The following is a 122,124-nucleotide window of genomic DNA, read 5'->3' as shown; positions in this document are numbered from 1 at the left end:
CAACAGGACATAGATAGGCTGGCAGAATGGGCAGACAAGTGGCAGAAGAAACTTCATGCAGAGAAGTGTGAGGTGATGCATTTTAGCAGAAAGATAGGGAGAGGCTATATAGATTAAATGGCACAGTTCTAAAGTGTGTACAGGGACAGAGGTACTTGGGGTGGGGGGGGGGGGGGGTGGAGAGGTGGCAGTGGTGGTGGGGTGGGGGGGCATGGGTGGTGTTCATGCACATAGATCTTTGAAGGTGCCAGGACAAGTTGAGTCCATAGTTAGCAAAGCATATGGGATCTTGTGCTTCATATATAGAGCTATTGAGTACAAAAGCAAGGAAGTTATACTGAACCTGTATAAAACTCTGGTCAGGCAACAACTAGACTATTGTGTCTAGTTTTGGTCACCACACTTTAGGAAGGATATTAGGGTCCTTGAGAGGATGCAGAGGGGATTTACCAGAATGCTTCTGGGCATGAGGGATGTTATCTGCAAGGTTAGGTTGGAGATGCTGGAGTTGTTCTCCTTGAAGCAAAGGTGATTGAGGGGAGATTAGATATAAGTGTACAAGATTATGACAGATTTAGATAAGTAGATAAAGAAAAACTGTTTCCGATAGCTGATGGTATAAGAACTAGAGGATACAGATGGGAAGTTTTGGGGAAGAGATGCAGAGCAGATGTAGGAAGAACTTTTTTACACAGTGAGTGGTGGAAGTTGAGGTGATGATTGATTTCATAAGGAAATTGGATGGGCACTTGAGGGAAATAAACTGGAAGGGCTACAGGGATAAAACATGTGAATGGGACTCTTGGATTGCTCTACAGAGAGCCGGCATGAACTCAATCAGGCTTAGGACAGAATAGGCTCCTTTTGTGCCATAAGGACTCTATGACTGTATCGTTGTATGACACTATTTCATGTGTTGGAGCTAGTCTTCTGTATACAATCAAAAATCTTTGTACAAGGAAAATTGTGGTTGCTTCTGTTAATTGATCCAGTGTTGAGGACCACATAAGGCTATTTGACAATGTGGAGCAATTGATACCACTTCTGTTTCATGGTTCTGTTGACAAAATCCAGCAAGGTACTGCAGCAGCTGAAAGTTCCTTATAGACATCAAACTCCAATAAATCCAATTCTGCCTTGGTCAGTTTGTCAAATCAGGATTAATAAGGTAACACTGGGCCTCGTTTTAAAAACTCTGTAAATTGTAGTAGGAAGGAAAGATGAAGGGAAGTAAGGAGCTTCACTGTATTAGTATCCTGGGAAAAATGAGCACGAGATTGTGGAATGCGCTTTGTTTACAAAAAAGTGAAAACATAAAATATAAGGAAAGTGAAGACGGATCGTATATTTAGGAATAACATTACCTTCTGACGGGACTAGCTAGAGATGTATTATCTGTAAAGGGCTGTAAGTATTATAATGTTTTGGGCCTTCAAAACTTCTTCAAACTCTTGTTGCAACAGAGATTCCACCAATACTTTCGGTTTGCTTGCACAGCCCTGCGCTGGAAAGGGGTTACGAATTATTTTAGAATATGTTTTGCTTAAAGAACATTAATAAACTGTCAGAATCCGTATAGAAGTAAATATTTAGTGTTCGTTTAGTCATGTGTTGCAATATAGAACAAGACGGTAACTAAGTCAAATGACGTTCTTCATGGCGATATTATGGGACATAATCTGGAATTTTATACAAATTAATTTGTTCACACAATTTCTAGGATTAAGGTAAAGGATTATGTGGTAGCAATTGTAAAATTATTTTTCTTACCGAAGAATCAATATGCAACAATACGACAACTATGCTTATAATTTTACTTTTTATGGGTAAAATGTGTTTATGAAAAGCATCGTGTAATTCTTTCTCTCATACGCAATGACAAAAATTGAATTACTTCGAAACTTGCTTTTAAAAAAAAACGGATATAAAAAGCTTAGGTTTCATTCCACCATTCCGTTTCTTCCTTATCTGCTTCGAATATATTTTGAGTCTGAGCAGTGTCAGGGTGAACCACCAGGCGGAGACGTGGACCACAAAGAGTTAGCTTTCAATTCGTGCTCCAACATGTTTCATCTTATGGTAGCATTTGAAGTCTTAGATTTTTCATCAAGCCATTTGAATGCAAAATCATGCTTTTGCAATTAAAAAGTGAGCTGAAATTTTTAAGTTCCTACTGGTTTGTGCTTTAAATGGCAGACCCTTTTCAAGTCAGTTGGTTGGTCTCAAGAGCATCATGTTGAATATCTAAAAACTACTTCAATTAAGAAAAGCGAACTGTTACACCGGCTGTATAATGTGCTGTATTGAGTAAATGCAGTCTTCCCATTGTAAGATGTATGATCCTGATTTTTTTTATATATATAGACAAAGAGACCAATGAACGTGTACTGTAGTCTTCGTGCCTATTCAATAAATCAACAGCCTTAGTACAAGAGGAGAATGGAACCCCGATCCATTCAAGGCTAAGCATGAATGCGAGGGCTTAGCCTTACGTCAGCAGGGGAAGAGCACATGGGAATTGAAAGAAAACTTGTCAATTTTTAATAAACTCCAAACTCCGCGAGGCAGCTACACAGCCTGGAAACCTGTGGCGAGATGATCGAATCTCTGATGTCGTTTCCATAGCATCCACAACCCAAGAGCCTGGTGACGGTGAGGGATTTGTTGAAATCCGGTCAAATCCCAGAGAAAGTTGGCGAGCAAACCAACACCCACCGCTCTTCAGTTGCGTGCGCTGCTACTGTCCAAGGTGCTGAAAACGCCAGCAGTCACTTTCCCGTGCAAACTACTCCAACAATCGAATGCGTCAGGTAGTTTCGTTTTGCGTCTGCATGCGGCTGAAAAGTCGCGCATATTTATAGACTTTGTTAGCTGAGATCTACATACGAGGATTTTTCTTTTACTGCAACATTAAATTCCTGAAGCCGGATTCCCTAAACATCATGGCTGTTTCTGAATCTTCAGTGGTTGGTTGCGGGCAGCCAAATAAGACTTTCTCATTTCCTCTTTGAACTTCGAATCGCAACAGCATATCAGTTCTTATGTAGGAGTCGCACGCTCCTCTGTAGCTTGAGAGCACTTGATCGTACTACCAAATTAATTCTAATGAACAGTCAGTATCTCTAGCATGACACTTTCATAAGAGAATTTACCTGAGCACCTTCTGGAGGGGATGGATACTGTTAAGGAACGGGTCTTTGCTCCGAGCAAAGAAGGGCTCAAAAATTTTGCTGGGAAATCTCTTGGCCACTTGTACAGGTAAGACTAGTAACAATATTTGCCAATGCGGAATTCAATAACAAAAAGGGCTTAAAATACCCAGGAAACATATCGTTGTACAAAGGAGTTTCTGACTCATCTCTGGAAACGTTGTAAAATGTAAATATTGATAATAAATGTATGTAATTATTAAGACTTTAGAATAATCAAAAATGCTTGTATTGACCTTTCATGCCACAAAGATATATGTATGTGATGTCAATCATCCACCCTCTCTCGCTCCCGCTTTTTCTCCATACTTACCTACTTAGCTTTTTCGGCAATAGGACTCAGTGCAGTCCGTTAAATATGGCTGCTTACATTTTTGTTCCTTGAAATCACGATTGCTGCCGTATTTATTATGAACTGCTACAATACGAAACGTTTTTAGATTTAACATCGGTTAAAGAAACCACCGTAAATGAGAGTTTTATTTTGACTTGAAAAAATCGCCGTATGGAATTATATTCCTGATCTGGAGTTCCTGTTAATCACCACCTTAGGAATCAGCCATGGAACATGTAAATAATTAATATCAGAAGGGATGTCTGTTTCTGCACTTGGCGCGTCTTTGTGCATTAATCCATAGCGCTGCATACATATCGACCTGTTTAATAATATATACAACACTGTGCCATTCTATCAGCACGACAATTATACAAGATCTATTTTCCAATCGGGTATTATTTTGATGTAGACTTTGCTGCTGTAACTAGTCAAAGCTTTCCATTAAAAAAAAACTAAAGCTAAAGTCTTTATACGTAATTACTTGACAAGTACGGTGACTTGAATATTTTATGTTTAAAATAAATATTTGTTTAGTAAATATATGCATTTAAAATACTTCTGTTCTAACCTCGAGGTTTTTTTTTGGCGTACTAATCGATTACTGTCAGGTTACTCGCTTTATAGTTTTATTCACACTCAAATATCACCCACTTTCTCTATATAGACTTCTAACATTAAATCGCATTTGACTATATTTTGTCTAATAAGTAAACTTATCGAAAATAACTGCTTTTAAATACTGAAATATGATTGTATCATTAGTTGGACTAAAGCGTCTACTTATTGCAATTAAATAGAGCAACAGCTGTTGGCACCTAGAACATCGAAAGGTTCATTCGTTAATTTTTCCCGTTGTTATGCATTAGTTAAATGTTAAAACAATATTATTATTTCTCCTGCAATAAAATAGAAATTAGATCAGAGTGATCAAATTGTATTATTAAAATGTTAGTATTATTAAAATGGGTCAAAATGTACCTTCTTCTAGATGACCATTTTATCAATGACTTTCATTTCTATTCTAACAGAAAACAGAAAACACCAAAATAAGGCGTTTAATTGAGAAATAAATATCCCAAAAAGCCCACATAGCGCGCATTAAAATGTAAACATAAGCTTATCATTGTTGGGTGCACATTGACAATAATGAACAATCTGAGTAATAATTATATGGAGATACTTATTCATATATAGTTTGTATTCTGGGCTTATGCGATTCCCTATATTATGCTGATATATTGTGGGCCTGCATTTGATTATTTCTCAGCTTGATGTAGTATATTGTAAGAATATTTAACAGTGGCAACTTCATTATATATTAAGCTATCTAATGTCAATGTACCCAGACTGCGAATTGTTTAAATCAAACTGCAGAGATAACAGAACAAAGGGATGAATGTTTATTAATTTCACAAATAGTAAACGCAAGCAGTCGTAAAGAAATTAGTGTTTCTGTTGGGCGAATGTGATTTTTCCTGGTGCAGAGTCTTGGAGAAGAGGCAGCAGCCTGGAGAAAATATCGAGTTGACGGAAGATGGAAGTGTGCAGAATATCCGGCAGAAGAAACCGCCGCTGTGCGATTGTACCTGTTTCGGGCTACCTCGCAGGTATATCATCGCCATCATGAGTGGCCTGGGCTTTTGTATCTCCTTCGGGATCAGGTGTAATCTCGGCGTGGCCATCGTGGACATGGTCAACAATAGCACCATCCATCACGGGAATACAATTATTAAGAAGGTGAGGAGGGCGCGCCCTTAGTCTAGCGTCTAAACACTTCGCGGAATTCAGCTAAATCCCAAAGTATCATGGCTCTCTCTTTAATCTTCTATATTTAGTATAATAAATTTTGGATGATTGGTTCCAAGGCTGAAAAAGTAAAATATTGGAGAAAAGGTCTGACAGCCTATTTCCTATGATTTTTTTGTTGTATTTCTATGAAAACCACACTAAATTTCGAACATGGCAAAATACTTAGGTCTAGGCCCAACTGAGATCAAATCTTGTTCTCTACACTATTTCCCCTCCCTGCTACCCCCATTGCGGTAAATTGAACAGATTCCATATCACTGAGTAGACACAACCTTAAGGTTAAAACACGTGTTCGATCATTTGGTGTGTATGTAACTATTTCTGTTTCTAAATATATAAGAAAGATTTAGTCCAGTGTTATTATAATATAATCTGACCTTCCTTTCCACCCATTCTCTCCCTCTCTCTTTCCCGCAAGAAAGCGACGTTTAATTGGGATCCCGAGACTGTGGGAATGATCCACGGCTCCTTTTTCTGGGGATATATCGTCACTCAAATCCCTGGAGGTTACATAGCGTCCAGATTGGCAGCAAACAGGTAAAATAACTAACCTGAAACAATTTGGAAATTTGATGCATTTTATTGATGGGGCCATTGATGCAAAAACCTGTAAAAAGTGACTGCAAGTTGTCACATATATTCGATTTTTATTTCAAATATTTCTTTTACCGATGATGCCAGATTTTAAACTAAACATTTTGAATTCGAAGCAGATTGTTAAACACAAATTATTGAACGGGGAATGCATTAAATTTAAACGCTGTTAAATTACTAAATGGTAAAAAAAAACTAAGCGAAACTCGACAATTGCAACACATACACTCAGGGCTTTTTTGTACTGAATTGAATCCTTACGAATTAATTTTGACCATTGATGGTATTTGCCTTTTTTATTTTTTTTTTGGCTGAGCTATAAATTCGGCTTCTCATAAACCATCATGCCTTGCTTGATGTGGGTACCTGTGTGACTATGGTGAAAAACAATTGAGATCTGATCTATTTCTTTCAAATTCAATTCATCCACTCGTGCTTTAAAATGTTTTAATCCTTTAATAGAATCCGGTTAATTGTAATTTCTCTTCCAAAATCATGTGTTTTAGTTGTTTTATTTTGTATAAAATGAATAATTTAAGCAATACTTTTCGTGAAAATAAATTTATGAATGAAAAGAATGGACGATTTTCAGGCAGATACCACTCACGATTAGTATTAACTAAACGCACTTTGAGTTAAGAGATAATGGAGAGGTGTGAAAGATATGTAAATTTCTGAATGTCGTGACAAATATAAAGCCGAGTTTGGGAGCAGGTTGTGGACGATCCGTTTCTATGGTGCCTGTTAATATTTCGGTACTCAGGGGGTTTCATCCAACCTGTTAATTAGATCCCCCGAGATTCAAACCGAGTTCATCTTAATCCGAGTCACGCACTGTGCCGACTGAATCCTAGTGCTCGCACAGCTCATTCTAGCCAGTAGAAAGCGTGCCCATTTTCATTATGTGCAATATTTTCAATCGCATATCAAACGTCTTGGCAGTGCGAAATATTATAGACTTCAGCTGCAGAGGAACGTGTTCAGTGTCGGTGTTGCAGGGTGCGAAATGATTTGCGTAGCATTGCGCCAAGATCGACCCTGGATAATTAACTGAGAAAGATCAAGCTGTTGTGATTTGAAAGCGATTGTTAGTGGATGCATTTCTGCAAGTTGCAATATCCACCGTGTTTGGAAAAGTTCCCCTTGTATGATCAAACACGGTTGAAGTGTGCAGTGACTTATTTACATATCAGCCTGTGTCTTGTAATTAATACCAATAAGAAGTGTCGGGGGGCAGCAAGCTGGATTTCCAATCCGCACTGTCTTGACTGCAGACATTTTTTTTTAAACCGTGCAGTTTACAGAGTCTACAATTTTACTTTAATGCCAACACAATGCATGCGGACCGAGTGTTCAATGCATTGGCGCAAGAATGTCTGTGTACTGGATCGTACATGGTGAGGAATGACGGGGGTGGGGGGGGGGGGGGGGGGGGGTCGACTGTTCCTGTGAATGAGATACGGGAAATATTAGGGGTACAACAATAAGAATATATGCGCATATTTGTTAAAGCACAGGCCTCAAAGTGTCCAAAAGTACTGCATGAGTCGTTAACTTATCTAACCATATTTAGGAGTTTCCAAGTGCTTTTTTAAGATTGAGGCCTTCATATTCATGTATCATACAACATCATATAATCCCAATCTTCTCGGAATGAATCATCCATATCCATGTCCTATTGGAATGTGATGTGTTGATATTTTGGCATTGCAGTCGGTAACCGATTCCCTTAATTTCACATTTAAATTTCTCACAAATACGGTTGGTTTCACTATCTGAATAACTGCAAACGCGCGTCTGTGCCCTTTCGCCAAGATAAAATTTCTAAATACGACAAGTTTCAGAAAGCGAGCTCTGTAAGGCCAGAGTGGACTAGTAAGAACTTGACAATGCAGCAGGGAACTTGAAAAAGATCCGTTGTAACAATTATGTAGCCCAAGATGAATGCACGAGGTTGTGTGGAAGAATGGTTTTGCAAAACGGTTAAGTTTCAGTGATTTTGAGGACAGTTTTTTTTCACTTCACAGAAAATGTCTCAAAAGGTGACTTTTCACGAGGGCAAAATCACTGGAATTATTTTATGATTTAACGTGTGTTAACAGTCTCGTGTTTTCGATACTCTGTTCTTATCCAGTAAAACATTCAGACAGAAGTTGTGAACTAAGATACCAAAACAACGGTTTTAGTGTGTATTATCGAAAACAGTGTCGCGTTCAGGGGGGAATATTAATTGTCCAACATTTTGAGGGGATTTATCGTCTGCCTCGATTTGCAGGAAACCATTTGTAACACAATACCAGGTTACTTAATCTGTCCCCCGTGGCAGATAGGTGGAGTTGATTAAGTAATGTCTGTTGAGATCCGCATCAAGAGTAGCGATGAGTTGTCCGGATAAAGAAAGCTTTCTGGTGATAGTGTATGCAGGTCACTACTTGTTACCACGATGATCAAGTCCAGGAGTTTGTAACAAGCTATGAGGGTTCTTGTCACGATTTGCAATCTTTTGTTGGCTTCGTTCACTAAAGCAGTTGATGGGCATTATTGATAAGAGCCAGGCTCTGTTACATAAATCAACAGCATGTTAAAACAGCTTTGCTAACGATCCGAGCTACTCACGCTCCAGTCTGCATAATTCTAAACTTGAGTTTTTGGTGTATGATCTACAAATGATAACAGCCAACAAATGATTTTTGTTGTGCTAATATTCAGACATCTGGCGATTGCAGATTAAATGTACTTTCTATCATGCACCTATTCAACTCTGGTGTGGCATTCAATCCTTTCCTGCATTCCGACAGGAATTGAAAAGAACTTGAGAGAAGTTATTACAATAAATTGCACCCAATCTGTTTATATGACGTACTCTAGGTCTGCGCACAGCAAACACCCGTCCATGCTTCACTCTCGCCCCTCAATTATCACTTTTACGGTAGTTACAGTAAATTGGGGAGATAGATTCAGCGAAACATTTCCCAACCTGTCCAAACATATTCATGTCCATGTGGCTGTGGAGAAATTCCATAAAAAAACAAATGCTTAAATCATGAAAATTTAATAATCTGTCGTCCTTTAGTTATGGTCAGTTGCTGCATTCTTACCCAAACGTTTTACTGGCGCATTTTAAATACTTGAGAGCGCGTAAAAATATATTGCCTTGTCTTTATCAAGAATTGCTTAGCTTTATATGCAGCAGTAACCCAAGTGGAATAAAATCAAAATATAGCATCGGCAAAAAATAAATACTATTTGATCTCAGTAATTATACAAGAAAGATTCAACGTAGGAACAACAGTTCAGAACAATAGCTTTTAAAACACCGAAATAACAAATGTTTATATCTAGATTTGCGACAATTTCTCTATTATTTATAACCTTGATTTTTCTCAATGACTATGAATGGGATGTTCAGCTGACATGTTCTGTTATTACAGTATGGCGCGTATGCTACATTATGTAGCAATATTAATGTGGGGGGGGGGGAGGTAGGGGGGAAGGGACAAACTAAGTGGGGTAAATGTACAATTTTGTTCACGAGAATGATTATTCCAACGAAAGTATGAATTGCGCTTTAAAATGTCATGTTCTCTGCGTTTAAGCACCTTCTGCCTGTTTACAACACAGAATAAAGGGAAGCATCACACGTTGAGTATGATATTTAAATGTATATTTCATTTATTTTTATTAATGAATTGTTCAAATTTCGGATTGATCATTTCTCAAGATCACTTCCTTGTGAAGATACCGCTGTACTTACAGCACAAATAATGTTTTTGTCTTAATGAGTTCATTCATAAGCCATTGGTATCTTGTCATCTTCTTCCTCTTGTGTACCTTTCCTCAAGAGGTAAAAAAACAAAATGTTGTGATTCGTTTTAAAAGTCAATTTTCTCCCTTCATATATCAATGCGAATCTCTTGGATCCCAACTAACCCTCCTTCTTCGTGACGTTGTCCATGATACAATGTATCATTGTCCAATCAAAAACTCCTCATAAGCCCCTTCCGGCTTACGAATGAGAAAGAAAGTGCATCTTGCTGCCTCCGCCTTGATAAGGAGTGAACATTATTATCATGGGTAATTGAGCAACAGAGACTAATCGTCATTAGGCTAGAAAAAAGTTTAAGACAGCTTCACAACACATGCGTTTTCTTCTAAGAAATCTTTTATAGCCTGGAGTTACAGAAGTACCTGCCTTGCGTCTGAACAAACACCAATGAGCCAATGCTATGGTGGGGGCACCCGTTTAAAAGTCGCTTCATCAAATGTGCAAGTACACCTTGAATAGAAATAATTAATCTGTACCCTCAACGTCAACCAATTCCCTAAAGAGTCACTCACTGAACTGGTGTGTTTCGGATCGGAAGCGCAGTATTTAAAACTAAAAGAATTCGACCAAACTTAATTCAGGATACATGAAGTGTATTTATAGCTAGAAATTCAGTATTATATTTGATATTTGAATTAATTAATTAAATGGAAAGTGATGGATAATAAGGGGCCAGTAGCAGGCTGTAACCTAAATTCAATGTTTCAAGTGATATCATAAACTTTAATTCCTGTCATCTGAAATCTGAAATAATATTTCCATCTGGAAATCAGTCCCATGATTTCTCTATTCCATAAAATGGTAGACGGCTTTATTATTTTACTTTTGCTTCAGTTGAGTTTGACTTGGTGGGCATTCCAGTGAGGACACGATGTGTGATGAAATTCAAACTTAGACATTAATAAGTGTTAGATAATCACATAATTACACAATTATACTAATTCATTGCGTACAAGGAAATAACAGAGCTAGCACAGGGTGTCATACACAGAATAACACTTTGACTAATGTGTGATATGTTAAAATGTTGAATGAGTGGAGAATAAATATTATATTGTAATAGCTACAATGAAAGTAGTAGCTGAGTGCAATTTTCACATAGAGAATTTTATGAAACATAACTTTTTAGTAGAAATTGTGATAAAACTCAAGTCACATTCTTCAAGCAGCTAAATAGCCAACAAATTAGAATAAATTATGGAAACTTCATTGAGCCCGTTGTGAGTGAGCATTATTTGTCGATAAAAGTTTAATGCAAATAAAAACAATTTCAATGTGCCAACAAGGCCCTTAATAAGATGTCCAGGACCCACTTCTGTGCTATATGATTGAATTGGCTAAAACCCAGATTCCTTTTTGTTCCTTGAAAGTTGGAACATCACAATTCCATTCATCATTTTGTAAAATTGGAAGATTGTTTATGGAAGGCAAAAATGCAATATCTACTAACCATTCTGCATCACTGTCATGGCCCAATAAAATCAGTAAACAACTCCATGCTTTGGATTCAGAAGAATATGTCACTTTTTCTAAAACAAAAGGAAAAGTGCTGCTGCTTGAATTATTTCTTTAGAAAAGAACATGCTCTTGCAGGTAAGCAATTGGTTGAGATATTTAGACAACTAAGAATGGAACTTTTTGAAGTATCACTCAAATGTTTCATTGTTGTGCTTTTATAATTAACAACAAATTTTTGGTATCTACATAATTATGTATCTGTGCTGATATTTACCATGAACTAGCGGCATATTTTTGCAAGTACCAGCCCCAAATCTTATGAAAAATAGTGACCATCAATTGTTAAATAAATAGACAGTGAAAATAAAGTTAAAATAGGAAGGTGCACATCAACATTATTATTGTAAAACTGCAAGTATGAAGTGAATAGACAACACAGTACTTAGAATGTGAAATTATAGAGAGAAAATAGGTATGAATGCTTCCATGTTTATCTGAACAGAGGCATTAAACCACTTACAATAATTGATTCTTCTTTGGCCTCCTTATCTCGAGATACAATGGGTAAGCACCTGGAGGTGCTCAGTGGTGTGTGGAGCAGCACCTGGAGTGGCTATAAAGGCCAATTCTAGAGTGACAGACTCTTCCACAGGTGCTGCAGAAAAATTTGTTTGTCGGGGCTGTTGCACAGTTGGCTCTCCCCTTGCGCTTTTGTCTTTTTTCCTGCCAACTGCTAAGTCTCTTCGACACCTCCATTAAAACAGTGCAGGGAGAAATTTCAGAATAATGAATTAAGCAGTTGTGCTTACTATCCCATCATATAGTCTCAAACATCATTTCAGTTTTCAACTCCTCACTGCCAAATACACAGTCATCAACACACAACATACCAACACACAACACAGACATACACACGCTCACAGATGCACACAAAACATATGTTTGCATTCATGAGTAGCTTCAGATATTTCATCTAATATTAGTTTGTAAGTTGTTGAGCTATCAGAATCTTTTATTCTTCCTTTTTCTAATTCTTTCCTTTTTCTTCATTCCAATCATGCCATTACTCCCAAACATCAGTCAGAAGGTCCTTGTAGATGCTCTGCACTTTGCTGTGCAGTATTCTTCCCAAGATAGGTTTCCTTTTCTTATGTTGTTTTCTGTTTTCCCCATGAAAATATTATATTATTGATCTAGATCTCAGGTTTGAATTCTCAACCTTATTGCTCCCAAGATCTCCAGTAAATTAGAACAAAGAACAAAGAACAGTGCAGCACAGGAACAGGCCATTCGGCTCTCCAAGGCTGCGCCAATCTTGATGCCTGTCTAAACTAAAACCTTCTGCACTTCTGGGGACCGTATCCCTCTATTCCCATCCTATTCATGTATTTGTCAAGATGCCTCTTAAACGCCATTATCATACCTGCTTCCACCACCTCCCCTGGCAGCAAGTTCCAGGCACTCCCCACCCTCTGTGTAAAGAACTTGCCTTGCACATCCCCTCTAAACTTTGCCCCTCGCACCTTAAACCTATGTCCCCTAGTAACTGACTCTTCCACTCTGGGAAAAAGCTTCTGACTATCCACTCTGTCCATGCCACTCATAACTTTGTAAACCTCTATCCTGTCGCCCCTCCACCTCCGTCGTTCCAGTGAAAACAATCCAAGTTTATCCAGCCTCTCCTCATAGCCAATGCCCTCCAGACCAGGCAACATCCTGGTAAACCTCTTCTGTACCCTCTCCAAAGCCTCCATGTCCTTCTGGTAGTGTGGCGACCAGGATTGCACGCAATATTCCAAGTGTGGCCTAACTAAGGTTCTGTACAGCTGCAGCATGACTTTCCAATTTTTATACTCTATGCCCCGACCGATGAAGGCAAGCATGCCGTATGACTTCTTGACTACCTTATCCACATGTGTTGCCACTTTCAGTGACCTGTGGACCTGTACGCCCAGATCGCTCTGCCTGTCAATACTCCTAAGGGTTCTGCCATTTACTGTATACTTCCCACCTGTATTAGATCTTCCAAAATGCATTACCTCACATTTGTCCGGATTAAACTCCATCTGCCATTTCTCTGCCCAAGTCTCCAACCGATCTATATCCTGCTGTATCCTCTGACAATCCTCATCACTATCTGCAACTCCACCAACCTTTGTGTCGTCCGCAAACTTACTAATCAGACCAGCTACATTTTCCTCCAAATCATTTATATATACTACAAACAGCAAACAGCAAAGGTCCCAGCACTGATCCCTGCGGAACACCACTAGTCATAGCCCTCCATTCAGAAAAGCACCCTTCCACTGCTACCCTCTGTCTTCTATGACCGAGCCAGTTCTGTATCCATCTTGCCAGCTCACCTCTGATCCCATGTGACTTCACCTTTTGTACCAATCTGCCATGAGGGACCCTGTCAAAGGCTTTACTGAGGTCCATATAGACAACATCCACTGCCCTTCCTTCATGAATCATCTTCGTCACTTCCTCAAAAAACTCAATCAAGTTAGTGAGACACGACCTCCCCTTCACAAAACCATGCTGTCTCTCACTAATAAGTTCATTTGTTTCCAAATGGGAATAAATCCTGTCCCGAAGAATCCTCTCTAATAATTTCCCTACCACTGATTTTGTTACTTTGTTACTGGAACATTCTGTCTTATCAAAGGCACAACCAATCTAAATATGTCAAGCCACCTACATGAAACTCATATCCACACTTAGGCTTTCGGCACTATTTGCATTTTCCCACACGTAAAAATATGAAACCAGCCACACCTTTAGCCAAGCTGTTCCAATACATCTACATCACTGACATCTATCTTTCAATGTGGAAATCTGCCCAGATATATCCTGTCCAGAAAAAGCAGGACAAATTCAATCCAACCAATGACCACCCTATCAGTCGACTTTCAATCATCAGCAAATTGATGAAAGCTGTTGTTGACAGTTCGATCAGGCAACACTTAAATCAGCAATAACCTGCTCGCTGATGTTCAGTTTGGGTTCATCAAGGGCCACTTGGCTCCAGAACTCATTACAGCCTGGGTCCACACATGGACAAAGCTGCTGAATTCTAGAGGTGAGGTGAGAGTGATTGCCCTTGACATCAAGGCAGCATTTGACTGAGTATGAAATCGAGGAACCCTAGCAAAATTGAAGTCAATGGGAATCAGGGAGAAAATTCTCCACTGGCTGGAGTCATATCTAGCACAATGGAAGATAGTTGTGATTGTTGGAGGCCAATCATCTCAGCAAAGACATCACTGCAGGAGTTTCTCAGGGTAGTACCCTAGGCCCAACCATCTTCAGCTGATTCATCAATGACCTTCCCTCCATCGTAAGGTCAGAAGTGGGGATGTTTTCTAAAGATTGTACAGTGTTCAGTAAAATCCCCAATTCTTCAGATACTGAAGTAGTCCGTGCCCATGTGCAGCAAGACCTGTACAAAATTCAGGCTTGGGCTTATAAGTAGCAAGTAATATTCATGGCACACAAATGCCAGACATTGACCATCTCAAAAAGAGAGAATCTAACCACCTCTCCTTGACATTCAACAGCATTGCCATCACAGAGTCCCCCACCATTAATATTCTGTGGGGTTAGCATTGACTAGAAACTTAACTGGACCAACCATATAAATACTGTGACTACAAGAACAGTCAGAAGTTGGTAATTCTGTGGTGAGTAACTCACCTCCTGACACCCCAAAGCCTGTCCAGCATCTATAAGGCACAAGTCAGGAGTGTGATAAAATACTCTCCCCTTGCCTGGATGGATGCAGCTCCAACAACACTCAAGAAGCTCAACACCATTCTGGCCAAGCAGCCTGCTTGATCAGCACCCCATCCACCCTTAAACATTCACCCCTCCACCACCGGCACACAGTGGCAGCAGTGTGTACTATCTACAAGGTGCAGTGCAGCAATTCACCAAGCTCCTTCAATAGCACCTTGCAAACATGTGACCTCTACCACCTAGAAGGGCAGCAGATACATGGGAACACCACCACCTGCAAGTTCCCCTCTAAGTCACACACACCATCCTGAATTGCAACCACATCACCGTTCCTTCACTATCAGTGGGTCAAAATCCTGGAATACCATTCCTAAGAGCACTGTGGGTGTACCTACACCAGATGGACTTCAATGGTTCAAGAAGGTTGCTCACCACCACCTTCTCAAGGGCAAGTAGTGATGGGCAACAAATGCTGGTGTTGCCAGGCAACACCTGCATTCCCTGAATGAATAAAAAAACTTCCAGTAATTCTATAAATATTGAAATAGAACAAAATTGCAGTAATCCCTATTGTTAGATTGTTTTAGTTTCTTAAAGATCACCTTACTCATCCTAGCCAGTTATACTCTTAGCTTATCTTTCGTGTTCTTCATTTCATACTTCTTTTGGATTTGCTATGTTTTCTAATGTAGGTAGTTCTCATTGAACTACATTGGTCCGTCCATCCATCTATCTATCTATCTATCTATCTATCTATCTATCTATCTATCTATCTATCTATCTATCTATTTCTATTAAGCATCCCCAAATCTAAAGTTGAACTACGTAATCATATTTTCAGACAACAACTGCAAAAATCATTTCCTCTATCCTGATGTCATTAGTATGAATCCATATTTCATCTTGATGTACTTCAGAAGTGCAATAAAGCTAAGATGAAAATACTGATGAATAACTGAGTCAGATCCACACTCATTTTTATTAGAAAACTGAATAAAATGAACAGTTATGTTGCAGTCCCTAAACATAAAATTACAGAGATGCCGACTTCCTTCACATAATTTCCTCAAATTTTGAATTTGAGTTATCCCTCCCAATGCCATGATGCACAATCCACCTCATTTCACTTTTAACAAAGATAGTGGGCTGACTTCACCACTGACATTGACTCAGTCTATGCCCCTACCTACTGTGATCCCGATGACAAGAATTTTGCTTGCCTTGAGGGAGGATTCCCTTTGCTGTCAGGTGTAGTGAGGCCCAGCAGCATTGTGTAGTGTGGGCAAAAGTGGCAGGCAATTGTGGGCATGGCTTTCAGTCACTGCATCACAAAAACTATATAAAGGTGGCCACTGCAGCAAAAAGATATATTGGAAAATCAGTTTCAATAGACAGGACTTATTTTATGAAATTTAAAATGGAAACATATTTTTACAAACTTAAAGATTTAAGCATAATTTTACGAAATTAAAAATGCAAACACTTTTGCAAAATGAAAAATTTAACATATTTTTTAAAAGTACAATAATTTTGATCAGATAAATCATTTTAAAAAGTGATATTTAAAAAGTCTGATAAATTGTGTAAAAAAACTCTGTATTTACTCTAACAAGCTTTATCAAGACTTGAAAATGTTTCCTGTTTAATATTCCATTTTAATTCCTTTTTTGGTGTGGGCTGCCACATCTTGCGTAGTCCAGCAATATAATTGACATTTCAGATGTATTATGTCTTTAAAATACCATTTATTAGAATTGTGATATGTTGTTCCTTGTTTTATTATTTCATATAAAGAGGAGTTGTGGAATGCTGCTGAGGATGGATTCCAATTGTTGCACATATTTTCTTCCCGGTAGTCAGTGACATGGTGAACAGAGAGCCGAAAGTTGCTGCAATCAAAACACTTTATTGGAAAGGCAACAATTTTGGGCTTTCTTACACATGTTTAGAGTAGCTGATCATTGATCCCTTATATACAAACTTCAATTATCAGAAAAATAAATTACAAGTCAGTTGAAAAATATATTTATATGAAGGGCTACTGCTACTTATTTAGTTGGGTTGTATAGTGACGGTATGGATTTTATTACTAAAATAAAAGCAAAATACTGCGGATGCTGGAAATCTGAAACAAAAACAAGAAATGCTGGAATCACTCAGCCTTCGAAGAAGGGTCACTGACCCGAAACGTTAACTCTGCTTCTCTTTCCACAGATGCTGCCAGACCTGCTGAGTGATTCCAGCATTTCTTGTTTTTGTTATGGATTTTATTACTGTTCAGCCATTTTCAGTAGTTAAACGTAAATAGGCATAGGTATGGCACATTGTGTTTAACAGTAAACCTTGCTAAGGCTATTTACTTTTAAAAATATCTTGTTAACCTACATACAATTTCATATATATTTCAATAATTTCATCAAATCATTTCTTTGTGAATTTCATATAGGAACAGGTGCTCATATCAAAAGGTTACTCAAATATTAAACCAGATAAAGAAGTAGACGAGTACCTCGGATAGACCATCTATAGAATGTACTGGTTGTGCAACGCCATACAGTTCAAACAGGATTTAGAAAATCATTGTTAACCAAGGTTCATTCGTGTGTGCATCGTCACGACCATGTGAATGATCTTTGCCTGTTCGGTAAGCGAGCGATTGTTCTGAGAGCTGAGTGGAGAGGCAGTATAACTCTGGTCCAGCTAGTGGGCTACGCACGTAATCATCTACCGATCTCAAACCACGAGTGAACGACAGTTGCATCCTGAGTAGGTTAAAACCAAACTTAATCGTGTAGTAATGATGAAATTGGTCTAAAAGCCACTCTTACAGAACTTCTTCATGCTAGCATACCTTCACTCTTACGTAGTGCAGGATTTATTTTTGATATATTCAATTATGATCTGAATACTTTTTACATTTTAAAATAATCTCTATTTTACGAATCCTCACTTCGGAATAGGCACACTGTAATGAAACGATCCTGATCTCCTGTCAGTGTCATTATAGAAAAAATAACTCAGTTTGATTTTTTTTTGGCATCTAAACGTCACCAGGTCACATGAGGATGAGAATATATTTGTAAATGATTAGCACACCGATCTACCACTGGAATCATTCTGCTCGGTATTGTCTAGCCGTCTGGAGAAGGAAAAGCCGCAGTCCCAAATCACTATTGAATGTGTTATGTATTTATATTCATTAAATATTTAATTACGGGTGTAAAGATTTACTGTCCACTGACGACAGCAAAGTATTTACATACTTATTGGATATTTTAAAAGATAATCAGTGAGTGAGCTTACACTGCGAGTATATGAAATAAAAGGCAACTTATATATTTACAGAATATAAATTCTACATCAAACAATCTATTTTTATTTCAGATTTCCAGTAGCCGTAGCATTTTGCCTATATCGATATATTCAAAAAATTAAATTGAACATAATTTAAAAAGATATTTAATTTTTGTATATAACAAAGGAATACCCTAGTTTCCTTTTGTAGTCTTAATTGTCTTTTTAGAGCTGGAAATAGTTTTCTTTAATGACCCATGAAAACAATCGTTTGTCTTCCGTGCTCTTATGTATCATTTGCTCGCAAGTTTGTGGCTGTAATTTTGTGATGGAGACTATTCTGAGAGGTTTTCATCTGCCTCAAAACAAAGGAACCGAGGCAATGTTTTACTCGTTCGTTTAATTTATCCGATTTTCGTGCTTTGTATTAAAAGTGCAATTCGTCCTCAGGGTACTTATAGTAGGAGCATAAAAATGTGCGGAAACAGCTTTAGCATGTTAACAGGATTGTGATTTTATCCAGAAATGCTAGCCCTCTCCAGTCTCCACTTTCTGTGTTAATTGCTTGATGTGAACAGGTGCAGCACCGGCCCGCGATCGAATGTGCCTGGTTAAAACTCCCACTTTCATTAAAGTTACTGATTAGTGTCACAGAATGAGCACTCATGTTAAATACATAACCGCTAAAATTAAAACAGATAGAAATTTCATAAAATGTAGTTCAAAGCTCATAAAAGAAGTAATGTGTGAAATTTGTTACGATGAAGGATCCATCTATCTGGCCCCTCTATGTCTGTCCTCTTGGTTATCTACATATTTCTAGGCTAATTGCTTGATTCCAAACTAAACTGCTGAACTCATTGTGCGAGCAAACCCAACACAATTTAAGCCACACATAATTTGTACAGTTAAATATATTCAAACAATAACGTTGAAATATGAGTCATTTACCAAGAAGCAATAATCGAGATTGTGCTTTGACATTGGGATATTGTGTTGGAATTGGGGAGACTTTGGGTCGGACATGTTTCAGAATTGACTAAACATTAGTAAAACAAACAACACACTAATGTACAAATAAAGCCTTCATCAGAATACAGTTTCCGTTTTGCGTTTCAACTGCTCAATCGGCAGGAATTTGAATCATCTGCCAATGAGTTATGATTAACCAGTAAACATAGTCCATGTAATGTGTTATACACTATGAAATTATTTATATATTAAAGCCCATCTGGTTCTCAATTCGCCTTTTGTGTATTTCATACAAAAGCTTTGTTGAAGTACACATTGAACTGTTAAAAATATATTCCTGTTGCACAGATCTAGGATCTTTGATTTCTACTCCCTGCACCTGGGTTTTGTTTTAATATCACCAAGCCATATGTTCAAAGCCTATCCAATTTACATTTCAGATAATGAGATCGTTTTTACATTTTGAATGATTTACTCGGAGATGTCTTTCTTTTGGGGGAAAGGGGTGGGGGCGGCATAAGCCATTCGCCAGTGGTCTCAGCTGTGAGAAAGTGTGATCTGAGTCACCGGGTGAAACTACAAGGAGCTTGGCACAGATTTGAAATTTTGAAATGCTTTAAATGAGTGCAGCTTTGTAATGGTGAAACAGTCAGTGCGAGCAGTACTAACCTGAACCCATCCCCATCACATACACAACCCTTAAACAGATATGATAAAACTAAACTCAATAAAACGCAGTGCACAATTATATTTATTAATTTATTATATTTAATCAATAATTATTGTGATATTTATTCATTGAACAGTAGCACAGCTAACACATGTAAGTATCAGTGTTGCAGATTTTTAAAATAATTTATTGGCTCTTGGGATGTGAGCGTCCCTGGTAAGGCCAGCATTTATTGCCCAAACCTAATTGCCCTTGAGAAAGTGATGATGGGCCTCCAACTTGAACCGCTGCAGTCTGCGTGGTGTAGGTACACCCACAGTGCTGTTAGAAAGGAGTTCCAGGTTTTTGACTCAGCGACAGTGAAGGAACAGCGATATAGTCCCAAGTCAAGATGATGTACGACTTAGTGGGGAACTTGCAGTCGTTGGTGTTCCCATGCATCTGCTGTTCATGTTCTTTTAGGTGGTAGAGGTTTCAGGTTTGGAAGATGATGTCAAAGGAGCCTTGGTAAGTTGCTGCAGTGCATCTTGGAGATGGTGCACATTGCTGCCACTGTGTGTCAGTGGTGGAGGAAGTGAATGTTGAAGGTAGTGGATGGGGTGCCGATTAAGCAGGCTGCTTTGTCCTGAATGGTGTCGAGCTTCTTGAGTGTTGCTGGAGCTCATCCAGGCAAATGGGGAATATTCCATCACACTCCTGACCTGTGCATTGTAAATTGTGGACAGGCTTTGGGAAGTCAGGAGTTGAGGTACTCACTACAGAATTCCTAGCCTCTGGCCTGCTCTTGTAGCCATAGTATTTATATGGCTGGTCCAGTTCAGTTTCTGGTCAATGGTAATCCCAGGATGTTGACGATGGGGGATTATGTGATGGTAATGTGTTCAAGTCTTCAGAAGAAGGAATTTTCCTCCACACAAGATCAGGTGGCAGGTTGTTTAACCTTGCCCGTCTAAGAGCGAAGACCAAAGTACGGAAAGTCCTCATCAGGGAACTGCTCTTTGCTGACGATGCTGCATTAACATCTCTCACTGAAGAGTGTCTGCAAAGACTCATCGACAGGTTTGCGGCTGCCTGCACCGAATTTGGCCTAACCGTCAGCCTCAAGAAAACGAACATCATGGGACAGGACGTCACAAATCCCCATCCATAAATATCGGTGACCACACTCTGGAAGTGGTTCAAGAGTTCACCTACCTAGGCTCAACTATCACCAGTAACCTGTCCCTTGATGCAGAAATCAACAAGCGCATGGGAATGGCTTCCACTGCTATGTCCAGACTGGCCAAGAGAGTGTGGGAAAATGGTGCACTGATGCAGAACACAAAAGTCCAAGTGTATCAAGCCTGTGTCCTCAGTACCTTGCTCTACGGCAGCGAGGCCTGGACAATGTACGTCAGCCAAGAGCGACATCTCAATTCATTCCATCTTCGCTGCCTCCGGAGAATCCATAGCATCAGGTGGCAGGACCGTATCTCCAACACTGAAGTCCTCGAGGCGGCCAACATCCCCAGCATATACACCCTACCAAGCCAGCAGCGCCTGAGATGGCTTGGCCATGTGAGCCGCATGGAAGATGGCAGGATCCCCAAGGACACATTGTACAGCGAGCCCGTCACTGGTATCAGACCCACCGGCCGTCCTTGTCTCCGCTTTAAAGACATCTGCAAATGCGACATGAAGTCCTGTGACATTGATCACAAATCGTGGGAGTCAGTTGCCAGCGATCGCCAGAGCTGGCGGGCAACCATAAAGGCTGGGCTAAAGCGTGGCGAGTCGAAGAGACTGAGCAGTTGGCAGGAAAAAATTCAGAAGCGCAAGGAGCGAGCCAACTGCGTAACAGCCCTGTCAACCAATTTTATCTGCAGCACCTGTGGAAGAGTCTGCCACTCTAGAATTGGCCTTTATAGCCACTCCAGGCGCTGCTTCACAAACCACTGACCACCTCCAGGTGCTTACCCATTATCTCTCGAGACAAGGAGGCCAAAGATGAAGAAGAAGATGAATGCTGTTGAAAGTCAAGGGGAGCTGATAAGCTTCTCTCTTATTGGCAATGGTCATTGCCTGGCACTTGTGTAGTGCAAATGTTACGTGCCATTTTGTAGCCCAAGACCTGTTATCCAAGTCTTGCTATATCACAGGTAAGTGGCTCCACTGTTAATGTAATTTTTTGACTACAACGGTGGTTTTGTTACAGTTATTTTAAGCTTGTGCAGATCATCAAGAAAGTGAAAAACGGAAGGTAAGTTAACTGATGGTCGGGTCGGATGCGGGAAAAAATGGAAGGACTCGGGCCGGGTCGGGCTCAGGTCGGATGTAGTTCTGTTATGCTCGGGTCGGGTTTTTTTTTGCAGACCCGAGCAGGCCTTTAATCTGAGGCATTGCAAATGGTAATGAACATTGTGCAATCATCAGAGAACATCCTCACTTTTGACTTTATGTTGGAGGGAAGGTAATTGATGAAGCAACTGAAGATGATTGGGCCAAAGACACTAGGTCCAGTGGTTGAAATGGTTGGCTTGCAACAACCACAGCCATCTTCCTTTGTGTGAGCTATGACTCCAACCAGTGCAGATTTTTCCCCCTGATTTACATTGACGTCAGTTTTGCTAGGGCTCCTTGATGCCACATTCAGCCAAATGCTACCTCGATGTCAAGGGCAGTCACTTTTACCTCACCACTGGAATTCAGCTGTTTTGTTCATATTTGGACCAAGGCTGTAATGAGTTCTGGAGCTGATTGGCATTAGCAGAACCCAACTAAGCATCTGAGCAGGTTATTGCTGAGTATGTGTTCTTTGATAGCACTGTCAATGACACATTCCATCACTTTGCTGATGATTGGGAGTAGGCTAATGGGGCAGTAATTTGCTGAATTGGATTTGTTCTGCTTTTTGTGGACAGGACATACCTGACCAATTTTCCACATTGTTGGATAGATGCCAGTGAAGTAGTTTTACTGGAACAGCTTGGTTAAGGGTGTGGCTAGTTGTGGAGCACAATCTGCAGTATTACCGCCAGGATGTTGTCAGAGGCCACGGCATTTGCTGTATGCAGTGTCTTCAGCCATTTCTTGATATCATGTGGAGTGAATCAAATTGTCTGAAGCCTGGCATCTTTGGTGGTGAGAAGGCCGAAATGGATCATTCACTCAGATTATTTACTCCTTTATCACCAAGCATATAGTAAAGGCAGAGTGGCTTTAATGGGTGACTTTAACTTGCATATAGATTGGGATATGAAGCCTAGCTTATGTCAGAAAGGTAGTGAATTTTATGAGTGTGGTCAGGATAGATTTCTGCAATAATATGTCTAGTACCAACATGGGGCATGACTTATTAGATTTAGTAATGACAGATGAGCCAGATTTAGTTGACAGCATAATGGTGTGTGAACATTTACCTAATAGTAATTACAATGTGATCAAGTTCAACGTAGGGTGGGATTTTGTCTTGGCAAAGGGGTTCTCGACCATCAGCTAAAGTGCTGGCGAGAGCCTCTCTTTGCCTCCTCTGGGGAAAGGCCTGCTGGATTGAGTGCCAATTAGGCACTTAAGTGGGCACTGGCAGGCTTCCCCAGGATAAAAGACCCTGGTTGTGGAAGTTCCTCTCACTGAGAGCTAGTGACCAATCAGAGGCTGCCAGCTCTTTAACAGAGCAGCGCCATCGCGGAGGCGGTGGCTGCTTCTGATGGAGCACTCACCCGAGTCTGGGGAACAAGAGGTTTCGCGGGCTGGGGGTTGTGGGGGAGGGGTGTGTACAGGGGTCGGCAGCAAGAGCCGGGGTGGTGGCTCTCAGTAAGCTCCCCCCCGCCCCCTGCCACTCCCCGATGCTAAGTCCCTCGTTCAGGCACTAAGTCCCTTTTAACGAGGGACCACCTACCCCTGCATCCAGCATGCAACCCTTACAGGTTTGCTTGTCCTGCTCCCCATGTGGCGACAGGCCCATCTGTCATCGGGCTAATTCTGGTGGCGACTGGATGAGGCCCTTAAGTGGGCATTAATTTAGTTGGAGGCAGGAAGGTGGTGGGGTCCCCGTCCCCCCCCACCCCGCCACCATCCTGCCTGATTATATGTTCTCCCCTCCTCCACATCCAATGTAGGTGAAAGCATAAAATTCCCGCATAGTGTTTGAAAGGGAGAAATGCAAAACAGCTAGAAAGATTGTAGATTTAGTTAAGGTTCACTTCGATGTGATGAGACAGAGACTGTCCACAGTAAAGTGGGCAAACTTGTTAATGAGTAAAATGGCAGAAAATCAGTGGGAGGTGTCCACAAATGAATTTAATGTCATATAGAATCAGCCTATGCCCCTAAGGCCAATTAATGGTCACTTAAGGGCCTCCACCCGCCGCCACAGGGATTTTACCATTGGCAGGCGGGTGGCCCGGGCCTGAGAAAAGCCACCTGACAAAAGTAGGCAGGTTTCTGACGCCTTGGAGGGGGGGCCCTCCTGATTGGGCACACTGTGCATAACGGAGGGCCACCCCCGATGCTCCAACCACCCCCAACACCCAGCACGCCCCCCGCCCCCAATTGACCCCATCCTTGCCTTGCCGGGGCCTCACCAATCAACCCCGGTGAGGCCCCAAAACCTACCTTTCTCGGGGACTGTCATTCCCCTTCATCTGGAAGCTGAGTTGCAGTCTCAACAGTGGCCAACTCTCTCGGTGGTGCTGCTGGGTCTAAGAGCTGCCGGCCCGCTGATTGGCCAATGGCTCCATTAGATAGGACTTCTTGCCTCAATGAGGTAGAAGTCCCACCTAAGACCAATTAAGGGTCTGGGGACTGTAAAATCTGGACTGGATCTCCAAGCCCGGCAGAGCCGGGATCGCCACGGACATTTCAGTCAGTGGACGGCTCCCGTCCTCCATGCGAAAAAGTCCGGCCTTTGTGTCAGTATTTACAGTAGAGGAAGAGGATAGCATGCTGGACATGTGAAAGACACTAATATTGAATCAGGAACAGGGGCTCAACAAAATAAATGTGAGCAAAATAACAGTAATGAAGAAAATAATGGCATTAAAGAGTGACAAATCCCTTGGATCAGATCATCCATGATCTCACTGAATGACAAGCTCAAGGGGTTAAATGGCCTACTCCTGTTCCTATGTTCTTATGTGTAGATGGTTTTCATCTTAGTGTTTTAAAGGAAATATGTGAGAACATTGCCGATGCCCTAACTATAATCTTGCAAAGTTCTCTTGAGTCAGGAAAATTACGCATTTAACTCCACTATTCAAGAAAGGTGAGTGAGGGAAACCAGGGAATTATAGACCGTTAACCTAATATCTGTTGACAGGAAATTGCTAGAGTATATAATTAAGGATAGTGTGACTGAACACTTTGAAAATTTTCAGCTGATCAGCGAGAGCCAGCATGGATTTTAAGGGTAGGTCATGCCTGACAAAGCTGATTGAATTTTTTGAAGAGATGACTAATGTTGTGATCACAGAAATGTCTGTGGATGTTGTTTAGATGGACCTCAAGAAGGCATTCGATAAAGTGCCTCATAAGAGACTGTTAGCTAAAGTTGAGGCTCATGGAATTGAAGGCAAATTATTAATCTAGTTAGGAAATTGACTGAGTGGCAGGAGACAGAGCTTATGGAAAAATGGCAGATACTCTAATTGGCAGGATGTGACTAGTGATGTCCCATAAGGATCTTTGTTGGGGCTTCAACTATTCACACCATATTTAGATGATGGGATTGAAAGCCGCATAACCAAGTTTGCTGTTGCAAGTAATGTCGATGGAAGCATAAAATTACCGAGAGATATTTATAGATTAAGTGAATGGGCAAAACTGGCAAAAATTTAAATGTAGGCAAATGTGAGGTCATATACTTTGGGACTAAAAGGATATAACAGAGTACTTTTTAAATGATGAAAATCTAGCAACAGTGGAGGTTCATTCATTTGAGAGAGAGAGAGAGAGCAGTGGGAGCAGAGCTTTAAAAAGCGCGCCAAGAAATCGGAGGCCAGAGAGAGAGAGAGAGAACGGTGGGAGTGGAGCAGAGGGAAAAAATTTAAAAGTCACATCAGGGTGACGTCACAGTCAACAGAGAGAGCAGGAAAACAGACAGCAGCCAGGGTGAGTATACTGATAAATGTGTAATTTAATTTAATCTGAAGCAATCAAATATAAAATATGACTTGATCGATTCATTAGTAGATAAACTGACAACTAAAGAAGATTTGATAATTTATCATACAAAGTGAGAGAGAAACCAGCAGGGAGAATAGTCGCTCAAATGAGGACAACTTAATACATAAGCTGTATTAAGTATTATTAGGGTTATCAGTATTCGTAAGGTTTACCAATAGAAGTAAGGTTTATTAGAATTGGAAAGCTTTATTAGCATTAATAAGGTCTATTAGCAGTAGGAAGGTCTTTATAACTTTAGTTGAAGGTGGTACTCGCATTTAATAAGCACAGTAAATTCTACGATATGTAGGAATTATTCTAAGTTAATTAAGAAAGTAATTAAAGTAAATTAACTAATAGCATAAGTAACAATGGCAGGACAGGTGTTATGTTGCAGCTGTGGTACGTCAAGGCGATCCAGAACAAACACATCTGCAGAAAGTAGCTAGAGGAATTCTGGATCAGGATTATTGATCTGGAAGCCAAACTGCAAACACTGCACAACATAAGGGAGGGGGAGAAATACCTGGATACTTTGTTCCGGAGGACCGTCACACCTCTTAGAACAGTGTCATCTGTTTTGGTCTGCAGTGAGGGACAGGAGGATGTGACTGTGGTGAGACAGGTAAAGGGACTGAGCAGACAGTAGTGGAGGAGCCTCAGACTTTGCAATTGTCAAATAGATTTGAGGTGCTGTCAACCTGTGTGGATGGAAGTGAGGTCTGCAAGGTATATGAGCAGACTGGCCATGGCACTGTGGTATAGGAAGCCATTCAAGTGAGGGGAGCAACAAGGAATATAGTGGTAGTAGGGGATAGTATAGTGAGGGGGATTGACACTGTTCTGTGCAGCCGACAGCGTGAGTCCAGAAGGCTGTGTTGCCTACCCGGTGCCAGGGTTCGGGACATCTGCTCAGGGCTGGACAGGAACTTGGAGATGGAGAGGGAAGGTCCAGTTGTAGTGGTCCATGTAGGTACCAATGACATAGGTAGGACTAGGAAAGAGGTTCTGCTTAGACAGTATGAGGAGTTAGGCAACAAATTGAAGAGCAGAACCTCAATAATCTCTGGATTATTACCTGAGCCATGTGCCAAATGGCAGATAGCACATAAGATTAGTGAAATTAATACGTGGCTCAAAGACTGGTGTGGGAGAAGTGGGTTTCAGTGCGTGGGGCACTGGCAACAGTACTGGGGAAATTGGGGGCTGTACTGTTAGGACGGTCTGCACCTGAACCGTGATGGAACCAGTCTTCTAGCAAACCCTATAATTAGGGAAGTAGTGAGGGTTTGAAACTAAACAAGGGGGGAGGGGGATCAAGCTTGGGTAGTTGTAGCAAATCAAGGGGTAGAGTCAAGGCAGGGGAACAGAATAGTAATATAGGAAATGAAGGTCAGAGAATGGCAGGAAGGAACTGAGAGAAAAAAAAACTAAGAACACACCAATAGTTAAGACTAGATGTTACAAAGATAACAAAAAGACAAAACTAAAGGCTCTGTATCTGAATACACGTAGCATTCGTAACAAAGTAGATGAACTGATAGCGCACATTGAAGTAAATAAATCTGATCTGATAAACATTATGGAGACATGGCTGCAGGATGACAAGGATTGGGTCCTCAAAATTGAGGGGTATATACCATTCAAGAAGAATAGGAAGCTAGGTAAAGGTGGAGGGGTAGCACTGTTAATCAAGAATGGCATTGATGCAATAGTTAGAGATGATCTTGGTTCAGGAGATCAGGATGTAGAATCGATTTGGGTGGAGGTGAGGAATAGTAGGGGGAAAAAGTCACTATTGGGAATGGTCTACAGGCCCCCTAACAGTAACCACAATGTAGGATGAAGTATCCAAGAAGAAATATTGGGTGCGTGTAATAAAGGGAGAGCAATAATCATGGGTGATTTTAATCTACATATAGACTAGATTGGCAATAGTAGCCTGGATGAGGAGTTCATAGAATGTTTTTGAGATAGTTTCTTAGAGCAGCACGTTCTGGAACCAACGAGAGAGAAGGTTATATTAGACTTGATACTGTGTAATTAATTAATGACCTCAGAGTAAAGGCACCTCTAGGTAGCAGTGACCACAATATGATTGAATTTTACATCCAGTTTGAAAGAGAGAGGAGTGGGTCTAAGACTAGTATTTTAAACTTAAATAAGAGCAACCATGTGGGCATGAAAGCTGAGCTAGCTGAAATGAACTGGGTTACTAGGCTAGGAGATAGATCAGTAGAGAAGCAATGGCAGACATTTAACAGGATATTTCAGAATACTCAGAATAAGTATATTCCTATTATAAAGAAAAATTCAAAGGGGAGCACCCACTATCTGTGTTAACTAAGGAAGTGAAGGAAAGCATCAAAGTTCAGAAAAACATATATAATTTTCCAAAGATGAGTGGCAGGTCAGATGATTGGTCAGAATATCAATAACAGCAGAGAACGACTAAAAGGTTAATCAGGAGAAAGAAATTAGAGTATGAGAGGAAGCTAGCTAGAAATGTAAAAATGGGTAGCAAGAGTTTCTACAGGTGTTTAAAAAGGAAAAGAGTAAGTAAAATGAGTGTTTGTCCTCTAGAGAGTGAGAATGGGGAGTTAATAATGGATAATAAGGAAATGGTGGATGAAATAAGCAAATATTTTGCTTCTGTCTTCACTATAGAGGATACAAAAAACATTCCAGTAATAGCTATAAATCAGGAGGTGGAAGGAAGAGAGGAACTTGGTGAAATTACAATCACCAGGGAAGCGGTACTGACCAAACTGATGGAGTTGTGGGCTGACAAGTGCCCAGGTCCTGATGGGCTTCATCCTAGGGTCTTAAAAGAGGCGGCTAATGAGGTAGTAGATATGTTGGTGTTAATTTTTCAAAATTCGCTAGATTCTGGAAAGGTTCCATCAGACTGGAAAGTAGCAAATATAACCCCTCTATTCAAGAAGGCAGGGAGGCAGAAAACAGGTAACTATAGGTCAGTTAGCTTGACGTCTGTCGTGGGGAAGGTGTTAGAATCGATCATTAAGGAGGCTATAGCTGGACACTTAGAAAAACTCAAGGTAACGGGAATAGTCAGCATGGCTTTGTGAAAGGGAAATCATGTTTTACCAATTTATTGGAGTTCTTTGAAGGAGTAACATGCCCTGTGGATAAAGGGGAGCTCATTGACGTACTGCACTTGGATTTCCAGAAGGCATTTGACAAGGTGCCACATAAAAGGTTAATGCGCAGAGTAGGAGCTCATGGTATAGGATGGATTAGCATATTAGCATGGATAGAAGATCGGCTGGCTGGCAGAAAACAGAGAGTATGCATAAATGGGTCCTTTTCTGATTGGCAGGATGTGACAAGGGAAGTCCCGCAGGGGTCTGTTCTGGGGCCTCAACTTTTTACAATTTATATCAATGACTTAGATGAGTGGAGCAATGGCATGGTAGCTAAATTTGCAGATGACACAAAGATAGGTAGGAAAGTATGTTGTGAAGAGGACATATGGAGGTTGCAAACCAATATAGATAGGTTGAGTGAGTGGGCAAAAATCTGGCAGATGGAGTATAATGTGGGAAAATGTGAAGTTGTTCACTTTGGCAGGAAGAATAAAAAAGCAGAGTATTAAACAGAGAACGACTGCAAAATTCTGAGGACAAGAGAGATCTAGGTGTTCTAGTGCATGAGTCACAAAAGGTTAGTATGCAGGTACAGCAAGTAATGAAGAAGGCTAATGGAATGCTGTCCTTTATTATGAGAGGAATTGAAAATAAATGTTAGGATGTTGTGCTTCAGTTATACAGGGCATTGGTGAGACCACATCTCGAATACCGTGTGCAGTTTTGGTCTCCTTATTTAAGGAAGGATGTGAATGCATTGGAGGCAGTTCAGAGGAGGTTTACTAGGTTGATACCTGGAATGAGCGGGTTGTCTTATGAGGAAACGTTGGACAGACTGGGCTTGTTTTCACTGGAGTTTAGAAGAGTGAGGGGAGACTTGATTGAAGTACATAAGATCCTGAACAGTCTTGGCAAGGTGAATATGGAAAGGATAGTGGGCAAGTCCAGAACTTGGGGGCATTGTTTTAAAATTAGGGGTTGCCCTTTTAGGACAGAGACAAGAAGAATTTTTTTCTCTCGGAGGGTTGTGCGACTTTGGAATTCTCTGCCTCAGAAGGTGGTGGAGGTGGGGTCATTGAATATTTTTAAAGGCGGAGGTAGATAGATTCCTGTTAGGCAAGGGAATCAAAGATTATTGGGGGGTAGATGGGAGTGTGGAATTCGAGACAGAAACAGATCAGCCATGATCTTATTAAATGGCAGAGCAGGCTCACGGGACTAAATGGCCTCCTCCTGCTCCTGTTAATTTGGCAATATTGAAACTTTGTGTGAAAGGAATAATCGGATAGCATTTCAAAATGAGGGCCCGATACTCAATTAGTCCAATTACATTAATTTTCCTCAAACAACATTAAATGCACCAGTCTTGTGTAGTCTGAGTAGCTGTGTTATACATTAAACTGGAAAAGTTAAAGAAATATCAATTTATAGAGGATTGTATATGTGATACAAGCTTCTTTAGGCAATGTTAAGTAGATATTCAATATGAACCACAGAATATTGAAACATTTAAAAATCTGTTACATAACAGCAGCCCCCCTGAAACTATCACCTGTGGAAACCTCAATGCATTTGTACAAAGTGCAAATAGTTAATGAAAATACTCATTGTGAAGAATATTGGACATAACTGAGAGACTCTACCTCAGAGACCAATATTGGAAAGCGTTAATGAACATCTGTAAGGAAAATATGTGTAATGAGAATATTTCTGGTGCTCTGTTTCAGAGTATTTGGTGCTGCCATCTTTCTCACCTCCACTCTCAATATGCTCATCCCATCTGCAGCTAAAGTGCACTATGGTTTCGTGATATTCGTCAGGATCATGCAGGGATTGGTAGAGGTATGTTTGACTCTCCTGTGGTACAGGAGCAACACCGATTAATTCACAGAAGCCCACAGTAAGCTCTGAAAAATTACACTTCCCTCTGGCATTCTTACAGCTTACCCTTTATGCATTATCCATTTAAACTGATGAAAGCTGCACTCCCATAATACTGTGACTTGTTTTTCCCTCTTTACAGATGTTGAATGACCTAATGTATATTTCCAGCCTTTGCTATTTTCATTTCAAAATTCTAACATATGCTATCTTTCTTTTTTGCTAATTTTACCTTTGAATTGTTAATGTTTCATTACAGATGATATATTGTCATGTTCCTGAACGAATTGAAAACTAATAGCTTTAACTGCATGCATATATTTTAATTAATATTACAATTCAATTGGCTCTTGCAGAAATTTTTATAGGAATACAGATACAGAATACAGTTACACATAGGTCTATTTTTACAAAAAAGGATAAAGGTGTGTTGAAATATTATAACAATTGAACTGTAAGAGACATTCACACCTCTCAAATTCTTGAATATTGACGTATCCATTTTGTCTGCATAACTGAGCTGAATTTTACGCCGCCCCAGCGGGTCGGATGGTGGCGTGGGGGCGGCGTAAAATTGAGCAGGAGGCTCCGGGAGGCCTTTCTGCCCCACTCCCACCTCCGGCCAACATTACGGAGGTCAGGCGGGGGGGTGGGGGAGGAAACGGCCTGCCCACCCGAGGCCAATCGAGTCCCTTGAGTGGCCACTTAAGGGCCCTTGCTTGCCTCCATGGGTATTTTAATCATGGAAAACAAGCGTGCTGAGGATGTGAAAGGCCGCCCAGTGATAGCTGCCGGCCTATTCGCGCGCCAGGGGCTGCCGTGGCAGTCAGGCACAGGGTGCCTGATTGAGAGCTGCCACCTCCCAACCCACCCCCCGGGACCCAAGACGCCCCCCCCCCCAAATGCCTATCCTTGCCTTGCTGGAGCCTGACCAAACAACCCCCGGTGAGGCAAGCCCAACTTACCTGAAGTCCTGGCTCCATGGTGTTGGCTAAACTGCAGTTCCAGCAGTGGCCACCGCTCCTGGTGGCGCTGCTGGGACTACGGACTGCTGGCCCGCTGATTGGCCCGTAGCTCACTGAGGCGGGACTTCCTCCCTCAAGCAGGTAAAAGTCCCGCCTTGGGACAGTTAAAGCTCGGGAACCTGTAAAATGCAGGTCAGATACCTGGGCTAGGCAGAAGCGGGTTCGCCATCGACTTTTACGTTGGTTATGAAGTTCTGTCTGCCTATGGTAAAATCCAGCCCATTAATTTTTAAAAAGTAAATGAATTGATTTTTACATAGATGACTAATAACAAATTACAGACCTGTTTGGCACTTACACTCTGTATAAAAACATAAATGATATATGTTTTCAGGGAGTCACGTACCCAGCCTGTCATGGCATATGGAGTAAATGGGCTCCACCATTAGAGAGAAGTAGGCTGGCAACCACCTCATTTTGTGGTAATTAACATTTTGTTTTTCCTGTAAGTTTGCTTTTTTTAATGGATAAAATGTTGCTGAAGTGCAACCTTTGAATGGGATCTAACTTGGTATGTTGATTTCACACTGATCTTCTTGCAGGTTCTTATGCTGGAGCTGTAATTGCTATGCCTTTAGCTGGGATTCTAGTACAATACACCGGATGGCCCTCTGTGTTTTATGTGTATGGTAGGTTCTATATTCCAGTGAACAAGGTGATTGTTGGCCAACATGCCTTAAATGCAATCGGCCAATAAGCTTCAAACACAAATGAACACCATTTCTTTTATTAATGTCTGGATTTATGATTATTAATACAAACATTACATTTCTGAAAATACATTACTGATAACTTACAAAATAAGTTACTAGTTGTAGATTGTTATGAACTTTTATTACACAAAAACTCAGTTCCTGTGTAATTTTTTTTTTGAAAAAGCTAGAAAATTCTTAGAAGTATAATAATAGAGCTCTTTCTAAATCTATATTTACAAGTCAGTAAATCTGTTCATAACGCATATGGGATGCTTAGCTAGAGGCATAGAATATTAAAGCACAGAAGTTATGATAAACCTTTATAAATCACTGGTTATGTCTCAGCTGGAGTATTGTGGTAGAAGTTCATCTTGGATGGTAGCACAAAATGGACTGCTTATTAAATCCTTCACTTGGTATTCAGTTCTATTGTTGTTAATGGAACTGAATATCGGGCGGGAGTAGAGTGGGCGGTCAATTCACTACGATCTCTTTCGCTCTACTGCCCAAAATGAGTTTCTACCTCATTGTGTACAGTTCTGGGCACCACACTTTAGGAAGGATGTCAAGGCCTTGAAGAGGGTGTAGAGAAGATGTACCAGAATGATACCTGGGTAAAGAACAATATTTCTGTGGAGAGACTAGAACAGATAATGTTAAGAGGAGATTTAATAGAGGTGTTCAAAATTATGAGAGGTTCTGCTATAGTAAATAAGGAGAAACTATTTTGACTGGTTGGTGGATTTAAGATAATTGACAGAAGAACCAGAAGGGAAATGAGGAGATTTTCTGTTTTTGCATAGCAAGTTGTTATGATCTGGAATACACTGCCTGAAATGGTGGTGGCAGCAGATTCAACAGTAACTTTCAAAAGGAAATTGGAAAAATACTTGGAAAGGAAAAAAAAAAATCAGGACTATGGGGGGAAGAGTGGGGGAGTGGGACTGATTGGATAGCTCTTTCAAAGAACCAGAACAGGCACAATGGGATGAATGGGCTCCTCCTTTAATGTAAGATTCTATGATTTGAAGTATTCTTGTAGAATGTATAATCACCAGTATAGAAAATATAATTGAATTAGTTCTTCAAACTGGATGAGAACTCTAATCTTTCTTAATTAAACTAATGGAAGAAAAATTGGGGATTTTCTATAATGGTCTCCTGGCCTGCAACATCAGTTTTAATTTCTGGTGCTAAATTGAAAATAACTCCCATCGTCCTTTAAATAATGTTAGAACTAAAAACCATGGTATGCAAATCTGAAGTCGTGAGTAACTCCCTAATGTAGTGGTTATTTTAAATCAAGAAATATAAATATAGCTACCTTGAAAACCAGGCTGAATATAAAAGGTCCAGAGCGGAAGTGAAAAAGCAAATAAGTGAAGCAAAGAGAGAGCATGAAAAGAAACTGGAAGTTAGCATTAAAGGAAATGCCAAAGTTTTCTATAGACTTATAAATAGTAAAAGGATGGTAAAAGGAGGAGTGGGGTTGATTAGGGACCATAAAGGGGATTTACACATGGAGGCAGAGGGCCTAGATGAGGTATTAAATGAATACTTTGCGTCTGTCTTTACCAAGGAAGAAGATGCAACCCAGGCAATGGTGAAAGAAGAGGTAATTCAGACATTGGAAGGGTTTAAAATTGATAAATAGGACGTGTTAGATACGCTGTCTGTATTTAAAGTAGATAAGGCACCAGGACTAGATGAGATGCATCCAAGGATACTGAGGGAAGTGAGGGTGAAAATCGCAGAGGCACTGGCCATAATTTTTCAGTCTTCCTTAGACTCAGGGGCAGTGCCAGAGGACTGGAGAAGTGCAAACGTTGCACTTTTGTTCAAAAAAGGGTGTAAAGATAAGCTCAGCAATTACAAGCCAGTCAGTTTAACTTCGGTGGTGGGGAAACGACTAGAAAAAATAATTCGAGATAAAATTAATAGTCACATGGACAAATATGGGTTAATTAAGGAAAGCCAGCATGGATTTCTTAAGAGAAAATCATGTTTAACTAATTACTGGAGTTTTTTGAGGAGGTAACAGAAAGGGTTAATGAGGGTAATGCTGTTGATGTGGTGTACATGGACATTCAAAAGGCATTTGATACAGTGCCATACAACAGACCTGTGAGCAAACTTATAGCTCATGGAATAAAAGGGATGGTAGCAACATGGATATACAATTAGCTGAGTGACAGCAAATAAAGAGAAGTGTGGTTAATAGGTGTTTTTCGGGCTGGAGGTAGATTTGTAGTGGAGTTCCCCAGGGATCAGTGTTGGGAGACTTGCTTTTCCTGATATATATTAATGACCTAGACCTTGGTGTGCAGATCACAATTTCAAAGTTTGCGCTTATACAAAACTTGGAAGCATTGTGAACTGTGAGGAGGATAGGGACGATAGTGTAGAACTGCAAAAAGACATAGACAAGTTGGTAGAATGGGCAGACAGGTGGCAGATAAAGTTCAATGAAGAGAAATGTGAAGTGATTCAAGTTGTTAGGAAGAACATGGAGAAACAGTATAAAATAAAGGGTACAATTCTAAAGGTGGTGCAGGAGCAGAGTGACCTGGGTGTATATGTGCATAAGTCATTGAAGGTGGCAGGACAGGTTGAGAGCAGTTAATAAAGCATACAGTATCTTGGGCTTTATTAATAGGGGCATAGAGTACAAGAACAAGGAAGTTATGTTGAACTTGTATAAGACACTAGTTCGGCCTCAGCTGGAGTATTGCGTCCAGTTCTGGGTGCCGCACTTTAGGAAAGATACAAGAGCATTAGAGAGAGTGCAGAAAAGATTCACAAGAATGATTCCAGGGATGAGGAACTTCTGTTATGGAGATAGATTGGAGATGTTAGGACAGTTTTCCTTGGAGAAGAGAAGGCTGAGAGATGATTTGATAGATTGTATTCAAAATCATGACTGGTCTGGACAGAATAGATAGAGAGAAACTGTTCCCACTCATGAAAGGATCGAGAATGAGAGGGCACAGATTTAAATTATTTGGTAAGAGAAGCAAAGGTGACAAGAGGAAAAACTTTTTCATGCAGAGAGTGGTTAGGCTCTGGAATGCGTTGCCTGAGAGTGTGGTGGAGGCAGGTTCAATCGAAGCTTTCAAAAGGGAATTAGACAGTTATATAAAAAGGAAGAATGTGCAGGGTTACGAGTAGAAGGCAGGGGAATGGAACTGAATGAATTTGTCTTTCGGAGAGCCGGTTCTGACACGATGGGCTGAATGGCCTCCTTCTGCACTCTAAAAATTCTGTGATTCTGTGAATTGACCAAAAGCATATTATGGCCCAATTGCAGAACAGCTGGCTAATTAAACCCTCAATCTCAATCTTAATTTGGCACAGCACTCAAAAATATCCAGTAGACTTGATTATTAAGACAAAATTCAATTTACTCCTTTGAAATATTTGTTCTTATTTGGCAAACGTAGTAATGAGATCAATGTCAAATTGTACAGTTTTGTTCTTAAAATCATCATCATATCAATACTGCTATTTATTAAGTACATTCATTACAAAAACAAACGAATGTTTTAAATAAACCAGTGAAAGAAAAATCCTCAAGAGAAGCTCAAAGTGCACAGCAGTTCTGTCAGTGGAAAATGAGTGAACGTTTCTGGCAAGACACTGCTTCTGAATCTAGGCAAGCGTTTCCACTCAACAGGATTGACACTCTGAATATTTTCCTACTGTCCATGATTTTCCAATGCACTCTCACGGCATGCGAAATACCTTGCCACATGTGCAAGGATTGAGAAAGTCCACCGTTAAAATGTTAACCTACAGGTTCCCCTTTTAGATATTGTTTGCCTGGCTGTGCAGTCCTGGCATTTTCTGTGCTTATTTCAGATGTCCAGCATTCATATTTTCTTTCCGCGTTATGTAATTTTATTTGCAGATGTTAATAACTATTTGCACCAAATGGTAACTGAATCAGATATTAAATAATTAGTAAATATTCTGTTGCAGAACAGTGACATTTTATACTGTAGCATCCAACCTCTGACTCGACATAGTTTCTTATTTCTTCCTATAATTTTTTTAAAACTAGGGTCTCTCGGAATGGTGTGGTATATGTTCTGGATTCTGGTATCCTATGAAAGTCCTGCAGCACATCCAACTATCACCGATGAGGAGCGCACCTACATTGAAGAAAGCATTGGTGAAAGTACCAACCTTATTGGAGGAATAGATGTATGGACATTTCTATATATGCTTAGATTTTAGAACTTTTTAGTTCATTAAATACAAATACAGCGCTGCATAAAATTACTCAAAAATATGAAAAAAGCTCTGCGCATACATGATCATATTTATTGAACTTTGTAAATGCACATTTCATAAGTCCACTTTTGTCTAGACTTGTGTACTTAAACGTAAGTAGAACTTTGTCCCTAATATTTTTAAGGTGGGGGTAGATAAATTCTTGTTCGGCAAGGTTATCAGGGGTAGATGCGAGTATGGAATTTGAGTCACAAACAGACCAGCCATGATATTATCGAATGGTGGAGCAGCCTAGAGGGGTCGAATGGTCTACTTCTGCTCCGAATTCGTATGTTCATATCCTGAAACATGAGCACAGGGTCGTCCACCTACATACTATGTGAAGAGATCTGCACTTACATATGTGCATCAAGCTTTTTGTATACATACTTAATTTATACATTGATGTTGGGCTTACATACCTTTAATTCATAAACTGAGCTTTGTGCATACATATTTTAACTTGTATACTGATCTCTGTGTAAGTAGGTCTGGAGTTTCTACTCAGTTGCACTTGTTTCTTCAGCAAAATTCACCTGAAAGTAGCAGAACCAGCACAAAAGATGGTGGAATTTTAAGCACAAATTTAATTCAATGCAGTTTCTGCAATTTATTGTGCTAGTTTTAAAAATGTGGCACGAGGTGCAGGCCCCAGTCCACAAAACTGGTCACGACCCAGATCAAATGAATTACCATCGGCAATTTCTACTAATTGCACTCATTTGCAGCTCTTCGAGGAGATTCGAAAAATTAAACATGTTCTTTTAGGAGCAAGGACACTAATAGACATATTTAAAAAGCTTTTGAAAATATGTTTCCTTAAATTTACTAAGAAACTGACTATGTACACTAATATAACTAGCAAATTATACTTTAACTTTTTTTAACGGTCATTTTCAATTATTTAAAATCGTGTTACTCACAGGTGGTGAACTGAACACTCTCATTAAAATGCTTGCTTTTCATGATAAGTCCATTTTCAGCTGTATTAATCAAACTGTGCCAATATATCAAGGAATATGTTTAAAATGGATTTTTTTAAACATTACTTCTAATCTGCCACCTGATTGTACAGGTTCTTGGAAGGTTTTGCATCTGGGGATATGCAAATGAGTTTGAGCAGAAACATGAGGAGGAAAACCCACTTCTCAAAACTATTGTAATTTTGGGTGCAGTTTGGTTCCGTGTCACCGATTGTGCCCCAAGTGGACATTCTGTGCATTTACTTTAACATGTGTAAACCTGTGCACCGAGTTCTGCTTATAGTTTAAAACATATTCAACATTTGGACAAAATTCTTCTCACTGGCTGTTGAAATGTTTGATGGAAAGGAGAAAACCTGACTTTTTCATCAGCTTTTTTGTAACGTTAGAAACTTAAAATGAGAGTACTAGATTGCTTCGACATTTTTATAACTTTAATGTACAGGTTTAAAACTTTATACTGGTTGAAGGTTGTAACTTATTTTTAAATGGTGAGAGTTGATTTCCTCAAGGTGAATTCATATTCAGTGTAAGATGCCAAACATGTTGATGTTGCACATTTTGAGTTGTTCTAATTCTGGAACTCGTGCACTATAACACAAGATGTGCAGGAATTACATTTCTGGTAGCCAAAATATTGAAAACTGGAATTTCTGAGTCTTTAAACATTGGTTTAGCAGAATGAAAGGTGTTTGATAACACACCAACCAATAGCTTCCTGGTCTTTTGTCATAATATGTTGTTATAGCAGCACAGGGCTGAATTTTACTGGCCCCTTGACGCCGCGGGTCGTGGTGTGGCAGCCGGTAAAATTCTACGGGGAGAGGCCTGCCTCGACCCGCGATGTCGAGAAGGGCCCGCCGCATATTACCGGCAGTAGGGGGACCTCGGTGCGGTCCCCTCCACCGCCTGGTGGTGAGCCCTTCATCTGGAGGTGAGGAGAAATCAGTTTTTATTGGTTGTGTGAATGGTGGGAAGGGGTTGAAGGGCAAATGATTGAAGGTTTGGGGTGGGGGGAAGCTCAGGTAGGGAATAGTGTTTTTTGTCAATGAGGGCCAATTCAAAGACCACTGTGGGGGTTGGGGAAGGGCCTCCATAACATAAGTGTTTATTTAATAAAGATCTGCACTAATGTTCGTTTATAACTTTAAATCTTTGCTAAGGGCTTAAAGCCCTTTAAAAATGGCACTGGCGCCTGCACAGTGGTGCCGGACGCCATTGCCAAGGATGCGGCGGCTGCCCCCTCTACATCATCAGGGGTGGCCGCTCCGCCCCCTCTATTTAAATGAGCTCCCGCATGTAATATCACGAGGGCTCAGGGATGGTGCATCTGCGTGGGATGCATGCCGCCATCAGAGTGCACCGTCACAAACTGCGGCACACTCATAAAATTCAGGCCGCAATGTTCAATGGAATATTGGGACTTGAATTCTACCCACAAGATATTTTATGTTGGAACATAGATTATAGTTTTCAAAGTTGGTTATTTATCATTTAGCAATGTTATTGCTCTATAAGAATAGTACGCAGCATAATATTAACATAACACTATAATTCTACCCTACTTATAGAATTCTGACAGTGCTGGAGCTTTCTTTTATTAATAATAATTCAATTTGGACAAGAACAAAAATAAACTTGAAATTATGTCTTCAGACATCAAAGAACAACCCATCGAAATAGTAAGATCCTACAGGAAATATTCAATTTGTTGATATAAAGTTGTTATTTAGAACAAAGATGAAAAATTACAGCTCTGGAATGAAATAAATAAAATGCGCCAATATATGTTTTTCTCATTGAATGCTGGTTGTTTATACAGGTGAACCTTTTTGATTTGTCAAAGAATACGTGATCTGCTCACCACAGAGCCACTTAGGTTCTTCCCAAAATAACTTGGAATTAACAGAAGATAAAAACAGTTGAAATAGAAGTGATTCTCTGTCACTCACTATTGGTACTTCACTTGTTAAAAACTGTACTGTAGAGCAGGTCAGCTGGTAATTAAATAGTTATGCTCTAAACTTTTTTTAAAAATTACAACTTCGTGTAAATTGGATGTTGACCATTTGATACCTCCATTAATTATATTTACCATTTGGTGTTACAAAATTCAGTTGGTTAGGTGTACTAAAGTCTTAATCTGCAGACTGTTTGCATGTGTAATAGGTTGCTGGTTTTAGAGGGAGAGCTGTGATTTCTTCCTCAGGGACTGCAGTTGTAATATAATTTTCCGATTTTATTACAATGAATGGATTTTGATTTATAAATGGACTTTATATAATAAAATTGACTGGCACACACCCCAATTTAACAATGACTAAAATTTAACTAGGTTTGTATTTTTTTTTAGAAATACAAGACACCATGGAGAAAGTTCTTTACCTCTATGCCAGTCTATGCAATAATTGTGGCAAACTTCTGTAGAAGCTGGACTTTCTACTTGCTGCTGATTAGCCAACCTGCCTACTTTGAAGAAGTGTTTGGATTTGAAATCAGCAAGGTAATTTTAATTCCGTATGACAGTGTTCATTACGAGATAGACAATTTGCCATAAAACAGAAGTTTTATACAATCATTTTAAATTGCAAACTGTTGTTAGAACAATGCTGTTATTTTCCACATTCTAGGTTTAAATATAGACAAATGCCATTACAAAATACCTTCTTTCATCTGGTAACTAATGCATGAGTGACTAAGACACTCCAATGGAATTCTTCATGGATCAGATTTCCTTTCACTAATTGTTTGCTAACACTATATATTTAAAGGACTCTCTTTCAGCCCATGCAGTTAATTATATTGGCAAAGACAAAGAACAAAGAACAGTACAGCACAGGAACAGGCCATTCGGCCCTCCAAGCCTACACTGATCTTGATGCCTGTTCAAACTAAAACCTTCTGCACTTCCGGGGGCCATATCCCTCTATTCCCATCCTATTCATGTATTTGTCAAGATGCCTCTTAAACGTCACTATCGTACCTACTTCCACCACCTCCGCCGGCAGCAAGTTCCAGGCACTCACCACCCTCTGTGTAAAGAACTTGCCTCGCATATCCCCTCTAAACTTTGCCCCTCGCACCTTATGTCCCCTAGTAACTGACTCTTCCACCCTGGGAAAAAGCTTCTGACTATCCACTCTGTCCATGCCACTCATAACTTTGTAAACCTCTATCATGTTGCCCCTCCACCTCCGTCGTTCCAGTGAAAACAATCCGAGTTTATCCAACCTCTCCTCATAGCTATTGCCCTCCAGACCAGGCAACATCCTGGTAAACCTCTTCTGTACCCTCTCCAAAGCCTCCACGTCCTTCTGGTAGTGTGGCAAAGACACTAGCAAAGACAGAATGGTCTTTTTGAAAATTGAGGCCATCACCGGAGGCTGCCAGCCATTTCCTCCTCACTACCCCAAAAGTGACCTGACAGTAGCAGGAATCCCACCATGAGTCCATCTCTTTTAGATGTCTTCCTTGGCTCAGTGATAGTGCTCTCACCTGAGTCAGGAAAGTTCTGGGTTCAATTCCCTCTCCAGAGGTTTAAGCACATAGTCCAAGCTGATACTACAGTAGTGAGGGAGTGCTGTACTGTCTTTCGGATAAGGCATTAAACTGAGGCCCTACTTTCCCTTTTAAATGCTTGTAAAAGATCCCATGGCACTATGCGAAGAAAAGTAGGGATGTTCTTCCCAGTGTTGTGGCCAATATTTGTCCCTCAATCAACAGCATTATCTCATTGCTCTTTTAGGATCTTGTTGTTTGCTATTTGTCTGCTGTGCATCTCTGCATTACACCGGTTACTGCATTTTAAAAGTTCTTAATTTGGGATGTGCTGAGGTTGTGAAAGGCAATGTATAAATGCAAGTTCTGTCTTTATCTAAAATATGTTAATTATTATGAATGTAGAAAATCAAAGTCAGGAGTAGGCCATTGAAGCAGACAATGCTGCCAAAATTGCTCCAGAGTTCCACCAAAACTGAAAACCTAGGCTAAAATGTGTAGTATAGTCACTGATATACCTTTCTGTATAATCTCAAATCTTTTTGAAAAGATTTCCATTCATTTTTGATCTGATGCCGCCTTGTTGTAAATTCATACCTGCTATCACTTGCTACATAGTCCTACACACTGAACACTTAACTTACTATCTGCCTGTCAGATTAACTGCATATTAGTGAGTATGAAACAAGAGGTTTGAATATGATTTTTGAAAATTGGTAATTCTGGCTATTATTTAGCTACTAGCAAATTATGTTGAATGTTTTAATAGACATGCAAGCCTTGCAGGAACACAATTTACAAGTGAAAAGCTCTCACATAATTATAAACATAATTGGAGCAATATGGCTGAGCTGAGCAGTTTTTAATTCATATTTAAGTTTTCATGGCTTCTGCTTTTCAGTTCTCCCACAACTGAAGAAAACACAGTTATTCAAAATTTAATCTGAATGTACAACACATCAAAATCTTCAGCAAATTCCTGTAATAGACATACAGCATCTGCTATACTCTCCAGTATTTATCCACCTTTCACCTTTTGCCTTCCCTCCCTTTTCTCTCGAGCAGTTGGCAAAGTTAGAGACTATTTCATTTTTTACTTTATGAAATTAACTTTTTTGCCTTTTTCTGTTGTCCTTTTCCACTGCATTGTTTTTGCCAAGATATGAAATCCTTTTGAAAGCTGCATGTAGTTTTAGCAAAATCTTTTAGTATTTTCACTTGAGATAATCTTGTTGCTATCAGAATCCTGTTATCCTCATACCTATTTTGGATTTGATATCAGATAGTGTTTCCTGGAATGTCTTGTTGGAGAGAAGTTTCAGTAAATTAATTCAAGTGATTTACATCTTTGCTCACAATGTGGCAATACAAATCTTATTCCTTGTTGCCTTTAACTATTTTATTATTCCAGGTGGGTATTCTATCAGCTTTGCCCCATCTTGTGATGACGATTATAGTACCTATTGGTGGGCAGATTGCGGACTACCTCAGAAGTAAGAGGATACTTTCAACTACAAATGTCAGAAAGATAATGAACTGTGGAGGTACGTCTCCTTATTTTTTAGATTTCATGATGACACTTACAAATTTTTAGGTGTATACTTTTCAAGCCATAATACAATATAGCAGCAGGTATAGTCATCAGAATACATTACTAAATTGTACTTTATAATTCTTGATGCTGTTGCACAGATTGTGGTGTTGCAAACTATTGCATTCCTTGTATGAGCTTAAGGACATGCAGTAAGAGTGAAAAGAATACTTGCTACTATGGAGTATTCTTTTGGAGTTCAACCACTGGAATCCAAACATATTAAAAGGATGGAAGCACGTTCATATCGAATTCTTATACTCAAAAATTACAGAGTAAGACAACAGCAGTATCCACTTTGCCTGTGGCAGTAAAGTTCAATCTCTTTAATGTGATTAATAATAAAGTAAAAGACTGACAGTAAGAGAATAACAATCTCTAGTTCAGCACTGAAGGTTTGAAATTGCCCCAAGCTATACCAAAGATTAAGTTGTTGGCATCATAAGACTGGCAGTATTGGCTTTGTCTTTGACGCAGATTTCCCAATAGCATTTTGGATTAGCACAGGAGATCAATATATTGTATAGGGCCAACCAGAATTTCAAAACAAGATTCTGATACCAGGCTGGTTCAAGTATCTCTGACAAAAGGTTTTGGGTCCAGAACTTTCTTGTTGGAGACAGCACCTTCCTTCATGTTAATTTCTATTAATCAACATTTTCCTGTAAGCTGGGAATTTCCTCAGAGCAGCTCTTGCACTGTGGTATATCTTCACCAGAAGTGTAATGGATTCCCTAAGTGTCGTCTTCTGCAGGCTTTGGGTGCACAGAAGGGCCTAGAGGAAAGAGAAAGCAGCATTAGTATGGCACTGGCAGTTGGGACAATAGTTACTGACCATTTTCAGAATAAAACCAATATTTCCAGTGAGTTGAATGATAATCTCACACTCAATGGAGGAGATTTTTGTTTTAAGTGCCAAACAGGTACAATATTGGCGATGTGTGTACTGCACCCAACCAGTGTGGCAGCCAGGATGTCTGAACCACTTTCAGGTTTAGTCCTCACTAATATTTACTTACTGAGTTGTCGGTACTAAATGGACTTCACTCATTCGTTCACTGACTTCCTGCTGCAGAAAATTGACAACCTACTCCACACTTGCTTGAGTGGAGGGAATGGATCTAGAGGTGGTGAGAATGAGCTGGCAATGGAGTAGAAAATTTCTGTTGGACTCGCAGGAGCACTGCACCCCTCCTGGATTGACAAAAACCTTTTAAACATTTCACAACTTTCCATGGCAGGAATACACAACTTCCAAGCTCTTAGTCCATTACCAGATCCACAATGTTACGATCCGGTAAGGGACAGTTAACTTTTAAAAACAGAAAGTGAAATTTGCTGTTATTGCTGAAAGAATTATGTCACAGGATTTCACGTTTTAAACAAAAAATTTTACTGTACAAGAGTTAAACAAAGCAAAACAATTTGGAAACACTCATATTTTAAACTTAAATCTTAACAGACCATGAAGATAAATGCTTTAAACTTTAAATCTCAACAGAACACTCCTGCTTGACTGTTTCTTTCACCCCAAGAGTTCCCCTATATGTTACAGGATCTTGGCAGATTGTTCACTTCTCCTGGGACTAATCCAAAGTGTACCACAGCTCTTAGGAATTCACTTTTATTTCTTTAACTTCTCAGCTATTTTCTGAGGTATCAGACCTCCCAGAGATTCCCACCAGCATCCAGCTAGGCAAATCCTCCAGTTCTCTTCCAACAGCTCCCGAACCTGGACTTCGCAGCTAGAGCATGTGCCTGCCTCAAAACAGAAACTCCCCTGGTTACTGATGGCCTCTTTGCACCTGAACCCAGCTGCTTTCAAAAGCCAACTGCTTTTTTTATGACCAACTGCCTGTCTGTGTCCAACAGCTTTCCAAACGTAAACAGCTTTCTCTGTGAACAACACCCTGTTTGAAGTCAACAGCTTTTCAAAAGCCAACTGCTTGTCTGTCCGCAAGCAGACAGATCAAATCACCAACAGGCACTCCCTGCATCATCTATCTCCGTAGCAAGTGGTGCACGTGCGATGTCCCAAATTGCAGTTTAAACTAATTATTTCCAGCTCCAAATGTTCTCTTTTTTCTGGGAAATCATTTGAATAATTCAAAGCCCTGATTGAGGCAGCTGCAGACACACTGGACTGAATTTTATTTGGGTGGCGCGCTGAGCGGTGGCGCCCTTTAAACTCAGCGGGGTGCCCATATTCAGCGGCCGCCGAGGAGCCCCTGCGATATTCCGCCCGGGGTTCATTTAAATAGTGGGGGTGGAGTGCTCACCCCTGATGACGTGTGGGGGTGGCTATGAATTGATGATTGTAACAACAAGGCCACCAGCCCTTTGAAGCAAGAGATAGATTTTCTCTGCAGTCTGACAAACACAGCAAACTCCAGAACAACATGAGCAGATTATTGATTATAATAAGGCCAGTTTTGCAGATAGGTAGAAAATGATAATGGGTCAGATATTGCGATAAGAATAACGGTGAGGCTAGTGGCACTTACCATTATATTGGAGTAAATCAGACAGCAACTTCTGGTGTGCACACATGCGTAGTTACATGCACAAAGCTGGAAGTTACTGTTAGAGGTACCCCTCTCCTCCACAGCGTACTTTGTTTCTAATAGACTTGGCACTGAAATGACTGCAATGGCATGAAATTGGAGTAATGCCCACTAGTTTCGCATCAGAAATGGCTACAAAAGTTAGGGCTGGTGCATTCGGGAATGAGTTTTTATCTGTGTGGTAAGTGATAATTACTGATGAAAAACCTCTCTGGTCCTGAAAATAATTTTTTTCAATCGTGGAGTCACATTCAGAAGAAATTGTTGGAGATTTTTTTACAAATGTAATTTTTTATATTTTACTTTTTCTGATTGTCACTTTTCTCTCTCTCCCAATCTTTATTTTGCTTTAATTTATTTCCTGGTTTGTACTTCCTAGTTGAGCCTCTGCAGGCTGAATTTTCCCAACTTTGAAAATATTTGGGAGGCAGGACCATTTACAGGTCCTGACTCCTCTCACTGCAGCAGCAGGTCTGCTGACTTAACTTTATGGGAGGCAGCCAATTAGCGGTCCGCCTCCACGTTCAACATCCAATTAGGGATGGTGGGTGGCCCAGTGACACTGGAAGGCCAATCAGAGCACCCGAAGTGAAGGGCAGCTGGAAGTTGCACTGTGAAGGCTGTGTGATGCTGAGCTACATGGAGCAGGAGATACAGCACAAGACGGAGGTGCGATACTGATGATGGGACCAGCAGTCAATCCCTCACACTCAGCACTATCCACTGGATTGGTCTACAGGTGAAATGCATAGACTTGCAAGCTTTTGCAGGTGGATGGCCTGAGGCTTGCCAATTTGGTCCTTCAAAGTGAACACTGCATATGCATCTCATGGCGTTCCGACGTCCCACTGCGCTCTTTTCTCCTGTGTTTAGGCGAGTTAAGGACAAAGTAGGGGTCCTGTGTGCCAATGGCAAAATTCAAATTCCTTTTAAAAATGGCCATTAATTGACTCGATTATTACCTTCATTGCCTTCTTGCCAGTGCTGGGCTGGTAGCCATCACCTTCTTGAAGTGTATAGCTTTCTTGCAGTATCTGTGGAGAGAGAGAGAGAGAGACAGACAGACAGAGTTAATGGGCCGGATTTTCAAAGGGCCAGGGAGATCGGACCCGGCGCGGACGCCTTTTGAAAGTCATGGTCCCGAAGCTTGTCTCAGGATCCAGACACCTCTGGGACAATTTAAGTTTTCAAAGTGCTGGCCGGGGAAGGGGAAGGCGAAGGGAAACATGAACTCTGCCAATTAACGGCCCATTTAGCTCCTTTAAGAGCTTTTTAACGGGCCGGCACATTTTGGGAAGGCAATTTTTAAATCAGATTTTGATGATCCCTTCCAGTCTGGTGCACATGAGTGTACAGCTGGTCATGGTTGCCATGGGGAAAAAGTAAGTTTGTTTCCACGTGTGGTGAGATTAAATTTGAGGGGCCAGCTAGCATTAGGTCGAGTGCTGTGCCTCCACTTGGCGTCAATGACCACTTTCGGCTGTCATTACTGACCTGGCCCTTTCATGAGCTGCCTGCTGCCCTTGGCAAGGCAGTGGCAGTCCCCAACATAACTGCCATCTGTCTTTTCCTCTGGCGCCAGGCAGGCAGCTCCCGCCTCCTGGAGGTGCTCGACATCTCTAATTGGGCACCAAGCTCGCTTCCTGCCCAGTTAGGACATTAGCATTCAAAGATTGTGTCACGAGAGTGACACAGCTGAAGCCAGGGATCAGGAGCCAGAACTCATCAGGGTGTCAGGTTCCCGAATCCGCTTTGGAAACCTGACCCTATGTTTCTGGTCAATGACCCTTCATCGTAACTGGGAAAAGTCAGAAATCTAATAGGTTTTTAGCAAGGGGAGGGTAGGAAAAAGAACAAAAGGGAAGGTCTGTGATAGGGTGGAAGGCAGGATAGATTAAATGACAAAAGAGCTCATCATGCACAGCCAAAGGGAGTGGTAATGGGGCAAGAAAAGAAGCAAAGAAACAAAAGATGTGCCTAGAGCAGGTGTGCTGCCATGTGAAAGAACAAAACATGAGAAAAAACAAAACATGCAAAGAAAATGTAACAATATGGGGTCAGAGATTACGGTCTAAAATCATTGAACTCAATGTTGAGACCGGAAGGCTGTAAAGTGCCTAAGAGAAAGATGCGGTGCAGCTCCTTGAGCTTACGTTGAGCTCCATTGGAACACTGCAGTAGGCCAAGAACAGAGAAGTCGGTGTGAGAGTAAGGTGAAGAATTAAAATGACAGGTGACCGGATGTTCAGGGTCATGCTTGTGGACCGAATGGAGGTGTTTGGTTTTTCTTGATTTTATTTGCCAATATTATTCTCATAGCCTCTCTTTGCCTTTCTCTTTTCCTCTTTAGTTACACACCTGCACTTTCTATTCTCCGTTAGGCTTTTTGCAATATTGTGTTCTTAGTGCCTGATACAAGATTTCCTTTTTTGCCTGATCCTACACTGTATGCTTCTTGACATCCAGGGGAGTCTATATTTGGCAGTCCTACCCATTTTCTTTTGGGAACATATTTGTTCTGAACCCTCTCTATCCCTTCCTTGAGTAACTCCCATTGTTCTGACATTGATTTATCTTCAAGTAACTGTTTCCAGGCCAATTTTGCCAAATCAAATCTTGGCTGAGTAAAATCGGCCTCTCCCCAATTAAGAACTTTTACTTCTGGTCTATTTTGTCCTTTTCCATAACTACACTAAATCTAGTTGCTTTATGATCACTACCACCAAAATGCTGTCCCACTGGTAGCCCTTGTGCTTGCCCAGCTCCATTCACGAAAACTAAATACAGAACTACCCCTTCTCTTGCTGGGCTTTCTACATACCGGCAAAAAGCATTCTCCTGAAAGCATTTTAAGAATTCTGCTCCCTCCATACCTTTTTACACTGTTTCTATCCCAGTTAATATTAGGGTAGCTGAAATTCTCTACTATTACTGCATTATTGTTTGAATAGCAAGCGCTGTTCCTTTGCCGCTGACTGCAAACTCTGGATCATTATATTTAGGATTGGGCTTTTAACAAGCCAATTCTTTCCCATCATATAATTGGATAATTATAATAAGATTTGTTTAATTTTGATAATAATTGATATGAATCTAGTGAAGCACAAAGGAAATGCTTAGGTATTTAAACCCCTTTCCACCTCATCAAATATCTACAGTTTCTGTGATATTTTTAGTTCAGCTATTTCATATTTATGCATATTGAATAATTGTTTTACCTCTAGAAATTTCCTCAGAGATTATTTAAATTGCTTTATAATATACACTGTGTTATAATTTTGCTTCTGAGATTTAAAATTATTTTAGTATAATACTTTTTAATCAAGTGATAATGTATTCTATAGTCATCACAGTTTTAAAAAATTGCAAACATATTCAGTAATTATTCCCTTGTCATTGCTATACCCTAGTAATAATGCGATGAAATATTGTAAATTAACAGTAGTATATATTACAAAAAATACGATTGAGCAAAAACATAACAAATCAATAATTCAACTCCGATGAAAGGTCACAGACCTGGAACATTAACTTTGCTTCTCTCTTCCCAGCTGCTGCCAGACCTGCTGAGTATTTCTAGCACTTTTTGTTTTTGTTTCAGATTTCCAGCATCTGCAGTATTTTGCTTTTACAATAATTCAATTCCTTTTTTTTCCTAATTATATCCATTTAAATTCTGATTTTGTGGTTAATGATGTCATCTGAAGGCCCAGTTTATTACTTTATTACATTTGTTTATTTATTTAGAGATACAGCACTGAAACAGGCCCTTCGGCCCACCAAGTCTGTGCCGACCAAGAACCACCCATTTATACTAACCCTACAGTAATCCCATATTCCCTACCACCTACCTACACTAGGGGCAATTTACAATGGCCAATTTACCTATCACCTGCAAGTCTTTGGCAGTGGGAGGAAACTGGAGCACCCGGTGAAAACCCACGCGGTCACAGGGAGAACTTGCAAACTCCGCAGAGGCAGTACCCAGAATTGAACTTGGGTCCCTGGAGCTGTGAGGCTGCGGTGCTAACCACTGTGCCACTGTGTTTGTGGGACTGCGCCAAGCACAAAGTGGCTGCCATGTTTGCTGCATAACAATGGTGACAGCACTTTTAGTAGTAAATTATTAGTTGTAAAATACTTTGAAATATTCTAAGGACCTGACAAGGTGCAGTATGTATGCAAATTTGTTTCCTTCTCAAGTAATTCATTATTATGTATACATTTCTTTGGGACAGGATTTTTACCTCGACATTGGGGTGGGGCTGCAGGTGGGCGGGCACCTAATTATGCGCCAACGGCCAACGTACCAGTTTACTGGCACCATCCTGCCCCTGAACCATTTTCCTGGAGGCCGGACTGGGGGTGGAATGGCTACCCACCCACAAATGGTGGGTAGCTTGTTAATTAAAAGGCCAATTAAGGCCAATGATCAGAGGCTGACTGGAATTTCCCAGTCAGCCTGCGGACACCTCGCGGCATCAGGAACATGGCAGCTGCTTTCCGGTGGCAGACCTGGGGACAGAGATCCAGGAAGACTTTGAGGCACCCCTCGCACCATCCCCCTCCTACATGGCCACAGCTGCAGCCATAGGCGGCCCGTTAGAGGGACTCCCCCTCCACAATGGTAGTTTGGCTGCTGTCGCCATTTTTATTTCAAATTTTTAATGTTACTGAGACGGTGCTTCAAGATGGAGGCTCCCTCTCAATGCCTTACCTGCAATGGCAGGCTGCATCTCCTTCCATGCTAAGGAGCTCCTGTTGGCCTTCGTTCTCCGAAAGGCCATCCGCCTTCCCTAATTGGATAGCGAGCGCACTCTCTGGCCACTAATTGGCCAATCCAGGCAAAATCCATCTCAGGTGACTGTTCCCAATGCTGTGTGGGGTTGGGAGCCGCATTTGACCCCGACCTTAGGGTCCCAACCGAAGACGCAAAATCCCCCTTGCTCTCAAGATGTAGGCAACTGTGGGAAGACCACATTTATTGCCTGTCATTAGTTGCGGGTGATAGGCCGCTTTCTTGAATTTCTGTAGACCAAGTGGTGATGGTCCTCACACTATGGTATTTGGGAGGGAATTCCAGGATTGTGACCTAGCTACGATAAAAGAATGATGGTCCAAGTCTGGATAATGTGTGAATTGGATGAAGAATTTGCAGGTAAAGGTGTGCCCATGCCATTATTGCTCTCCTTCTTGATGGTAGCGGTCATGAAGCTTGATGGTAGCGGTCATGAAGCTCGATGGTAGCGGTCATGAAGCTAGGGACTATGGTTGAAATAAATTTGGTGAGGTGCACCAGTGCATCTTGTAGATTGTACATATTGCAGGTGCAGTGTGGTTGTGGAAGCGATGGATATTGAATTCATTGGCATGGGTCCCAATCAAGTGAACTACTTTGTCCTGCATGGAGTTGATTTTCTTGAATGCTATTGTGGCTGTATCCATCCAGACAAGTAATGAGTATTCTAAGTAATTGAGTATTGGGGGATGCGGTAGCATAGTGGTAATGTCACTAAACTAGCAATACAGAGGACCAGGCTAGTGCACTGGGGACCTGGGTCCAAATCCCACCATGGCAAATGATGAAATTTGAATTCAATTAATAAATCTGGAATTAAAAGGCTAGTCTAATGATGACCAATAAACCATTTGTCCATTGTTGTAAAAATCCATCTGGTTCACTAATGTCCTTGAGGGAAAGAAATCTGCTGGCCTACATGTGACTCCGGACCCTCAGCAATGTGGTTGACTCTTAAATGCTCCCTGAAATGGCCTAGCAAGCCATTTAGTTCAAGGGCAATTAGGAATGGGCAATATATGCTGGCCGAGCCAGTGACACCCACATCCCATGACTGAGTTTTAAAAAAATCATGCTTTGACTTAAGCTATGTAAATTACATGTCATTTTTGTTAGAAACAGTAGATGTCATGACACCAGGAGGCAAGCCATTTGTTGCAGAGTATAATCATAAACATCATAACACCAGAATTATTAACAGTTCTCTTCTGGAAGGTAACTACATGTATTTCATTTTCCCGAAGGCTTTGGTATGGAAGCAACATTTCTTCTTGTGGTAGGCTACTCACATACCAAAGGGGTTGCGATTTCATTCCTTGTCATGGCTGTTGGTTTCAGCGGTTTTGCTATATCAGGTAAGACAATATGACCTCCCCCACAACCCCCCATTGCCAGGGCTTTCTGGCCTGTCTCCAGCGACCCGGCCTCACTTGCCTGAGGTCTGGGGTTACAGCGCTGGGCCTGGATCCGAGGCCTCTGCAGTACTGGCAGTGGCCAGCACTCCCGGTGGTGCTGCCAATATTGCTGAGCCGTTGGCTCTATGATTGGCCGGCAGCTCTTGGAGGCAGAATCCCTGCCTTTAAAGGGATGGACATCCCAGCGCTGGAAACGTCGCCTCTGTATCAACGGAGGATTGCACCAGGTGGATGCGTGAAAAGGCCGAGGCAGAGTTCCCCCTGCCTTTTCAGCTCAGCACTGGGAGACCCACCTCCAAGCCTATGACTCTATTTTAGACTGTGTGTTACCTAATATTCATTCATAGTTAATGAGTTTTAATGATGAAACTGTGCCAAATGTGATTAACAAAATTTGTTTCTTGCACGCTCTAAGAGTGAAAGGAAATATCACTAAAAGATACCAGCAATTGTCACTGTGAATGGCTTCCTAGTTTGGACAGCCATTGTCAAATACTTCCAGGACAAACAGGGATGAGATTCCGAATAGAGTCCTTCTGCTCTGCCTCAGCAACATAGAGTCATGGAGTCAAAGAGTTATACAGCACAGAAACAGGGCCTTCAGCCCATCGTTTCTGTGCTGACCGTCAAGCACCTATCTATTCTCATCCTATTTTCCAGCGCTTGGCCCATAGCCTTGTATGCTATGGCATTTCAAGTGCTCATCTAAATACTTCTTAAATGTTGTGACGGTTCCTGCCTCTACCACCTCTTCAGGCAGTGTGTTCCAGATTCCAACCACTGTCTGGGTGAAATTTATTTTCCTCAAATCCCCTCTAAACCTCCTGCCCATTACCTTAAATCTGTGCCCCCTGGTTATTGACCCCTCCGCTAAGGGAAAAAGTTGCTTCCTATCTATCCTATCAATGCCCCTCATAATTTTGTATACCTCAATCAGGTCCCCCCTCAGCTTTTTCTGCTCTAAGGAAAACAACCCTAGCCTATCCAGTCTCTCTTCATAGCTGAAATGCTCCAGCCCAGGCAACATCCTGGTGAATCTCCTCTGCACCCTCTCCAGTGCAATCACATCCTTCCTATAGTGTGGTGCCCAGAACTGTACACAGTACTCTAGCTGTGGCCTAACTAGCGTTTTATACAGCTCCATCATAACCTCACTGCTCTTATATTCTATGCCTCGGCTAATAAAGGCAAGTATCCCATATGCCTTCCTAACCACCTTATCTACCTGTGCTGCTGCCTTCAGTGATCAATGGACAAGTACACCAAGGTCCCTCTGACCCTCTGTACTTCCTAGGGTCCTACCATCCATTGTATATTCCCTTGTCTTGTTAGTCCTCCAAAAATGCATCACCTCACACTTCTCAGGATTAAATTCCATTTGCCACTGCTCCGCCCACCTTACCAGCCCATCTATATCATCCTGTAATCTAAGGCTTTCCTCCTCACTATTTATGACACCACCAATTTTTGTGTCATCTGCGAACTTACTGATCATACCTCCTATATTCCTGTCTAACTCATTAATGTACACTACAAACAACAAGGGTCCCAGCTCTGATCCCTGTGGTACACCACTGGTCACAGACTTCCACCCGCAAAAACAACCCTCGACCATCACCCTCTGCCTCCTGCCACCAAGCCAATTTTCAATCCAATTTGCCAAATTGCCCTAGATCCCATGGGCTCTTACCTTCTTAACCAATCTCCCATGCGGGATCTTATCAAAAGCCTCAGTCAGAAGCTCACAAGAGCAACCCAAATTGCATCAGTGAGAATTGTTCCATTTTCCACACTAGTCATCCTTACAGTTCCTCACGGCAACACTGCCACTTTATTGTCAAGAGTTTTTGGAGGTTGGATGAGTCTGCTCAAGCTCCTTTCACAGGACACCTGGCAAAGAGGAGACAATTTAATTCCATTCATCTATGCTAGATTTTACCCTAAGTCTAAAAGTAGGCAATTGTTACAATGTAGTTCGGATAAAGAAAGTTTTAAAGAAAGTATATAGTTTCATATGTCAGTATGCATCCCGGTTGTAAATTTTCTCCAGGACATTTTTGCAAAAGCATTAACTGTTGAGATACAAAATGTGATAGTTTACTAAGAAATTTTACATCTGTGCATGTTCGATATGGTTACTAGTTTAATAACTCTTTTAAATTCCTATTTTGCATAAGAAATTAACACAGTTTGTCGTTTTGCAATGGGCTGAAATAAAATCAGTGTCCTACTCTCCGATTGACTATTTAGTCTACATTTCCAACTTAGGCATTTTCATAACCCCTTTTTATATTTTTTATTTAGGTTTCAATGTTAACCATCTGGATATAGCACCAAGATATGCCAGTATCCTCATGGGAATTTCCAATGGTGTGGGAACACTATCTGGAATGGTGTGCCCGTTGATTGTTGGAGCAATGACCAAAAACAAGGTATGACATCTGTTAGATCAACATCTGTGGAGCACTGTGGATTTTCAACTTGCTATGCAGGATTAATACAAGGAATTCTAGATCAGCTTTAGAATAGGACATTTTAATATTTTCTACTTTATAGATGTGGTCACCCCACAGCTTAAGAGTATGCAGGGAGAGAGGGAATGGGTGACCACCAGACTGTCACAAAGAATCAGGCAGGTAATGCAGGAGGCCCCTGAGTGCATTTCACTCTCCAACGGGTATTCAGTTCTCTCCTTCTTCCATCTCTCTTTGGCCTCCTTATCTCGAGAGACAATGGATAAGCGCCTGGAGGTGGTCAGTGGTTTGTGAAGCAGCGCCTGGAGTGGCTATAAAGGCCAATTCCAGAGTGACAGGCTCTTCCACAGGTGTTGCAGAGAAATTTGTTTGTCAGGGCTGTTACACAGTTGGCTCTCCCCTTGCGCCTCTGTCTTTTTTCCTGCCAACTACTAAGTCTCTTCGACTCGCCACACTTGAGTTCTGAATACTGAGGAAAGTGATGCTTCACCTGGGGAGTGCAGCCAGAGTCAAGTCCATGGCGCCACAGGTGGCTCAACTGCACAGGGGAGTACAGGGAAGACTGGAAGAGCCATAGTGATAGGTGATTCAATAGTCAGCGGAACAGACAGGCGTTTCTGTGGCCGCAATGTGAATCCAGGATCATGTGTTGCCTCCCTGGTGCCAGGATCAAGTATGTCACTGAGCGGCTGCAGAGCATCCTGAAGGGGAAGGATGAACAGCCAGCAGTCCAGGTCCACATTGGAATCAACGACATAGGTAGAAAGAGGGAGGTGGTCTTGCAGTCAGAATTTAGGGAGCTAGGTAAGAAATTGGCAAGCAGGATCTCAAAAGTAATAATCTCCAGATTACTCCCAGCACCATGTTCGAGTGAGTATAGAAATAGAAGGATAAGACAGATGAATGTGTGGCTGGAAAGATGGTGCAGGAGGGAGGGCTCCAGATTCCTGGGACATTGAGACCGGCTCTGGCGGAGATGGGACCTGTACAGGCTGGACGGGTTGCACCTGAACAGAGCAGGGACTGAGATCCTTGCGGAACGCTTTTCTAGTGCTGTTGGGGAGGGTTTAAACGATTTTGGCAGGGGGATGGAGACCTGAGGGTAGACTCAGCTGGGACAACATCGAAATTAAAATGGAAGGTGGAAAATTAATGGATGGGTCTGGAAGACAGAGGAAACGAGGGTTAGAAAATAAAACAAAGAGTTTGGCAGTGCTCAAGGGTATCTATTTCAATGTAAGTATAGCAAATAAAGCAGATGAGCTGAGGGACAGAAAGACACGTGGCAGTATGATATCAAAGCTATTACAGAAACATGGCTTAAGGAGGGACAGGAATGGCAGCTCAACGTTCCTGGTTACAGGGTTTTCAGAAGCGATAGGGAAGGGGATAAGAAAGGAAGGGGAGTGGCAATTTTGGTCAAGGAAACTATTACAGCTGTGAGGAGGGATGATATGTTGGAAGGTTCATCAAATGAGGCCATATGGATTGAGCTAAGGAACTAAAAAAGGGCAATCACACACTACTGGAAGTGTACTATAGACCCTCAAACAGTCAGAGGGAGATAGAAGAGCAGATATGCAGGCAAATCTCTGAGAAGTGCAAGAACAATAGGGCAGTAATAGTAGGGGATTTTAATTACCTCAATATTAACTGGGATAGTTTTAGTGTGAAAGGAATTGAGGGAGTTGAATTCTTGAGGTGCATTCAGGAGAACTTTTTTACCCAGTATATAGCAAGTCCAACAAGAGAGTGTGCAGTTTTAGACTTAGCTTTAGGAAATGAAGATGGACAGGTGGAAGGAGTAGGAGTGGGAGAGCATTTTGGTGGTAGTGATCATAATTCAGTCAGTCTTAACATAATTATGGAAAAGGGCAGAGATAGAACAGGAGTTAGAGTTCTCAATTGGGGCAAGGCCAATTTTACTAAACTGAGGAGAGCTTTAGCAAAAGTGGACTGGATGGTAAATTTGTGTCAGAACAATGGGAAGCATTCAAAGGGGAGATTCAAGGGGTTCAGGGTAAACATGTTCCCACAAAAAAAAAGGGTGACGCAGCCAAATCTAGAGCCCCATGGATGTCAATGAGCCTACAGGGTAAGATAAGGCAGAAAAAGAAAGCTTATGTCCGACACCGAGAACTCAATACGACAGAAAGCCGAGAGGAGTATAGAAAGTGGAGGGGTGAAATCAAAAAGAAAATTAGGAAAGCAAAGAGAGGGCGTGAAAGAATATTGGCAAGCAAAATCAAGGTGAACCCAAAGATGTTTTAACAATACATTAAGAGTAAGAAGATAACTAAGGAGAGAGTGGGGCCCATAAAAGACCAAAAAAGTAACCTATGTGTAGAAGCGGAAGATATTGGCATGGTTCTTAATGAATACTTTGCGCCTGTCTTCACAAAAGAGGGGGACGATGCACATATTGTAGTTAAGGAGTAAGAGTGTGAAGTATTGGATGTAATAAACATAGGGAAAGACAAAATATTAATGAGATTAGCGTCCTCGAAAGTTGTTAAATCACCAGGACCGGATGAAATGTATCCTAGGCTGTTAAAAGAAGCAAGAGGGGTAATAGCAGAGGGTCTGACCATCATTTTCCAGTCCTCACTGGATACAGGTGTGGTGCCGGAGGATTGGAGAATTGCTAACGTTGTACCTTTGTTTAAAAAGGGAGAGAAGGATAGACTGCATAATTACAGGACAGTAAGTCTAACCTCAGTGGTGGGCAAATTATTGGAATCTATTCTGCAAGACAGGATAAACTGTCACTTAGAAAGGCACAGGCTAATCAAGAATAGTCAGCTTGGATTTGTTAAGGGAGGATCGTGTTTGACCAACTTGATCAAATTTTTTGAAGGAGTAACAAGGAAGATAGATGAGGGTAATGCCGTTCATGTGATCCATGTGGACTTTAGCAAAGCTTTTGACAAGGTCCCACATGGCAGACTGGTTAAAAAAATAAAATCCCATGGGATCCAAGGAAATGCAGCAAGCTGGATACAAAATTGGCTCAGTGGCAGGAAACAAAGGGTCATTGTTTTTACGACTGGAGGGCTGTTTCCAGTGGTGTTCTGCAGGGCTCAGTACTGGGTCCCCTGTTTTGTGGTGTATATTAACAATTTGGACGCAAATGTAGAGGGCATGATTAAGAGGTTTGCGGACGACACTAAGATTGGCCTAGTGGTAGATAACGAGGAGGATAGCTGTAGGCTGCAGGAAGATGGTCTGGTCAGATGGGCAGAAAAGTGGCAAATGGAGTTCAACCTGGAGAAGTGTGAGTTGATGCATTTGGGGAGATCAAACAAAGCGAAGGAATACATGATTAATGAGAAAATACTGAGAAGTGTAGAGGATGTGAGGGACCTTGGAGTGAATGTCCACAGATCCCTGAAGGTAGCAGGACAGGTCGATAAGGTGGTTAAGAAGGCATATGGAATCTTATCCTTTATTTGCCAAGGTATAGAATACAAGAGCAGGGATGTTATGCTGGAACTGTATAACTCATTGGTTAGGTCACAACTTGAGTACTGTGAGCAGTTTTGGTCACCTCATCACAGAAATGATGTAATTGCACGAGAAAGGGTACAGAGGAAATTTACGAGGATGTTGCCAGGATTGGAAAAATGCCGCTATAAGGAAAGATTGGAAAGGCTGGGGTTGTTCTCCTTGGAACAGAGAAGGCTGAGGGGCGATCTGATTGAAATGTACAATCGCCTGGATAGAGTGGAGGTGAAGGGTCTATTCAACCTTAGCAGAGAGGTCAGTGACGAGGGGGCTTAGATTTAAAGTAATTGGTAGAAAAATTAGAGGGGAGTTGAGGAAAAACTTTTTCGCACAGAGGGTGTTGATGGTCTGGAACTCACTGCCTGAAAGGGTAGTTGAGGCAGAGACCCTCAACTAAAAGGTGGGATTAGAATAGGTAGATCGTTTTTCGACCGGCACAGACACAATGAGCCAAGTGGCCTCTTTCTGTGCCTTAAACTTTCTATGATTTACTTTAATAATATCACCAATCATATTATGCAAAACCTTTTCCCCAGGTTCCTTTTTCTGTGCAATTGCAATGCAGCATTTTTATTGAGGAACTGCAGTCTGTATGACATTTCCCACTATGGCTGAAGTTGAGGGTACTTTTTCAATAATAGTACTACTTAAATATTGGGCAAGAATTTAATGTAGCAGGGCATCTAATGGTGTCTACTGTGAGTCAGTCTCGTCTCTGCACTCTTCAGCTCAAAATATTCTGGCGACAAAGTTTATGAGGGGAGCCAGTGGCGTGGTGGTATTGTCACTGGACGAGTAATTCCGAGGCCTAGGTTAATGTTCTGGGGATGTGGGACATGGCAGATGGTGAAATTTGAATCCAATGAATAAAAATCTTGAATTTTTAAAAAAAGCTAGTCTAATGGTGGCCATGAAACCATCTGGTTCACTAAAGCCCTTTAGAGAAGGAAATCTGCCGTCCTTACCTGGTCTGGCCTTCATGTGACTCCAGATCCACTGCAATGTGATTGACTCTTAAGTACCCTCTGAAATGGCCTAGGAAGCCACTCAGTTAAGGGCGATTAGGGATGGGCAACAAATGCTGGCCTGGCCAGTGACACCCACATCAGAATGAATAAAAGAAAAGCTGATCACGGCCCAAAGAGGGAAACAGGACATCTGGGACCTGAGTGAACAGGACAACCAACAGGGTATCTCCTTAACTAATCAGATTTAAGGATTGAGGAATTAACACAGGAAGGATTCACAAGGAGGGTGAACTAAGGGGGTTCATTCAATGTTAAATCAGGTACAGAATGAGGAAAAAAAGAGATTGGATTAAGAAAGAGAGAAAAAATGTGACAGAAAGGAAAAAAAATTAAGTATGACATTTTTAAAATCCCCTGAAAAATTCCAAACTTAAAAGAATGAGATTCCACCCTTGTAATAGTTAATTGTCAGAGGTTGTTTGGCCATCATTAACATTTGTCATGTTGCTGAAAAAAAAGACATGCTGTTGAAGCTTTTTGTGTTGTATTCATCAGGACAGATGCAAGAATGCTAAATTTCAAAGGGAGCAACAATTTATACTGCATGAGAAAAGGGTGCTGATTAATTGGCATGCCAACTCTGATTGGTCGAGGCATTGCCATGAGAATGCACCAGGGAACTATTCTCTCCCATGCTTAGTTTATTTCAAAAAAGGCCCAATGTCTGGACATATTCTTTTTGCCTACAGAGGACAGGTCCTTGCATATGAATATATGTAGCTTCTAGCAAGCGTAAGTGAGTCACATTGAGCACCCGACTGATAACCTTAAATTGGTTGTTCATGTAATTCTTAGCACACTCAGGATTGTTCAGCAAGTGCTGTCCAATTGTGGAATTGCATCTAATGTTAGACATTGTATTTTGAGTTTTGCAAGTACAGGCAGGTTGAGTATGGTCAGTATTCTGCCAACTGCCAACAGTCGAAGGGACATGCTGTTTGACACGATCTGCCAGTCATTGGGACATACGGCCTATGTACCTGGCATCACAGTGGCACTGGAATTTATATACCACATTACTTATTTGTGTAGTAGGCAGGCTGTTTGATGGCAGAAACCCATTAGTGGAAAATACCACTTGTGTTGCTACTGCATAGTAGCTTCAACTGTTGCATGTAAGACTTTCCTTACACACCTTAATGTGCTCCATCCCACGCTCAAATTCACCTTTGAAATGAAGCAATCTAACGAGCACCCTTTCCTAGAGGTGCTAGTTGAGAAATCTGCTAATGGTTTCTGTATTACTGTCTACCACAAGCCTACCTTCACTGGTCAATATATGCATTGGGATTCCTACCTCTCCACACTCTATAAGATTTACCTTACCGGTAATCTTGTAAAAAGGGCTCGAGCCATTTGCTCACTGTGCAAACTTGACGCCGAAATAGGGCGCATTAAAGCTATCCTGTGGGATAATGGCTACCCCGATCAGATCATTGCTCATTGTGTATCGCGCATTCTCACTAATGGGCCTAATGCCACCAATTTCACACTTGGAAAGTGCCCAGTCTACCTCAAATTACCCTGGAAGGGTAAGATATCTCTTCTGTACTACCAAATGACTACTTGTCATGTTGTTAAGAGAATACTTACGCTGAAATGACAAGACTTAACTTTCTGTGGTGAATTTAATGGACAATTTATGGGGAAATACAGCAAGTTCCTAACAAAAAGCAGGGAGGCTAAGAACAAGATACTATTTTGTGAAGCTAATGGTGGAGCAGTTGAACTCACATAGCAATTTTTTATATTGGCATTTAACTGCGCATCTGCTGTCTGCCTGCATTTGCTGTGCTGTTTACACATATATATAGCAGTAAGTGCATTATGAACATACATACGAACTAGAAGCAGGAATAGGTTATTCGGCCCCTCCAGCCTATAACATCATGGCTGATATATTTGTGGACTCAACTCCACTTTCCTGCCTATCCCTGATACCCTTTGACTCCCTTGATGGTCAAGTATCTGTCTACCACTGCCTTCAAAAACATTCAATGACCCTACTTCCACCACTCTCCAGGGAAGAGAGTTCCACAGACTTATGACCTCTGGGAGAAAACATTTCTCCTCCATTTTAAATGGGAGACGCCTTATTTATAAACTGTGTCGCCTAGTTTTAGTCTCTCCCACAAGGGGAAACATCCTTTCAACATCCACCCTGTCAACTCCCTTCAGGATCTTATATGTTGCAATAAGATCACCTCTCATCCTTGTAAACACCAATGAATACAGACCAACATGTCCAACCTTTCTCCATAAGACAATCCTCTCATCCCAGGAATCAGTTGAGTAAATCTTCTTTGAACTGCTTCCAATGCAATTATATCCTTTCTTAAGTAAGGAGACCAAAACTGTACACAATTCTTTAGATGTGGTCTCAGCAATGTCCTGTACAACTGCAGCAAAACATCTCTGCTTGTATATTCTATTCCCCTTGCAATAAATGAAAGCATTGCATTTGCCTTCTTAATCACTTGCTGTACCTGCATACTAACTTTTTGTGTTTTGTGGACTAGAATACCCAGATCCTTCTGCATCTCAGAGTTCTGCAATCTCTCTCCATTTAAATGATTTGTTGCTTTTCTATTCCTCCAGCCAAAGTGGACAAGTTCACACTTTCCCACATTATACTCCATCTGCCAAATCTTTTTCCACTCACTTAACCTATCTATATCCCTTTGCAGACTCCTTATGTCTTCTTCACAACTTACTCTTCTACCTATCTTTGTGTCATCAGAAAATTTAGCAACCCTACATTCTGTCCCTTGATCCAGGTCTTTGATATAGTTGTAAATAGTTGAGGCCCCAGCACTGATCCCTGTGGCACTCCACTAGTTACAGTTTACCAAACTGAAAAAGACCCATTTATGCCTACTCTCTGTTTCATGTTAGCTAACCAATCCTCTATCCATGTTAATATGTTACCCTCTATACCATGGGCTTTTATTTTGTTTCATAACCTTTGATGTGGCACCTTGTCAAATGACTTTTGAAAATCCAAATACACCACATCTACAAGTTCCCCTTTATCCACGTTGTTTGTTACTTGCTCAAATAACTCTAATAAATTAGTCAAACATGATTTCCCTTTCACAAAACCATGCTGACTTTGCCTGATTGCATTGAGATTTTCTAAATGACCTGCTGTAACCTCCTTAATAATAGATTCCAGCATTTTCCCTGTGACAGATGTTAAGCTAACTGGCCTGTAGTTTCTGCTTTCTGTCTTCCTCCTTTCTTGAATAGCGGAGGTACATTCGCTATTTCCAATCTGATGGGAGATTTCCAGAAGGTCATTAACCTTGTCACTATTTTGACAACAAGAACACACACACTCTCAGCTGTACAGAGACACAGTCAAGACATCTTTTATCCTGGCTGCTTTCCAATTAACTCTCCCTTTCCTCAATCATCTTTAGCCTTGTGTTAAAGGATGTCTTCCTTAGCCAACCAAGAATCATTCTTTCTTTGTTGCTAGCACTTCTTATTTACATAGGTAATGCCCTTGTGTTTACATTCCGTGGTGTCTTATCTCATTGAGAGACAAATCTACATCTTGTTCAGCAGCTGTTTTCACTGTTTGCTCCAAGGTCTCATTTTGCTGCAGTTAGCTTTTTAAAAAATGATATAATTTCCCAGAATCCCTCTACCTTGACTATACTGTCTATACTTTTTCCTAAGTTTTCCTACATACCATACTACAAAGGAGGGTTCTAATAAAGCTAAATGGTTGTTAGTAAGAATCGTCAGATGTTAGTTTATCGTAGTTAAGTTTTAACAGTATTTTGGTTAGTAACTTTTTTGTAACCTAGTCATCTTACATGGCTTAGGTGCTGCTGCTCCTCAGTGCCCACCCTTACCGAGAGCCAACCCTCTCACTTGATAGTATGGCAATTTGACTATTTCACCCAGCTGTATGGACACCCTGCCGACCACATGAGACCAGGCCCACCCGTGCAGAACCCGCACCACTGCAGGCCAACAATGGCCACCGCTCCCGCCCTCTTCCCTTATCCAATACTGTTCATGGCTACCTTCCCATCATGGCATTGAGGCCTCACCTCAGTGCCACCAGACTTCAATGGCCGGGAATCTGAAGGCATGTGAGGGCCGCCCCATCATCAACGTATTTCCAAATCCCGCCCCACCCCCCACCTCCCCCATTGAATTGTGATCAATTGCATTCAAATATATTAAAACTAACTGTTCAGCAATTCAAATTGCACTCCTGTTGCATTGGGGCAGCAAGGCCTTTTTAGGGCTTTCCCAGCACTGACTAAATCCGGAACCAACATCATGACATCGGATTTCTGGGCGGCCGCATCCATTGCTATTGTCTGTGCCCCCATGCCTTGATTCTCATTCCAAAATGCCTCACTGAATTCCGCCCACTGACTGCTTTCTGCCCAGCGAGGGTTGCCAATATAATTCCCTAAATTGGAGTCTCTGTCCACTGAGCTGTCAGTATAGCCCTCTTCTCTGGTGCCTCAGAAATTACAGTCAGTCAAAGTTATTATCCCAGGCACTGGCCTCTTGTTTAAACTGTAGCCAGGGACCTTCTCATTATTTACCTGGCTGTGTGCCTCACTGGATGAATTAAACAGAACAGTGCCATAGGCAGCAAACCATACCTGAGAAATTATGTGAAACATTTTTGATGATAGCATTAAGATATTTGGGATTGCAAACAATGGTATCCCAGGTTGAATAATTAATTAACACTGCTGACCATCATTGTATGGGACTAAAAAAACACTAAGGCATCCTTTCTAGAAAGGTCATCGGATATAAATAGTAAAAGGGTTGTAAAAAGAGGACTGGGACCGATTAGAGACCAGAAAGGGGACTTACATATGGAGGCAGAGGACATAGCTGAGGTATTAAATGAATACTTTACATCTGTCTTTACCAAGGAAGAAGATGCAACCCAGGCAATGTTGAAAGAGGAGGTAAGTCAGACACTAGAGGGGTTTAAAATTGATAAAGAGGAAGTATTAGATAGGCTGTCTGAACTTAAAGTGGATAAAGCACCAGAGCCGGATGAGATGCATCCAAGGATACTGAGGGAAGTGAGGGTGGAAATCGCAGAGGCACTGGCCATAATTTTTCAGTCTTCCTCAGACTCAGGGCTGGTGCCAGAGGACTGGAGAATTGCAAACGTTACATCCTTGTTCAAAAAAGGTTGTAAAGATAAGCCCAGCAACTACAGGCCAATCAGTTTAACTTTGGTGTTGGGAAAACTTCTAGAAAAAATAATTTGGGACGAAATCAATAGTCACATGGACAAATATGAGTTAATTAAGGAAAGCCAGCATGGATTTTTTAAGGGAAAATCATGTTTAACTAACTTGCTGGAGTGTTTTGAAGAGGTAACAGAGAGTTGATGAGGGCAATGCTGTTGATGTAGTGTACATGGACTTTTAAAAGACATTTGATACAGTACCACACAACAGACCTGTGAGCAAATTTGTAGCCTATGGAATAAAAGGGACAGTAGCAACATGCTTGCAAAAATGGCTGAGTGACAGGAAACACAGAGTAGTGGTTAATGGATATTTTTCGGGCTGGAGGAAGGTTTGTAGTGGAGTTCCCCAGGGATCAGTGTTGGGACCTTTGCTTTTCCTGTTATATATTAATTACCTAGAACATGGTGTACAGGGCACAACATCAAAGTTTGCAGCTGATACGAAACGTGGAAGCATTGTGAACTGTGAGGTGTATAGTGTAGAACTTCAAAAGGACATAGACAAGTTGGTGGAATGGGCAGACAGGTGGCAGATGAAGTTCAATGAAGAGAAATGTGAAGTGATTCAATTTGGTAGGAAGAACATGGAGAGACAATATAGAATAAAGGGCATAATTCTAAAGGAGGTGCAGGAGCAGAGGGACCTAGGTGTATATGTGCATAAGTCATTAAAGGTGGCAGGACAGGTTGAGAGAGCAGTTAATAAAGCATAAGGTATCCTGGGCTTTATTCATAGAGCCATAGAGTACAAGAGCAAGGAAGTAATGTTGAACTTGTATAAGAAACTAATTCAGCCTCAGCTGGAGTATTGCATTCGATTCTGGGAGCTGCACTTGAGGAAAGATGTGAGGGCATTGGGGAGAGTACAAAAGAGATTCACGAGAATGGTTCCAGGGATGAGGAATTTCAGTAATGAAAATAGATTGGAGAGGTTAGGACTGTTTTCCTTGGAGAAGAGAAGGCTGAGAGGTGATTTGATAGAGGTATTCAAAATCATGAGGGGTCTGGACAGAGTAGATAAAGAGAAACTGTTCGCATTCATGAAAGGATCGAAAACAAGAGGACACAGATTTAAAGTATTTGGTAAGAGAAGCAAAAGTGACATGAGGAAAAACTTTTTCACGCAGCGAGAGGTTAAGGTCTGGAATGCGCTACCTGAGAAAGTGGTGGAGGCAGGTTCAATTGAAGCATTCAAAAGTGAATTAGTTATATGAAAAGGAAGAATGTGCAGGGTTATGGGGAGAAGGCAGGGGAATGGGACTGAGGGAATTGCTCTTTCTGAGAGCCAGCACAGACACGATGGGCTGAATGTCCTCCTTCTGCGCTGTAACAATTCTGTGATTCTGTGATTTGAGCTATCAGCTTTCTACTTACAAGATAATTTGTGTGGCCTTGGATATCAACTTGTTACACAATGCTTCTATTCAGCATACGTTAAAGAATTGTCAGCACAGGAAAAAATTCATTTTGCCACAATCATAGTCGTTCAATTCATTTGAGTCATGCAGAGGGCTCAAGAAAATCTCTTAATTTATGGCTCTTATATCCATTCACGCAATTTGTTTCTCAAGTCTTGACCAAGATTTCCATCACTGAGTGAATTGACAATTTGGCGATTTACACCAGATGACTCAACATTCCCTGTTACTTGTCCAAGTGGATGCATAACTCATTAATACTTAATATTTGTCTGCAGAATGACATCTCACAGTCTTTGACACCCTTTTCTTGCAAGCAGCCATCATACCACCACTGAAATAAAAACTGCATTATCTACATTCAGTTTTATCCAAAAATCTTAAGTTGAGGAGATCACTCCTGGTAGCATCCACAGTTGTGACCATTCAGCATGATCAAGCCAAAAATGCAAATATGATTGTAGAAAATTATATCTGCACACGTTTCAGAAGAGGGGGAAAGGGGAGAAAAATATGTGTAAAATTGGAGGTGGAAAACAGAGTAATTATAAATTGGAATGCTTCGGTATGTTACTGTACTGTCATAAAGGATTGGTAAGTGCCAACACACACTATTTTGAAAGTGAACATTGACATATTTATAAAATATTTTCCTTTTTGTCCACTGATCTCAATAATTGCAGGCTGAGTGACTATTCCAGTCATATCAATTTGTTCATCATAATGTTCTTTTGAGTATCAGAATTTAGAAGTAGTGCATTTGTATGGGAAAGAGAGGAGAAGGGCTTGTTCACACCAGAAGTGCAATTATTATTCTTATCTGTGATTACTAAGTTGTCTGAATGCAGGAAGTAACATTTGGATAAATCAACAATTCTACCAGTGGACTTCCCTAACTTGAAATTGAGACTTTTAGCAGTGGATATTTGTAACACCTCAAGCCTACATTATTTGGGAAAATGATGGATGCACAAATAAGTTTCACTGTATTTTTTGTTCACAGAGTCAGAATGAGTGGCAGTATGTCTTTCTAATTGCGGCCCTGGTCCACTACGCAGGAGTCATATTTTATGGGTTATTTGCATCTGGTGAGAAACAGCCTTGGGCAGACCCTGAACAAACAAGTGAAGAAAAATGTGGTTTCATACACGAAGATGAACTGGCAGAAGAAACCGGGGACATTACTCAGAATTATGGCACAACAAAGTCTTATGGGGCCACCACCTGTAGCAACGGTGGCTGGCCAAATGGATGGGAGAAAAAAGAAGAGTTTGTACAAGAGGAAATTAAAGATTCTTACTACTATAAAGAACATGAAGAAGGAGACTATTCATAACAGGGAGAAGATTTAAAAAAAAGTCTATTCAATATTTTGTAGTGTTTGTGTCCAAGATTCATTGTGATTGTTTGCACAGAAAACTGTGGTGTGAATGTCCACACATAAGAATGACAATTGTTAACAGTGTAGAAATTAACAAAGCAGCATTTGAGTGCAATCTGTACAAAATGGTGGTGTGCATCATCCCAATCCAGGCTTTACCATTTTAGAAGGATTTCGGCTTTTTTGGGGGTCTGCTGGTTGATCAGTAAATTGCCAGGAGATTTAACAAGAAACAGAATGTTTGAATGATTGGTCATTCAGAAGAAGAAGCTTCTGACAGTTTACTGGGTCTTCATTCAAATAAAAGATAAATTCCAACTTAAGTGCTTGAATGTTTAGGTTATGAATTGTTTTGTTGAGTTTCAGATCTTAACGTAAATTTTAAATAATTCCAGTGGATCTGAGCCAAAGTTTAATGCATATTATATGGCTATTCAGATACTTGGGGCATGAAGATCTCCAATAAGTGATCAGGAAATTAAACCCTCTGTGTACTACCCAAAATATGCATTTTTCTTAAATGAATACTTTTATCTGTAAAATCCCACTGAATCAATGCATATACATTCTGGTTAGACATTTTATACACTTGATTGCCAAAATGCATGCTTCATTATGTCCATCTTGGCTGTGTAGTAGATTGCCTTCGATTTTCCACTAAACCAAACAAGTTGTATTTTACAAGTCTTGCCATTACTATGAACAGAAGTATGCAAGAAAGATTTGCTATTGAGCACATATACTAATAATTTAATGTGAACTATTGATATTCTAGATGAGTATATAGCTTTTATAATGATAAAAAGTAACATATTTAAGAGTTATCCGCATTTGAATACTGTTAGTACTCCAAAGTAAGAGGTTATTTATGAACTGCAAAGCAATTAATGCTTTGCAAATTTTTAACTTAGCGTGAAAATCTTGAACAAAAATTTATCTTAACCCCTGATGTGGGATTTGCATCAAAACATTTGACTGAAAACCTGGAAAAGAAGGTTGGAGTAGCAATCTTCATCAATAACCAAAGGTGGCATGCCTCATCAGGTTAAGGAGTAGCATCACTCAATGTTCTTATCGGCTAAAACCATTTCCCCTCCACATTATTGGATTCACCAAGAACTGCAGCATTTGTGTACAAAGCAATAAATCCACATAATAAACTGCATTGTCTTGTACTCTTATATGTGCTCCACTAATGTAGTTTGATATAGCTATTGGTTGTAGGTAACAATTATGCTGGATTCATCTTGAGACAAGCCACACTAGATTGAAATTATGCTTCACAGATGATCAACAGTCCTACTAATTATTGGTACAGTTCCCAAGATGTTTCAACCATTTGCTGCTATACTGTGCATTCCAGGTGGTGTAGGGGACAGTGTTGTTTCTATTTGTTGGCTATACCGTACTAATGGATGGAGGTTGTTTTAGCGTCTGTTGTCCCAGTATACAAGTTGAGAATGTCTTCAATTACTAAAGGGGGAAACCTACTTGGCCTGAAGGTATTGCCCTTGCTTTGTGCCTCAAAGTGCTGTGAAATGTGGTCATGCCGTTGTGTACTTTGGAAAGATGTGGACTGTGTCACTTTTGTTGCTGCAAGAAGTGTTAATAAAAAGCTCTATCTATACTTTTATACAAAGGTTATATTCTTCAAGCAAGTAGATTAAATCTGTACATTTTCACTTATAAGCACGTCACCAGCAATAGCAGATGGCATCAGCTATATTGGGAGTTGTAGTCTTGGAAAATATTAGGATGTTTATGTCATTAGCTCCCATTGAAAAGGAAACATCCTTTCTAAAGTTTTGTACAAAAATACACCATATTGATAGGAGTGAGTTACTAGCCACACCTCTACAGTTTTTTTTTCCTCCAGTAAGGCTGGTTTTGAAGTATTGTAGGAAATGCGACAGTTTTTTGTGGTGGATTCCCCTATAAAATACATTCTCTCTCTCTCTCTTGAGTTTTTGCTCCATGTGTTTGGGTATCTCTATCACAACTTTGTTGCTTGTACTGCTCATATTGTCTTTTCGTTTTGTTTGTACAAACCTGGTGTAGGAAAAGGTGCACAGTGGAAGCTGTAAATCGCCTCTCGCTGATCTCAGGTGTGCATTCCAGTTTAGTATTTGCCTATAAGGTCACCAAGGCCTAAGAAACATGTTCTGAATATATTGTGAATGATGTTTTGAAGATTCCTCACTTCAGGCAATTGTGGAATATGCATAAAAATTGCATTAAAAAGATGCCTGCCCATTTGTATATGAGTACAAGGTTAGCAACGTCAACAATTATCGAAATAGTTTCAAGGAAGGCATACCTGAAGAAAAATGTCAATACAATCCATTGAAGCAATGGGGTTGGATAATTGCATAAATTCAGCACAAGCATCACTGTTCACTGTATTGTCTCTCAATTTCTAATGAGATTTGGAAGGACTTGGTACTAAGATGTTTCTTAGTGTACTGATGAATCAATATGACTTTAATGGGTCCAGGTAACTATCTCTGTGGGTCATGTGGGGAAAGTTGAAAGGGACTGAGGGGTGTTAGTTGTCTTCTTGTCTGTCTGAACAGTATGAGGGGCCAAAGAATGAAGCAAAAAGGATGGTGGGCTACATTGGGGATTTGAACTCAACTGATTTGCGAGAGGTCATGCTAAAGCTGCCTATAGCTCTGCTCAGGCTGCACTTGGTGGCCTGTGAGCTGTTCTGGTTGCTTCAACATGAAGGGCCATTCACATTCTAGAGGGAGTACAGAGTAGAGCAAAGTAGCAGGTCCCTAATATCAGAGGAAAGAGCAACGTGGATTGACTTAAGCTAGGGCTGCTAAGTACTGAAAAGAGTATGCTAGATACTTAATGGGATACAGAAAGTGAACCTGAAATAGTACTTTCAGATATGCAGGCCAACAGGACAAGGGAACAGATTCATGGTTTTGAAGGGCAAAAGTTGGTGAGACGTCAGGAAGTTTTCTTTTACAAACAGAGTGAAAAGCACTCAAAGAGAGTGGTTGAGACCAACACTTTTGAATTTATTAGGAGCTACTAAATTCTGTGACAATTTTTATTCGACAACAACATTTAGGATTATGGAACCAAGACAAGTAGATGGAGTTAAAACACATATCAGCCATGCATTACCAAGCTTGAGGAGCTGAATGGCCTGCTGCTGTTCCTATCTTATGAATCGTTATAGGGTTTATACTCTGAAAAGAATGGGCTCAATGGACTTTCCTCAAATGAATCTATCTTGTGGCCTTAATGAGATTCTGTGAATTATCAGAGTAAGAGAACCAAAACTCTTTGTGTCGCATTTCATATGGAGAAGTGCAATTAAAGTTCAACGTCACACTTGCAGCTGCTAGTTCATATGCAAATTTATTGCTGCTGATCAGCTCATAGGCAGCATTCTTAGTCATAGAGTCATAGAGTCGTCCAGCATAGAAACAGGCCCTTCGGCCCACCGCGTCCATGCCAACCATAATGCCTATCTATACTAATCCCACCTGCCTGCATTAATTCCATATCCCTCTAAGCCTTGCTCATTCAAGTACCTGTCCAGATGCCTCTTAAATGTCACTACTGTTCCTGCCTCCACCACCTCCTCAGGCAGCTCATTCCAGATACCCACTATTCTTTGTGTGAAAAATTTACCCCTTTGATCCCTTTAAGCCTCCTCCCTCTCACCTGAAATCTATGCCCTCTAGTTTTAGTCACCCCGACCATGGGAAATAGACTCTGGCTATCTACCCAATCATGTCCCCTCTCAGCCTCCTTCGCTCCAGGGAAAACAGACCCAGCTGATCCAATCTCTCTTTATAACTCAAGCCCGCCAAACCAGGCAACAGCCTTGTGAATCTTTTCTGCACCCTCTCTAGCTTAATCACATCTTTCCTGTAGTGCGGCGACCAGAACTGCACACAGTACTCCAAATGCGGCTTAACCAACATTATGTACAACTGTAACATGACGTCCCAACTCTTGTACTCAATGCCTCGGCCGATGAAGGCAAGCATGCCATATGCCTTCTTCACCTGTGTTGCCACTTTCAGGGAACTATGTACTTGCACCCCAAGGTCTCTCTGCTCAACAACACTCCCCAGGGCGCTACCATTCACTGAAAATGTCCTGCCCTGGTTTAACTTCCCAAAATGTATCACTTCACACTTGTGTGCGTTAAATTCCATTTGCCACTCCCTTGCCCTCTTTCCCAGTTTATCTGTATTCTGTTGTACCTTAGACAACCTTCTTCACTGTCCACTGTACCACCAATTTTGGTGTCATCTGCAAACTTACTAATCATGCCCCTTACAAAGAACAAAGAACAAAGAACAGTACAGCACAGGAACAGGCCACTCGGCCCTCCAAGCCTGCGCCAATCTTGATGCCTGCCAAAACTAACATCTTCTGCACTTCCGGGGCCCATATCCCTCTATTCCCTTCCTATTCATGTATTTGTCAAGATGTCTCTTAAACGTCGCTATCGTATCTGCTTCCACCACCTCCCCTGGCAGCAAGTTCCAGGCACTCACTACCCTCTGTGTAAAAAACTTGCCTCGCACATCCCCTCTAAACTTTGCCCCTCACACCCTAAACCTATGTCCCCTAGCAACTGACTCTTCCACCCTGGGAAAAAGCTTCTGACTATCCACTCTGTCCATGCTGCTCATAACTTTGTAAACCTCTATCATGTCGCCCCTCCACCTCCGTCGTTCCAGTGAAAACAATCCGAGTTTTTCCAACCTCTCCTCATAGCTAATGCCCTCCAGACCAGGCAACATCCTGGTAAACCTCCTCTGTACCCTCTCCAAAACCTGCACGTCCTTCTGGTAGTGTGGCGACCAGAATTGCACGCAATATTCTAGGTGTGGCCTAACTAAGGTTCTGTACAGCTGCAACATGACTTGCCAATTTTTATACTCTATGCCCCGACCGATGAAGGCAAGCATGCCCTATACCTTCTTGACTACCTTATCCACCTGCGTTGCCACTTTCAGTGACCTGTTGACCTGTACGCCCAGATCTCTCTGCCTGTCAATACTCCTAAGGGTTCTGCCATTTACTGTATACCTCCCACCTGCATTAGACCTTCCAAAATGCATAACCTCACATTTGTCCGGATTAAACTCCATCTGCCATTTCTCCGCCCAAGTCTCCAACCGATCTATATCCTGCTGTATCCTCTGACAATCCTCATCATTATCCGCAACTCCACCAACCTTTGTGGAATCCGCAAACTTACTAATCAGACCAGCTACATTTTCCTCCAAATCATTTATATATACTACAATCAGCAAAGGTCCCAGCACTGATCCCTGCGGAACACCACTAGTCACATCCCTCCATTCAGAAAAACACCCATCCACTGATACCCTCTGTCTTCTATGACCGAGCCAGTTCTGTATCCAATTCATATTCACATCCAAGTCATTAATATATATGACAAACAACAGAGGGCCCAGCACCGATCTCTGCGGCACACCACTGGCCTCCACAGTGAAAAACAGCCCTCCACTACCACCCTCTGCCTCCTATCACTAAGCCAATTTTGTATCCAATTTGCTAGCTCACCCTGGATCCCATGTGTTCGAACCTTCTGGACCAGCCTACCATGTGGGACCTTGGCAAAGGCCTTGCTAATGTCCATGTAGACAACGTCCATTGCCCTGCCCTCGTCACTCCTCTTGGTCACCTCCTCGAAAAACTCAATCAAATTTGTGAGACATGATTTCCCACGCACAAAGCCATGCTGACTATCCTTAATCAGACCATGCCTTTCCAGATGCATATAAATCCTGTCTCTCAGAATCCCTTCCAATAACTTTCCCACCACTGATGTGAGGCTCACCGGCCTGTAGTTCCCTGGCTTATCCTTGCTGCCCTTCTTAAATAAAGGCACAACATTAGCTATCCTCCAGTCTTCCGGTACCTCACCCGTGGCTAACGATGATACAAAAATCTCTGCCAGGGTCCCAGCAATCTCCTCCCTTGCTTCCCATAGCATCCTAGGATACACCAGGTCAGGCCCTGGGGACTTATCCACCTTAACGTGCTTCAAAACCTCCAACACCTCCTCCTTTCTAATGTTGATATGCTCCAGGATATCGCTGTTCCCTCCCTTGATCTCATTAGCTTCCATGACCTTCTCCACAGTAAATATGGACAAGAAATATTCATTTAAGACCGCTCCCATTTCCTGTGGCTCCACACATTGATTACCATACTGATCCTTAAGGGGACCTACTCTCTCCCTAGCTACTCTTTTACTCTTAATATACTTAGAGAATCTTTTAGGATTCTCCTTTATCTTATCTGCCAGGGAAATCTCATGGTCCCTTTTCACCCTCCTAATTTCCTTCTTAACTGTAGTCCTACATCCCTTATACTCCTCGAGGGACTTGCTCGATCCCAGCTACCTATACCTGACATATGCCTCCTTCTTTGTCCTGACCAGACCCTCAATATCCCTCATCAACCAAGGTTCCCTAAACTTGCCAACCTTGCCCTTCCATCTAGCAGGAACATGCCAGCCCTGAACTCGTCCTATCTCACTTTTAAAAGCCTCCCACTTGCCAGACGTCCCTTTACCTGTAAACAGCTTCTCCCATTCAACTTTTGAGAGTTCCTGTCTGATGCTATTGGAATTAACCTTCCCCCAATTTAGGATTTCAACCTGAGGATCAGTCCTATTCTTTTCCATAACTATCTTGAAGCTAATAGAGTTATGGTCACTGGTCCCAAAGTGCTCCCCCACTGACACATCAACCACCTGCCCATCCTCATTTCCTAAGAGGAGGTTGCGTGTAGCCCCTTCTCTAGTAGGGCCATCCACATACTGCTTCAGAAAACTATCCTAGAATCACTTAACCAATTCTTCCCCATCTGATCCCTTAGCACTAAGGCAGTCCAGTCAATATTAGGGAAGTTAAAATCACCTACTATTACAACCCTATAATTCCTACACCTATCTGTGATTTCCCTACGTATATCCTCTCCAATTCCCTCTGACTATTGGGGGGCCTATAGTATAATCCCATCAAAGTGATCACCCCTTTCTTATTTCTAAGTTCTACCCATATGGCCTCGCTGGACATTCCCCCCGGGATATCCTCTCGAAGTACTGCCGTGATGTCCTCCCTAATCAATAGTGCAACTCCCCCTCCTCTCTTACCTCCACCTCTGTCACGCCGGAAGGATCGGTACCCCGGAACATTGAGCTGCCAGTTCTGCCCATCCCTCAACCACGTTTCCGTAATAGCTATAATATCACAATCTCACGTACCGATCCATGCTCTGAGTTCATCTGCCTTACCTGTAAGGCTTCTTACATTAAAGTAAATGCAGTTTAGCCTACCAGACCTTCCATGCTCCCTGTCCTGCCCCTGCCCAGCCTGCCTACTGGACTTGCTTGCTTTAACCTCCACATTTGCCTCAACTATCTCATCGGAGAGTCTACCACTTTGGGTCCCACCCCCTGCAAGACTAGTTTAAACCCTCCCGAGTAGTACTAGCAAACCTCCCTGCAAGGATATTGGTCCCCCTCCAGTTTAGATGCAACCCATCCTTCTTGTACAGGTCACCTCTACACCAGAAGAGATCCCAATGATCCAAGTAACTGAAGCCCTCCCGCCTACACCAGCTCTTCAGCCACGCATTTATTTGCCTAATCCTCCTATTCCTACCCTCGCTGGCATGTGGCACAGGGAATAATCCTGAGGTTACAACCCTAGAGGTTCTGCTTTTTAACCTTCTGCCTAACTCCCTATATTCACTTTGCAGGACCTCATCTCTCTTCCTGCCTATGTTATTAGTACCAATATGGACCACGACCTCTCGCTGCTCACCTTCCTCTTTCAGAATGTCCTGCAGCTGCTCCGAGACATCCTTGACCCTAGCACCAGGGAGGCAACATACCATCCTGGAGTCTCGTTTGTGGCCACAGAAACACCTATCTGTACCCCTTACGATAGAATCCCCTATCACTATAGCTCTTCCAACCCTTTTCCTCCCCTGCTGTGCAGCAGAGCCCTCCGTGGTGCCACGAACTTGGCTGTTGCTGCTTTTCCCTGGGAGGTCATCCCCCCCAACAGTATCCAAAGCTGTATATCTGTTTGGGAGGGGGAATGGCCAGAGGGGACTCCTGCACTACCTGCCTGTGCCTACTACTCCGTCTGGTGGTCACCCATCTCTTTTCTGCCTGTGCAGCCATTACCTGTGGTGTGACCACCTCACTAAACATGCTATCCATGACGTCCTCAGCATCGCGGATGCTCCACAGTGAATCCACCTGCAGCTCCAGCTCCATAATGCCGGTAGCCAGTAGCTGCAGATGGATGCACTTCCTGCACACATGGTCGTCAGGGACACTGGAAGTGTTCCTGATTTCCCACATAGCGCAGGAGGAGCATATCACAAGGCTGAGCTCTCCTGTCATGACTTACCCTAAGATTAATTAGTTACTCCCTTAATTAAAAAGTACTAATTACACTAGGGGCCTTGTTCTACCCACTTCAATCTAAAGTCCTTAAAAAAAGCACTTTAGTAGTACTCACCTTATCACCAGAGGATTTTTTTCCAACAAAAAAAACTTTCCCCTTATTTTTTTAAGATATTCTAACAGCTGCTACTCACCAACCAATCACTTTGCAGCTCTCCTCTGATGTCACTGTTTGCCTTTTTTTTCAAAACTCCAGCACACTGGAAGAGGTTTGACTGCTCTCCGCTCCCGGAAGGTAATTTACATTAAAACAGCAAGACACAACAATTAAGCAGTATCAAGTAGGGATGTCATTTTTACCATCCTTACCTGGGCAGTGATCTGGCAGAGCACATCACTTGCCCATTGGTGAATTCACCTGATTTTCATCCTATTAAGAACAATGAAATTCTACAAAGGGGCATTGATCTTTTGCACTATATTACTGCCCAGGCAGTCAAGGTGAAAACGATTTACCCTGCCCCCAACAATCAAAACCCAAGTTTATGGGCAACAGTAGCATTTCAAATTCATAGTTAAATCTAACACTCAACTTAAACCCATAAAAATTAATCAAAATATCCTTATTCATAAACTTACCCAGCCAGTATTCTAAGTCTCTCAAAAGTATTCTCTCTGTGATGCCTACTTATAGCTCCACAGCATAAGCCTCAAGATGTGGTCATTTTGATTCTTTCTCGGCCACACTGAATCTTTTTTTTATATGCCAAATAAATATTTTGGCTTTGATTTTTAACCTGACCTGCCCAACATCCACTCACAGAAATGCACATTCCCGTCATGAACTCACCTTTGCTGTTCAGTGACACCTTAAGGGATGGGTCTCAGAAACTGTCTGACACAACAGGAGCAAACCTATAGAGGCACTCACCAGCACTAATTTAAACAAATAGGTTTTAAAAAATTCATTCATGGGAAGTGGGCGTCACTGGCTAGGCCAGCATTTATTGCCCATCCCTAATTGCCCTTGAGAAGGTGGTGGTGAGCTGCCTTCTTGAACCGCTGCAGTCCATGTGAGGTAGGTTCACCCACAGTGTTGTTAGGAGTTCCAGGATTTTGACCCAGCGACAGTGCAGGAACAGTGATATAGTTCCAAGTCAGGATGGTGTGTGATTTGGACGGGAACTTGCAGTTGGTGATGTTCCCATGCATTTGCTGCCCTTGTCCTTTGAGGTGGTAGAGGTCATGGGTTTGGAAGGTGCTGTCTAAGGAGCCTTGGTATGTTGCTGCAGTGCATCTTGTAGATGGTACACGCTGCTGCCACTGTGCGTTGGTGGTGGAGGGAGTGAATGTTTGTAGATGGGGTGCCAATCAAGCGGGCTGCTTTGTACTGGATGGTGTCGAGCTTCTTGAGTGTTATTGGAGCTGCACCCATCCAGGCAAGTGGAGAGTATTCCATCACACTCCTGACTTGTGCCTTGTAGATGGTGGACAGGTTTTGGGGAGTCAGGAGGTGAGTTACACGCCACAGGATTCCTAGCCTCTGACCTGCTCTTGTAGCCACGGTATTTATATGGCTACTCCAGTTCAGCTTCTGGTCAATGGTAACCCCTAGGATGTTGATAGTGGGGGATGCAGTGATGGTAATGCCATTGAATGTCAAGGGGAGATGGTTAGACTCTCTCTTGTTGGAGATGGTCATTGCCTGGCACTTGTGTGGCATGAATGTTACTTGCCACTTATCAGCCCAAGCCTGGATATTGTCCAGGTCTTGCTGCACTTCTACACGGACTGCTTCAGTATCTGAGGAGTCACGAATGGTGCTGAACATTGTGCAATCATCAGAGAACATCCCTACTTCTGACCTTATGATTGAAGGAAGGTCATTGATGAAGCAGCTGAAGATGGTTGGGCCCAGGACACTACCCTGAGGAACTCCTGCAGTGATGTCCTGGAGCTGCGATGATTGACCTCCAACAACCACAGCCATCTGCCTTTGCGTTAGGTATGACTCTAACCAGCAGAGAGTTTTCCCCCGATTCCCATTGACTCCAGTTTTGCTGGAGCTCCTTGATGCTGTACTCGGTCAAATGCTGCCTTGATGTCAAGGGCAGTCACTCTCACCTCACCTCCCGAGTTCAGCTCTTTTGTTGATGTTTGAACCAAGGCTGTAATGAGGTCAGGTGCTGAGCGGCTCTGTTGGAACCCAAACTGGGTATCACTGAGCAGGATGTTGCTGAGCAAGTGGATCTCTGTGTTTTTCTGATTATTACATTGCCAAGGCATGTCAGAGCTTGTAGATTGGGCATTTTTGATTTGTTTGCCTTACTCATTGTCAACTTCTTATTGGTGCCATTTTTACTTTTCATTCTCTTGGGCAAAAAGTGGAAGGAAGAAAAACGGCAATAATACCAGCAAACAGAATGAGCAGCATCTGGGTCTGTTAGAGCACAGTTTTTAGAAGGCCTTACACAACTCAAAAGGTTTTATTGGCAAAGAGACGCTTTCCTGACATCTCTGCTGAGTGAGCAGTGTGTCAGGAGGCTGTGCTTCACTGGGCAGGGTGTTCCAGACATATGCCACATCCTGCAGCAGGAACCATTTACCTTGCTGGACCAGCAAACCATTGTTTGCCGGTGGCTGCAAAAGTCACCACTACCCTGAACTTTTTCCCCTCATCTGCAAATTGTTTTGAAAGGCTAAGTATTGAAAGAATGTTTCAACTGGTTGGTGAACCAGTAACAAAGTTGGATAGACTTGGGGAAAAAAACAGGTGGCCAGAAATGAAAAATCAGGGTGTAATCTCGGCCTGCCCATAAATGCCCAAGTTCTGCCTGATACAATCAAGCTATCTAGCCTGTGATCTATCCATGACCAGCCCCCTACCACCGTGATTTATCTGAGGTGTGATCTATCCATGGCCCCTTCTTGATCTGTCTGGCTGAAGATCAATCCAAACCCTGCCCTTGATCTCCCCAGCTCGTGATCTGTCCATGGCCCTCCCCACAATCGCTCTGGCCCCTATCTATCCGCAGGCCCACTTTGATCTATCCGGCCTGCAACCATGGCACCATCTCCCCACCTCCCCTCAACCCAATCTCTCTGGCTCGCAATCTCTCCATGGCCCTCCCCTCGATCTCTCCAGCACTCGATCTATCCACCAGCCTCCCTTCACTCTGTCCAGCTTGTTGAGTTATTAGGATCTCAGCACAAATGTACCAAACATGAGGAAGATGATTGGTAAGTTGAATTAAGGGTTCTTTATTACAGAATAACAGGAGAGCTCTGAGATACATGTGCTACCTGCTGACTAACACTGCTCCAACTACTGTTTGCATCAGTACGGCTTGCATCACTTCCTGTGCTGATGTGTACTAAACTACTTACATATTCAATAATATATTGGCCGGAATGTTATGCCACCCCAACAAGTGGGATGGTGATGGGTGATTGGCATAAAATGGAGTGGGAGGCTCCGGGAGGTTTTCCCGACCCACTCCTGCCTCTGCTGACCTTTACGTAGGGTGGGGTGGGGGGTCGAAAAACGGCCTGCCCACTCCAGGCTAATCAAGACTCTTAAGTGGCCACTTAACAGCCACTTAAGGGCCTTTACCCGCCTCCACACGGATTTTACGCGTGGCAAGCGGGCGTCCTGGACCTGGGAAAAGCCGCCTGGGCTGATCACCCTGGGGGGGACGCTGGAGGGCCGCCCCTGCTTTCCCCAGCACCCAACAAACCCCTCTTCCCCACAACTGCCCACACTTGCCTTGCCGGGGCCCAACCGATTACCTCCGGCGAGGCAACCAAAACTTACCTTTCCTCCCAGCTGTACGTATTCTTCTATCTTCGGCTTGGCTGCGGTCCCAGCAGTGGCCACCACTCCCAGTGGCGATGCTGGGACTAAGAGCTGCTGGCCCACTGATTGGCCAGTAGCTCAATGAGGCTCTAACAGACCCAGATCAAGCAGGTGGAAGTCCCACTTCGGAATAATTAAAGCCTGGCGACCCGTAAAATACAGAATGGATCCCCAGGTGAGGCGGAAGTGGGTTCGCCACTGACTTTTACGTCAGAGGCTGGATCCCGTCCGCCCACCGGGTAATATTTCGGCCATTAGCTAGTATTCAAGCAGATAAAGCAATATCACAACATCCCCCTTTCCTTAAATGGAAACTTACATATGTTATAATCTGTGTACATAACGGAATAGGATAATCGTGAACAATATTTACACATGTATGGACTATCACATTCATTACTAAAGTGTCTCTGAAATGTACAGGTTGTCTGCTGAACCTGATCTGGTAACAGTGAAACATTGCGGAGATCTGGAATTGTCAATTCTTTTCTCTTGACTTGTAGGTTTAGACTGAATTATCTTATACTTGAGTATTGTAGGTGTTATTTTCCTTAACTCCACTGTTAGAACTTGAATGTGAATGTTCTTGATGCTATCAGAGTGAGCAGTATGATGCTGTTGGATAACTCAGCTGACATCTATTCCTTCTCAACGTTGCTCCTGTCAGGGTGGTTACCTCGTAATACAGTGGCTCACTACAGATCTTTGACACTTCTGCAGGAAACCATGTTTTCTCTTACAGGTGGATCACTCTGACCTTCTGTAGAGGACCTTCTGACCTGTAGAGTAGATAACTCCAAACTTGCATGTTTATCATGTGTGATTTTCATTTTCTCTTGTCTTGCCAATAGTTTATCTTGGACTGACGACAATCTGATCAGATGATGACTCGAAAGAATTATCCTGACTTGCTTTCCGACCATGATCTCTGCTGGGGATGGTTATCTTGTATCTAAGGGTGTTGCTTGTAAATGCAACATTACCACTTTAATGTCTTGATTAGTTTCTTTACATCTCAGGATTAGTGACTTTACTGTCCGCACATCCTTTCTGCTAATCCATTTGACATTGGATAATGTGGAGGTGAAGTGATTTACAGTGCATATGTCTTAAAATGGCTTACCTGTGTACTGTGGACCATTATCCAACTCTATCTCCTCCATGGAACCAAAAGGACTGGAAATTGTACTCATCATCTTTGCTACCAATGCACTTGATGGATCTATCAATTGGCGAATGCTAGGAAATTTGTGGAAGTAGTCAGTAATAAGTAGAAAGTCCTCACCTTTGACGGTAAATATGTCAGAAGCTATTCTTGATCATGGATGTGATGGAACATCATGAGGATGAAGTGATTCTCTGTGCAGGCTCAGCTGGTGCTCTTGACATGTATCGCACATCCTCATTGCCCATTCTATATCATTATTGATCCCTGGCCAAGAAACTGTCTCACGTGCAAGTCGTCTTGACCTTTCAATGCCCATATGTTCTTGATTTAATTGTGTAAGGATATCTTGATGAAGCGTTTCGGGTATCAACACCTGTCTACCTTTGAAAATGACACTACTAAATATCCCTAATACGTCACAATATGGCGAAAATATTCTGAGGTCCGTGGGAACCTTTTGCATTGTATCTGGTCATCCGCTGATGATGAACTGTCATAATGCCCTTAGGACAGGATCTCTGGAAGTCTCTTCTCGGAATTCTTCAAGTTATTTTCTGTCCAAATCGCATTAGGTCACTATTGTACACACCTTCTAGTACCGCATCTACCTCATCCACTTGGACATCTAGCGGTATATCTTTTCGTTTCTTGGAGTCAGGTAGCTTGCTCAATGTGTCAGACGTAATCATGAGGTTTCCAGGTTTATATCGAGCCTCACAATCGTACCTCTGGACATTAATTAATAGCCTTTGGCGTCGAGGTGGCGTGCTGGTGAGTGGCTTTTTGCCAAATCATTGCCAACAGCTTGTGATCAGTCTCGACAACAAAGCGGTTGCCAAATAGGTATTATGGAATCTGGTGCTATTGAGTACTAATGCTAATGTTTTAGAATTAGAATTAGAATTAGAATTAGAATATTACAGCGCAGTACAGGCCCTTCGGCCCTCGATGTTGCGCCGATCATCTGACCTACACTATTCCATTTACATCCATATGTCTATCCAATGACCACTTAAATGCCCTTCTCTTTTTATGTTTGAATAGTTGGTCTGAGCGGGTGACAAACCTTTAGATCCTGTAACAGACATGCTCCAAGACCCTTTTGTGAAGCATCTACTTTGAGTGTAGTTTCTTTCCTTGGGTCGTAATGTTGTAAACATGCTTCAGCAGAAAGTAACTTTTAACGAATTGAACGCATGCTGAAGAGCTTCATGCCAGAAGAATGGCGTCCTTTCTTGAGAAGTTCACGCAGTGATGAGGCTTTCTCAGAGAAATTCGAGGTATGTGGTACTAAAAGGTTAATCAAACCCAAACACCTCTATTAAATCTTTCTTGTCTTGAGGAGTAGGCACTGATTGCACATCCTCAACTTTACTGAGATCTGGTCATAGTCCATTGTCAGAATGGATTGAACTGAAAAAAATTAATATGGCTCACATTGATTGCACATTTTTTGCTATTGAACACGAGACCTTCTCTTCTAGCTGTCTCCATTAAAATGTGAAGATGCTTGTCATGCTCTTCCTTGTTACTTCTCATGACTGATATGTCATCTGCAATGCAAACACAGCCAGGAACACTCTCAATAGTGTGATCCATATGTTGTTGGAACAGGTCTTGACTCATTGACAGACCAAATGGTAACTGGAGAAAGCAGTGTGTTTTGTTGAATGATGATTTTCTTTGGTCCACTGACTGGAGATCTAGATCTGTATTTTTTTTGGGAAGAAATTTCAAAAGACATTTTAAAAAGGGATAACTGCTAGCAGCTTAAGATGATCGTATAGTTTTATACACTGTAACCTACACTGCAAGTGACTGTGCAAAGGGAGATGACTTGTCTATGCATTTCCCAGCAAGAATCAAGACCCAAGAAATTTAAAGGAACTATCTGTTCTTTTCAGCAAGCAGAGAAATATTGCTCACTGTTATGTTTGAATCACTGAGCGACTGTCATGTGACAAGCCCCTCCCCATATGTGGTTTTATGCTGGTGTTTTTCTCAGCAGCAGAGGAGAAGCAACTGACATGAGCAGACCCTAAGTGGGGTGGGGGGGGGGTGTGTGTTGGAGGGGTGGGGGGGGGCCCTCTCTCTCTCCATTCCAGCTTGAAAGCTTTCAAATCCTGCTTGTTGACTGACCACCTTTGCATACTCAAGCTGCAATCAGAAACACCGCTGGAGGAAATAATCCGCATCACTATCTCCAAGAGACTCTCAAAACCAGTCATCTACATCTTCAAACTAAAAGCCTCCGGGCCACTAAAATCAGCTAGAAGCCAGCCAAATCACCAAACTTTACAGACCTTTTTATTTTTATAGCCTCTAACTCAACCAATCTACCTTTCCACTCTCTGTAATCTATTTGTGTGTGTGTAAACCTCTAGTGCGTGTGTGAGAGTGAAAGTTGGCGTATTGTTTATTATTTTAATAGTTTGGTTTAGGTACCATAAAGTTAACCTCTTTCTTTGTTAACTCGGGAAAACCTGTCCGATTGGTTCTGATTATGATCATAGCAAGTAAGTAAGCCAAAAACCTACTGAATTGACCAGTACATCCACTTTAATAAAGAATTAAACCTGTTGTGGTCAAACAAGAAGAGGGAAAAGAGGGCAGCCCTTCAACCCCTCCTCACTTGACTGTAACACTCCCAAATGGTGTTCTGAAAGGTGTTAGTTCCTGCGAATCTTCAGAAAGGTGGGCGGACCAGTATCCATGTTTCGCATCCAACTTCAAGAAAAACCTGGCTCTTGCAAGTCTTGGGTTGAGCTCTTCTAAAGTAGGAATTTTGCGAGGATATCTTTTGAGCACTCAATTCAATCTTCTGGGATCTAAGCATACTCTAATGGTACCATCTTTCTTAATTGCAGTGGTTATAAAGCCAAAGCAATCAGTGTGTTGCTGAACATGGTGAATAATCCCTTGTCATTTCATCATGTCAAGGTCAGCCTTTAGCTTGTCCTTTATGTGGACACAGCACCTCCGTGGTGGATCTATGGAGGGAATTGCATCCTCTTGCAGATGAAGAACAACATCCCCTATTAAGCTGCCCATGGTGTCAAATCTATCCAGGTACCTCTATTGCAGACCTTGAATAGACTCAATGGGGTCACACTTGCCTTGATTATCTAGCATTGGTGCTTTACCGATCTTGCGAAACATCACGATCCGGAATTCACTGCATGCTAGTAGTTCTGCATAATTCCATGCAGAACTCGATATCTACACTTCAACGTCAATACTCCCAAGCAGCAGATTGGTGAAACATTATATGCAGTGACTCTAGCTCTTGTTGGCTGTAACATAGACTCCCACTTCTTTGAGTATCCACAGTCATAAAATATTGGCACTTGTCCCAGTATTTATCTTCAGTTGTAGCTTGTGCTTGCTACTTTTGTTAGGACATATAATTTCAACTGTGGTGAAGGCTTCCAGTTGTGTGATTGCAACGATGTGCTGTGCAACTGTCACTATATGGAGAGCTTGTTCACTTTCAGTGCCTTATTTGCTGTTCAGATTTTTGCCTATCTCATGGACATGCCAGTGCTTGGTGAACTCTTATTTTATTCATGCCACTAGGCTTGCTGTGGCTTCTGACTGCTTCTTCATTGCCAGATTTTCTACATAGTCTTGCCCAGTGTCCCTTTAGAACACACGCCTTACAGGTATGTCTGAATGCAGGACAGTTACATGGCTGACACATTAGAGTGCACTTGCAGCATGCCTTGCCCTGTTGAGGTGCCTTAGCTATCTCATCTATGGTTGTTGCTGCTCCACGTGCTTGTATATATTACCTCCTCGCAGCTATGCTTCGTATTTTCTGCCATCTTTGAGGAGACTGTCAATGTCATATCTTTTCTCCTTATCATGCAGATCCTTTTGGAACCCTTCTATTGTAGTTGATACCAGCTCCATTGTCCTCTCGGAGAGCTCTGCGTCTGAGAAATCACAATCTTTGCCTTTTTCTCAACATCTACCGACAAACTCTTCAATAGATTTTTTGGGCTGTTGTCCATAGGCCATCAGTTCAAGTAGATGGATCATGAAGTTGACCTTGACTTTCAATGGGTCTTCCAGCATTGTCCAGAGTTTAGATGGGTTTTTTGATCTGCTTCTGACAGTCCAGAAGTGTTGATGCAATGGAGACCTTCATTGCCAATCGTTGGCTTTATTTTAATTGCTTACTTGCCGAGTTCTGTGACTGCAAGATCTAAAAAGCATAACTCTATATACTGTCTAAAAAGTTGGAATTTGTGAAAATATCTGGAACCTTCTAATTCATCTCTGGGTATTTTGTGGTCATGGTGTCAAAACTTCTTGCTTATAAGACTTTTTTTGCCAGAGCTTTCCCCTTTAATTATTTTCTTTGTAACAGATTTCCTTCAAGGAAAAAACAATGCAGGTTTACTGTGCCTGCAGCACTGGATCTCTGCCACGCCCTGAGCTCTGTGGCTGCAGCATGGGCTTTCAGCCTCTACTCGGGGAGACTCCATCCATGAAACTCTTTATGGCGGGAAAACCACAACGCTTTATGGCGGGAAAACCACAATGCATAATGGCGGCGTAGCCTCTTAGCCCTGATTCAGGTTGACTCTCTTTTCCTCTTTTGAGCCCATTTCCACCTGAACACTGCCTTTCTTGCTGACTACCATTTGAATAAACTACTCCTTTCGTTCTACTCACTCTCTTGGAGTACCAATCCTTGTGGGTGGTTCTCAACTCTGGTCCCAGGTTGTGCTGCTGCTGCTTCCTTCAGTTATCTTCAGTGTTATCCCAGGCTGTTATGGCTTTACATGGGAGAAGCCATATTCCACGATGTCATGCTTGTGATTGCTGTATTGAACATCGCTACTAGCATGCCGAGCAGCTCTGCATCGCTGATACCCTATTGTGTTCCGCTTCCACCATATTGTGTTATTGGGTTCTCAACACAAACATACCAAACACTTGAAGTATGGTTGGTAAGTTGAATTAACAGTTCTTTATTACAGTATAACAGAATTGCAGGAGACCTCTGGGATACCTGCTGACTAACACTGCTCCAACTACATTATCACATGTTGGCTTGCATCACTTCCTGTGATGATGTATACTAAAATATTTACATATTCAATAGTATGTTAACTAACATTCAAACACTTAAAGCAACATGGCTCACGATCTATCTAGGGAGCCCCCTCGATCTCTCTGGCTCGTGATCTAAATACAGTCCCCTTCGACTCTCCATCCTGCAATCTATCTATGGCCCCATCCCACCCCCTCACGGTGTATCCAGCTCCTGATCCATCCACGGTCACACCTCCATGTTCTATCCAGCCGTGATTTACCCATGGAGTGCTACCCATCCCTCAGATCTATCCAGACTGCGATCTATTCACGGCCTTTCCCCCTACCCAGAATCTCTCCCTCCTTCCCTCCTCTCTGCTTCCTGGCTGTGACTTGATGCTGCAGGTCTTCCTATTCAACAGCCAATCTCTCAATCTGGCTGGATGTCAGTTGGGAAACCGAGCCCAAATATTTAAATCAGGTTTTGTTGCTCAATTCATCGACCTCCAGGAAACTTGTACTTCTAGGTTTCTCGGCCATGACATCTCCTCCTTGATCCCTCCCCACTTCCCCAAAAATATCGTTGCCAAAGGCATTTTGCGCATTGTCCCTCAGAGACCTGTGTAGATCTTATTCCGAAACTATTGGTTGGGTAAGGATTTCTCTGAGCACATCTCCTCCTATTTGCGCTTCTACAAGTTTCAACTCTGTTAATTCCGTTCCTCCTCATTCTCACTGAATGGGATTCGAAGAAGAACCCGCATTATAAAACAACTGCAATGCAAGAAGTCCCTTTACAGTTCAGAACCTACAATAGCAAATACTGGAACATTTAAAAATGATGTCAAAATACCAGCAAGCTACTGCATGAAAAATGTCTCCAAAAATACAGTTGTATTCTTTAAATATCATTTGAACTTGTACCTCTCGTGGTTTGTGGGCAGGAGCAGGAAGTTGCATTAGGCAAGCAGTGAGGTGGGCATTGTACTGAAGACATGTAGTTCAGATCTTTTTCAGAATCGGAGCTCTAGCTGCCAGGAATCATCTCCCCCTGGAAAATCCAGAGAGTTCAGCAAGTCGCGACAACTGGGTAAGAGGATATGACACTCCATTTCTCACCTGCTACTTTGAGCATAAACAGAGTGGGAATTAAACCAAAATCCATGCCATTGTCTAACTTATCATAAAGCAATGCCTTGGGAGACTCACTAACATTTGATTAATAATACGAGGTGGCGACTACAAATCAAGCAGCAATAATGATTAGCTTAACATGAAATCACTGCCCAAGCAAGCCTACAGGCCTTATGGAAAATTAGCATCAGGCCAGCTTGTTATAATTGGTTTTCCTTGCTAATGCATTTCCTAATAAAATGAAGGGTCCAGCAAGTTTAATGATAGACTGGGGGACCTTGAGCTAATTCTATATTCGTACACAGCATAGAAAAGCAAAACAAACGAGTAATACTTGTCAGATCATGTTGTATATTTCTATCAAAGGAAGAAAGCTGAACTTTATTTTGAGGCTAAAATAGGTCACTCTCAACCATCTTGCATTATATATCTTGCAGGCTGAATTAAAGAAAAGCAAATATTAGACTTTTTCCAGCACTTGGCTGTTGCCTTATAAAGGGCCTCAGTAATTTTTGATGGGGAGTTTTGAAAGCAGTTTCAGGAACAGTCTACTGATAAATGGCTTAGATTTAAGCTGGGACAAGGTAGATTCAGATGGGATAGAAAGAAACATGACTGAGAGGGTAGTTTTTGGAATAGTTTATCAAGCAACAACACTCAGGAATCTCAATGCCATCCAGAACAAAGCAGCCCGCTTGATTGACATCCCATCCACCACCTTCAACATTCACTCTCTCCACTACCAACACACAGTGGCAGCAGTGTGTAGCATCTACAAGATGCACTGCAGCAATGCTCCAGGTTCCTTAGACAGCACCTTCCAAACCTTGACATCTACCACGTAGAAGGACAAGGGCAGCAGATGCATGGGAACACCATCACCTGCAACTTCCCCTCCAAGCCACACACCATCCTGACTTGGAACTATATCGCTGTTTCTTCACTGTCGCTGGGTCAAAATCCTGGAACTCCCTTCCTAACAGCACTGTGGATATACCTACCCCACATCGCCTACAGCGACTCATGAAGGCGGCTCACCACCACCTTCTCAAGGGCAATTAGGGATGGGCAATAAATGCTGTTCGATCCAGCGATACCCCCATCCTGTGAAAGAATTAAAAAACTGGCAACATCTCCTGTTTCATTTTTGTCTTACAGCAGCTTTAACTTTTGCTCTGGGCTTTTTAAATTCTTTTGCTTTTTCCTAAGTGTTTTGCTACACCTCAAATGCCGAATCCAAGGTTTTTTATGGAACTCTTTTACAACATTTGTATGGTGCAAAAGGCTTAATGTTAACTTTCTGGGTATGAACTCCGTGTCCTTCTGCACAATTTCATTTCTTTCTGAGATACACTGTCTCAATTCTTCACCTCTTTTTCTGGTTAACTCCATCACTAGTTCTTGTGTTTTTGGTCACTCCTCTTTCATGGCTAGTAACCAGATAACTTTCCTGTTCTTCTAGCTCAGTCGATCATTCTCACACACAGAGCTGGATTTTATCCGGCCCTTGGAGATGGGCTGGGAAATAGGGGAGGCGGCACACAAAATGACATAGGGTGCCATTGGGCGGCGTGCCCGACTTTGTCCTGCCCCCATGACATTTTGTCCATGGTGGAAGAAAAGTCCACTGGGAGGCCAATGAAGCCACTGAAGTGGCTCATTAAGGAAAGGGCCACTTAAGGGCGGCCTCCCGCCTCTGTTGGCATTTAGCCAATGCCGGAGGGGCCCGCTCCTGTGTGGAGAAATCAACACGTGAGACCTGGCCGCCTCCTAGCGAGATCGGGGTGGGGATTCCTCCTCTGGGAGCAATCCATGGCCTACAGAGGGCTCCCCAAGCAGCGATAGCCACCCCTGCAGCAAGATCCCCCATGCCCTCACCAACCCACCACTTCCCCCACCCCCTCAACCCTGACCCCACTTACCTTGTTCCTCTTCCATGGCTGCTGCTCCAGGCCTCGTGTAGTACCGGCCGTGGCCACTGCTCCTGTCGGCACTGCTGTGATGCTGGCTCTCCGATTGGCTGACAGTTCTTGGGGCGGGATCTTGTTCCTTAAAGGGATGGCATCCTTAACAGCAGGCAGTTAATTATCTCCCAGCCGTTGAATTCAGCCAGCAGCCCAATTGAGGGCTGAAATTGGGTCGCCCTCCCGCCTTCCGGCCCAACACTGGGAGACCCTGTCGCTGATATAAAATTCAGCCCATAGTGTGTGTTGATTGCCACAGCTTCTCTCTTGCCACTATTTGAGCTCACAGCTCTTTATCCAGGTACTACTCTAGGTCTTTCATCGTATACTCAGCCTGGTCTACTGTACTGTGTGGTATGTTTTAGCACTCAGGTCCCCTTTACTATATGAATTATTTATGACTTTCACATCTCCTACTTTGGGTGTTGAAGTGGGGTTCATAGAGCTGAATCCGCCTCAACAGAAATACACGAATACACTATCTCTCTCAGAGATCTTTTATTTAGCCGCTAACACACGGATTAAATGAAGTATTTCCATAAAAATGGCACAAGTCAGACGTTCTTCAGGCGTCATTGGGGATCAGGATTTTGGTCCACAAAATTGGGCTTTGTTACAAAAGTACAATTTCAACCTCATTTTAATCTGATTGAAGTTGAATAACAGTAGTTTTAGCTGAATAGAACGTTCACTTACAGATATTAAAAATAGTATGTTTTTCGATGAGAGTAAAATTTCTAAAGTGTTTTCCTGGAACTGTGTATGTGTATGGGGTAACAATTCACTTTTTGCAGTATTTTTTAAGCAGTCTCAAATTTTGCTCTATCTCCTACCAATTGGAACTAAAAGCCACAGCTCGTATAAAGAACTTCCTCACAAAAAAATTCTGAATCATTGACAGAAGGCAATAGCCCTTTTCTCTTGCAGACTGCCAGAGATATTCGTTGCTGCTGGAACAATCACTGAAGGGACTGATTGAAAGACCTCACCACATATGTATTTGATGATCAGTGAGCTGGCACAACCTGCCCTGAAGCTGAACTACCAAAGAAGGTATCAATAAAATATAATTTATTTTGACACGTATGCTCCAAAAGTCTTGATGCTTTGAAGGGCCACTCTCTTCATGAAAGCAAACCTTTTTTTCCTTTATTTATGAACATACTGTATGCTGATGCAAATAATATCAAACATGTCATTACATCATTTGCACCTGATGGCACACCAATAATGGCACACAGCTCTTCTCCTGACTAAAACAATAAAAAGATTGACATCACTTTTTGATGACGGCAGTATCCTTCTACTTGGTAACTGAAGTGAAGAATTTACAATGGCTGTTACAGTGAATACTAGTCTCTAGTGCATCCCCAGTTTCCATTGCTCCATCATTTGCGGCCATGCTTTCAGCTGCCGAGGTCTTACCTCTCAAATTCCCTCCCTGAATCTTTCCGCCTTTCTACCTCCCTTTTCCTCTTTAACTTGTTCCTTAAAACCTAACACTTTCAACAAGCCTTTGGTCATCTATCCTAATATCTCTTTATGTGGTGCCATATTTTGTCTGACAATGCTCCTGTGAAGTGCATTGGGGTATTTTACTACATTAAAGAAACTTTTTTTAAATTCTTTCATAGGATGTGGGAGTTTCTGGTGAAGCTCAATATAGAATAATTAGGTTTTCATATAAACCTAGCCAGAAATGGAGTGTGTAATTTTAACTTGTGTCAATTGTGTAAAACAGTTGTTATCGAATGGGCCTCTCATTATACACCCTTCTTGATTTTCCTTTTCATTGACTTCAAAGTAATTGTAATTTGGGCCATGTGTATAATGGAGGCCAATTGATGTTGGCTGTTTTACATCGTCAGCACAAGTTAAAATTCTCTCCCTATGGAGGCGACAGGGGTCTTGGCTACTGACTGGATAGCCAACGAGAGAGACGCAAAGTCTCCTTTGGGGTAGGCCCGCCATATTACAAAGCAATCAGGCACTTGAGAGACCACCAGCAGGCCTTTCCCGAGATCACCACCCCGGGGGCGGAAGTCCCTCCCACTGAGAGCTGCAGGCCAATCAGAGGCGGGCAGATCATTTGCTCTGCAGTGCCACCGGGGAGGCGTGGCTGCTGCTGGAAGGACACCCACTGGAGGCCCAGGATCATGGCAGCAAGGGGCGGTGCTCACAGCGGGCTCCCTCCTGATTGAGGGAACCCCCCACACCCTCCCAGGAGACCACAAACAACTACACACAGGTTTGCATGTCATGCTCTCCGTATGGCGACAGGCTCACCCGCCACTGGGTTAATACAAGTGGTGGTAGGAAGAAGCCCTTAATTGGGTGTTAATTGCCCACGTAACGGTTTCAATTGGCGGTGGGGCAGGAAGGCAGTTCACAGGCTTTCCTGCCACTGACTTAATTGGGGCAGAGATGGGAAGGTGGCAGTGTCCCCACTCATCACCATCCCACCTAATTAAATGCCCTCCCTACCTCCAAACGCGCCACAGGGGAGAGCATAAAATACCGCCTCTTGTATGCTGATTGCGCATATTTTTCCTAGATAGCTCATTTCTATGATTATGCACAGCTCCATTGACATCTTTGGCCTTGTGCAAGGATCTAGCCAAAGTAGCAACCAGCAACAAGTAACACCTGTTTCATTTGTATGGAACATAGGAACATCGGAGCAGGAGTATGCCTTTAGCCCATCGAGCCTGCCTCGCCATCCAGTACAATCATAGCTGATCATCCACTTCAATGCCTTTTTCCCACACTATCCTCATATCCCCTTATGGCATTTGTATTTAGAAATCTGTCAATCTCTGCTTTAAACATACTCAATGACTGAGCTTCCACTGCGTTCTGGGGTGGAGAATTCCAAAGATTCACAATCCTCTGAGTAAAATAATTTCTCCTCATCTCTGTTCTAAGTGGCTTCCCCCATATTTTGAAATTGTGTCCCCTGGTTCTAGACTCCCCAACCAGGGGAAACATCTTAACTGCATCTAACCTGTCTATCCTTTTAAGTATTTCGCAGGTTTCAATGAGATCACCTCTCATTCTTCGAAACTCTAGAGAATACAGGCCCAGTTTCCCCAATCTCTCTTTATAGGACAGTCCCACCATCCCGTGAACAAGTCTGGTGAAATTTTGTTGCACTCCCTCTATGGCAATAATATCCTTCCTAAGGTAAGGGGACCAAAACTGCACACAGTACTCCAAGTGCGGTCTAACCAAGGTTCTATACAATTGAAACAAGACTTCACTACTCCTGTACTCAAATCCTCTTGTGATAAAGGCTAACATGTCATTAGCCTTCTAATTGCTTGCTGCACTTGCATGTTAGCTTTCAGTGATTTATTGAGGAGGACAACCAGGTCCCTTTGTACATCTACACTTTCTAGTCTCTTACCATTTAAAAAATACTCCGCACATCTATTCCTCCTACCAAAGTGGATAACCTCACATTTTTCCATGTTATATTTCATCTGCCACGTTCTTGCCCACTCATTAAGTCTGACAAATCCCCTTGAAGCCGCTTTGCATCTTCCTCACTACGCCCATTTCCACCTAGTTTTGTGTCATCTGCGACCTTGGAAATACTACATTTGGTCCCCACATCCACATTCAAATATTGTGAACAGCTGGGGCCCAAGCACTGTTCCCTGCGGTGCCCCACTAGTCACAGCCTGCCAACGCGAGAATGACCCGTTTATTCCTACTGTCTGCTTTCTGCCTGTTAACCAATCCTTAATGCATGCCAGTATATCACCTCCTATCCTATGTGCTTTAATTTTGCTAACTAACCTCCTGTGGGGGATTTTATAAAAAGCCTTCTGAAATTCCAAGTATGCCACGTCCACCGACTCCTCTTTATCAATTCTGTTCATAATATCCTCAAAAAACTCCAACAGGTTCGTCAAACATGATTTCCCATTCATAAATCCATATTGACCATGCCCAATCAGATCATTATTATCCAAGTGTCCATTTATCACATCCTTTAGAATAGATTCTAGCATTTTCCCAACAACTGATGTAAGGCTAACAGGTCTGTAATTCCCTGTTTTCTCCCTCTGTTCTTAAATAGTGGGGTGACATTTGCGACCTTCCAATCTGCAGGAACCGCTCCAGAATCTATAGAATTTTGGAAGATGATCACCAATGCATCCACTATCTCCATAGCTACCTCTTTCAACACTCTGGGATGTAGAATATCAGGTCCAGGGACTTATCAACCTTCAGTCCCATTAATTTCTCCACTACAACCTTCTTGCTAATACTAATTTCCTTCAATTCCTCATTCTCCCTAATGCCTCGGATCTCTAATTCTGGGAGATTTCCTGTATCTTCCTTAGTGAAGACAGACACAAAGTAATAATTTAGCTTCTCTGCCATTTCTCTATTCCCCATTATAAATTCTCCTGACTCTGCCTGTAATGGACCCACATTTGTCTTAGCCAAATGTTTCCTTTTTATATACCTGTAGAAGCTTTTGCAGTACGTTTTTATATTTTTTGATAGCTTATATTCATATTCTATTCCCACTTTCTTTATCAGTTTCTTCGTCCTCCTTTGCTGTATTCTAAAATCCTCCCAATCCTCAGGTTTACTACTATTTCTGGCAACCTTATAGGCCTTTTTAAAAAATCTTATACAAGCCTGAACTTTCTTTGTTATCCATGGTTGACTGCCTTTACTTTTGGGGTTTTTGTGCCTTTAAGGAATGTATAGTTGCTGCAAACTATGTAACATTTCTTTAAAGACTATCCATTGCCGATGTACTGTCATACCTTTTAATGTATTTTCCCAATCCACCTCAGCCACATTTGCCCCTCATACCTGCATAATTTCCTTTGTTCAAATTTAACACCCTGGCTTCAGATTGAACAACCTCACTTACAAACATATGTAAAATTCTATCATATTATGTTCACTCATCCTTAAAAGATCTAAAATAGCCTGTTCTCTAGTCGATTCCTCAACATAATGCTCTAGAAAACCATCCCTAACACACTCCAGAAACTCATCCTCCACAGCATTAGTGCTTATTAGTTTTAACCAGTCTATATGCAGATTAAAATCACCCATGATTACTGTATTACCCGTGCCATATGCTTCTCTAATCTCCTGATTAATACCATGCACCACACTACCACTACTGTTTGGTGGCCTATAAACAACTCCTAGCAATGTTTGCTGCCCCTTGCTGTTTCTTAGCTCCTCCCAAACAGAATCCACATTTTGTTCTTCTGATCTGAGATCCTCCCTTACTAATGTACTGATCCCATCCCTTATTATCAGCACAACACCACATTCTTATCCTTTTTGCCTGTCCTTCCTAAATGTCAAATATCCTTGAATATACAGTTCCTAGTCTTGATAACTCTGTAGCCACATTTCTGTTATGGCAATTAGATCATACCTATTTATCTCCATTTAGGCCTTTAATTCATCTACCTTGTTGTGAATGCTGCGTGCATTCAGGTAGAGTGCCCTTAAACTTGTCTTCTTGATATTCTGCAGTCTAAGCCTAGTTGATGCTCGCCTTTGTTCCACCTGCCTTCAAATGTCACTTGCTACTTTTCTATCTCCTGTTACCAGCTTTACTTCCTTCCAATTTGAGCTACCGCTCAGGTTCCCATCCCCTGACAAGCTAGATTAAACCCTCCAACACAGCACTAGCAAATCTCCCTGCAAGGATGTTAGCTCTTGTTAAGGTGTAGCCAGTCCATCTTGTACAGGTCCCACCTGCCCCAGAATCAGTCTCAACGCCTCAGAAATATGATGCCCTCCCTCCTACACCAATTCTCCAGCCAATCTTCAATCGATCAATCCTCCTATTCCTATGCTCACTGGCATGTGGCACTGGGAGTAATCCTGAAATTACTGCTTTGGAGGTCCTGCTTTTTAATTTCCTTCCTAACTCCCTAAAATCCCAGTAGGATGTCCTGCAGCCACTCCATGACATCCTTGACCCTGGCACCAGGGAGGTAACACACCATCCTGGAGTCACGTTTACTGCCACAGAAACTCCTGTCTGATCCCCTGACGATCGAATCCCCTATCACTATTGCTCTTCCACTCTTCTTCCTCCCTTCCTGTGCAGCTGAACTACCTGTGGTGCCACAGAATTTGCTTTGGCTGCACTCCCCCGAGGAACCATCGCTGTCACCAGTATCCAAAATGGAAAACTGATTAGCAAGCAAGATAGACTCAGGGGATTCCTGCATTGCCTGCCTGGTTCTCTTAGACTGCCTGGTGGCCACGCACTCCCTCTCTACCTGCATGATCCTAATTTGCGGGTGACCACCTCCCTAAACATGCTATCCATGTAGTCCTCTGCTTCATGGATGCACAACTGAGACTCCAGTCATCACTCGGGTTCTGAAACCCAGAACTCAAGCTTTTGCAGCCGCTGACACTTCTTGCTGATGTGTTTGTCTCAGTCACATGGTTTAAATGTTTTAAAATTCATTCATGGGATGTGGGCATCGCTGGCCAGGCCAGCATTTATTGCCCATTCCTAATTGCACTTGAGAAGGTGGTGGTGAGCTGCCTTCTTGAACCGCTGCAGTCCATATGGGGTAGGTACACCCACAGTGCTGTTAGGAAGGGAGTTCCAGGATTTTCACCCAGCGACAGTGAAGGAATGGCGATACAGTTCTAAGTCAGGATGGTGTATGACTTGGAGCGGAACTTGCAGGTGGTAGTGTTCCCATGCATTTGCTGCCCTTGTCCTTCTAGTTGGTAGAGGTCGCGGGTTTGGAAGGTGCTGTTTAAGGAGCCTTGGTGAGTTGCTGCAGTGCATCTTGTAAATCGTACACACAGCTGCCACTGTGCGTCGGTGGTGAAGGGAGTGAATGTTTGTGAATGGGGTGCCAATCAAGCGAGCTGTTTTGTCCTGGTTGGTGTCGCACTTCTTGAGTGTTGTTGGAACTGTACTAATCCAGGCAAGTGGAGAGTATTCCATCACATGCCTGACTTGTGCCTTGTAGCTGGGTGGACAAGCTTTGGGGAGTCAGGAGATGAGTTACTCGCTGCAGGATTCCTAGCCTCTGACCTGCTCTTGTAGCCACGGTATTTCTATGGCTACTCCAGTTCAGTTTTTGGTCAATGGTAGCCCCTAGGATGTGGATAGTGGGGGATTCAGCGATGGTAATGTCATTGAATGTCAAAGGAGATGGTTAGATTCTCTCTTGTTGGAGATGGTCATTGCCTGGCACTTGTGTGGCGCGAATGTTACTTGCCACTTATCAGCCCAAGCCTGGACATTGTCCTGGTCCTGCTGCATTTCTACATGGACTGCTTCAGTATCTGAGGGGTCGTGAATGGTGCTGAACATTGTGCAATCATCAGCAAACATTCCCACTTCTGACCTTATGATTGAAGGAAGGTCATTGATGAAGCAGCTGAAGATGGTTGGGCCTAGGACACTACCCTGAGGAACTCCTGCAGTGATGTCCTGGAGCTGAGATGATTGACCTCCAACAACCACAATCATCTTCCTTTGCATTAAGTATGACTCCAACCAGCGGAGAATTTTCTCCCTGATTCCCATTGACTCCAGTTTTGCTAAGGCTCCTTGATGCCATACTCGGCCAAATGCTGCCTTGATGTCAAAGGCAGTCACTCTCACCTCACCTCTTGAGTTCAGCTCTTTTGTCCATGTTTGAACCAAGGCTGTAATGAGGTCAGGAGCTGAGTGTGGCCCTGGCAGAACCCAAACTGAGCGTCACTGAGCAGGTTGTTGCTAAGCAAGTGCTGCTTGATGGCACTGTTGTTGACACCTTCCATCACTTTACTGATGATTGAAAGTAGGCTGATGGGGCGGTAATTGGCTGGGTTGGACTTGTATTGCTTTTTGTGTACAGGACATACCTGGGCAATTTTCCACATTGCAGGGTAGATGCCAGTGTTGTAGCTGTACTGGAACAGCTTGACTAGGGGTGCGGCAAGATCTGGAACACAGGTCTTCAGTACTATTGTCAGAATATTGTCAGGGCCCATAGCCTTTGCAATATCCGGTGCCTTCAGTCATTTCTTGATATCACGCGGAGTGAATCGAATTGGCTGAAGTCTGGCATCTGTGGATCATCAACTCGGCACTTCTTGCTGAAGATTGTTGCAAATCTTTTGCACTACTGTGCTGGGCTCCCCCATCATTGAGGATGGGGATATTTGTGGAGCCACCTCCTGCAGTTAGTTGTTTAATTGTCCACCACCATTCACGGCTGGATGTGGCAGGACTGCAGAGCTTAGATCTGATCCATTGGTTATGGGATCGCTTAGCTCTGTCTATCGCATGCTGCTTACGCAGTTTGGCATGCAAGTAGTCCTGGGTTGTAGCTTCACCAGGTTGACACTTCACTTTGAGGTATGCCTGGTGCTGCTCCTGGTATGCCCTCCTGCACTCTTTATTGAACCAGGGTTGTTCTCCCGGCTTGATGGCAATGGTAGAGTGGGGGATATGCCGGCCATGAGGGTTTAGATTGTCGCTGAGTACAATTCTGCTGCTGCTGATGGCCCACAGCGCCTCATGGATGCCCAGTTTTGCATTGCTAGTTCTGTTCGAAATCTATCTCATTTAGCACAGTGGTAGTGCCACACAACACGATGGAGGGTATCCTCAAGGTGAAGGCGGGACTTCATCTCCACAAGGACTGTGCAGTGGTCACTCCTACGAATACGGTCATGGACAGATGCATCTGCGGCAGGCAGATTGGTGAGGATGAAGTCAAATGTGTTTTTCCCTCTTTTGGTTCCCCCACCACCTGCCACAGACTCGGTCTAGCAGCCATATCCTTTAGGACTCGGCCAGCATGGTCAGTAGTGGTGCTACCGAGCCACTCTTGGTGATGGACATTGAAGTCTCCCATCCAGAGTACATTCCGCGCTGTTGCCACCCTCAGTGTTTCCTCAAAGTGCTGTTCAATATGGAGGAGTACTGACTCATCAGCTGAGGGAGGGCGGCAGGTGGTAATCAGCAGGAGGTTTCCTTGCCCCTGTTTCACCTGATGCCATGAGACTTCATGGGGCCCGGAGTCGATGTTGAGGACTCCCAGCGCAACTCCCTCCCTACTATATACCACTGTGCCGCCACCCCTGCTGGGTCTGTCCTGCCGGTGGGACAGGACATACCTGGGGATGGTGATGTTGACGTCTGGGACATTGTATGTAAGGTATGATTCCATGATTCAGGCTGTTGCTTGACTAGTCTGTGGGACAGCTCTCCCAACATTGGCACAAGCCCCAGATGTTAGTAAGGAGGACTTTGGAGGGTGGACATGGCTGGGTTTGCCGTTGTCATTTCCAGTGCCTAGGTCAATGCCGGGTGGTCGATCCAGTTTCATTCCTTTTCATTGATTTTGTAGCAGTTAGATACAACTGAATGGCTTGCCAGGCCATTTCAGAGGGCATGTAAGAGTCAACCACATTGCTGTGGGTCTGGAGTCACATGTAGGCCAGACCAGGTAAGGACAGATTTCCTTCCCTAAAGGACATTAGTGAACCGGATGGGTTTTTACAACAATCGACAATGGTTTCATGGCCATCATCAGACTAGCTTTTAATCCAGTTTTAGTAATTGAATTCAAATTCCACCTTCTGCTGTGGTGGGATTCTGGGTTTCTAGTCCGGTGACAATACCACTATGCCACCGCCTCCCCATTGGTGCATCTATAACTTCCCATATACTGCAGGACGTACATTCCACTTGGCCAAGTTAACCTGCTATAAGGTAACTTTAAAAACTTATTACAATGGGAAGTAAATTAACTTACCAGTTACTCACCAATCAACTTCTTCCCCTGTAGCAAAGACAGAGCCAGCTACTGGAGGCCGAAAAAAAGGTAGAAGAAAGAAGGAGAGAAAGGAGCCCCTCCCTCACGTGCCAAACTCCCACATACAATCTGTGCACTCAAATTTATTTTCTTCTTAATTTAAAGTTCCCCTCCTTACCGAACTCCTTCAGTTACCAAACTCCCTTCTTAACACTCTGTGCACAGATCAGCAGCATTGAGAGTCCCCTCAATTTATACTTTGAAAACAATGCTGTGTCAGCTCTGCTAGAGCTCTGCTGCAGCTCAGAAACCAGTTTAAGCTAGCTATCTAATTAACTAGCTACAGTTACTCTCAGAGTGTTAGTATACTCCTGTTTAAAACGGCAAGAAACTTAACTTACCTTTTAACTGAAATAAGAATTTTAATTAATTGCTAGATGTAACCAAAACAAAAACTAGTCTTGAGAGATTAACCCTTAAAATTCACTCACTTACCAAACTCCCTTCTTCACATGCAGTGCAGTATGAATTGATGAAACAGTTCAATTCTGGCACAATTAGCAGGAAATTGCATGGAAACCCAAAAGACATCTTTGTGTCTCTATCAGTATAATCAGCTAAAGAATTGGGTCTATTTCTATCAAACCTCCAGTTAGAAATGTGTGTGATGCACATTAGGGGTAGAGACTGAACACAATGGCACAGTGGCTCAGTGGTTAGCTCCGCAGCCTCATAGCTCCAGGGACCCGGGTTCGATTCTGGGTACTGCCTGTGCGGAGTTTGCAAGCTGTCCCTGTGACCGCGTGGGTTTTCATCGGGTGCTCCGGTTTCCTCCCACTGCCAAAGACTTGCAGGTGATAGGTAAATTGGCTGTTATAAATTGCCCCTAGTGTAGGTAGGGAATATGGGATTACTGTAGGGTTAGTATAAATGGTTGGTTGTTGGTCGGCACAGACTCGGTGGGCCGAAGGGCCTGTTTCAGTGCTGTATCTCTAAATAAATAAACTAATCTGCCCTCACATTTTTACTGCATCACTTCCTGATTGAGCTCAATAATAGGGAATAACAAAGCTTAAAACCAGGCCTATTGTATCAGTTTGTCTTTCTCTTCCCAAGTTGGAACACTGCACTTCCCAGACTGTGCCTAAAGGATTGACAAAAATGTATTCAACAATCTATGTGTGTTGTGTTTCTTTGCATGAATCTCTGGGTCAAGTTTCTCATCCTTTTGTTGACAGATCTGACATATTAGCAGTCAACTAAAAACAAACTTTTATTGGTACTTTGAATTTTGCAGGGACACTTCTAGCAGACTAACATCTAGCATTGATAATATTTGAATGTTCCTAATACCCTACTTTGGCTCTAAAAACCTAAATTACTCTTAGCCAATTTTCCTGATTTGTCCTTCACTCCTCTATTAGTTATGGTTCCAAAATCAACTCCAAGCTCCTACAATTTATCGGATCACCATCCCTTTAGCTTTACTACTCTCTGCCTCATTATTCTTCTTACTTTGTGCATTATATACAGTCAGGCTGCGTCTAGCTATGCAGTCCTTCTTTGCTGCAGGTTAGGTTTGTCTATGTTCTTCCGGACTAAGCATTTTGACAATGGCAACAGCAGCAGAATAAGCTTTTTCTTCCTATTGAGCTGCTGTTCAATTGGCAAGATTCCCAGGATCACCAGATGAAACACTGATTCCAGCATCAGTCAACATTTTCTGTTTTGTCCAGGACCTACTTTGCATAGATTGCACTGGGATTCCCATAGCAGCTGAATATGTCCCATCTTTTGTATGATGCCAACATTGTGAATGAAACTTGATTCCTGCCATCTGTATCTGCCTGTATGTCAATGTCTAATGGTCCAAGGTTGTGAATCAGACTATATTTTATATCTGTTCTAGATGGCCAACTCTTTTACCAAAAGTCATGGGGTTGATTTTAACTCCGCATGGGTTTTGGGGAGAGTGGAGGGTGGGACGAGTGTGAAATGCCGTTGTTGATCTAGATTTCAGGCTTGGCATATCTTAATGCCTGAGCCTCACCTACATGCTGATGGTCATAGAAACATAGAAAACAGGACCAGGAGTAGGCCATTCGGCCCTTTGAGCCTGCTCCGCCATTCATTATGATCATGGCTGATCATCCAACTCAGTAGCCTGTTACCGCTTTCGTCCCATACCCTTTGATCCCTTTAGACCCTTAGGTCAGCTGCACGCCTGCAAAAAGGAGATAGTGGCAGCCTACCAACAGGCAAGAGAGGAGTTTTGGGCGGCCTCTGGCTGCTGGCAAGGAAAGGTTTAATGGCAAGGAGGCAAATTGCTGGGAGGGGGTTTTGGGAGAGAATGGCAGGGAGAGAGTCTGGGGCAGGGAAGATCATGTCTTTTTTTTCTTGAAGGTGATGGTACCCATCCACTTGGCAACTAAAGTGAGGAATTTACAATGGAGGTTTCTGTGAATTCTGGCCTCTGTGAACTCCTTCTCCTCTGACCCTCCATAATAAAGTTTTACACTTACCTTGGAGGGCTTGTTCTGTCTGCAGACCAGCATTACCCCTGTGACTTTCCTGCTTGGGCCCTAGTTAAAATGCAACTGGAGTCTCATTTAATAGATGTAAAAGATCCGATGACACAATTCAAAGAAGAACAAAAGAGTTCTCTCTGGTGTGCTGGCCAACTTTTATCAAAAGATTATCTGGTCATTATCTCATTGCTGTTTATGGGACATTGTTGTGTGAAAATTGGCTGCCCAATTTCCTACATTCCTACATACACTTCAGAAGTACTGGCTGCAAAGCACTTTGGGACATCCTGAGGGGTTGAGGGGGGGTGGGGGGTGGGGGAAGTGGTGAAAGGTTATAAATGCATGTTCTTTCTTATTTGATTATCTGAAATTCTGGTGTCGATTATCTTTTTATCATGGTGCACAATTTTTCTGATTGAAAACTTTAATTTCCACCCTGGTAGTGCTGTACTTTCATTGCCATTTGCTAATTGTCTTGTCCAACTAGTTTGCTGGCCAACTCGAGGTAATGCTGCAAAGATCCGACATTGACCAACGCCCCCACTCTGCTGAAATTTCTCAACAGAACACCAATTGGCACATCTGACCTCCACGCAGTGTGCAACCAAATAGGCATTGGTTGATACATGAAAGTGTTCAAGAAAAATTGACTGTGTGGCAGATAACAGTAATATAGTCTGAAGAGTAAGCAGAAAATGGTGCAGTGATAGCCATCAGCAACAGGAGTTGAATTTGGAAACCAAACAGAGTAAGAATTTTTGATTAGCTATCCTTTGCTATTTTCATCTTACTTTAATATTTAAAATTTGAACATAGCTATTTCCTCTGTGCCGACTGTGATACACACCATCTGTGCAGTCAGCTGGATCGAGCAATTCAGCAAATGTCAGTTTTGCTCCCACTAGTATCATAAAAAAAGCAAGATATGCATTTATTTAGCACTTTATCATGTCTCTCACTAATAACCCACAGTCTAGCACATTGAAACCTTTGAAGTAGAGAAACTATTGATCTGCATGCAATTAAGCAGCTTCCTTGCACACAGGAAGATCCCAGAAGCCTGCTCGACTAATCTGATTGCTCAAGCAAAACTGTGGCAGTTGGAATTCAATGTGAGGAAATGTGAGGTCAACCACTTTGGACCGAGGAAAGGCAGGCCAGAGTATTTTCAAATGTAAAGATATTAGGAACCATGGAGGAGCAGAGATTTAACGGTCCAAGTACAGAAATCACTAAAAGTGAGTGTACTGGTACAATGGAATGTTGGCCTTTATCACAAGGGGACTGGAATATAAAGTGGTGTAAGTTCTGTTACATTTATATAAAGCTCTGGTTAGACTCCATTTAAAATACTGTGTTCAGTCTGGGAGCAGTACCTCAGAAAGGATATATTGGCCTTGGAGTGGGTGCAATGCAGATTCACCGGAATGATAATGGGGTTAAAAGAGTTAAATTATGAGGACTGGTTACATAGTCTCGGCATGTATTCATTGATTATAGAAGGTTAAGGGGTGATCTAATTGTGGTGTTTAAAATGATTAAAGGATTTGATGGGTAGATAGAGAGAAACTACTTCCCTTGGCTGGGCAGTTTAGAATAAAGGGGCATAACCTTAAAATTAGAGTTAGACCAGTCAAGGGTGACGTCAGAAAGCATTTTCCACACAAAGGGTAGTGGGATTCTGAAACTCTCTCTCCTTCAAAATGCTGTTGAGGCTGGGGGTCAATTGATAATTTCAAAACTGAGATTGATCGATATTTGTTAGACAAGGGTGTTAAGATTTATGGAACCAATTGAATTGACTAAAGGGGCAGAATGGCCTTTTCCAAACTTCTCATGTTTTTAGGTGTTGTTGGTTGAGGGTTAAATGTCTGCCAGAACACCTGGAAAACCCTTCTTAGACTATTGCCAGCAGATCTTTTACCTGGACCGTCATACATTGCATTCAACAGACAGCACCACTGACACTGAAACAATCACTCAGTACTGTACTGAATGGTTAGCCTAGATTATGTGTAAAAGGGGCAACTCTGTTCAAAATAATAACTTCCAACACATCTGCCAGTTGACTATATCTATGGAGAGTAGTATGAAAGCTACATTTTTAAAACTGATAGGAATGTAGGAACAGGAGCAGGCTATTCAGTCCCTCAAGCTTACTTTGTGATTCAATTAAATCACAGTATATCTGTACCTCAACTCCATATAGCTGTCTTAGCTCCAAAATCCTTGATATCCCACCTATCAAAAATCTATCAATCCCAGTCTTGAAAGCTTCTATTTTCCTAGCATCCATTGCCTTTTGAGGCAGAAAATTTCAGATTTCTAGTATCTATTTTGTGAAAAAGTGTTTTTGATTTCCCTCTTACTTTCTCTAGCTCCAATTTTCTGATTATGTCCCCTTGTTCTTGATTCCCTGTATCTACCATATTGAATCATTTTATCATGGTAAACTGGTAAACACTATGATAGAGACCATGCCTCACCTTTCTAATTCATGTAACAAGTTCCTACCATAGCAAGAGTGCTGGATGTAATATACTGAGAGACCATACAAACTCTATTTGGCTTCTGTGGAAGAAAGAGGAAGACGCTATCAGATAATGGTTTCATGATGCTTACAACCTTCCTCTCTGTGGCCATATTTCATGGAATGAGTCCCCCTGAACCCTGGAATCCCCTGCAATGGTGCAGAATGGAAATCTTACAATCAACACAGTCAGAAAGCAGTCCTAACAGTAGAGGGAAGCAGAGAAAAAACTATTCAAATAGCACAAGATAGAAATGAAAGAAAATGATAGAGTTTTGCTTGAACAGTTGTGGGGAATGGCAAAAATATCATCAGCTGCAGTCTGGTGTTTCATTTGATGCAGCTCCATGACAGTCTACTGCCAGCAGTCCTTTATCACTTAAATTGATTAAAATGTTTTGATTTACATACTTCTACCAGAATTTTACATGGATTAATAATTCCTACATGGGTTTGAGAATTCTAAAGGAGAAACTTGATGCAATGCATTACAATTACAGTTTCATTTGTGGTAACAGGAATAAACCCAATAAGAGCAAGACTTAGACCTATAAAGGCTGTAGCCTGTCAGTACTAATTTGCATTACATTGTTATATAATGGATACAGAATATCACAGAATAATGTTACAGGACAGAAGTGCATAGATCTTGACTTTGAGTAATAGAAAAAAAATGGGTGATAGCAAATCAGCAGCCCGTTTAACATCTCTGCCAAAACATTATTTGATATGTGAAATAATTGGCATACGTTTATTAGGCTCCCACTGCTTTCAGGCATGGGCTCTGGATGACTGAAAGTCACCTGAGTCCATTTGAGTCTAGTTCAATTCAAAGTGTGTACAGGAAAAAAAACTTGACAATGATTCAATCTTACTGTTAGAAAAGATCACCCAGTTTATAAAGCTACCCAGTGTAAATCCTACTAACACAATGATAGAGGCATAAAATTGTCACAACAATCTGTATGTATTTTTTCCAATAAGAAGCAGGAGAAATACATTTTGCTTACTATTTTTTATTCTTTCATGGGATGTGGGCGTTGCTGGCTTGGCCAGCATTTGTTGCCCATCCCTAATTGCCCTTGAGAAGGTGATGGTGAGCTGCCTTCTTGAACCGCTGTAGTCCATGTAGGGTAGGTACAACCATCGTGCTGATAGGGAGTGAGTTCCAGGATTTGGACTCAACGACATTGAAGAACGGTGATATAGTTCCAAGTCAGGATGATGTGTGGCTTAGAGGTGAACTTGCAGGTGGTGTTCCCATGCATCTGCTGCCCTTGTCCTTCTACGTGGTAGAGGTCACAGGTTTGGAAGACGCTGTCGAAGGAGCCTTGGTGCTTTGCTGCAGTACATCTTGTAGATGGTGCACACTGCTGCTACTGTGCATTGGTGGTGGAGGGAGTGAATGTTGAAGGTGGTGGATGGGGTGCCAATCAAGCGGGATGCTTTATCCTGGATGTGTCGAGCTTCTTGAGTGTTGTTGGAGCTGCACTAATCCAGGCAAGTGGAGAGTATTTCATCACATGCCTGACTTGTGCCTTGTAGATGGTAGACAAGTTTGGGGAGTCAGAAGGTGAGTCACTCACTGCAGAATTCCCAGCCTCTGACCTGCCTTGTAGCCATGGTACTTATATGGCTGATCCAGTTCAGTTTCTGGTCAATGGTAACCCCCAGGATGTTGACAGTGGGGGATTCAGTAATGGTAATGCCATTGAATGTCAAATGGAGGTGGTTGGATTTTCTGTTGTGGAAATGGTCATTGCCTGGCACTTGTGTGGCGCGAATGTAACTTGCCACTTATCAACCCAAGCCTGAATGTTGTCCAAGTCTTGCTGCATATGGACATGGACTACTTCATTATCTGTGGAGTTGTGAATGGTGCTGAACGCTGTGAAATCATCAGTGAACATCCCCACTTCTGACCTTATGATGGAGGAAAGGTTATTCATGAAGCAACTGAAGTTGGTTGAACCTAGGACACTACCCTGAGGAACTCCTGCAGTAATGTCCTGGAGCTGAGATGACTGACCTCCAACAATCACAACCATCTTCCTTTGTGCTACGTATGACTCCAACTAGTGGAGAATTTTGCCCCTATTCCCATTGACTCCAGTTTTGCTAGGGGTGCTTGCTGCCACACTCAGTCAAATGCTGCCTTGATGTCAAGGGCATTCACTCTCACCTAACCTTATCAGGGAATTAATATAGTACAGAAACCTTAAGTCATAAACTTCAACAGAAACAAATGTCACCAAAGCATTTACAGCCATCGAGTTACTGCTGCAGAAAATCTTCTTTACTGGCAAGGTTTACAAAATGTTTGTTGTTTTCTGACAAGAGCTTTCCCCTCCTCGGGGATTACCCTCAGAATAGTAATTCTCTTAAAGTCTATTCTAGACAGCTGAGATGAAAAATAATTTGCCATTAGTTGTTTTCCTTTCATGTGCAGCTAACAATGCTGCTGAGTCTAGATTCCATCTATAGCTCATTAGTTTTTAAAGGCGACATAATGCATTTTCTTTGAGTATAGATAGAACTGCCATTGGAAAGCAGCTCTTGTAAGCTCTTTTGTGGTAAGAATACTCAAATAGAAATAGAAATCATATGCCATGTAGTACCCATTGAAATGGTACCATTATGTTCGCTCTCATGTTTCCACCTTAACATAACCAAAACCAGAGCAAGTTCCCATGTTAAATGGTGTGCTGGAAATACAGTACTCAGTGAACTGAACATCGTCAAAATTGGAGCAAATAAATTGGAAATGATGTTTTAAATAATGGATGATGAAGAATATTTAAACATAAGGTACTCTTGTACAAAGACAACTGTTGATTTATGATTAATTTGTGAACGATGAATAAGATTGCTCAGACACAGTTAAAGGAGACGCAAAATAAAACAAAGCAGCGGACTAAAATAATGTAATTTCAACTGCTTGAATACATTTCCTTTGAAGAGGGTACAACTTGTTCCTCAGGTATATAAATATCATACAAAGCACAGGCGACAGTAGTCACACTCGCCCATAACTGTCCTAAGCCTGAATAGTGTGCAACAATAGGCTGTTTACAGAAGCCATTGTAGCTAAGACCAATCCAATTTTTACCTTTAGTTTCTAACTGTCAATGTTCAGCAAGAGATCACAAGATTTCAACAGTAGAAACACTCACAATGCTGTGGACCATGGTAGTGCCCCCACTGCCATTCCTTGTTGAGAGTGGCTAAAAAGCAGAAATTTGGGTCATTCATATTGTCATGCAGGCCCCCACCTGCCAAGAATGAGACACATTAATTTCGCCACATGAACATTGATTTTTAAACTGTTACTGGAGTAAAGAAAGAACTTGTTTAAAAAAAAAACAGCAGATACTTGACTGGAAAGGTATTTGCATAGTAACAGACAGTACTTGGAAAGGACCAAGGGGCCACTCCCTGCTCCAATTTAATCCACAATGGACTTTTGATTACCAGACATTGAAGGTGGGGAAGCTAGCATTCCAGATTGACTGCTAAGATGGCCGAATACACAAACAGATGTGGTCAGACCAGTTTAGTCACATGGCTGTTGGAGTTTTTTGAATTTGAGCTTGCCACAGAGAATTTGAACTGAGAAAGCTGTTTGCTTCTGGACTGGATAAGACCTCTCTCCTGTCTGCTCTCATCTCATTCTCACTAGCTTCGGAATCCATTGAAGACATATGAACCTCAAGAGAGAAAAAGTCTCCTACAGTGAACAAGGTTTAAGAAGAATACTGGGCCCCAATGAAAAGCAAGATCTACCTACAATCAAGGAATCGACAGCGAGCTCGAAGCACAGTAACAAAAACCCCTCATCAGAGTTACCTCAAACCTCGCCACTATTTTTCTTCTGCTCTTTTCTGTCTCTGTTTGCATATCGCATATGCATGCTAGCGTGGGGTGCAGCGTGTATCCATAGGCGTTAACCGAATTCGAGTTTAAGTTTAAGTTTTAATAAATTTCCCTTTTCTTCTTTAAACCTAAGAAGAACTGTTTGCGCTCATTTCTTTGCCTTATAATTGGAAAGTGGTGAACTAGGATTCACCAAAGGGGAGCTCAAAACACAATACGTTAAAAAACAAAACCCTGTTACAATAAGACCAGGTGAAGGCTGAGAAAGACCTCTAGAAACCTTTCTCACCTGGTCGTAACAATATCCATTGGACTTACTGTTATATTGGCCCAGATTTTGTACTAGTAAAGATGGCATTCACCATCATTAATCCTCTGAAATTGACAGCAATTTCTGGAATCCACACATGCGTAGTTAAATGCAGAAATCCAGAAGTTGCCATCAGTGATTCATGCTTTCCCACAGGGTGCACTGTTGAGATACCCCAGAATGTATTCAATTAGAAACCATTGAACTAACGAGAACTCATGGAATAGGAATGTCAATGTCCAATTGGATAAAAAAATTGGCTTAAGGACAGAAAACAGTGAATTGTAGTAAATGCTTATTTTTCAGATTGGAGGATGAAAGACAGTGGTGTTCCCCAAGGGTCAGTGTTAGGATCACTGTTTTTTTTGCTATATATATCTGACTTGGAGCTTGGAATACAGAGTAGAATTAAAAAATTTGCTGATGACACCAAACGTGGAGTTGTGGCAAACAGTGAGGATGATATGAGCTACATGCAACAGGACATAGATAGGCTAACAGAACTGGCACAGGTGGCATATGGAATTTAATAAGGTGATACATTTTGACAGAAGTAATAGGGAGAGGCAATATATACTTAATGGCACAGTTCTAAAGAGTGTGCAGGAACAGAGGGACCTGGAAGTGCAAGTGCCTCGATCTTTGAAGAGAGTAGTTATCAAAGCATATGGGATCTTGGGCTTCATAAATAGAGGCATTGAGCATGTTATGACTGAGGCGGGAGTAATGCACTGTTAATTCAGTCCCATTACTCCACAGGGCAAAGCATATTTGTAAATCGGTCGGTAGGTAGGTAAATTGGCCATTATAAATTGCCCCTAGTATAGGTAGGTGGTAGGGAAATATAGGGACAGGTGGGGATGTGGTAGGAATATGGGATTAGTGTAGGATTAGTATAAATGGGTGGTTGATGGTCGGCACAGACTCGGTGGGCCGAAGGGCCTGTTTCAGTGCTGTATCTCTAAACTAAACTAAACTAAAGTTTAGCACCTACCGGAAATTAGCCAAATTAAACACTTTATTGATCTACAGAATAAAACACACCAAGCCAGGTTTCTTTAAACAACAACAAATTAACTATTTATTAATAAACTAAATCTTAAATAATATTGAGATAAATCTATGTCTGAAAAGACTTTATAACTTCTTATTCCTCCTAACTGTCATGCACACACACATACATTCAAAAACCAATGGTTAACCAGTTTTAGAATGATGTTTTAAATTAAGCTGTTTCTTAGGACTAATAAAATAACTGGGTGGTAAATCTTGGTAGGTTACTTTCCCGGAATGGTGAGATGTCCCAGAGTCGAATAGTCAGATGCCACTCAAAGTCTCCAGGTGAATTTGATGAACAGTCTGTAATGGATAGGTGTTCAAGGCAGTTTGACTGCAGCAGGCACCACATCGATCTTTCAACAAAGAGTATAGCAACAGGTTTATTTGGATTTTGGATTAGCAGTCTAACAGTGAAAACTTTCCTGAGAATTCCAAAACTCACAGAAACACAAAGGGCAATAGAAAGTCACTCCTGAGGCAGAGACTTCTCAGAGTCTGGAAGTAAAAAGGCATTTGCTACCACCAACAATGCAAAGATTCCTTTCCAGAGGTCCTTTTCCTCTTTAGGCAAAACAGCCTGTAGGCCAAAGTAGACTTTCTGATAAGAGGAACAAAAACCTTCCTTCAGGGCGAGAATGCTTCTCTGGTCTGCCAGTACAAACTGGTTCCAGCCAGTTTTTACACACAGTCAAACTGATACAATACGGCATGTGACCTCATCTCTCTTGCTGTTGCCTCGGAACAGGCTTGCAGCTTGCACTCACTGTTTCCCAGAGAGAAAAATCACCTCCCAGTCTTAAAGGCACACAGACCCCCTTCGTTTTTAACAGTGAAGAAAAAGTAATTACACGCCCATGACAAGTACAAAAGCAGGGAAGTTATGCTGAACCTTTGGCTAGGCTCCAACTGGAGTATTGCACCCATTTCTGGTCACCACAATTTAGAAAAGATATGAGGGTCCTTGACAGGGTGCAGAGGAGATTTATCAGAATGTTTCCGGGGATGGGCGATTTTAGTTACAAGGTTAGGTTGGAAAGGCTGGAGCTGTTCACCCTGGAGCAAAAAGATTGAGGGGAAATTTAATAGACGTGTACAAGATTGTGACAGGCTTAGATAAGTTAGACAGGGAAAAACTGTTCCCATTAACTAATGGTATAAGGACTAGGGGACACAGATTGAAGATTTTGGGCAAGAGCTGCAGGGGGAATATGAGAAAGATCATTTTTATTCAGCGAGTAGTAATGACCTGGAACTCATTGCCCACAGGGGTGGTGGAAGTGGAGACAATCAATGATTTCAAAAAGAAATTGGATGGACATGTGAAGGATATAAACTTGCAGGGCTATGGGGATCGAGCGCGGCAATGGCACTGGCTGGATTGCTCTGTGGAGAGCTGGCATGGACTCGATGGGCTGAATGGCATCCTTCTGTGCTGTAAATGACTCTATGACACTATAACTTGCACTCTTATGCTCAGTCTCACTTTAAAAACCCCTGAAAAAGTTACAGCTAGCTGAATGAGATGTAACTTGGTTTTTAACTGCATACTAAGTCATAATTAATACTAAACCGCCTTTCTGGCCCTGAAAAAGTAATTTTACATTTTCCGAATCAAGTTTCTCCATTATAAAAATAAATGTCATATATTTTTTAAATAATACTTTATTAAAGTTTTTTTAATATTTTAACTTCTACCTTAATCCCAGTTGTATGGCCTAATCATTAAATTCAGTATATGTATTTTAAAATTAAAAGTGAAGAATTTAGTGATTTTTACTTCCTGGTTTGCTGACTATGAGAATGCTTCAATGTGATTGGCTGCTTATCTTGCTTGGTGACATCACTGCTACCAGACCCCAGGAGATCCTTTTGACTTGACATCAGACTCAAACTGATGTCAGGAAAGGAAAAAGCCACCCTATAGAGATTGCAAGACCTTTGTGGGGAGCACTGAGAATCTATGTGGGCAGCTTTCTTCAAAGTCGACAATGAGTGCTGTTCCTTCATTAGCATCCACTTTTGGGCAATATGACTGTCCTTAGAGCTTCCAAATGGCATCTGCAGTGAACACTTCTGGGGAAAATCACGCTCAACATCAAATTCATAAGGGCATTAAAGCAGGCGCAGTGAACATCCGCTGGAAATTAAGAACATAAGAACATAAGAAATATGTGCAGGAGGAGACCATATGGCCACTCGAGTCTGCCATACAATAAGGTCATGGTTGATCTTTGGCTTCAACTCTGCTTTCCTGCCCAATCCTCATATCTCTTGATTCCCTGAGACACCCAAAATCTATCTCAGCCTTGAATATACTCAATGACTAAGCACCACAGCCTCTGGGGTAGAGAATTCCAAAGATTCACAACTCTCTGAGTGAAAATGTTCCTCCTCATCTCAGTCTTAAATGATCGACCCCTTATCCTGAAAAGATTCTCCCTTGTTACAGACTCTGCAGCCAAGGGAAACAACCTTTTAGCATCTACTGTATCAAGCTCCTCAGAAACTTATATGTTTCAATGAGATCACCTCTCTATATAGGCCCATTTTACTCAACCTCTCATTGGACAACCCTCTCATCCAAGGAATCAATCTGGTGTGCCTTCGCTGCACTGCGTCCAAGGCAAGTACATCCTTCCTTAGATAAGGAGACTAAAACTGCACACAGTATCCAGGTGTGATCTTGCCTAAGCTCCGTACAATTGTAGCAAGACTTCCTTACTTTTGTACTCCAACCGCCTTGCAATTAAGACCACTATGCCATTTGCCTTCTTAATTGCTTGCTGTATCTACATGTTAATTTTCTGTGCTTTTTCTGCAAGAGCACCCAAATCTCTCTGAACAGCAACATTTAAAAGTTTCTCACCATTTAAAAAATGTTTTTATTTTCTAATCTTCCTACCAAAGTGAATAACCTCACATTTCCCCACATTATACTCCATTTGCCATCTTACTGCCCACTCACTTAACCTCTTTGTGTCCTCCTCACAGCTTAACATCCCGCATTGCCAGTGACTGTATAGGTGACCATGGCGATGAACCTTTATGTGTCTGCCTCTTTCCAGTCTGGAGCTGGGGATATTTGATCATCTCACAGCTTACCATCACCTGTTGCGTTAGAGTGGTTACTGAAGCTCTCTACACAATGAGAGCAAACGATATTTCATTCTCCCTTGCTAGTGACAGGGCAGGCGAATGGAGCACACGGCTTCGCAAGGATTGCAAACTTCCCCATGGTGCAGGATGTCATTGACTGCTCACATGTGGCTTTGTGGGCACTGCATGTCAATTTTACCCTGTACTGGAACTGGAAGGAATTCCACTCCCTAAACATCCAGCTGGTGTGTGAGCATCAGCAGTGGATCATGCAGGTCAATGCCTAGTATCCTGGCAGCAATCACGATGCCTTCATTCTGGGGCAGTTCACTGTGCCAGCTGCATTTCAGCCATTATGACAAATCAAAGGGTGGCTAATGGGTGACAATGGCTATCTGCTCACGACAAGGCTGATGACGGGTATGGTCTTCAACACTACTCCAGAACCTTCTCAGCTCTGCTCAAGACAATCTTGATGGCATGGATCCACCTGCATTACCTTAAGTAACCAAAACGGCTGCAGCCATTCGTATTTGCCTATAGCCAGCTCCTGTATTCAGTTTCTACTCTCTTCAGCTTGTCTGCACACTGCAATCTTGTGATCTGAGCTTGGATGGCTCTGAGTCTGTTTTATCTGGTTCCAACCAGTTCTGTCTCCCCAGAACCCTGAATTTATAGTTTCACTTTTAGTTAGGGACCATCTCAAATAAAATGATTTTAAACCTAACAGAACATTCAAGAAGTTATCTGTTCAGACAACAGCCTGCACACGCTCCTCTACTGGTCTCACAAACTGCAGACTCCATCACATCCTGCAGTATGTGGCAGAGTGGATGTCAAGATTTCTGGTGGTCTGCTGCATGTTGCATAACTTCACCATCTTGAGGGGACAGCCCTTATGGTGAGCAGGTGAGGAGCAAAAGCATGAAGAGGAGGTGAAGGAACTGGAGAATGAGGAAGAAGAAGAGCAAGAGAGTAGGCAACCGAGACAGCCCCTTTCTGCTTGAGCTGTCTGTAAAGAACTCATCCAATTGTGATAGCATTAACTGCAATCCCAATTCCCCATTTACCAACAATCCTACACCTTTCCTTCCCTTTATTACCAACCATCACAGCGTCTGCTTGACCACAATGCTAACATAAAAGCCACTTCAAAATAAACATTCCAAACAAAATTTATAAATGAAATACCATTTTTCAAACAAAAGTCTAATCATCCTTGTGCATCCCCTCAGTATCTGTCTTCCATGTGCCTTTGCCTTTCCTAATGTTCTTAAACAGTGCTACCCCACTTGCTGCCCCTTGGCTGGTGGAAGTCTACTGACTTTCAGTGGAGGAAATGGCAGATGGACTTGCATAATGCCCTCGAGCAGCTCTGGCCCTTGAAGGCCTTGGTGTGCACTGTACCATCTTGGCATGGGTGACAGCAGTCTGGGCTGGCTGGCTGACAGGCAACAGCAATAGCATTGGCATTGGAGTGGCAGGGGTGGGCAGACAAATGCTGTTGTCCTGAGAGAGGACAGCATGTTCATGCACCATGGAGTCACTGCCACTCACCCAGGGCAGTGCCACAGCAATCCCAGTAATCCATTGGAGGACAGATTGCTGGACTGCTGAGACAGTCTGCAAGTACCTTTGGACACTGTAATCCACATCCATGATGGCAGCAATCTGAGCTTGCAAAGCAGTAAGCTGACCTTGCATGATAGCACTTAGACGTTCAATGCCTGCTGCTTGTGCTGTAGTGAAAGCTGTGACATCAGCCATCAGATTCTGTATCATGGTTGAGTGCACATGCGGGAGAATGGAATTGGCCATTGCTTCCACCCTGGGATAAACAGGCTCCAAGATCTGCACGAAGCCCTGTGCCAAGTTAGTTCTGAACTCCTCCATGCTCCTTGACATTGACGGTAATCTTACTGACAGCCTTCACACCAAGCAATTTGTTGTGCATTTCTGTCAGCGTTCTTCTGTGAGCTGCCCCATCAAAGTGCTTATCAGAGTCCTCTGCTGTGGAACCTGTGTGAGATCTTGCTCTCTGGCGAGCTGGCACCTGCACTATCCTTGCGCCCCTGCCTGAAATGTCATTGACCTGAAACCTTAACTCTGTTTCCCTCCCCACAGATGCAACCAGACCTACTGAGTATTTCCAGCATCTGCAATATTTTACCTTTATATTGTTGTCTTCAAACTACTTGTGCGTAAATGAAATATTATGTACTATTTTCTATTTGCAGGTTTGAAAACAAATTGTATTGTCTTATAAAATGTATCTTTAGATGGTGTCACTGAAATGTTTGGTTGCCACAGGATCAAACTGTGGTTATAAGGTACAGAGCCATTCACCTTTCTTCAGACTGAAATATTTTGGGGTTAGTTTTGTATCCTACTTGTTGAGGTATATGACATGTGTGAGCACAGTCTTGTTGTACCCCACTCCCTAGTTTTGTGTACAGTTTTAAAATTCACAGTTGCAATCTGTGCACAATGTTCTGTTGCTGAAACCAGATGCACAAACAAGCCTACTGGATACTTTGTACTTCAAATACCAACTAAATTCATACATAATTTTGGTAGGGCTACATACTGCTTCTAGATTGATTTTGATTTAGCTGCTTGAATGTGCAATGTAAATAGAATATTTGTTTTGACAATAGCTGAAAAAAAATGAAGGGTACACCTCTGGCTCTTTCCATGTTTCAAAAAAAAGGCTTACATTTATATAGCACCTTTCATGACCGCAGGACGTCCCTAAGAACTTTACAGCCAATGGAATACTTTTGAAATGTAGTCACTGTTGCAATGTAAGAAACACGGCAGCCAATCTGCGCACAGCAAGCTCCCACAAACAGCAATCTGATAATGACCAGATAATCTGCTTTAGTAATGTTGATTGAGGGATAAATATTGGTCGGGACACCAGGGGTAAATCTCTTGTTCTTATTTGAAATAGTGCTATGAGATCTTTTGCATCCACCAGACAGAGTCAATTGGGGCCTAAGTTTAATGACTCATCTGTGATTGTAGAGGGATCTTATAATCAGCTATGTCCACAAACATATTCGAAGTCCTATTTGTATTTTGAATGAAGCCTTATCAAAATATTTATTCCACAAGAGCAGAGCTATGGGTAGATACACAATGAAAGCTGTTTGCTGTAATTGAGTTTCCAAGGAGTTGATGTTGTTGACAGAAAAAGTCAAATTATGTTTACCTACCCACAATGGCTTTACTTATTAGAAATACAAAAAGATTTATACTATGTATTGAAAGGTAGTTTGTAATGCACAAGATGTCACTCCATCGTGTTATGTTAATCAGCCAATGCCATAATCTTTATTTGAACATATTACTGCAAGAAACGTCTATTTAGTTTACTTAAGCATTTCTATCATTGGCCACTCAATTAGTTTTTTCTACATACTTGCTTTGTCAATGATAGCACAGTTAATTGAAGACATGGACTCGTCAGCTTCCCAGATCATCCTGAACCATCAGGAACTTTGAGAACAGTAGCTGCTGAAACTGCTCATTCTCCCTCGTGGATCAATCAGCTATATTTGCTGCCCTTAAAATCTCCAAAGGTGCAGCTTGATTTGTACAAAGAGAAAATAAAGCTTGTAGGAATGAGGTAATAAGCTACCTGTTTGCGCATTTGTTGAATAGTTATATAGGTTGAAGAATAACAATCACACATAAGCATCAATGCAAATAGCAATAAGTAGACAACATTAATGTCCAATTTGCTACATTCATGCAGTATGCTCTGCTTTTCATTTGTGTTTTCTTTTACTTAAAAACTATATAGAAGGATCAGTGCTGTTGATAGGAAGGAGGATGGGAACATGGTTAATTGTGAATAGGACTGTAAGCAACTTCAGCAGGACATAAACAGGTTAGCAGGTAGATATCAGATTGAATTTAATTGTGGATGAATGTAACTGCTACATTTTGGACTGAAAAATGAGGAGAGGGACTAGATGCTAAATAGTAAAACTTTATATGAAGTTGCAGTAGCAAAAAACTCAGGAGCTCAGGTACACAAATTTTTAAAAGTTGGAAGATAAGTTGATAAAGCTAGGTTTTATAAAGAGAATCAAAATAGAGTCAAAAGCAAAGAAGAGATGCCTATACAAACCATTGGTTAGGCTACAAGTTAGAATATTGTGTCCAGTTTTGTGCACCCTCCTTCAGGAAGGACAGCAAGACCATGGAGATTCACTAAGATTATACCAGAATAGAAGGACAAGAAGAGATCTGATAGAGCTTTTGAAGATGATGTGAGTCTTTGATAAGCTAAGTTGTAAAAAAGCTCTTTCCACTGTGTGATTGTGATGGAATGTAGGTATAATAGGATTAATTAAGTAGAATTTGGAAATAGTTAGTGTATTATGCCTTTCAGAGTTAAAGACTGAATAAATGCTCAGTTTTCAGACCTCACTGACATTTCTGTTTAAGAAGGTAGAGTTAAATATTTCAAGGCCCCTGTTAGAATAGAATTTCTGTTGCCAGGGAATTGCAAGATAAACACACACATTTAAATATCCTGTGTGACCTCAGTAAGAGGTAGCAATAAACTTAATTAGTTTATGGGGTTGCTGATGCAGACAAATTGGCTCCAGAGGTTGCTTTAAGGTACCATAAAAAAGACAATTATAGAAAATGGACTTAGAGGAACGAGAGGTCAAGTAAACACAATTATAAACGTTTTGACCAGATAAAGGCTCAAAACTTCAAATTCCAGTAAAACATTAAGTGGCAAGTTAGTTCATGATACTATTGAATATGGCTTTTAAAAGGAACACAGGAAGGTCACATAAATGCTGGAAGTCAGATTACTCTTCAGAAATAGTATAAAAATGAGAGGTTTTGAAAGAAAAGTTTAGGGGTGTTATATCCTCAAGCAACACTACTCACCCATGCCTTACTCAGGGAATTTAAGGTAAAAGTTTACTTTAAATTTTGATGGATATTCTGGATATTCTAGGATAATTTTGCTATAACATTAGCAAGGTTAAACTTTTGGATTCTATGTTAGAAATAAGAATGTGTGTTACATCTCTCAGTAATATTTGATATTGTGATAAACTTATCCGCTTAAGCTTATTACATGTTAAACTCTTTAATAAATCTATGAAAGTTAATATATCGTCTCATGTAGTATTCTATAGACAACTACAAGAACCCCCTCTCTGTGTCTCTTTAAGTGGAGAGATACGTATTGAAGAGAGTTTCCCAGACCCTTATCATATCTATGATATTTATGACTTAGCCATAATTAAAAAGAGGCTATCTGAAAGATGGTAATATTCTCTGTTGGTTTTCTTTCTTTGAGGGAAAGCTAGTACAATTCTTTGGACCCAAATAAGTGTCTGAGAATTTGTCTGGTTTGAACTTAATTAAAGGAGATTCATAGGGATGTACTCCTGATTTGGTTTACTCCCTATAAGGAGTTAAATTCATAAATCACCTCATGATGAGTCACTTACTTTGAGAAAATAGAAAGGCCAAAAGTAATACAGCAATTTACAACAGCAGATAGAAGTTTTGTCTCAACCTAAGGCCTCAAAAATGATTGGTATTTTCTGACAGGATTGTTCAAAATTATGACATGTTTTAAGGTAAACAGAGAAGTATTTCTATTGGTCAATCAATTGGTAACTCGAGGGCATTAGTTTAAGATCATTTCCTGAAGAATCGAGAGAGTTTGGGAGATTTGTTTATGCAGAGTCATTAAGGACAGGATCAAAGAAACAGTGGTGGAGGTAGAATCCATAATAGCTTTCAAAATGTAATGGAGTTTGGGGAAAGGACAGGGCAATAGGGTTATATGTGTATCTCTTTCAGAGAACCCACACAGGAACAATGGGCCAAATGGACACTTGCAGTGTTACAAAGTGGATTCTCTTTCATTACCCATCTGTTGTTTCCAATGTTGGTAGTTCAACCATTCTCTTTTCTGTCAGGATGAGAGGTTCTCCTCTGCTGCCTCTGTAATCTTTGTAGTAGGTGTGATACATCTTTCATGCCAAATGTCTTGACACCATTGAACTACTTTTTGACCTCTTGACAGAATGCAAGTTAACTCTTCAACTACTTGTCTCTTCAGCCAGGATAGTATTCAAACTGCTTATCCACTTCCTATTGTTCAATAGGCTTCGGTGGAATCATGATGATTCTAAAGGTCTGTCTCCATCATCAGTTCATGGCCTGCTGTTGAAATCTCTGCTTTTCAATTCTCTAACCTAATGAAGTCATTTTGTTCAATGCTATGCTAATGCTTTTAGTTTGCTACAATTCAGGTTAAAGATTTCTTGGCTAGTTAAGTTGCTTAACATAGTTATTCAAAATGCATTTTAATTCATGGCTTAACTTTGGTTATGCATAAAGCACACATTGTCACTTGCTTGTAAGATCACCCTCCACTTAACACCTATTTTGAAAAGGGAATTCAATAATTATCTGGAAAAAAAACAGTTGTAGGACTATGGGGAAAAGACAGGGGTGTGGGACTAGCTGAGTTGCTCTGGCAGAGATGAGCCACATGCCCTCCTTCTGTGCGTAACCATTCTATGATTCTATGTACCTGCATACAGGGTCAATTCCATTGATTTTTTTCCCCATTCTCTTCCTTTGTCTTCTCCTTCTAAGGTCTGCTGTTGTCCTGTGCTGGAAGATGGACAAAATGACCCAGGCCTCTCATTTTCCTATCTTTCCTGTGATGTTATACCCATGGTCTGCTCAATGCTGCCCCCAGTGGCATTGCAAACATCAAAATTTGTCACCTAGGGAAATCATAGGTGTGAATCCATCTCTCGTCTTCCACACTGTGAGATGTTCTTTTGGGGTATTACGACCTCAGTGAGACTGTTAACATTCAAACATGAGATATGAACTCCCCAGACCAATTTAAAGAAGTACACAACAAGATTTCATGTTTTCAGACTTTTAATATAATATCTAAACTAAAAATAAACATTCACTAAACTTGTGAGTAGCTAATACGCTAAATTACAGAGAAAGGTATTTCCCTTTAACTTATTAAAACACTTGAAAACCCCACAGTGCTCATTGAAGTGATATGATTAGATTTTTTGATTAGAGATACAGCACTGAAACAGGCCCTTCGGCCCACCGAGTCTGTGCCGACCGTCAACCACCCATTTATACTAATCCTACACTAATCCCATATTCCTACAAACATCCCCACCTGTCCCTATATTTCCCTACCACCTACCTATACTAGTGACAATTTATAATGGCCAATTTACCTATCAACCTGCAAGTCTTTTGGCTTGTGGGAGGAAACCGGAGCACCCGGAGAAAACCCACGCAGACACAGGGAGAACTTGCAAACTCCACACAGGCAGTACCCAGAATTGAACCCGTGTCCCTGCAGCTGTGAGGCTGCAGTGCTAACCACTGCGCCACTGTGCCGCCCTATCTTTGCATATCTTTGCAGTTGAAATTGCAAACTCCTCCCAGTTGCAAAGGGTTGGATCTCTCAGTCTTCTCAAAGTCAATGTCCTCTTCACCCACTTCTTCCAAGTACTTTTGACCTGAACCTCCATGAATAAGGTGGCCCCGTAGGTCTTTTCCACCCCCATTCCCACCCTCCCACCACTGCCCCAAATCTTAGCTTTTGAATTGGGTTCAACTCTTAGCAGCCTTTTGCTGTATCAGGGTTCTGATAGCAAATGTTTTCTCTCTCTCTCTCTTCTGAGGCTGCCAATGCTGGTCTTCATGTCTTTTGGTCTTCTTTACAGCCTCCAGACTTCTGAAAGTCTGTTGAATTTATCCAGAATCAAAAGTCAGTAGTCATTTGCTTTTTTCAATATGGTGAGTCCACAAGTCTGGCACAGCCGAACCACCCTTTCTTTGTTTCCAGGAGTTACGGATTTCTATTGAAGTTTGCACCTTCATAGCCCCTGGCTCCCTGTTTACAGTCTGGGAGAGCAAAACTCACTGTTCTTCAGGTGTTACAACTTTGCATTCTGCTTTCAAAAGGGTCTTTGACCTGGGTTCCATGTTCGCATCAGAACCAGGGTCTCTGTTTTGTCTCCAGGCAGAGTTGGTGTGAGGTCACATGTCTCCTCCAAATCCTTCTTACATTGCATAAATAATTTCACAGTTTTTAGAAACATAATCAAACTACAAGGTTCAGCATTCATAACAGGGGCAACAACATATCTTACCACTGGTCTATGAAGATAATTTGTTTTTTAATAGTAGGGAAAGTCTTCGCTCGAGTCATTTTAAACAGACTCCAGAAGCTGGCTGAGCGTGTCTACCCTGAGGCACAGTGCCGCTTTCAAGCAGAGCGATCTGCCATTGACATGCTGTTCTCCCTTCGCCAGCTACAGCAGAAATGCCGCGAACAACAGATGCCCCTCTCTATGCTGCTTTCATAGAACTACCCAAAGCCTTTGACCTCGTCAGCGGGCGTTGTCTCTTCAGATTACTAGAAAAGATCGGATGTCCACCAAAGCTACTAAGTATCATCACCTCATTCCATGACAATATGAAAGGCACAATTCAGCATAGCGGTGCCTCATCAGATCCCTTTCCTATCTTGAGTGGCGTGAAATAGGGCTGTGTTCCCGCACCTACACTGTGTGGGATCTTCTTCTCACTGCTGCTCTCACATGCGTTCAAGTCTTCAGAAGAAGGAATTTTCCTCCACACAAGATCAGATGGCAGGTTGTTCAACCTTGCCTGTCTTAGAGCGAAGACCAAAGTACGGAAAGTCCTCATCAGGGAACTCCTCTTTGTTGACAATGCTGCATTAACATCCCACACAGAAGAGTGTCTGCAGAGACTCATCAACAGGATTGCGGCTACCTGCAACGAATTTGGCCTAACCATCAGCCTCAAGAAAACGAACATCATGGGACAGGATGTGAGAAATGCTCCATCCATCAATTTCGGTGACCACACCCTGGAAGTGGTTCAAGAGTTCACCTACCTAGGCTCAACTATAACCAGCAACCTGTCTCTCGATGCAGAAATCAACAAGCGCATTGGGAAAGGCGTCCACTGCTATGTCCAGACTGGCCAAGAGGGTGTGGGAAAATGGCGCACTGACACGGAACACAAAAGACCGAGTGTTTCAAGCCTGTGTCCTCAGTATCTTGCTCTACATCAGCGAGGCTTGGACAACGCATGTCAGCCAAGAGCAACATCTCAACTCATTCCATCTTCGCTGCCTGTGGAGAATCCTTGGCAACAGGTGGCGGGACCGTATCTCCAACACAGAAGTCCTCAAGGCGGCCAACATCCCCAGCATATACACCCTAGTGAGCCAGTGGCGCTTGAGATGGCTTGGCCATGTGAGCCGCATGGAAGATGGCAGGATCCCCAAGGACACATTGTACAGCGAGCTCGTCACTGATATCAGACCCACCGGCCGTCCATGTCTCCGCTTTAAAGACGTCTGCAAACGCGACATAAAGTCCTGTGACATTGACCACAAGTCGTGGGAGTCAGTTGCCAGTGATCGCCAGAGCTGGCGGACAGCAATAAAGGCAGGGCTAAAGAGTGTCAAGTCGAAGAGATTTAGCAGTTGGCAGGAAAAAAGACAGAAGTGCAAGGAGAGAGCCAACTGTGTAACAACCCCGACAACCAATTTTATCTGCAGCATCTGTGGAAGAGTCTTTCACTCTAGAATTGGCCTTTATAGCCACTCCAGGCACTGCTCCACAAATCACTGACCACCTCTAGGTGCTTACCCATTGTCTCTCGAGACAAGGAGGCCAAAGAAGAAATGGGATTCAGTTATGAGGAGTTAAAATCAATCTGAAGAGTGCATTGGTTTCATAAAAACGTGCTTAGCAAAATGTTTTTTCACACATATTAGAAAGACATAACTGTCCTTGGTAGGGGTAATTGCATCACTTGGATTTGATGTCATTATGTCCCCATTCGCAAGTTTAAAAAAAATGGCTTGTTAAATATTTTTTCATTAAAATAGAGCATTTTAAAATTCCTATCACTAAAATTAATTAAATCTAAGATATCTGTTATGAATCTAGTAATGCTGAATTTCTCAACATTTAAATTTTCAACCCCTACGGAAACATGCATTTGCAAAAATATTTGATAAAATTGTTTCATTTTTGATGCAAGCCCCTAACCAACTTTTGTGATGCTATCTGTGCAGCAGGTGCTTAACGCCTACACAGTAAATTCAAAATCAGGTTAATTATGCTTCACAATCTTTTATTCAACATGAGACCAAAAATCTGTGAAAAGTAAAAGTTTTTCATTGCAGTGCATGTTTTGCAGTAGTGTGGGTGCAGCTTTATTGGGCTTTTATAAAGGAGGCTTGATACCGTCAAGGTGATGGGCATAGAAGACTGCACAAAAACATTTGTGAATCCCAATAGATTGGCATATGTTCATACTGTTCCAAAGCTACTGAAGA

General features: G+C 41.9%; 1 protein-coding gene across 1 annotated transcript; it reads left to right on the top strand.

Annotated features, from left to right (window-relative positions):
- The first annotated feature begins 3,172 nt into the window (after positions 1-3,172).
- slc17a6a (solute carrier family 17 member 6a) lies at positions 3,173-66,885 on the top strand. Its single transcript, XM_068046918.1, has 12 exons — positions 3,173-3,258; positions 5,031-5,283; positions 5,774-5,892; positions 30,883-30,997; positions 32,396-32,483; positions 32,604-32,690; positions 36,817-36,959; positions 40,365-40,514; positions 42,921-43,053; positions 51,707-51,817; positions 54,182-54,309; positions 66,553-66,885. The coding sequence occupies exons 1-12, from the start codon at positions 3,173-3,175 to the stop codon at positions 66,883-66,885; spliced, it is 1,746 nt and encodes a 581-aa protein (XP_067903019.1).
- The last annotated feature ends 55,239 nt before the right edge of the window (positions 66,886-122,124 follow it).

This window comes from Heterodontus francisci, chromosome 14 (genome assembly GCF_036365525.1).
Source record: "Heterodontus francisci isolate sHetFra1 chromosome 14, sHetFra1.hap1, whole genome shotgun sequence".
Lineage (NCBI taxonomy): Eukaryota > Metazoa > Chordata > Chondrichthyes > Heterodontiformes > Heterodontidae > Heterodontus > Heterodontus francisci.
Note: the sequence above shows the minus strand (reverse complement) of the source record. Positions and strands in the feature narration are given on the sequence as shown.

What these genes read in the sequence shown, in the direction of transcription:
- slc17a6a (XM_068046918.1), top strand. Translation starts at nt 3,173, where the DNA reads ATGGATACTGTTAAGGAACGGGTCTTTGCTCCGAGCAAAGAAGGGCTC. An exon ending in TCCAGATTGGCAGCAAACAG is followed by an intron (nt 5,893 to 30,882) that starts GTAAAATAACTA and finishes GCTCTGTTTCAG; the next exon opens with AGTATTTGGTGCTGCCATCT. An exon ending in GGCAACCACCTCATTTTGTG is followed by an intron (nt 32,484 to 32,603) that starts GTAATTAACATT and finishes ATCTTCTTGCAG; the next exon opens with GTTCTTATGCTGGAGCTGTA.